A 144179-nucleotide genomic window follows, 5' to 3' on the forward strand; every position below is an offset into this window, starting at 1 on the left:
TTAAAAACTAGGTAGGGAAAATATTATGTAAGGCCTTGTAGTCTTTAATAAAGAGTTTGGGTTTTATTCTAAAAAGGATCACATATCATGGTAGGTTTCGAGGAGGCGAATGACAAGTTGTGATTTACATTTTAGAAAGGCCATTCAGATTATTGTATAAAAAATCGCTGGGTGCAGTGGCTCATGCCTGTAATCCTAGCACTTTGGGAGGCCAAGGCGGATGGATCACCTGAGGTCAGGAGTTCGAGACCAGCCTGGCCAACGTGGTGAAACCCCCATCTCTACTTAAAATACAAAAATTAGCCAGGTGTGGTGGCAGGTGCCTGTAATCCCAGCTACTCGGGAGGCTGAGGCAGGAGAATTTTTTGAACCCAGGAGGTAGACGTTGTAGTGAGCCGAGACTGTGCCACTGCACTCCAGCCTGGGTGACACAGCGAGACTCTGGCTCAAAAAAAAAAAAAAAAAACAGACCATGGCAGGGCAAGAGTGGAAGCAAGGAGAGTCATTGTGAGGCTACTATGTGGGCCACATGAGACATGAGGGTCAATTGGCTGAGGGTGGAGATATAGATCATGGTACATAGTAAGATTATGGATCTATTTTGAAGGTAGATCTAACCAAAGCTGTTGAAGGACTAGATCTGATGTGTGAGATAAAAAAGGGAATCAAAGATGAAATTTGTGTCTTTGACCCAATTAATTGGCTAAGTGAATGGCAGTGCCATTGACTGAGATGGGAAAGACGAGGTAAGGTCTAGTTCAGCAGTGTCCAGTCATTTTGCTTCCCTGGGCCACATTGGAAGAAGAATTGTCTTGGGCCACACATAAAATACAGTAACACTAGCAATAGCTGATGAGCTTTAAAAAAACACAAAATAATCTCATATGTTTTAATAAGGTTTATGAATTTGTGTTGGGCCGCACTCAAAGCTGTCCTGGGCTGCATGCCACCCACAGGCCGTGAGTTGGACAAGCGTGGTCTAGTTTGATGGGGTATGGGTTATATTTGGACTTGTCAATTTTAGATGCATAATAATCCAAGCAGTGATGTGGGGGTGCTCAGCAGAAATTTTAGAGAGGGAGGTTTATGTTTGGGTCTCAACAGGAACTAGATGATATTAAACAGAGAGCGTAGATAAGATCAACTAGGGAATGAAGTTCAAAAGCTGAGGTTAAGGACACTACAACATTTACAGTTTAGCAAGAAGAGGTATAGTCAGCAAGGAATACTAAGAAGTGGCTAGCGAGGTGTGAAGAATACCAGCAAAGGATGTTATCCTGTAAGTCAAATAAAGAAAACGCATCCAGGAGGAGGGCATGGTCAAATGGGTCAAGTGATCTGAGTCTTCTATAATCTTTAGATATCATGGAATAAACTTAATAACAATTATCTGCATATATTTGCCTGGTAGTTTACAGCAGCATTTCTCAAATTGTGTTTGTTGATATTGAAGGAAATCAAAATATTTTACCCCAAAATATATTTCTTTGACATATTTTGAAATGGCTGCCACCTGGCCAGCAAATAGAAGTGGCCTTGCAAAGCTGTCTTTTGTGGGGAAAATATGCATCTGTAGAGAATTTCCATTAATGCCGCCATGCCCCCTCCCCTTTCTATGCCTTTCTTGAATCCAGGAGAGGTTGAGTGTCTGACCCTTTTAAAAGTCTGAAAAGAAACATTTACCATCTATTCTCTCCCAGGAGGTTTCATCTACATAACAAGGCCACCTTTGCTAGCCAAGCTTGTTACTTTCTCCCTCATCACCTGCTGATTTATCAACATAACCTGTTTCTGGCCACCCTCTGAGTCTGTATTCTTTACTGTGGCTCAGGATGTTGGGTCTTCATTCTTAAGGCTCCCATGTACACACATTAAATAAATTTGTATGCCTTTTCTTCTGTTAATCAATCTGCCTTATGTTAGTGATTTTTCAGTGAAGCTTTCAGTGGTCAAGAACCTGTGGTTCCCAGAGTACAATAATTATATAGGATGTTCTGCAAAAAAAGGAGTGCAGTGATCAATTATGGGACATGTTTCACTCAGAAATTCTTGATCCACATTAGTGTATTTAAAGCTCTGAGAAGTCCACAGAAAAGAAAACTATATTTTAAAAACAGGAATCCCCCAAATTGCTTTTTCCTAAAAATCAGATTGAGGATAACCTACAAGCAGGAAAATCCAACCATTTTAAGGGTACAATTCTGAGTTTTTACACAATCACGTAACCACCACTGCAATCCCAATTGTTTTTAAGTCACAAATCATGCCATCCATCAATGGCTCTAGTTCCACTTTAAAAATGACTGTTGCCAGTTTACAGAGCACTTTTGGACGTATTTTTCCATTTAACTCTGATGTCAACCCTCTGAGTTTGGAACCATTATTTCCAATGAGACAGATAAAGAAAGAGGCATAGAGAGGTAAAGAATCATCCCCACAATCACACAAAGCTGCTCAGTGAAAGAGGTAGATTAAATGCAAACATTCAGATGAGTTAGATTTTCACTTGGTATAGCGGAAAGATAACACTGGATAAGACTATCAACAACCACAACTATTTATTAGTCCTTCAACCATCAAACACCTCTTTAAAGTAGGTGTTGTTCTTACCTTACAAATGAGAACATAGGAGTAAAGTGTCTAATCAATTTGCTCAAGGGTAAAGAGAAATTGGTGGAGAAAGAATTCAAACCTAGGCCGGGCATGGTGGCTCATGCCTGTAATCCCAGCACTTTGGGAGGCCGAGGCAGGAGGATCACTTGAGGTCAGGAGTTCGAGACCAGCTTGGTCAACACGGTGAAACCCTCTCTCTACTAAAAATACAAAAATTAGCCGGGCGTGGTTGGGGGGCGCCTATAATCCCAGCTACTTGGGAGGCCAAGGCAGAAGAATCAGTTGAACCGGGAGGTGGAATTTGCAGTGAGCCAAGGTGGTGCCACTGTGCTCCAATCTGGGCAACAGAACAAGACTAGTCAAGGAAGAAAAGAAAAGAAAAGAAAAAAAGAGAAGAGAAAAGAAGAAAGAGAGGGAGGGAGAGAGGGAGGGAGACAGGGGGAAGGAAGGAAGGAAAGGAGGGAGGGAGGGAGGAAGGAAGGAGGGAAAGAAAGAGAGAAAGAAAGAAACAAAGAAAGAGAAAGAGAGAAAGAAAGAAAGACAAATTCAAATCTAGGACTCTGACTCCAGAGCCTGAAATCCTAACTGCATGGGATTGTGCTGTCCAGTATGATAGCTACTAGTCATACTTGGCTATTTGAGCACTTGAAATGTGGCTACTCCAAACTGAGATGTGTGTAAGTGTAAAATACACCCAGGATATTGAAAACTGTTTTTCTAAGTAAAATATCCGAGTTTTAAAATTACATGTTGAAATAATAGTTGGGATATACTTCTAATATTAAAATTAATTTCACCTTTTTCTTTCTATGCTTTTTAATGTGGCTCCTAGAAAATTAAAATTACATATATGTGGTTCGTATGCTGCTTCAAAAAGTAGAGGCTGTTCATGGTTTTCTTTCTTAGTGCTGTCAAGGTCAAGGCGCTTCCTGTTATTTCTCTATTCAAGGGTAGAAAACATCACCAGGATGCGTTGTTTTATTGGGCATTGGTTTATTTCCAGGGGGTGGAAACGGGATTCTTCCCCTAGTTCCCCAGCTGTTTGTAGTCATATTCTTTTACTCTCACACAATGCTATTGCTTTTGCTTTTGGGAGATGTGTTTTATTAAAAATAGTGGCTTGTTAATGGCATACACTAGGTTTTTTGTCTGTATTTTGTTTGTTTGTTTTTTGAGACGGATTTTCGTTCTGGTTGCCCAGGCTGGAGTGCAATGGTGCAATCTCGGCTCACCCCAACCTCCGCCTCCTGGGTTCAAGCGATTCTCCTGCCTCAGCCTCCCGGGTAGCTGAGATTACAGACATGTGCCACCACACCTGGCTAATTTTGTATTTTTAGTAAAGACGGGGTTTCTCCATGTTGGTCAGGCTGGTCTCGAACTCCCGACCTCAAGTGATCCGCCCGCCTTGGCCTCCCAAACCGCTGGGATTACAGGCATGAGCCACCGCACTCGGCCTTGTTTTTTGTTGTTGTTGTTTTTTTTTTAACAAAACAATCAAACAAAATGACCATGGAGAGTCAGTCCTGGGTTCCAGTTTTCAACTAACTGTATTTTCTTGCAGAGTGAGCCCCCACCACCACAGTGCCTGTATTCTGTCAGACCCAGGCTACGCACGGATCCTGTAATGCATAAAACAACTTAAAAAAAGTCTCAAGAGGCTACAAAGATCTTTTAAATATGTTAAAAGCTCTAAATGATTAGAACTGCCTAAGATAATGTTTCTCTTCCTGAAACCTGCTTTGTTTTAAACTCAAAACATTCCTTCAGTCCTTGAGCATTACCTTATTGATTCTGAAAAGGGAGGAAGTCTTTATGAGTAGGAGTGTGCTTCCTTATCATTATTATATAGTATGCCCACTACCTCGAAATGGAGTGGTTCATTTTATTTGTATGGTTTGGTAGCTAGCGACCCTGGTTCTATAGTGGAATCACCTAGAGATACTTTGAAAAACACATATGCTTGGGCCTTGCCCTTAGAAATTCTGATTTAGTGAACACAAAGTATAACTCAGCCAACTGAGAACATGTGACGTGAGGTCGAGATTGAGAACTATTTATGAGGATAGCGAAACTAGTGTTTTAGGCCCTGTAAAATTTACTTTAAAGAAGATCAGTTCATACCCAGGTACTTCCCCAACGCATCTCTGTTCAAACCTTTTTAATGAAATCCCACTGGCTTAGACACTCTCCCTATGAAACCGCCTTTGCAAAAATCATAACTGAGAAATTACAGTGAAAGAGGTCTGACCTAACCGATACTACCTTTCTTCTAACATTCAAGATGTCCATTCCTAGGTGTAGGCCAAACTAACTTTGGGAGGAACATAGTTTATAGTTTAGCTTTGAAACAAAGAATATAATGGCGCTTTCCCCCAAACAAACCCCCTTCCTGCCTGGGGACTAGACTGCCTTTGCAGGACTAACAAATTAGCTACAAGATTAGAAGTTATGGTTTAGCAGTCATGAAACTGGAGGCTGCAAGATTCTAAACCTCCCCAAATGGCTCCTGGGAATAAAATCACTATTGCAAAACCTAAGAACAGTGCTTGAGATATTTTGCAGACCCTGCACTCAATGGATCAGCTGGCACCACCCAGATCAATAAACAGGCTCATCTAGTCTTGTGGCCTCCACCCAGAAAGTGACTCAGTGCAAGAGGACAGTTTTGACTCCTTACAATTTCATCTCTGACCCGACCAATTGTCACTCCTGACTCACTGGTCCCCTACCCACCAAATTATCCTTAAAAACACCAATCCCAAGTTTTCGGGGAGATTGATTTGAGTAATAATAAAACTCTTGTCTCCCACACAGCCGGCTCTGCATGAATTACTCTTTCTCTATTGCAATTCCCCTGTCTTGATAAATCAGCCTGTCTAGGCAGTGAGCAAGGTGAACCCATTGGGTGGTTGCACCTCCACCAAACTCCTATTAGGGTTACTGTTAGCATCACTCATTAGTCTGATGTTTATGTACAATGTGTGTGTGTTGCTTGTCTTACCAACTGGTCTATAATTCTTTATGGAGAGGAGTAGTATCTTTATATTTACCATGCACCATCCTAGCACAGTACATTTCACATAATAGGTACTCAATAAAGGATGTTTCAAAAGTACATATGTAGTTTGGATATTCACAAGACATTTATAAATGCAAAAATAAAGCAATGTATATAATTCATAATAAGACCATTAGTTTATATTAGCAATAGGATAGACTAAAATATGGGTTAAAACACAATTATTTAATATGGTAGACATAAGAATTTAGGAAACTTATAGATTTCAAAGTGTTGTTTAGGAAATAATCCAAATCAAAAACAGTCTTGGGAAATGCAACAGCATGGGGAATGTCATCTAGGCTTTATGGGAATCTTTCCACAGTATCTCTGCCTACTGGCATCCAGAATCATAGATGTATACTTACCTGGCAGGGGAGATACCATGATCGCAGGATCATTAATGATTCCAGTGGTGAGAAATCAGTACCTGGCAGTAGAAATCGGCACTTTATTGTGGGAAAGCCTGAATGGTTAGGAATCATGTGGGATATGAAGTCAAATCTGCCACCCCAAACCTTCAATCTTTGGTTTCAGGTTGTGCTCTTAGGATCATCACAAAACAGACTGAATCTCTCCCCTTATAACAGTCCCATTAAATGATGTAAAGTCAACTATACTTGTGAGTCTTACTCCATGAACTCAGGTTTGCAAGAAATATAATTTTACTCAAGGGATCACTTCTAAATCACTGAAATCACACAGGATTCTCTTTCCTAACCCACTCCAGCCCAAAGGCACTACCTCCCAATACCATCCCACTGGGGGTTAGGGCTTCAGCGTGCAAATCTGGGGAGAAAACAAATATGCAGTCCGTAATTCTAGGTTCATAATGTGCCATAACCCTTATGCCCTTAGCCTCTATCCCCATTCCACTGTATTATTTCAAAACAGAACTTCCTTCCTACGGGACCATTGGAGCCTGAAGAAGAGATCTCTTCTGATGCATCATCATTTTTCCTGGCAGCACAAATATTCTGCTCTTCCTGCTAATACTAATTGAGCACTTACTATTTCCCTAGCTTTTTTTTTTTTTTTTTTTTTTCGGTAGAGATGAGATCTCACTATGTTGCCTAGGCTGGCCTCAAACTCCTGGGCTCCAGTGATCCTCCCACCTTGGCCTCCCAAAGTGCTGGGATTACAAAGTGAGCCACTGTGCCTGGCTGAGGTTTTGTTTTAAACTCTTTACATTTACCAAGCCCTTTAATCGTGCAGGTATTATCATTATTCACATTATACAGATGAGAAAACTGAGCCATAATTTACCCAAGGTCACACAGCTAGTGAGTAACTGGTAGGGAATATTCCAACCTAAGCATTCTTAATACTAGAATACAGTGCCTTAGTTACTCAACATTTAAACTGTACCACATTAAAGACAATAACAAAAAGTGTGTGAAAATGTGGAAAGGCTTTGATGATGTTGGATGCGTTATAAACAGAAAGGCTTTTAAAGTAAACTTTTTATTCAATTATGACACACATACTGAAAAGTGCATAAACGATGTTCAGTGAATTTTCATAAAGTGAACACACTGATGTAACCATTACCCACATCAAGGAACAGAAAATGGAGCCGGGCGTGGTGGCTCAGGCCTGTAAACCCAGCACTTTGGCAGGAGGACAACTTGAGGCCAGGAGTTGGAGACCAGCCTGAGCAACAGAACGAAATCCTGTCTCAAAGGAAAAAAAAAACAAAAAACAAAAACAATAACCAGACCACCCATCCCCATTTAGAATTTCCTTTTGTGCTAAGTTTCAAAATTCAAAATAAGCATTCACTTATTTTCTACAAACCGCATTCACTCGATCTCAAACCTTGATTGAGATACATTTCCATTATAGTACACCCTTTCTAGAGCACTGATCTCAAAATGTGGTGTCCAGCCAAGTAGCGTTAGATTTTCAAATTCAAGGATCCCAAGCTAGACCAGCAGAACAGGAATTCTGGGAGTGGAGCCCAGCAATTTGTGTTTTAGCAAGCCCCCAGGCTGATTCTGATGCATCTTGAGGTTGGAGAAGCATGGATGTTAGTCAGTTGTAATAGTTGTTGTTCGTGATCACGTAGTAACTGTTAGATAAATACCAGGGTTTAAAAGTGTTACGCTTGTCTAATAGTGACAAGTTCTCATTACCCATCTCTTTCTGAAATAGGCTGCATGCAAATGTGTTTTCATTTTAAATAACCGTGTTGTTGTTCCAGTCAAGGTTGCATTTTACAAGGAATAAGGAAGATAAAGCTGCCTCCTCCTATCCTAATCTCACTCCTCGCTCAGTATGGAATCCTCCCGTTTACCTACAAAGCCCTGCCCTAGACTGGCGGGAAATTCAACACCCAGAGGCAGGAACAGGTGTCGGCCAATCAGAAGCCAGGCTTGAACAGCTAGCCCAAGTCCCGCCGGCGGAAGAGACTCTCCGCGGCCACGCCCCGCGCTCTCGAGTGCGAGCCAATCGTTACTCGGCGCCTGAAGGGGCAGTACCCACGCAAGCCACTTAATATGGCGGAGGACGTCGCCTCAGCGGCCCCGAGCCCGCGGGGCTGTGCGGATGGTAGGGATGCCGACCCTACCGAAGAGCAGATGGCAGAAACAGAGAGAAACGACGAGGAGCAGTTCGAATGCCAGGAACTGCTCGAGTGCCAGGTGCAGGTGGGGGCCCCCGAGGAGGAGGAGGAGGACGCGGGCCTGGTGGCCGAGGCCGAGGCCGTGGCTGCCGGCTGGATGCTCGATTTCCTCTGCCTCTCTCTTTGCCGAGCTTTCCGCGACGGCCGCTCCGAGGACTTCCGCAGGACCCGCAACAGCGCAGAGGGTGAGGGCTGACCGCGTCCGGGCCGGGACTACGCGGGGGGCGGATGCGGGCTCCGTGGTGCGCGGCAGAGGGCTGGTTCCCTACGTCGCCGAGGGAGGTCGGGAGAGAGGGGTTGCTGCGGCCGATTAGCTGGGAGTCCGAGGCTCCGGGCTGAACTTTGTTCGAATCCCGGTTCGCCTGTTGTCGGCACCTGAGTTTTTCTCAGATTGATTTCCTCTTCGATAAAATGAGAATAAGACCCCGTTTAGGTTTGATGCAAACATTAAATGATTTAAAATGTATACAGTTCCACTCAACCCAGTACCTTTGTCTCTTTTGGCGCTTTCTACTCAGGTATTCATGTAGTAATATTCAGCAGTCCCTGTGGCCTCCAGTGACCCCCCAGGCATCAGTGTTTTATGTTAATTTGTGAGCTATTAAACCTCATTTGGCCTGCTGGCTCTACAGCAGTTACTTTTATTCTGTATAGTCTCAGAATAAAAGTAAATGTTGGCCACATGCCTGCAAGCCCCAGCTACTTGGGAGCCTGAGGTGGGAGGATCGCTTGAATCCAAGAGGCAGAGGTTGCAGTGAGTCGAGATCGTGCCACTACAGTCCTGCCTGGGTAACAGGGTGATACCCTGTATGAATAAATAAATGAATGAATGAAACTGTTCATGAAATCTGCTGCATCCCGCCCCCGTCCCAAGATGGGGTCTCACTGTCACCCAGGCTGGAGAGTGTAGTGGCGCCATCACAGCTCACTGCAGGCTCGAGCTCCTCAGGCTCAGGTATCCTCCCGCTTCAGCTTCTGGAGTAGCTGGGTCTGCAGGCGTGCACCACCACCGCAGCTGTAAGATTACAGGCGTGAGCCACCGCGCCTGGCCTAGCGTAGCTTTTTGAAAAACAACAGAAAGATGTTCTGGTACTTCATTCATAGTTGGCGCTAAAATTACTGTGCAAGTGTATATTTATAATACTATAATTATGCTATTTAATAGAATTCTCAGAAAGACATTTTGACACATTTCATCTTCACCATAATGCTGTGAGTTAGGCAAATAATCTTAGTTTTAAGGTACTGATAGGTTAAAAGGGAGTGTTTCAGCCCCATGCTTTATCTTCCAGTTCAAGGATCTTTCCTCTATATTGCGGTTAACACTGGAGCCAGGGATAATTAACATTAAGTAGAAAATTAAATCCTGGAATGAAGCTAGTTCCTCAGAATTCTCTTAGAGTTCGCTTAGAGTTGGAGACATCAGTATGAACTGTTTAGCTCATGTAGGTATAGATGACTCAGAAATATTTACATATGCATGTGTAGACATAGGTTACTATACGAATATGTATTTCCTTACTCTGTCAGATAAAAGGGCACAGAAGCAACCTAACTCTAGTAACAATGAGTACACCTAGCACCCCGATCTTGTTTGCAACTAAGTTTAGTTTAAAGACCTCACTTGGCTTTATTGTGTTTCTGGTTTCAGGTAATACTTAATTCCATAAAATAAGTGCACAATGAATTGAGCAGTTGGGGTTGGCTTTATAGACAGTAAGGACTTAAGGAAGCTGAAACAGAACAAAAAGAAGATTGGTTATTTCACAGTTACTTGTAAGGCTGGGACAGGGAGACAGAACAATAGAGCCATGGGATGCAGAATGGATGTTGTGTTAGCAGGCATGAAAGCAACAGTAATTTCCTTGTACTTACGTCTCCCTCAGAGCTCTTGAGTGGTTAGGCCCATTGTCAATGAGCAATGGTATTTTGAAAGGAATCTTTTTTCCAAGCAGTAGATCTCAATAATGGGCTTAAAATATTCAGTAAACCATGGTGTAAATAGAGGCACTGTCATCTTGTTCCATTTCTAGAGCACAGGCAAAGTTGATGTATCATTTTAAGGGCCTTAAGATTTTCAGAATGAGAAATGGGCAATGGGTTTAACTTAAAGTCACCATCAGCATTAGTCCCTAACAAGAGAGTCAGCCTGTCCTTTGAAATATTGAAGTTAGGCATTGACTTCTCTCTGGCTATGAAAGTTCTCTATGACATCTTCTAATATGAAGCTGTTTCATCTACAATGAAAATCTGTTGTTGGCTGGATGCAGTGGCTCACACCTGTAATTCCAGCCCTTTGGAAGGCCAAGGTGGTTGGATCACTTGAGGTCAGGAGTTTGACACCAGCCTGGCCAACATGGCAAAACCCCATCTCTACTAAAAATACCAAAATTAGCTGGGCATTGTGGCACACATCTGTAATCCCAGCTACTCAGGAGGCTGAGGCACGAGAATCGATCACTTGAACCTGGGAGGTGGAGGTTGCAGTGAGCCAAGGTCACGCCACTGCACTCCAACCTGGGTGACACGGCGAGACTCTGTCTCAGAAAAAAACAAAATCAGTTGTTTAGTGTAACCACCTTCATTTGTGATTGTAGCTAGATCTTCTCAATAACTTTTAGCTTTTACTTCAGCACTTGCTGCTTCACCTTGCACTTCTATGTCATGGAGATGGCTTCTTTCCTTAAACCTCATGAACCAACAACCTCTGCTAGCTTCCAACTTTTCTTTTGCAATTTTCTTACCTCTTTCAGCCTTCTTAGACTTGCTCTGGATTGGGCTGTGGCTTAAAGGAATGTTGTGGCTGGTTTGATTTTTTTTTTTTTTTCTATCCAAGTCAAACTTTCTCCATATGAGCAATGGGCTCTTTTACTTTCTTATCATTTATGTGTTCAGTGGATTAGAACTTTTAATTTCCTTTAAGAACTTTTCCTTTGTGTTAACAACTTGGCTGTTAGGCACAAGAGGCCTATGTTTCAGCCTATCGTGGCATTAGACATCCTTTCCTCACTAAGCTTAATCATTTATAGCTTTTGATTTAAAGTGAGAGACATGCAACTCTTCCTTTCACTGAAACACTTGGAGGGCATGCAGAGTTACTCATTGGCCTAATTTCAATATTGTTGTGTTTCAGGAAATAAGGAGGCCTGAAGAGAGGGAGTAAGGGGAAGGGCTGGTCAGTGGAGCAGTTAGAACACACACAATATTTATGGAATAAGTTTGTGTCTTATATGGGCATGATTTGTGGTACTCCAGAACCTTTACAATAGTAACATCAGAGATTATTGATCACAGACCACCGTACAGATACAATAATAATGAAAAAGTTTGAAATATTGCAAGAATTATCAAAATGTGACAGGTACAGGTACTGTTAGAAATATGAGCTGGACGCGGTGGCTCATGCCTGTAATCCCAGCACTTTGGGAGGCTGAGGCGGGCGGATCACGAGGTCAGGAGATTGAGACCATCCTGGCTAACAGGGTGAAACCCCGTCTCTACTAAAAAAATACAAAAAAAATTAGCCAGGCGTGGTGGTGGGCACCTGTAGTCCCAGCTATGCAGGAGGCTGAGGCAGAAGAATGGCGTGAACCTGGGAGGCGGAGCTTGCAGTGAGCGGAGATGAACCACTGCACTCCAGCCTGGGCGACAGAGCAAGACCCCGTGTCAAAAAAAAAAAAAAAAAAATGGTGCCGTTAGACTTGGCTCAAGCTGGGCTGCTGTAAACTTTCAATTTGTAAAAAACATGCTCTCTGCAAAGCACAATAAAATGAGGTATGTCTGCACCTATCCTTTGTGGTACTCGTTAAAATTTTAATTAGTTACTTACATAACTTTTTGTTTAATTGTGTCTTCTCAGATTAAAACCTTCATGGGGGCAGAGACTGGCTATCTTAAGTCATCACCTCCTAACACAGGCTGACAGTAGATGTTCAGTAAATATTGAATGGCTTGTGTTTAAATTCTATGTAAATTTTGTGCTCTCTTAAAATCCTGTTAAATTCTATTATGACTGTGTATGGTCCAGATAATCTCTGGTGTAGCATAAGATTATGTTAGAATTGAGGGAGGAAATTGGGTAAAAATATATTTGTCTTATATGCCTAATTGCTACAGAACTGCTTTTCAGTTTGCTAGTTATTTAAGTTTTTTATATACACCAACCAAGCCCTGGGTTAAGTATAATGGTAGTAGTGGCACCTTCAGGTCTTAGGTTAGACATTATATCCTCAGAGAAGCCTTCCCTGACACCTCGTCTGTGCAGAAGATACATAAACACACAGATTTCTTGTTATATGCTTCCAGAGCGTTCTGTACTTGTCTTTTTAAAGTTCTCACCACACTTTTACTTCAGTAGTTCAATCGCTTGTCTCTCATTGCTACATGGTAAAAAGCTCACTGTGGTCCAGGAGTATGGTTTACTTGGTATTGTATGTGGTCACTGCCTGACTCAACATCTGGGTGGGCATTCAAGTTTTGGGGAGGTTAATATTAATATGTTTTAAAATACAACTTTGTAAGCTAAACAGACTCACTTAACTGAAACCTTGATAGAAATAATATAAAATATTTTCTATTATATGAAATGTTTCTAGGTATAAGTTTCCAACCAATGATTTTACACATTTTACAATTTGTATCTAAATCTCTTTTGTTAATGTAGACTGCTACTTGTGAAAGAATTTTCAACAATTTTTATTCTACATGTGAAAGTTATATTTTGTAAGAAATGTCTTCATTGCTATTCTTTTTTTTTGTTCTGAATTTTAATCAGATCTTAAATGTACAACTCTAAATTTATGATAATTTTTACAATATGTTTGTAACCTATTACTTAACAAACCACACAGTGGCACTACTGGATCAAGTCTGATTTTAATAAAATTTACTTTTTTTCTTTTTTAGCTATTATTCATGGACTATCCAGTCTAACAGCTTACCAGTTGAGAACGATATACATATGTCAGTTTTTGACAAGAATTGCGGCAGGAAAAACCCTTGGTAAATATGTGTTTTTATTTTATATTGGAAATATTTCAATCTGTGTCTAAATGTAAGACAATGGGAAGAAACAGATGTTTTTGGGGGAAGTTTGCCTACAAGTGTCTGGTGCATAGGGGTGTTGGGTGTGTGTGTGTGTGTGTGTGTATATGTGTGTGTACACATACAGTCATATCTAAAGCAAGTAAAAGAAACGTAGTCCCTGTCTTCTTAGAACATTGGTTCTCAAACTTTAGCCTGCTCCAGAATTACTTAAAGGACTTTTTTAAAAAAGAACATAGTGCTGAGTCTCCCAAACTCTCATGAGTTTCAGATTCAGTAGGATGGGTATGGGGCTCTGAAATGTACATTTCTAATAAATTCCCAGGTGATTCTGATGCTACTGTTGGGGAAGTGTGTTTCGTTGACTCTATTTTGTAACTTTGTGGTGACTCGAATCATACACACTCTGTTTTCTACTGGCAACTATTATATTTGAAACCTTTTATTTGAACTTGATGCCAGCACTTATTTATGTAAGAAGTACAGTTTATAGCTGTAATCTCTCTCCCTTGTCTCTGTAGTTCCATTTTAGATTGTAATGGGCAAGGCTGATTCAGTTTATCAGTAATGGCTGGTATTTACAACATGGTCATTTTAAAAGGCTATTTGATGCAAATAATTTTGTATTTAGATAGGTTTTTATAATTTACAAAATACTTTTCCAACAATCCTGAGTAGTGGGCAGTACTTACATAAAACTGCTTGCTTATTGAAGTGTTGTCTTACATAAAATCCCAGTGTATTAGCACCACTGTCAAGGCCCTCACTAAAGTAGCTCTGGCTGGTGTAGTCTGCTTTGTTTGGGGGGTGAGGGTAGGTCTGAAGTTGGTGCCAGGACCATAAATGGATAGAACTAGATAGAGGCAGAATAGTTGTGAAAGAGACAGAGCCATAGGTAGGCCTGGGCCAGTTGCTGGAGAAATAGCAGGCTGGAGCAAAATTCTAGACCATGCAGACTATAAGTTGACACTGTTGTTAACGGGGTTGTTTTTTAAATTAGGGTGGAAAAGTATTCTAAAGTGCCTGGCAGTGCTTTACACATAGCAGTTGTTCAGCACATCTTAGTTGCTTCCTGGATAACCTTTTCTCCAGAAAAGGCGGGGGGGAATCCAGATTTTATGTGTGATCTCATGGTTTAATCTTGGAATTTACCAGGATACTCTTTTGGATATATCCTAGATATAATAGGCCAGGGTCAGCTGTCAGGAATCAATGTATTTCACCATAATGCACTCAACTGAGGCAGCATTTAAAATTTTATGTATTGGATTTTCAGCTATACATAACCCTTTTTTTTTTGTTTTGCTCTATAGTGGCACTGCCTAAAAGAGATATGTGAGCCCCATGTCTAATTTAAAATTTTCTAATAGCTATGTTAAGAAAAGTAAGCCAGGCATAGTGACTCAACCTCTAATCCCAGTACTTTGGGAGGCCTGGACAGGAGGATCGCTTGAGCCTAAGAATTTGACACCAGCCTAGGCAACATAGCGAGACCCTGTCTCTACAAAAAATTAAAAAGATTGGCCAGGCGTGGTGGCTCACGCCTGTAATCCCAGCACTTTGGGAGGCCGAGGTGGGTGGATCACGAGGCCAGGCGATTGAGACCATCCTGGCTAACACGGTGAAACCCCGTCTCTACTAAAAATACAAAAAAAAAAAAAAATTAAAAAGTTAAACATGTGTGTTCCTCTGGAGACTGAGGTGGGAGGATCATTTGAGCCCAGGAGGTTGAGGCTGTGGTGAGCTGTGATTGTGCCACTTCCGTTCAGCCTGAGTGACAGAATGAAACCCTGTTACGAAATTTAGAAATTCCCATTCCAGCAGGTGTAGCTAAAAAAAAATAATAATAATTAAAATAGGTGGAATTAATTTTGATAATCTTATTTAACTCAATATTTCTCAAACACTATGTCAACAAGTAATCAGTGTAAAAAATGTTAGTAAGGCCAGGCACATGGCTCACACCTGTAATCCCAGCTCTGGGAGGCTGAGGTGGGCGGATCACTTGAGCCCACGAGGTTGAGGCTGCAGTGAGCTATGATCACACCACTGCACCCCAACCTGGGCAGCACAGCAAGACCCCCATCTCTTAAAAAAAAAAATCAAATGAGATATTTTATGTTTTTTTGGAGTAAGTCTTTGAAATCTCATGTGTAATTTATACTTAAGGTGCATCTCAATTCAAACTAGCCATATTTTAGCTGTGCAGTAATCATGTATGGCTAGTAGCTACCATATTGGGTTTAGTCTCCTACCCCACATAGCTTTGACAAGATTGGACATGTTTGGGATGATGTGGCTGTAGACCCCCACATAGCTGTGAAATACAGCAGATATCTTAAAGGGGAAATGCTTGTCATCCTCCTCTCATGGAACTTTAAGCTTTTTTTTTTTTTTAGACAGGGTGTCTCTCTGGCCCAGGCTGGAATGCAGTGGTACCATCATAGTTTATTGCAGACTCAAACTCTTGAGCTCAAGTGATCCTCCCACCTCAGCCTCCTGAGTAGCTAGGACTACAGGTGCACCATCAGGCCCAGTTAATTTTTTAATTTTTTGTAGAGATGAGGTCTCATGTTGTCCATGCTGGTGTTGAACTCCTGGCCTTAAGTGACCCTCCCGCCTAGGCCTCCCAAAACTCTGGGAGACTTAATATGCCTTTCCACTGCAGCCTATTGCATTGCCCTGGAACTCAGCACATGTCCTGTGGAGAAAAGCCAATCATATTTGCAGTTCCTCTAGTTTCCAGTCGACGTGCCAGCCCCAAAGAAACCACCAGAAGCTGTTCTTATTTGTCTTTCCCCAGTAAAGTCTCTCTGGCTGGGGTACACTGGATCCTCAGCCTTATCCAAAATCAGCAAATCAGCAACTCACCTCAGAAGGGATTCTCTCTGGAATTTTAGTTCATCTCATTTTCATTGCTTCCATGGCTATCCTATGTCTTTAGCAACGTGATTTTGGAGTTTATCTAACTGTTTTCTAGTTGTAGTGTGAGTGTTTTGTGTGCTGCAATATACTACATCCCACCTGGAAGTGAATGTCTATACTGTAAATTTTTTGAAGCTAAGATCTAACATACGTTTTTCTATATGTCACATTTATAAGAAGGAAGGCAGATAAGTGAGAAGGGTTAAGTAACGTCAGTCAAGAAATACTTATTTGAAAATGTGTTGAAACTAGTTCTTGAAAGAAAGCAAGCAGATGAAAAATGAGGAAGAAAAATTAGGCAGTCTACCTTTGCATTTTCATTTCACTACTTTTGAGGCACAGTAAGTGATTTTTAAGTGTCTTGGTGTCTGCTTGTACTACTTGCTAGGTGTGTGACCTCTAGCTCTCAGATCTTACTGTATAAAACACTCAGTGTTAGTTATTAGCATGAATATCTTTTGTACACCTCTTTCTTACCTTATGCTGCTCCATTTTCCTTCCCATCCTTGTACTCTATACTTAATTATCATCTGTTTATCCTTAATGCCCCAATTTGGATGACTTCTGTTTCATGAAAGATTCACTTCTAGTATTCCTACTTAAAGTTAATACCATGTTCCTCAAATACACTAGACTCTGCTTGAGAATTTAATCTCTCTGGGAGATGGGTACAGGCATCAATATTTTTTTTCTTATTGAGACGGAGTCTCATTCTGTCGCCAGGCTGCAGTACAATGGCGCCATCTTGGCTCACTGCAACCTCCGCCTCCCGGGTTCAAGCGATTCTTCTGCCTCAGCCTCCTGAGTAGCTGGGACTACAGGCGTGCGCCACCATGCCTGGCTAATTTTTCTGTTATTAGTAGAGGCAGGGTTTCACCGTGTTGGCCAGGATGGTCTCAATTTCTTGATTGGCAGATCTCGTGATCCGCCTGCCTTGGCCTCCCAAAGTGCTGAGATTATAGGCGTGAGCCACTGCGCCTGGCCATGCATCAATATTTTTCAAAAGCTCTTCAGATGTTTCTGAGGTATAGCAAACATTGAGAACCATTGGCATAATGCACAATTCCATTAAAGTACCAGTTATATTGGTTTGTCTGCATGTCTTCTTCCATAGCTAGGACGTGAATTCCACAAGGTCAGGAAATTTTTTTTTCATGTTTGTATCTTGAGTACCTGACACAGAACCTGGAATATAAAGAGACTTGGTATGTGAATGAATATATTTTTATATCTAAAATATTGGAAAAACAATTCAGAGAGGACAACAGGAAATAAAGTAAAAATATTTGAAACTACGAATATTTAAACTGCATGCTCACTCTGGCTTTTCAAGGAAAAAAGGATGGGCTATTTAAAATTCTCTTTATTTGGTTGGGCTCGGTGGCTCACGCCTGTAATCCCAGCACTTTGGGAGGCCGAGGCGGGTGGATCACCTAAGGTCAGGAGTTCGAGACCAGCCTGGCCAACATGGCAAAACCCCGTCTCTACTAAAAGTACAAAAATTAGCCCGGCGTGGTGGTGGGCACCTGTAATCCCAGCTACTTGGGAGGCTGAGACAGGAGAATCACTTGAACCCCAGGGGGCAGAGGTTGCAGTAAGCCGAGATTGTGTCACTTCACTCCAGCCTGGTCAAAAGAGCGAAGCACCGTCTCAAAAAATAAATAAGTAAAAATAAAAATAAAAAATTCTCTTTATTATGCTTATTTGTTGCATATTTGCTATGGAACTACAACTGTGCTAGGAATTAACAGGAGTTTAGAAAAATACACTTAAGTGGCTTCTGCCCCCCAAAATTTGAAATATTATGCATTATAGAGTAAGAAGTTTTTTTTCTTCAAGACACTATAAAAGCTATTAGGGTTGTTGAGGTAAGTATAAAGTACTGCAGGGCATTAAAAAATGAATAATGATACAAGAGTTTCTTTTTAATTAATGCAATGCTTCATGAATTTTTGTGTCATCCTTCTCGAGGGGCCATGCTAATCTCTGCATTCTTCCAATTTTTATATATGTGCTGCCAAAGCAAGCACATACAGGCGATTTAGAGAAAGGACATTTCCTAGTCTCTTAGCTGCTGGGGTGAAGACAGCATTGAAGAAAGAGGTGCAGTTTGCACTATGCCTGTAAGAATTGCTAGATTTTGTCAGAAAGAAAGTATAAAAATGGTAGTCTATCCACATCCTCAGATGTGGTGTGGGGGTGGGGGGAAGGTAGTCTAGACAAAATGAAAACGTTAGCATTATTTTGAAAATAAACTATAGTTTACCTGGATAGTAGACTCTTGATTTCCATATATAACTTCATAAACTTGGTCCTCACCCAGGCTTCTTCCTATGATAGTAAATGTTAGCACCATTTATCCAATTATTAAAACCCAAGAGTCCTTCATTTTTTCCTCATGCTCTACATGCAGTCCATTAGCAGGTTCTATTCTACATTCAGAACAAGTTCCAAAACAGACATCTACTTGCCTCTTCCATCATCTTTCTAAGAGTATGCATCCAACTTGCCCACCGATCTTCCTCCTGCCCTTTGTATTTGTTTTTTCAAGACACGGTCTCGCTCTGTCACCCATGCTGTAGTGCTGTGGCGTCATCATTGATCACTGAGCCTCAGACTCCTGGCTCAAGCGGTCCTCCCACCTCAGCCTCCCAAGTAGCTGAGACTATAGGCACACGCCCCCACCTGGCTCTTCCTGCCCTTTGAACATCAAACTCCTCTCAGGACCTTCGTACTTGCCATTCCCTCTGGAATGTTTTTCTTCCAGATCTTTGTGTGACTGTTCCTTCTGCTTCACATTATGCTGTTCTCAGCGCCACTGGTCACTTCTTCAGAGAGGTCTTTAACCTGTCTGAAAGAGCTTCCCTCTCCCCTACCATTCTTCATTTCCAGAACCTTTTTTCTTTTTTCTAGCTCTTACTACTCTGAAACTGTATGGTTTACTGCTCTGAAACTGTATTTATTTCTCATTAGCATGTGAGCATCATAAGAGCAGGATTTTGTCTTATTCACTGAGCCATTCCAAGTTTTTAGGCGAGTGCCTATATATAGTGAGTGATCAATAAATATTTATTGAATGAATTGTAGACTGTAGATGCTAGACATGTAAGACATTATCGTGAAGGCTCTTGAATGTCCGAATGGGTTGTTGCTGTGTAATTTGCTGTGTAATTAGTTATCAGCTGTTGTGAGTCTTTGTTCTGAATAACTTGATCACAACTCTTTTAGGAAAGCTTAATAATAGTACAACTATTATCTCATTATATATTCACATAAATTCTGTGAGATAGTATTTATTGTCACCATTTTATAGGTGAGAAAACTGGCCTGTCTTGAGGTTTGTTATAATGCATTAGACTTAGGAACCACTTAAGAATTCTGTTGCTATGACATGTTACATAAAATAGTTTACTTTCATTCTTAAAATTCATGTTTTTGTAAAGAAAATCTTCAAATGATTGTAATTGCATCAGCTTTTTCCATTTGAAATTGATCTTAATGAGCAAATTAACTTAGAAAATAAAATCACTTCTAAACTGGTATAAACAAGAAGAGTACCTAGCACATAGTATACACTCAGTAAATATTTAAAGGAATGCATTATTAAAAACTGACAAAGTTCTACTTAGCTTTCTGAGTTACTTATTTTTGTTCTGTTTTTAAAAGATGCACAGTTTGAAAATGATGAACGAATTACACCCTTGGAATCAGCCCTGATGATTTGGGGTTCAATTGAAAAGGAACATGACAAACTTCATGAAGAAATACAGAATTTAATTAAAATTCAGGTATGAATAAATTACTTTTATGCTTATAATTATTATATTTCTAGAAAATAAGAAAATTTAACATTTAAAAGAAATTAAGAGGAACCTAGTAGAAGTTGAGCAGTAGTAAAATTTAATGTATTGTTTCTCTTCAGAAATTTCACCTTTGGTTTATAGTCTTAACACGAGCCCTGGGGGCTGGAACTTAATGTGCCATACTTAAGTATATGTTGCCCCTATGTTGTAGAAAATTTAAAAACCAGGGGTTTGTGCTCTCCCAATTGATATTTAAAGATTATGTAAAAAGTAGGTAATATTTTTAATTAATGGCAAATTTTAGATTTTTGTAATCAAGGATATATAAAATTTTAACCAAGTAGGGACAATAATAGTAGACAGTAAGTAGCCCAAAGACGTCATTCAAAGATAAAATAGCTAGCAGTCAAAGCAAATACTAGGTACTTTCTTAGTTAAATAAACTTTTTCTCTTTTGAGAATTTAAAAAATTTCTTTTCAGTTTGGATAAAAGAAAATCCAGGTCATTCCCCACCTTCCCAAGAATTAGTGTGGTGATTGTCGAGTAGAATTAGGACCTGAAGAAAAGAAAATGGGCAGAAAAACGACTGCTTCCTTTATGAATTCAACCCAGAGCAAAGAGATTTGTCATGTTATTGCAATCTTTTAGGCTGCTAGAGAAAGCAGGTCTTTCTTAATACACTACTGTAAAGTCGAATGGGTGACAAAGTTTATAGCAAACATTTAATATATTCCTTACCATTTGCCAGGCACTGTTCTAAACTCTTTCACATAAAACTCTTACATCCTCATAACAATCCTATGAAATAGGTACTATTGTTTCCACCATTTTACGTATAAGGTAACTGGGGCACCAAGAGGTTAAGTAGCTTACCAAGTTTACATAGCTACCCAAATGGTAAGTGGTCCTGTCTTACCACGTTACCAAAAATGCCAATGCGTGAAAAAAAAGATCATTAAAAAACATCTAGCTTCTTAGGTTTGTATTAGATATTTTCCAGGGATCTGACTAGCAAATTTTATGTATCCTAATCATCACAAACATCATCTACCTCCTCTCATTTCCCTTTTACTCAAAATTAATATTTAGGTGGGTCCTAAATGTACGTGGTATGGCTTCTAATTTATTTATTAATACATAATTTGGTCTAAATTAGAGATAGAATGCTGGGCATTTATGAATAAATGTGCATGGGACCAGTGCAAATTTTTCATGTCATTTCAAGCGACACTTATTTTGTCTTTGAAAAAGTATTTTATATCATTTATCAAATTAAAATTATTAAACTACATAAAAATATTTTCAACAGAGGATTTCAGACTTACTGAGTTATCTTAATAATTAAATAACTATTGGGTATTTTTTTTTGGGGGGGGGGTACCAGATTTCTTTATTTGAAGGAATGGTACAAATCAAAGAACTTAAGTGGATGTTTTGGTACAACTTATAGAAAAGGTAAAGGAAACCCCAACATGCATGCACTGCCTTGGTGACCAGGGAAGTCACCCCACGGCTATGGAGAAATTAGCCTGAGGCTTAGCTTTCATTATCACTGTCTCCCAGGGTGTGCTTGTCAAAGAGATATTCTGCCAAGCCAGATTCGGGCGCTCCCATCTTGTGCAAGTTGGTCACGTGGTCACCCAATTCTTTGATGGCTTTCACCTGCTCATTCAGGTGAAAGCCAACGAGATGGCCGAATCTTCCTTCAGGATATCAAGAAACCATACTGTGATGACTGGGAGAGCGGGCTGAATGCGATGGAGTGTGCATTACATTTGGAAAAAAATGTGAATCAGTCACTACTGGAACTGCACAAACTGGCCACTGACAAAAATGACCCCCATTTGTGTGACTTCATTGAGACACATTACTATTGGATATTTTTAAACGCAGTCTAAGGTTGCTATTTTTCATCTTTTAGGCTATAGCTGTTTGTATGGAAAATGGCAACTTTAAAGAAGCAGAAGAAGTCTTTGAAAGAATATTTGGTGATCCAAATTCTTATATGGTAATTATTTAAACTAAAACCATAGAATTTTAGAACTTTTTATGTAGAATGAGGAAAACTGAAAGAAAATTGGAGGAGAAAAGAATGCTTTATCTTTTAAACAGTATAGAATAATACTGTGCAATAGAAAAACTACGCAAGTCACATATGTGATTTAAAATTTTCTAATAAGCTGGACGCAGTAGCTTACACCTATAATTCCAGCACTTTGGGAGGCTGAGGTGGGAGGATCCCTTGAGCTCAGGCATTTGAGACCAGTCTGGGCAACATGGAGAGATCCTCATCTCTCCAAAAAGAAGAAATAATAAATAATGAAAAATAAATAAAATTTTCCAGTAGTCATATTAAAAAAGTAAAAAGAGGCTGGGTGCAATAGCTCATGCCTATAATACCAGTACTTTAGGAGGCTGAAGCAGGAGGATCATTTGAGGTCAGTAGTTCAAGAGCAGCCTGGGCAACACAGCGAGACCCTGTTCTCTACAAAAAAATTAAAAATTAGCCAGGTGTGGTGGCGCAATACTGTAGTTCTGAGGTGGGAGGATTGCTTGAGCCCAGGAAGTCAAGGCTGCACTGAGCTATAACGCTGCCGCTGCGCTCCAGCCTAAGCAACAGAGAGAGACCCTGTCTCTAAAAATAAATAAATAATAAAATAATATAGTATTTGCATATAACATATGTACATCCTCTTGTATACTTTAAATCATCTCTAGATTATGTATAATAATTTACACAATGTAAATAGTTATACTGTTTAGGGACAAAAAGATAAAAAAAGTCTGTGTGTGTCCAGTACAGGTGCAATTTTTTCCCCCCATACATTTTGTGGAACAAATATATGCATTTCTTTTGGGTTTATATGAAGAGTAGAACTGATGAGTCATAAGATGTGTACATACTCAGTTTTAGTAGATATTGCCGAACTGTTTTCCAAAGTAGTTATGTCAGTTCCTCCCGTAGTGTGAAAGAATTCTAGTTGCTCCACACACCTTACATCTGGGTTTTCATTTTAGCCATTCAGGCAAATATGTAGTGCTATCCCATTGGATTTTAGTTTGTTTCCCTGATGAATAATCAGATTGAGCACCTTCCCTTGATAACATTAGTAGATAGAGTTGCAGAGTGACTACCTTAATCCAGTAAGGAACCTGGGCCTAGTAAAGAGTAGGTTGGGCAGTTTTGGCAAGGCTTTGTCTATCTCTAATTTAACCCTGTCCCTGGGGTATAACCCTCCAGAAATTTCAGCCAATAGCCTGATATGTCTGTTGGGTTTCCTACCCTTATATTTTCTCCATAGCACTATGAGACTACTGAAAATTCTACTCTGCTTATACCTCCCAGAAGAGGAAAACTTATGGCCAGGAAATATTAAGAGGTTAAGATAAGTACTTAACCTCACTAGTATTAATGTTGCCTCATTAGGGCAATATTAAGTACTACATTGAAATACCACTTCCCATCCCTCAGACTGGCATCAATTAAAATGTCTTAGAATATCAACAGTTGTCTCAACAAATTGAGAAATGATTGTACTGCCTGCCATAACTTCCTTTCAAGACTGTAAATTGGTACTTCTTTGGGAGATCATTTTAGCAAAATGTTTTAAGCATGCATTCCAGCAATTTCACTTCTAGATAATACCTTAGAATAGCTGGTTTAACTTTTAACTGCATATTTTAAAAGCCGTGAAGCTTTAAAGGCAACAAAAAACCAAGGACTTCCTGAGACAGTTGCTCTGGGATTGAGCCTAAGAATTTTTTTAAAGTTCTACAGCTTCTATTGTGCAGCCAGCATTGAAAAAGCGACTGTTCAAGAAAAACACATACAATGCACAGAAGATAGTGTAGAAAAATGTCGAAGAGCAATACAATAATTGCAAGTAGCCTAAATCCCTCAATAGGCTTGAAGAATGGATGAATAAGTGATGTTTTTGATCAGTGTAGTACTTTACAATGGCAAAAATAACAGCTTCTAGGAGTATCAGATCAGCATGGATAAATGTTGTAAACATAGAATTGAGTAAAATATAGCAAGTTTCAAAAGAATGTGCATCATACAACATTTGTAGAGTTAAAACCATGCTAAGCAATGCTACATATTTGTGGATACATACATATGTAGTGCAAGTAAAGGAATTCCTGGGAATGGTGAATTCTAAATTCAGGGTAATGGTTACAGTTAGGAGAGGAAAGGGGATACAATGAGATTATGGTAGTAAACAGGGATTTTAACCATATCGATTATGTTTTATTTCTTAAACTGGGTAATGGATACTCTGGTTTATAATACATATCTTTTTGAATCTGTCTAAAATCTAAAATATTTTTTAAAATGAGGAGAGGCCGGAAGAAGTCAGAAAAAGGTACATTGGCATGCCATTTAAAACTTAATTTTAAAAATATCTGTGTCTCTGAGTTTATAAAGTGATTTCTTTTCAATTAAATAATATGACAAAAATCCTTGTATCTGTAACTTTGTGTGATTTATGTTAATATATTTCTTCTGTTTTCTTTAGCCTTTCAAAAGCAAATTGCTTATGATAATCTCTCAGAAAGATACATTTCATTCCTTTTTTCAACACTTCAGCTACAACCACATGATGGAGAAAATTAAGAGTTATGTGAATTATGTGCTAAGTGAAAAATCATCAACCTTTCTAATGAAGGTATACATATTATTCAAGAGTGACTCTAATAATAGACTTAAAGGAAATGTTATAATAAAGGAGAATACTTGAAATAGAAATCCTTTAAAACTAATCAGAATTTTTCGTTGTGGTTTTGTAGAAAGGTGTGGTAAAATGTTACTTTTTGTGGACCTAATTAAAAGATTTATGGGTGATATGTACTTTTGTAACTTTTCAAAATTGGTTTGGGAAAATTTTCAAAAGAAAAAGTTGAAGGGAAAACTTAGAATGAATTAAAAATAAGACATAGACAAAAGCAAATATTCATTTTAATTTAAGTAAATTTTAAAGACGTTTTTAGACATATTTTTGGGGAAAAATAGAATTGTATTAAAGAAGGGCCTTTTAAAATTTTTCTAGACCAGGCGTGGTGGCTCATGCCTGTAATCCTAGCACTTTGGGAGGCCAAGTTTCAGGAGTTCAAGACTAGCCTGGGCGACATGGTGAAACCCCTTATCTACAAAAAAATTAGCTGGGCTGGGCGCAGTGGCTCACGCCTGTAATCCCAGCACTTTGGGAGGCCAAGGCAGGTGGATCACACGGTCAGGTTATCAAGACCATCCTGGCTAACATGTGAAACCCCGTCTCTACTAAAAAAATGCAAAAAAATTAGCTGGGCGTGGTGGCGGGCACCTGTAGTCCCAGCTACTCGGGAGGCTGAGGCAGGAGAATGGCGTGAACCTGGGAGGCAGAGCTTGCAGTGAGCTGAGATCGCGCCACTGCACTCCAGCCTGGGCGACAGAGCGAGACTCCATCTCAAAAAAAAAAAAAAAAAAAAAAAAATTAGCTGGGCATGGTGGCATACACCTGTAGTCCCAGCTACTTTGGGGGGTTGAGGCTGTAGTGAGCTGAGATTGAGCCACTGCACTTCAGCCTGGGTGACAAAACGAGACCCTGTCTCAAAAAAAAGACATTTTTGGTCAGATGCAGTGGCTCATGCCTGTAATCCCAGCACTTTGGGAAGCCGAAATGGGTAGATCACTTGAGCCCAGGAGTTTGAGACCAGCCTGGGCAACATGGCAAAACCCCATCTCTACAAAAAAAAATTGAAAAATTTAGCCAGACATAGTGGTGCAAGCCTGTAGTCCCAGCTACTTGTGGCGGCTGAGGCAGAAGGATCGCTTGAACCCAGGAGGTTGAGGCTGTAGTGAGCTGAGATTGAACCACTGCACTCCAGCCTGGGTGACAAAGTGAGACTCTTGTCTCAAAAAAAAGACATTTCTGGTCAGGCGCGGTGACTCACACCTGTAATCCCAGCACTTTGGGAGGCCAAAATGGGTGGATCACTTGAGCCCAGGAGTTTGAGACCAGCCTGGGCAACATGGCAAAACCCCGTCTCTACAAAAAAATTACAAAAATTTAGCCAGGCATAGTGGCCCACGCCTGTAGTCCCAGCTACCTGGGAGGCTGAGGTGGGAGATCCCCTGAGCCCAGGAGGTTGAGGCTGCAGTGAGCTATGATTGTGCCACTGCACTCCAGCCTGGGTGACAGAGTGAGACCCTGTCTCAAAACAAACAACAATAAAATTTTTCTAATAACATTATTTTCTGTCTTGGCCTCCAAAGTTTTAAGTTGACAGTGTTATAGTGGAGCATCTTGATTGATTTGAGATAATTTTTATTTCAAAATATCTAGAATTTTTATTTTTATTTTTTTCATGTAGGTTTTTCTCTTAAAATTGCGTAGAGAGCATTTTGTCTATCAAATATATTTACAAGGAAAGACCACCTTCGTAATGCTGATAAACCAAGCAGATAGCTAATGTAGCTGCTGGCAGTGTCATAATTATTGGTGAAAATAACAACACAGTGCCCTTTATTGGCCTGTGAACAGATACATTGGCTATGACTATCAAAGAATTACAAGGCTTAATTTAATGCTATTTGTTTAAAATGGCTTAATGCATTTCTTCCTATCCTCCTACCTCCACGCACACCGTTTTTTAAGGCAGCGGCAAAAGTAGTAGAAAGCAAAAGGACAGGAACAATAACTTCTCAAGATAAACCTAATGGTAATGATGTTGAAATGGAAACTGAAGCTAATTTGGATACAAGAAAAAGGTTTGTAATTTAATCAATTTGTATATTGTTTTGTGAATGTTCTGTCTATGTAAAATTGATGTGAGTCTTTTTATTAAAAATAATTATTGAGTAGCATGTTATCTTGCTGATGATTAATATTTAGGTATTTGGAGTACTGTAGAGTTATTTCATGACTTGTGCAAATTATATATGCTAAGCAAAAGTAGAGAATAAGAAAATATTACAGTTTAAATAATGTGGGTAGTTTACCATTCTTACTGAGGGTATGCTTAGGAACAAGGGTGAGGTTGGACTCCTGTGCCCCTTAGTTGTTTTTAGATTCTACATGTTCTCATTATGTGATTCATGTTTCACTGTACTAAGAATCTAGTATTTTAAGATATTATTCATACATCTTCTTTAAGCGTAAGCTCACTGCTTCATCTGGTGCTCAACTGAAGAAATAGTGATTTGCTTTTAATACTGGAGGAAAACAAGTTGTGTCAGTCCTATATATTGAGAGATAGTTGTTAAGTTTCCAAAATTACTTTTTCTTTAGGGATTTTCAGGGGTGATTTTTGTCTTTTGTTTTAGAAGTTTAAGTATCTTCCCCTATTGAGGAAGATGTAACTCTTAACATTATAAAGATCTTCTTTTCTGTTGAACCCATGGTCTGTTTTCTCTGTTCTTCTACCCTTAAACCAAGGCCAGATAATCAAATCTCTGTGGTCTCTGGATGGGTATATTTGGAAATGGATGTAATATTACTTTCTTCTTGGGACCATGAACTAAGTGTTGCAGGGACCCCATCTTAACTATTTATTTAGAGGTGGAGATTGGGGTTCAAGTTGGATCTACACTGCATTTGTCACATCTTAGGACTGAGGCTCTGTCATCTTATAGTGGTCCCTCCTATTGTTCCTGCCTGTCAAAGCATGACTTGTTCCTCACTGGTTCATCTCTCCAAAGGCTGTACTAAAGTCTTATTTCACATTGATGTACTTTTTTCTAAAATCCAATTTAAGAAGTAGAGATTCCATTTTTATTGGCCCAATTACTTCACTTTGTTTCGAAAATCAAAGTTTAATGATACTAATACCCAATACATTCTTGTGGCCAAGCCATCCTGCTTATGATAATACTGCTAATACCATGGTTCTTACAGATAATCATGAGCACACTTCCTATGGACTCTCCTTATATAGTACTACCCACTTATTTCAGATGCTCTCCTAGACACAAACACAGCGCAGTCCATGTGTACCAAACAGAACTCTTCATGTTCTCATTTGCCTCTCTACACCCTGCCTTCTTTAACCTCACACATCCAGCTGCTCTCCAAGTATTAAGAACCCCACCTCAGAAATGCTTCTCCAATCTATTTTTACCTGTATAGCTTTGTACCATTCAAATCCATCCTTGACCTAACTTCCAGAGTTAGCTTCCACAAAAATAAATGTCTTTAGATCACCCCCAGCTTAAAAACCTTTTGGCTCCTATTTCCTACTAGATGAGTCAGAATTTATTGGCATGGCTTATAAAGCCTTACATAGACCCATTCTGTTTTTTGGTTTGTTTTTTTGTTTTGTTTTGTTTTTTTTTTTTTTTACATACAGTCTTATCCCTAAGCATGAACTCCTCCCTGTCCACGTACATGGTAGTTTCTAGCAGCACAGAAGCTTTGTTCCTTCTATTTGAATTCCTATCATTTTATTCTCTCCAAGGCAAGCTCTTACTTGCCATTCAGTCTATCTCAGAGATCACCTATATGAAGTCTTGCCCAGCTCTAATCAGAGTTGTTACTTCTGTGCTTTCATAGCATACATCTCTATAAAAGGACTTAATCTTTGTTAGTAACTTATTTGTTTACCTGATTCTTTCAATAGATTGAGAATTATTTGAAGGTTCTTACTTAGCTCTGAAGCATCTTAATTAGCTTGGTATCCTTGTTGCCTAATTCATTACCAGGCATACATAAGAACTTGCTGTACACTAGTTACAGGGAACAAAACTAAAACTAGAAACAGGGTAAAGATCAAGAATCGAGCAAATACCAAAACCATCCTGGAAGCAGAACCAAGGCAAATAAAGCATCAAATGACCAGTGTCATGACAGTTACCAATCAGGATTCAAGTAAAGCAAGTACAGAATCAGAAGTGTGATTGTGAGGTCAGACAAATCCTAGAAAAATGGAAACCTCCATGTTATGAAGACAAGATGAAATAAATATTTTGCTCTGATAAAGCTTATACAGTTGTTCCTTGGTGTTTGAAGGGGATTAGTCCTAGGACATCCATCCTTCATGAATACCAAAATCTATGGATGCTCAGGTGTCTTACAAAAGTGGTGTAATAGCCAGGAACAGTGGCTCACACCTATAATCCCAGCACTTTGAAAGGCTGAGACAGGAGGATCACTTGAGCCCAGGAGTTTGAGACCAGCCTAGGCAACATGGCAGAACCTTGTATTAACAAAAATTAACCAGTCTTGGTGGTGCTTGCCTGTAGTGCCAACTACTTAAGCGGCTTAGGTGAGAGGATCGCTTGAGCCCGGGAAGTCTACAGTAAGCTGTGTTTGTGCCACTGCACTCCAGCCTGGGTGACTCTCGGCGAGACCCTGCCAAAAAAAAAAGGGGGGAGGGGTGTAATATTTGCATATAACCTACACACATCCTCCCATATACTTTAAATCATCTCTAGATTACTTAAAATATCTAGCACAATGCTGAAATAGTTGAGATGGACAGCTTCACGGAGGTACTAGTCTTGAGCAGGGGCTTTTGTAGGATGGTTAAGATTTTTACAGATGGATAGAAGAGGAAATATCATTTTAGGAGAGAGGAATAGTACCAGTGAAAGCATGGAGGTGTAAATAGTCATGTTGTGTGTATGTGGAAACCATTTTAACTATAACAAACGGGAACTTAATCAATTCCCAAAGGTTCAATTGGAGACTGGTGGGGAGAACCATAAATTAAAATTGAACCCATCAAATTATATACTTTAAACATGTGCCATGCTTTTTATGTATCAATTATACCTTAATAAAGCAGTTTTTAAAACTTGAATTTATGGAAATAAAGTGCCACAGAAGAGTTTTTGAAAGAGTGTTATAAATGCTTGACTACACCATTAATTATGCTTATGTTTGGAGAAGCTTGATTTAATACCTCTTATAAGCATGTCTGGACAAAAATTAGCCATGTTGTCATGGACTGTATATGTCCCCATGTTACCGAGGTTTCTTTCCAAAGTTATTTTTTTATAAATTGAAATATGCCTTGACTATGTGGAAAGTACTATCCTTATGAAAAGTTTCTTTTGTTTACATTCTTACAAATTTTTTCTTCTTTTAAAGTGTTAGTGACAAACAGTCTGCGGTAACTGAATCCTCAGAGGGTACAGTATCCTTATTGAGGTGAAGTAAATTGACATTTTTCTTCTTTGTCTTTCAAATCTTTGATTGAAGCAATTCATGCAGACCTAATATAACTACCACATAAATGGTACAATTGAAAGAATATCTCAGGGTCCTACTTAGCCCAACAGATATTCACGACTCTGAGACATCTTGAAATTCCAAACTATAGAGACCTGCTCTGAGACTGGGTTGTTTCACATTGTTTCTACAAAGCCATTATTGGAATACACATATAGGGAGTTCTTGAGCTTAAAACAGATGTTTAGTAAACACTTATCTGTCATAGAAACAAAGATACGATGCTGGGGCAGGAAGGGGATGGGAATTACATTTCTAATGAATGCCCCAGTGCCAGTTTTATGAAAGTTACTTGAAAAACTTTATTTGATCTAATAGAATCGCTGTGACAGACAATATGACCTGTCCCGAGGGCAGAAAGTCTGCATGAATGATTTCTAACATAGAGCAGTTGGGATCACAAGTGGAACCATGGGAGGAGGTGGCTGACTTCATGTGGAGGAGGTGATTGGACATGAGGAATTGAGAGGCCAAGATGGTATATGAATTGTCTGTGAGAACACTGAAATAATTCAGAATAGCAGCACTTAGGTGTAGAGAAAGATCTGTGAATGATGAAGTGCTTGGAAGGATGGTAAATGGCTGTGAAGAATGATCGAAGGTGATATATCCCAGTGGCATGAATCCTCAAGGCTGAAGTTTCTATGGAAGCAGGATCTTGAAAGTGGCATTCATTAGGAAATGAAAACTGCTGTCTCTGGAGTCCTATAGTTTATGGAGGGTGGAAGATTAAGCCAATCTCTACTTGAGAAGGCTACCAAGGAGAGAAACATTGCCCCCAGGGGAAAGCTAGATTTTAGACAAGGCAAAGAGCAGAGAGGAATGGGTGAAGAGATTGAGAATGACATTCCAGAAAGGACAATAGAAAGTCTTGGGAAGGAGGGACAGAGGGGAAGAGAGAAAGGATAGCTGGTCACCTAGAGTATCTATAGGGATAAAAGTATAGCTAAAATAACCTACATTTTAGGTGGAGATAATACAGCTGCCTAAGCTTAGGTGAACTGCTTTTTGAATCTTAGTTTGCTCCTTCATAAAATTGGATTAATATAATACCAATTTGGCAGGGTTTTAAAAAAAAAAGATGCCACGTCCTGTGTTTCCAAACAGCCTTACCTTTCAAAAGTCTTTTTGGAAGCTGTAAAGATAATCAAGTGATACCTGCCATTATGTAAAGGAATTTTGGAATCCGTCTTTGGGGAAATAAAAGCCATAACAGAGAATGAAAGCTAATACTTTGTAGTTTAAGGATTTTTTTCCTTGATGTATCTAATTGGAAGGCCGAAAGAGTCTTGTCTTTTTTTTTTTTTTGCCTGCTTCTTCTGAGACATCAAAAAACATCTTGATTTCTGCGGAGTAGATGAGATGGAGAAAGATGAGAGAGGCAACAGAAATCTTAAGAGGCCACAGGTTAAGATGGGGCACTAAGCAGGGAGAGCACTAAAGGAAGTAGGCCGAAGTATTAATAGAAGATCCTAGAACAGATTAAGGCAAATCATTTACCTTTTTTCCATTGCTTTACTAATCTTTCTGGAGCCAATTATAAACTTTCATATTTTATTTTAGGTCTCACAAGAATCTTTTCTTACCTAAGTTGCAACATGGAACCGAGCAACAAGACCTTAATAAGAAAGAAAGAAGAGTAGGAACTCTTCAAAGTGAGTACTGTTATAACAGTTTTAGAAGGGGAGAATTGATGTGTCCTCAAACAATCCAGCCATTGACTTTACCACTATAGCAAAAAAAAAAACACACTTCAGAAAACTGAAGCACAAAGTCTTGACTTCGTAGAGTTAATTGAGGTAGCGTTTAATTTAGAAAGTTAGCTATTTTGACTGTCTAGCTTAGGGTTCTTTTGCTATGGTGGTACACTGCTTTTCTACCTTCACTGTGTTCAGCAACTTCAAATATAGTCATACGCCACATCATGACATTTCAGTCAAAGACAGACTGCATTGCATATAGGATGGTGGTCCTGTAATAATGTAATGGAGCACATATGGAAACTTGATAATGTGGCACTTGATATTGGCATTGCATATCAAGTAGGGGAAATGATTGATAATTAGCAATGGTACTGGAAACCGTGGGTTTTCTATATGAATACATATATATATATGTATGTTTGTGTAAGTGTACTCTTAATAATGTTCACATAAGGACAAAATCACCCAACAACCCATTTCTCAGAACATATCCCCCTTGTAAAGCAATCCATGACTGTAGTTACTTTTCAGAAACATTAAGTGCAGTTGATTCTTGTTATTCACAGTTACGTTTAATAAAGTCTGAGAGCGTTGACTTAGCAAATTACAAGTTTCTTTTTGGTATGTATTCATTTAACAAATGTTTATTAACCCCACATTAATATTTTAGGTACTGAACTGATACTGAGATTTTTTTTTTTATACTTTAGGGTACTTTAGGGTACATATGCACAACGTGCAGGTTTGTTACATATGTATACATGTGTCATGTTGGTGTGCTGCACCCATTAACTCGTCATTTAGCATTAGGTATATCTCCTATTGCTATCCCTCCCCCCTGAGATTTTTAATATGGATCTAAACCTAAATACTTATTGATAAAAATAATAGACATAAAGAAATTAGGTTTATTTCTCCATGCTCATAAGGTACCATCTTGGTGCCAGGCAAATGATAGGCCTGCAGTAAATATTATAGAATAAATTTGTTCATACCTGATGGCTGATGACATGGCAACCATTAGCAAATATTTGTAAATAGAGTTCTAAAATATTTACATTCTTAGATATCATTCCCATTTTAAAGATGAGAAAACGGAAACTCAGTAAAGTTATGTGCTTAATCTTGGTGGAGTTCCAAGATTGGTTTTCTACACCTATCGCTGCAAGACAGCTGGGAATTATTTTAAATGAGAATAATGTGAGCATTTCCTTAGAGGTTTAATTTCATAGTATGAAATTCAAAGAAAAGGAAATGTAGGCCAGGCGCAGTGGCTCACGCCTATAGTCCTAGCACTTTGGGACGCTGAGGCAGGTGAAGAGCTCAGGAGTTTGAGACCAGCTTAGGCAACATGGCGAAACCCCATTTCTACTAAAAATAGAAAAAATTAGCCAGGCATGGTGGTGCCTGCCTGTAATGCCAGCTACTCAGGAGGCTGAGGCACGAGAATCCAGCTTGAACCCAGGAGGTGGAGGTTGCACTCCAGCCTGTGTGACAGAGTGAGACTGTCTCAAAAAAGAGAAAACATGGTTTATCAGCAAACTCGAAGACTATAAACTCTTTGCAGACTGGCTTGACAGTGACTATGGCTATTGAGTCTGTAAGGTCTTTGAGTTTTAGCACATTTTATTAGGTGTCAGTAATAAGTATGTTTTCTTAAAAAAATCCAGTGTACTTCAGTGGTACCCAGGAACCCCCTCTTTATAGTTTGAGGATAATAATTTTGTTTGTGCTAAACCTTTTTTTCTCTTCTTTTTCTGTTTTTGGAGACAGAGTCTTACTTTGTTGCCCAGGCTGGAATTCAGTGCAGTGGTGAGATCTTGGCTAACTGTAAGCATCTACCTTCCCAGGCTCAGTTGATCCTCCCACGGCAGCCTTCCAAGTAGCTGGGACCACAGGCACGTGCCGCCACACCCTGCTATTTGTTTGTTTGTTTGTTTGTTTTGAGATGGGGTCTCGCACTGTCACCCTGGCTGGAGTGCGGTGGCTCGATCTCGGCTCACTGCAACCTCCGTCTCCAGGTTTCAAGCAATTCTCTTGCCTCAGCCTACTGAGTAGCTGGGATTACAAGAGTGTGCCACCACACCCGGCAGATTTTTGTATTTTTAGTAGAGACGGGGTTTCGCCATGTTGGCTAGGCTGGTCTGGAACTCCTAACCTCAGGCAATCTGCCCACCTCGGCCTCCCAAAGTGCTGAGATTACACGTGTGAGCCACCACACCCGGCCTTTTTGTATTTTTTGTAGAGATGGGGTTTTGCCATGTTACCCTGGCTGGTCTCTAACTCCCAAACTCAAGCAATCTGCTCACTGTAATTGTGCTGAGATTACAGGCATGAGCCACTGCTCCCAGCCCTACCCTTTTTTTCAAAAACTAATTTTTGTGTTGTAAAATTGACATGCTTAGGGAAAAAAAATCAAGTTAATTCAGAAAAGTTGAAAGAAAAAGCCAAATCATCCAGATTTCATCAGTGCAGAAAAACTCACCAGCATTGAGTGAAATTATTAATATTTGAGTTGAAAGCTTTTTATAGGTAAATGTATTCAATCCTCAAAACAACCTTATGAGATTAGTGCTTTTTTTTTTTTTATCATCTCCATTATACAGATGAGGAAGCTGAGACTTAAAAAGGTAAATAAAATGCCTTTGGTTACACAGTGTATGAATAGAACAGGAGCCAAAATTTGAAATCAGACAGTCTGACTCCAGAGCCCAGGCCTTTAATTGCTTAGATGGACTACCTCAAAAGAAGAATGGATAGATTGAAAGCAAATCAAATTTTAGAAAAATGTCATCAAGTTACATATGTTACTTTAAAATATATTTACATTTAATTTTTAATATGTAAAACTGAAGGATTCAGTACTTCAGGTAAAGGTGGTTTCACAAGAAATCTATCAGTAACCTTTATGATCTGTGTAAAATAAAGAATATGAAATGCTTTAAGAAGTCAGTCAACTTTAGTCAATCAACTTTAGTCTGTTGATTGACCTTAGCAAAAATTTCTTCCACCAATCCCAAATTTTCTTGGTTATATTTTATATAATCAATATTTGTAGCATTGTTTTCCCATGTTGGATTTTCAGTTCAAAATGCTTTTTCATTTTCTTAGAGACTTTTTTACTGACCTATGAGGGAAGTGGTTTAATTTCCAAATATCTGTTACTGATTTTTAGTTTAATTCTATTTCAGTCTGTGAATATGCTTCATAGATTTTTTTTTAAGATTTGTTTTATGGCCCACAGTGTGGTTTATATATATTATATAATATATATAACATATATATAAACCATATATAATATATAATATATAAAAAACCATATATATAATTATATATTATATAGTATATATAATTATATACAATTATATAATATAGTGTATAATATATATAATATATATAATTATATATTGTATAGTATATATAATTATATATAATTATATATTATATAGTATATATAATATAATATATTATATAATATATAATTATTCCTATATAATATATATTATATATAATATATGATTCCTATATAGTATATATTATATATAATATATAATTTTAAATATATAATTATATATAATTATATATATTTATATATAATATATTATATATTATATAATATATATTTATATTATATAATATATAATTATATACTAATATATACTATATAATTATATATAATTATATACTATATATTTATATACTATATAATTATATACTATATATTTATATACTATATAATTATATACTATATATTATATATAGTTATATATAATTATATATTATATAGTATATGATTTTATGTATTATATAATATATAATTTTATATATAAATATATATAATTATATATATTTCCTTATATAAATTATAAAAATTTCCTTTCCTTTCCTATATATATTATATATAATTATATATAATTATAAAGCTTTACTATGTATATAAAACATGTTATGAGAAGCTTTATCTATCTGTCTACCTATCTACTTACCTACCTACCTACTGTTGGCCCTCTATATTCGCAGGTTCCACATCTGTGGATTCAACCAATCTTGGAATAAAATATTCCGTGGGGGAAAAATATATATAAATTTTTATATATTGTATATGTAAATATATATTTAATATATATTTATTATATGTTAATATAACATATATAATATTTATATATTATATGTTAATATAACATATATAATATTTATATATTATATGTTAATATAACATATAATTATATATTAAATATATTTATATATAATAAATTTATATATTGGTTGAAATTCATATATATATGAATCCATAGATTTATATATAACAATATAAATTTATTATATATAAATATATAATATAATATATTATATATTATATAATATATAAAAAATATGTATATTTTTCCCCCCTGAATATTTTATTCCAAGGTTGGTTGAATCCACAGATGTGGAACCTGCGAATATAGAGGGCCAACAGTAGGTAGGTAGGTAGGTAAGTAGATAGGTAGGTAGATAAGATAAAGCTTCTCATAACATGTTTTATATACATAGTAAAGCTTTATAATTTACTACATACAGATGTTGTATCACTTTTGCTAAAGTTGTATCACTTTTGCTAAAGTTATCTAAAAGGCCATGACATGATGGCTCATACCTGTAATTCCAGCACTTTGGGAGGCCGTGGCAGGAGGATCACTTGAGCCCAGGAATTAAGAGATCAGCCTGTGCAATATAGTGAAACCATGTCTTTACGAAAAAATTTTAAAAAATTAGTCGGGCATGGCGGCAGGTGCCTCTAGTCCCAGCTACTCAGGAGGCTGAGATGAGGGAGGATAGGGGAGAAATATCACTTGAGCCCAGGCGTTTGAGCTATGATCATACCACTGCACTTCAGCCTAGGCAAAAGAGAGAGACCCTATCTCTTAAAAAAAAAGTTGTCTCTAAGAATGTTAGATTTTTTTGTGGCTGTTGTAAATAGTATCTTTCTATTGTTTTAATTAAATTATTTTCACTGTTGCTAATGAATAGAAATCCTATTACTAATGAATGAAATCCTTTTTGTGTATTGATCTTACTGATCTTTTACTTCTATTTGTAGATTCTCTTAGGTTTTCTGCCTAAACAATTATCATTTTTCAGTAATTACAGTTCTGTTTCTTTTCAGTTACATATATTTCTTGTCTTACCAAACTGACTATGAATAAGAAAGAAGGAGTGAGGAAAGGATTATGCTTTTTAGTACTCCTAAAACATTATCGTAAGAAAATTTCAACGATCCTATGCAATAAATATTTTTCTTTTTTTTTTAAACAGATAATGAAAAGACAGGTTCAGGGATGTGAAATGATTTATTTAAAGACATATAAAAGAATCAAGACTCAAAACACTCCCCCTCTGATTTCAAAGGCTGATCTTTGCACTATACCATGCTGCTTCCAGATTTGAAGGAAAAAATTAAACATGTAGAGTACTTTTTCTTAGAATAGCTTAAAAAAGGAATTTCATGATAATCATTTAAAAATATAATTGCTCTTTTTTCTTTAATGTAAAACAATATTTATGACATTATTTTTCTACTTTTAGGTACAAAAAAGAAAAAAGAAAGCAGAAGAGCCACTGAAAGCAGAATACCTGTTTCAAAGAGTCAACTGGTAACTCCTGAAAAACATCGAGCTAGAAAAAGACAGGTATTTGGTTTTTTTAATATTTGAATAACACTTATGGACATTAAAGTTATAACTTGAATAATTGTGATTATTTCTGTTCAATCTCCCAAAAATCTTGAGTATAAAATATTTACCCTTTGCCATCTTTTATTTTGCCGTCTTAGATTAGGTGACTAATCAGCCTATTCAAAATGAAATACTTGACCCACATTTAAAAAGTCTTAAGTTGGGTGTTGGTACTGACATCTATTTGGAATTATTGTGATACTATCATAAAATCTGTTTATTAGATGTAAGGTGGGACTTAACTCCACATTATAAGCTTTGATGTTTAAATTTTCCTAACAGGGATCCAGTTTAAATAAGATTTTTCTTAAAAACAAAGAAAAGATACTGTTTGATCACAAAATTTTATTAAGGTGGGTCAATTTAGGGCTTGATTCATTTGCTTCCCTTTCAGTGACTATAGTCTTGTGCCATCTGTCCAGTGTCCAAAACCATTATTTTATGTATTTTTTGATTGTCTAGTTGTTCACAGCAGATGGATAAATCTGGTCTTTGTTTTTGTGGGGTGTGTGTGTGTGTGTTTTCCCCTTTTTTTTGTAGAGATGGTGTCTCACAATGTTGCCCAGGCTGGTCTTGAATTCCTTGGCTCAAGTGATCCTCCCGCCTTGGGCTCCAGAAGTGCTGGGACTGTAGGCATGAGCTACTTCACCCAGTCAGGCCCTTGTTTTCTTTTGTGGCTGCAACCGTTTTCTTACTCGAAGGTGCTCTTTTTTTTTTTGACAAGCTAATTGCAAATAGTTCATACTGAGATGTTGCAGATAGTGTCAAGTTGCACGCTACTCGGAATATCTTCTGTGACTCAAGGTTATGTTACCCTTCATTTCTCCCCCAGTGAACATAGTAAGCAACTTCTACTTTTGATTTGCTTCCTACGCATATTACTTGCCTTTGTGATTCCCTTTTTTAGCCTTGCCATCTCTGGCCTTTAGTAGGTTGAGGGGAGCTCCTGCTGTTGCTGACCAGAGATTTAGGGGGTGTACCTCAGGGTATTTTCATTAGAAAAGCACATGCCACATGCTTCCTGAGATCTGTAGACAGAGTTGCTTTTTCATACACCTAAGTTGCACTGATTATTTATACCCTTTCTACCTACATTATGGTTCAGGTTGTAAATGTCTCTTACTTTTTTCAGAGTTTGGGATTTTATTTGTTGTTGCTTTTGGGTGAATTCCCAAAGGAGAAGAGGGAAATGCTAACCTTATGCTACCATATGCGACCACAGTCATGCATACGTTTTGTGCTGGATTTTTTTTGCAGTTTGAATATGATGTACATGTATATAGTTTGTTTATTTATCCTGCTTGGTATTTTCTGAGCTTCCTGAATCTGTAGTTTGGTGTCTGTCTTTAGTTTTGAAAAATACTCAGCCATCATTACTTCAAATCTTTCTTTTGTTCCTTTCCTTCTTCTTCTGGTATTCCCATTATGATTCCAAATGTTACACCTTTTAAGACTGTTCAACTGTTCTTAGTTATTCCTTTATCTTTTTTCATTCTTTTTTCTGTTTACTTTTCAGTTTGAGAACTTTCTATTAATATATCTTCAAGTGTACTGATTCTTTCTTCAGCTGTGTTTAATCTACTTATGAGCCCATCAGAGGCATTGTTCATTTCTGTTACCATGTTGTTGATTTCTGGCATTTCTCTTTGGTTCTTTCTTACAGTTTTCATCTCTCCATTTACATTTACCCATCTGTTCTTGCATGTTGTCCACTTTTTCCATTAAATCCTTTGACATATTGATCATAATCATTTTAAATTCCAAGTCTGACAGTTTCAAAATCTGTGCCATATCTGAGTGTGGTCCTGGTGCTTGCTTTGTCTCTTCAGACTGTGTTTTTTGCTTTTTAACATGTTTATATTTTGCTGATAGCTAGACATGATATATCAGGTAAAAGGAAATGAGATAAATGATCCTTTAATGTGAGGTTTTATGTTTATCTGGGTAGGAGTTATCGTTTGCTGTAGCTGTAGGTGTCAAAGGCTAAAATTTCCTTTGGTGTCCTGTTTTTGTCTCTCTTGTTGTCTCTGGGTTTCCCTAGAGACTGCTTTTTAATAAGAATCTGAAGGACCTCTTTCAACTATAATGCCCAGGATCCTGACTAATGTGGTGGTAAGGTAAGGGGAGGTGAAGCGTTCTGGAGTCCTGTGCATAGGTCTCCTTCTTTTAGTAAGCCTGTGTCGTAGGTTGTGACCTTCATAAGTGCTTCTCAGCCCACCACCCCTTGGGTGAGACATGAAGGCTAGAGAGGGGTGGAGTTGAGTATTTCCACTGGTAAGTTAGGTTCTTGTAAAACCTCAGTTGGTTAGGTTCTGGCAAAATTAGTTTCTCTTGAGGAAAGAATTTTGTTAAGGAGACCAGAACGCTTTCCTCATTTATTTTGAAATGGGGAGTATTTCAAAATGGCTACTTTTTCCCTCCGCCTGTCAGAAGCAGGAAGGAATTTTTGTGTGATCTTTACCCTGAGACCTGGGGGGGCTCCTGGAGATAAAACTCACAAAAGTTTGTGAGTCCCTCTGAAACTGGGCCCTTGGAGTTTTTAACTCTCAAGCTTATCCACACTGAGCCTCCATCAGTTCCTCAGTCACAGTTAATTGCTCCTACCAGTATTGGCTCCAGCTGTGAGCTTCTGCTCCTGGCCTTTCTGTCCCCAGTAATTCTTGTGATTCTCTCAATCTGCCTCTCGCTTTCTTTAGTTTTCAGGGCAGCAGTTTGCCCTGTGACATTTGTTCTTTGATATATCTAAGAAGAGTTACTGATTTTCAGTTTGTTCAACAGCTTTTTTCTCCTGGGGACTGGAGTGATGATTTCCAAGCTCTTCACATGTTAGACTGGAAACCAGAAGTCTCTGCCTTATACATATAACTGATCTTTCCCTGTAGTTCTTCCAGCAGCCATTCCAAATGAGGTGTTATTCACAGATATATATGAAGAAAACAGTTGTTTCTCTTCTATTCAAAACAAAATGTAGGATATCAACCACATAATCAGTGATAATATCTATCACCATTTCCTATGCCAAAAAAGAATTCTGTGGATATCACAAGGGCCTGGTTTTATTTCTTAGCTTTCCGTTGTTGGCCTTTTGTTAAAATACTTGCTTTAGAAAATAAGTGACAGACTTAATTTTATTTTGTATTGAGTTTTTTTAAAAAAAAAAAAAAACTTATGGCAATAGCCCATGTCTACTTGGACAGTTTTCTTTTGCTGCATTGGTTTGTTAAAGATATTTCTTCCTTCCTTATCAGAATTAAAGATCCCTCCTTTCATAAACTTATTCCATTAAAGAAGAAAAGTAAATGCCTTTCAAACTGTTTTCCATAAACAGTATGTAATGAGCAATACTATAGCAGTATTTTCTTTTACTATTCGTAGTATCATTTTAAGGCATTAAAAAACATTATTTGTTCTTTAGAATGGATATACAGTTCAGATCTGAGTTATGTAATCTCTAGCCTTGGGAAAGAAAAAGATTGGTGTGTTTTAATTTGTTACATGCTCTTTGTATCTTTTCAGGCTATTGGCATGGCTGAGATTGTTACGATTTTGTATTTGGTTTTTTGAGAAAATAAAAGACAAATGACAATAAAACAAAGGAAATGGGTTGTATGGGTTTAATGTCCAGAAATACATCATCTTAAACTCTTCCCTTAATTATTACTATCAGTGGAATCTGGTACAATCAGTTAAATGTATAAAATGAGGAAATGGGAAGTTTTAAGCACAGTAGTAGACTTTATGAAATTGTACTGCCATTGTTTTCTTTCTGATCTGACACAGGTCAGTTGTGTCACTCATTAAACTCTAGCTATAGAAAGTAGAAGTTGGTACCAATGACTACTAGGCCACTTGAACGTCTAAACTTAAAAATTACAGCTTTCCTTACTTGCCAGACGATAGCTTATTCTGTATGATGTTTTCAAAACTCTTTCAGTCACAGGTAAAATTAAGCAAAGACTGAAAACATTTAGATCAAGCAAAACAGTCAAGGCATAATCAACCATGAAGTAACACTATATCAAGCTAAAGTTACTCTTTTTCAATAGAAGAAAAAATAAAATATTTAATGCTAAACACTCTTAGTTTTCAGTTAATCTATACTGACAACATTACTACTTTCCTCTAGGTTAGGGGTGAGCAGAATTTTTCTATAAAGAGCAAGATTTATAATATATTTATTACTAATGTATTTTATGTATATTTCACATACATAGTTTCTGTTACATATTTTAAATATATTTTTTAAATGACTGAAATTTTAATATGGTTCTTAGCTCCAGGGCTGTAGAAAACCAGCCTTGGGCTGGGTTTTGGCAGTGGCTTGCTGACCCCTGCTGTAGATGATACATTGGAAAATACTGCTTAAACATACTGCACCCAGGACCCCAAATAGGATTCAGAGAACATCGGTCATTTCTTGAAAGAAAGGGGCTTTTGTATTGTATCAAATGTCGTCTGTGCACCTTATTAAAAATACTACAGCTCAGATAAGAACAAGAAAACAATGCTGTATATGTGTATGAAATTTGTCTAAACCACAAACTACTTTTTAAAGCTGAATAATGTATGTGACAAGTTTTTGAAAGAACAGAAATTCTTAACTTGGAGACCATGGAGTTGATAGGCTCTTTAAAGAGAGTTTATGTGGCCCCCAAATTTGTATATAAAATTTTAGATACCTATACTTTTCTGTGGAGTACGTCTGTAAGATTTATATGACCCCAAAGATTAATAACCCACTGTTGAAGTGCTTTTAATCAGTCACCCCACACATGAAAAATTTATTAATGCATCTCTTGGTTTTTGTCAGTTAATGACAAGTAGTGTAGTGAGGTTTTGTAGGAGTGAAGGCTGAGTCAGGCAGTAATAGATGGTCATAGGTGGCTTTCAGCCTTTGTCTAGCGATTGAATAGCCATGTACTTGTAAGCAGCACAGTTGCCGATAGGTGTGCCGCAGACAAACAAAAGCAGAAGCACGTACAGAAGAGACCAGGTTGGTATCTTGGATTTAAGTCACAAAGCAGAGGAATAGCAAGAACAGGGGATCAGGTTTAAGGTAGCTCAGACAAACTTCTGCATGGGTTTGGTTATGGTCACTGCCAACTTTTTGGTACTGAGTCATATACAAGATGGTTCTCATGTCATGTTTGTATTCTTCAGGCCACCTTGAATTCTTTCTAATATTGCATCAGACAATTGAACTGGATTTTTTTTTTTTTTGGTTATAGTAAAGTACACATGATATAAAATTTACCATTTGCCATTTTAACTATTTTTAAATGTACAGTTTGGTAGCATTAAATATATTCATATTGTGCTACCATCACTACCATCTATCAATAGCACTCTTCCTGTTACAAAACTGAAACCGTACTCATTAAACAGTAACTCCATTTCCATCCCCCCAACCCCCTTGCCACCATCATTCTACTTTCTGTTTATGAGTTGGACTATTCTAGGTACCTCGTATCAGAAGTAGCATAGTATTTGTCTTTTTCTGTCTAACCTAATGTCCTCAAGGTTTATTCATGTTCTAGAATGCGTCAGAACTTCCTTTTTAAGGCTGAATTATATAAATATAATATATAATATAATATAATTTTGTTTATCCATTTATCAGTTGATGGACAGTTGGGTTGCTTCCACATTTTAACTATTGTGAATAATGCTGCTATGAACATGGATGTACAAATACCTTTTCAGGTCCCTGCTTTCGACTCTTTTAGATATGTACCCAGAAGTGGAATTGCTGGATCATATGGTAGTCCTTTTTAAAAATTTTTTGGGTAACCGTCATACTGTTTTCCATAGTGGTGCTATAATTTTACATTCCCACCACCAGTGCACACAGGTTCCAATTTATCCATATCCTCACCAACACTTATTGTTTGTTTTTTTGACAGCAGCCATCTGAATGAGTGTGGGTTGATGAACCGGGTTTTTAAAGAAAATGTGAAGTGCTGGAGAATTTCTTGTAGTCTAAACACAGTAAATAATCATGCAGATGGTCAAATTGCTCTTTCAGCTTGCCAACAGAAGGAATAATTAGTTGGTTGCCTGTAGCAAATGCCAAGTATCAGTAATTTTTCTGTGTATAGTATTAAATTTGATTTTTAAAAATGTTTAGGAATTTTCTCCCAGCATAAAATTAAATGTTTTTAATTAGTTTATGTTAGTTGTGTTTTTGAAAGTCTATTTTAGACAAGATTTGAGTTTTATATGGGTGTGTAATACAATACTTCCCCTAACATAGGCAGAACAGAGTTTTCACTGAGTTCATTAGTGAACTACTAAACATTCACAAAGCCTATTTGGAGATTTGGAGGATAATAAATACAACTATTAACAATTGTAGAAGAGCATTTTAAGAGACAGTGTGGGCTTAAAGTCAGAGAAATTCAGTTGACATGTAGCACTGCCACTTTCTAGCTATCTGATCTTGGGCAGCTAAGCTTATATAAAATGAACAGTAATAATAATGACCCCTAAAAATGTTATGATAAATGTAAAATCTTTTAAAAATCTAAGAAATGTTTAGAGAAATCTTCCATCTTTAAGAAACTGAGCATTATTTTGATTTTGATTTTTTAAAACTGGCATTTATAGTAGGTATTTTCTTTTTGAATAATTGTTTCTGTAAATAACTGTTTTACTTTTTATCAAAAGGCATGGCTTTGGGAAGAAGACAAGAATTTGAGATCTGGCGTGAGGAAATATGGAGAGGGAAACTGGTCTAAAATACTGTTGCATTATAAATTCAACAACCGGACAAGTGTCATGTTAAAAGACAGATGGAGGACCATGAAGAAACTAAAACTGATTTGCTCAGACAGCGAAGACTGATTGTGTTTGTAAAAGCTTGATGAAAGGACAGTTAAGTATTTTAATCACTGCATTTTGTTTGAAACTTGTGTCATTGATGTAATTTAAAACTTTTGTTTAAAGCATTACAGTATTTTTCTGTGACCATCAATTAATATGAGGGTTTGTGCTATAAGAGTTTAAGAGTTAAAGCATATGCTATCATTGTATTCTTTAAGAACCTTATTTTGATAAAATGTAAATTTGTTGAACCCTGCCACATTTAGTATCCCCACCCCCAAATCCTGTTCCAATGAAAAAATTAAAACCTGGTACGAAAAAAAAAAAAAATTTCAGTTAACCTATTTTGTGTCCTGTAGGCTGACCTCAACCCTGTAACGTAACCCATTAAATGAATTTTCTTTTTTTTGAGACAGCGTTTCTCTCTGTTGCCCAGGCTGGAGTGCAAGTGTGCAATTTCAGCTCACTGCAACCTCTGCCTCCCGGGTTCAAGCGATTCTCCTGCCTCAGCCTCCTGAATAGCTGGGATTACAGGCACACACCACCACGCCCAGCTAATTTTTGTATTTTTAGTAGAGGTAGGGTTTCACCATGCTGGTCAGGGTGGTCTCCAACTCCTGACTTCATGATCCACCCACCTCGGCCTCCCAAAGTGCTGAGATTACAGACATGAGCCACTGCGTCCTGCCTAAAATGAATTTTCCAGATGATTGAATAACAGTAGTCCTTTGATAGGAGATAATGACTTGGTTTATGGCCTTAATATACTACTTAATTACTTAAGATGTTTATTAATAGAATGATAAATGTACAGAGTAACCTATAAGCATGACATACTTTTGCTTTCAGTAGTTTCATGTAAAGAAAAAACTTGAAAATAGTAATACCTGAGGACCCATGGGAATAATAGACACTGGGGAGGTAGGGTGGGGAGCGGGAGCAAGAGCTGAAAAACTACCTACTGGGGACTCTGCTCACTACCTGGGTGACAGGATCATCCATACCCCAAACCTCAACATCACACAGTATACCCAGCTAACAAACCTGCTCATGTGTTCCCTGAATCTAAAATAAAAATCGAAATAATTTTTTTAAAAAAGAAAAAGACAGTAGTATTACCCATGGGACAAAATTTGTACTATTAGCAAGAATCATTTTGTGTCTCATTTAGAAACAATTTGACTTTTGTTCCAGTGTTTAAACTTTGACAAAAATGGTTTTGAATAGATCTTTATAACCTGATGCCATAAATACAAGATTCTCTGATACCTTCATTTAATATATCAGTATTGGGCCTAAAACAGTATTCTGTAAAGCTTAAATTGCTATTAACTATGATCATCTTGATGTCTATGATAGATAATAAACAAGGTCGTACATACCTTACTAAACAATTTTGGTTTTTCACCAACATTTTATTCTTTAAAAGATTTAGACTAACAGAATTATTTAGCATTTCGAGTCATGTGCTTTATTTAGCAAGTGAGTAAAAATATTGGAATATTGAAGTATTTGCATAAAAAATCAGATGGTGGTGTTTTGTAATCTGTATTATATTTCCTATTAAGGTTTCATATATTACTTTCCCATTGTTCCTGAATTTGTTATTCTGTATATAAACAGAAATATGGATGAGTACCATATGCTTCCTGACTCCCTTATCTTGTTACACCACAAGATACTGCACTATTTATTGGAGATATTTTGATGATTAGTGCCAAGGCTGGCATCATGAGTCAAAATAGACTTGTTAAGTCAACCTCATTCCAGACACCTACTATAAATCATCAAATCTAAGTTGCCATTAATTGTAAGATGCCCTGTTATTTCACGCACAACTAGAAAAGAAAAATAGGTATCAATTATAGTATGGTGCTTTCTTATTTTGAATTTTACTTATTAGAAGAGCTATTTTATTTGAACATAAGATTTTTATCACATAACTTGTGAATACAAAACAAGAGAAATTATAAGCAAAATAAGTTGGGTAATATATTCCTAAAACCTCATCTTCTCCAGTCTGAGTATTTTTTTGAATCCTTTTTTTGTTATGTTTTGAGACAGGGTCTCACTTCATTGCCCAGCCTGGAGTGCAGTGGCACAATCAGCTCACTGTAGCCTCTACTTCCTGGGCTCAGGTGATTCTCCTACCTCGGCCTCACAAGTAGCTGGGACTACAGGCATGTGCTGCCACGCCCGGCTAATTTTTGTATTTCTTTGTAGAAATAGGGCTTCTCCATGTTGCCCAGGTTGGTCACAAACTCCTGGGCTCAAGAGATCCGTCCACCTCAACCTCTCAAGGTGCTGGGATCACAGGCATGAGCCACTGAGCCCTGGCCCCTGAATTCTTTTTAGTCAGAATTTTTGTTGAGATGATGTAAATTCACATGCAATTGTAAGACATAATGTAGAGATCTCTTGTACATTTGGCCCTGTTTCCCCAAATATTAATATTTTGTAAAACTATAGTGTATCACCACCAGGATATTGATATTGATACAATCCATTCAACTTATTTCCCCAGTTTAGTATTCTGTGTATTTAGATCTAAACAGTATTATCACTTGTGTTCATACATCCACCACCATGAGGATCCCTCACATTGCTCTTTTGTAAGCACACATACCTCTCTTTCCCCAAATCCTGACAGCCACTAACATATCCTCTATTTATAAAAGTTAATCATTTTAAAATCTTATATAGTGACATCACCAAAAATAGCAAAATAGGGAGCTCCAAAGATCTGTCCCTCCACTGAAGCAACCATTGCTAGCAAAAACTTAAGATCAACTTTTTGGATCTCTACTATGTAATAAAAACAACAACCAGAGGAATGCTTAATGAAGAGGCTATTTAACTTTGGTAAAAGAGTTTTTGTGGTTTTGCTTACGCACCTACCATGCCCCGTCTCCCAGCCAGGCAACAGCTGAGAGAGGACAGTGGCCTGTGTTCCTAGTGCATCTTGGTGCCAGAACGGGCAATACAGATCTTGCTCTCACAGAAATGTGGGTGTGCTATGACCTGCCTGGCAGTTCCTGAAGGTTCAGCTCAGAGGTTTGCCTTTGTTTTGCCCCCTCCACACTAGAACAGCCTCACAGTGCTTATCAGAAGCATTACCTGCAGCCATCTGGGGCTGGGGACGGCAAATGGGGCAAGCAGCAAACAGACCAAAAAGCTTGGGAAGGAAATAACTGGAAGGAAGATATGTGGGAGAGAGAAGGCTCAGAAGGGCCCTTGTCTGTACTAGGTAGTCTGGAAGGCCACACACATGCCTAGCACTGGACACATTTTTGGAAAAGACCTGAGAGGACTCTAGGCCTGCACCTCTGACTGATCTTTAGGCACCACAGAAGCAGGAGGTGGAAGCTAAAGCAGAATTTAGGTGGCCTGGCTAAGCGCTGAAGGAATGCCCAAGTCAGAACCAATCTACAAAGCCTGGGTGGATTATCATTTTTAACTTTTTATTTTATTTTTTTTAAATAGAGACATGGTCTCACACTGTTGCCTGGGCTTGTCTTTAACTTCTGGCCTCAAGAAATCCTCCTGCCTCAACCTTTCAAAGTGAAACAGTATCTTTTGTTCTTTTGGACTCATGACAGTTTAAGGAAATTAAGTGAAATGCTGTACGTATTCTTTGCCATCTTTCAATCAGTATGTTTGTACAATTCAAATTGTAGCTGTAGCTTGTTTATTTTTATTTCTATACTAATCCACTACATGATTCTATTAATAATTTATGCTGTTGATGAGAGTTTGAAGTGTAAAAATAATTGAAGACCAAACATGAGAAAAACAGACTTTTTATTCAGAGCTTGCGGTAGCAAAGGAATCAGCCACGATCTCTTGTGTTTGGCAGACTCAGAGGCAGATAGGTTTATAGTGGGGGGAAAGGGGCAAGGTTCAGGAATGCTCTTCTTGGAGGGTGTTGGCATGAGGAAGCTGGAGGCTGACCAGCTCACCGCAGGTGTCTTACAGGATTGTTTTGGGGAACCTATTTGGCTTTCTCTGATTGGTCCCAAGTTGGAAGAGAGAGCAAAATGTTGGGATGATGGCAGTAACTGAGTAAGTCTTGACCATTCTAAATGGATCACTGGGGAGATTGTGGTTTTGCTTCCAGGAAAGGTTGCTGCAGAGGGTCTGGGTGAGAGTTCTATTGTCACAGAAGCTCGTCCATCGTCCGTGTATATGCCTAGTCTCAGAGTTGTTTCCAGTTTCTGGCTGCTAGGCTTTTACATTTCACAATGAAGTGTGGTTTTAGAAATAATATGAACTCTTGCCTACCAGAACAAGGTCCAATGAATTTTAAAGGAAGGAAACACAATCTAGAACTCGACAGCAAGGGTCAACCATGAAAGTTAGGTATGAATATTGTAATTCCTAGAGCAAGCATTTTTTCAAAACTATAGATAGACAGCCAATAGAATACTAAATTACTCTATTTGGAATACTAATAAACCAGAAACAAAAAGTAGTGAAACAAAAACAAAATCACAGGGACAAACAGAAGACATAAAATGGTACACCTAAATCCAACCACATCAATAATTATATCAAATGTTAACGATCTAAGCCAGAAGGTGCGTGGCAAACTTTTTCTGTAAAGAGCCAGATAGTACATATTTTAGGCTTCGCGGGTCATACAGTCTCTGTACTCTGCCTCAAATTAGCCATAGGCAATATATAAATGAGTGGGTATGGCTGTGTTCCAATAAAACTATATTTACAACAACAAACAGGCTGGATTTAGCCACAGGTTATAGTTTCCTGACCTTTGCTGTGGAATTCTAGAGTGCGTTTCCTTCCTTTAAAATTCATTGGACCTTATTCTGGCAAGCAGTTAAATTACTTCTGAATCTGGGAACTTCTTTTAATTCTCTTGGCTTTTTTTCCAGTTTTGGAAGTTTCCAAGTATGGAACCACTTATAAATTAACAGGTTGGTTTTCCAAGATCAGCTTGGTGATGAGAATTTGGGCTACAAATAGACAGGATAGCTGACTGCCAATGACCTCTTAGTCCCATTCAATGCTCACACAGTTCCTTGAGCCTTAAGGGAGGGTTTGAAGTGACTTCTGGTTCGATCTCCCCCTAAGAATATAGTCTTTCAGTGTCCTCATTTAATTATTCCCACCTCAATGTGTCCTTGGGCTTTGACTTCTGGCCCCTTTGCTGAGGAAGAGAAGACAATAATGGCAGTAAGAAGTATAGGACCCCCTTTCCTCCAAGGCTTAGATTCAGACCTCTTCAAAGAGGACCTTCCTACACCTGGACCACAGCCCGCATCGGGGAAGAAACTGGCCAGAGGGCACAGGTGGTGCTAACCTGGAACAACAGCCCAGGAGGGTGTGGCCGGGTAGAAAGGTGGCCTGGGGGCAACTGGAACTCATCCACATCACTCCCCCCCTGAATAATAATGACAGGACCAGGACTGGAAGGGAATGGTCTTCCTGTCCTTTCACTCCAGAGACCCTCCAAAGCCCTCTGTTGGTGAAGCTTAATGATTATTGTGTCAACAGATATTTACGGAGTCCAGCCCATGTCCATCTATCACAAAGCAGGGCAGAGAAGGGTGGATTTGGAGCTGAGAGCCATTATATTGATAACTGGCACATAAAATGCTTTTATTTTTTTCAACTTACTCCCCCCAACACACACACACACACACACACACACACACACACACACCCCCCTTCATATGTCAAAATGACATTAAGTTTTCATTTAAATCTATTCTATATTGAAAGAGCAAAAAAAAAATGACAGTCTGACTCAAGAAATGCAATGGTTTATATGACCTACAACTCTTGAAGGAAAAGAGTAATAATTTTGCAATGTTTTGATGATATTTACAAGTCATAATTTAAAGAGAGGCAGACTGGTATTGTTAATTGCATGTAATAGATAAGGAATCAAGCTTCAGTTATTTTGACTTGCCCAAAATTGATTTGGTAAGTGACAGAACTTTATTTGCTGATACTCCACAATTAAAACTTTTCATTATTCAGGTAGAATTCTTTTCCCTTTTATTCTATACATGTTGATATGCTTGTTATAAAGAAGCCCAGGCCTGTGATCTCGATACCCGTGGAGCTCTGCAGCTGCAGCAGATAGTAGAATGTATGGGAATTCACCCAAATGCACTTACAGTAGAAGTGTATTTTTCATTATTTCAGAGATGCTTTTTCCTCTGTGTCTGGTTATAGATCAGTTGGCATGGCATCAAGCAGATTGATGTTCCTCTTATCCCAAGCCCCAAGCCTTACTTTTTCTTTTTTTGTTTTTGTTTTTTTTGAGACAGAGTCTCACACTGTCGCCCAGGCTGGACTGCAGTGGCACGATCTCTGCTTACTGCAACCTCCGACTCCTGGATTCAAGTGATTCTCCTCCTCAGCCTCCCAAGTAACTGGGACCACAGGTGCTTGCCACCACACCCAGCTAATTTTTTTGTATTTTTAGTGGAGACGGTCTTGCCATGTTGCCCAGGCTGGTCTTGAACTCCTGGCCTCGAGCCGTCATCTCACCTCGGCCTCCTAAAGTGCTGGGATTACAGGCATGAGCCACCACGCCCAGCCATCCCAGCCCTTTTTGCTTCTACCAAGTGGTTACAACAACAACTTTGATGAGCTGTTATTCAAAGGAATCCTGTGATGAGCAATTTTGAAAAGAAAAATGATCTCTGTGTTACATATTTGGAATTTTGAATAGGAAGTAGGTCAAACATGTTTAACACAACACATCCCAGAGGCCTCTCAATCGTGGCACAGTGTGACCCCTACATGCTATATGTGTATGAAGCACAGCAGAAGCACAGAAGTAAAACACACCAGTCGGCTTCCCTTGAGTTCCCTTTTAAAGAGTCTTTTCTATATTTCTGGATCATTCCTTTCTTTTTTTTGTTTTTGTTTTTGTTTTGTTTTGTTTTGAGACAGGGTCTTGCTCTGTCACCCAGGTTGGAGTGCAGTGGTGCAATGACTCACTGCAACCTCTGCCTCCTGGACTCAAGCAATCCACCCACCTTGGCCTCCCCGAGTGCTGGGATTACAGGTGTGAGCCACCATGCCCAGCTTTTTAATTTTAATTTTTTTTGAAACCTATTACAGTAACTCCCTGAGATGAAGATGAGACGTTTAGCTTCCTCACACTCCTCCTCCTTCCCCGTGCACCTCCCATGCTTTGTTCAATGTTACTCTCCTTTTACTTGCTTAAGGTACTCTTTCTTATGCCATTGACTTTAGACAGAATTCCTTGGCTTTACTGAGTAAGATAGGGAAATTAGAAATCTGCAATCCCCAACGTTACACTCACTCATTTTGTTAGCTATGACTATTTCATTGTCAAGCAGTTGGTTGGTTGGTTAGTTGGTTGTTTGATTGGTTTTGTTTTGGTTTCACCATTCATACACAGTCTGTCCACTAATTATAATTAAATATTTTGTGCTTTATGTGTGGATAGATTCTAAAAAATCAGAAACCCATAAACCTGTATTATGATTATATAGTATATTATTCACATTAGTTCCTAGAAGTGTGGTTGACTCATTAAAAATGTAATCCTATATTACAAAATTCATACAACTAAAGTGTCAAAGGAAATTATGTTCTCTATTTCCCCCCTCAATAGCTCAGAATCATGCCACATTTAAGCTTCATATTTTGATCATATTTTTATTTTCAGTTTCATCCTGAAACTTTTATTTCCAGTTTTATGAAAGTAGTACATTTTCACAATTTTAAAACTGAAATAGTTCCACATGGCTTAAAATGCAAAACACTCTTCCCTTTCACTACCCTTTGGTGCTTCCTAAAAGCCACCATTCTCAACTCTTTTAGCTCTTCCCTTAGCTATTGATTTTTATATTAGTTAAAAACATGCTCTTACTGCTGTTTGTTGTTTTTCAGTTTGAGATATTATATTATTATCATCATTATTATTATTATTATTATTATTAGAGACAGGGTCTTGCTCTGTTGCCCAGGCTGGAGTGCAGTGGTGCAATCTCAGCTCACTGCAACTTCTGCCTCCCCAGCTCAAACGATTCTCCCACCTCAGCCTCCTGAGTAGCTGGGACCACAGACGTGCATCACCAGGACCGTTTTTTGTTTTGTTTTGTTTTTAAGGAGATAGGGTTTCACCATGTTGCCCAGACTGGTCTCCATCTCCTGGACTCAAGCGATCCACCCACCTCAGCCTCCCAAAGTGCTGGGATTACAAGCGTGAGTCACCGCGCCTGGCCAGAGATAGTATATTATTGACCTCCTCTATATGGGATGCTGTGCCCGGCCACACCTCACATACACACATTGCACTCACACATGTGCTTCTCCTCCCCAGTTCCTTAAGTGTGTTTATGCTAGTTTTTGTTGAATCAGTAGTAAGTGTTCATATTATGTTAACTCTGTAATTGTTCTTTACACCTGAGCTGTGTAGTTTCTATGTACATGTCACTTATTCATCTCCAAATTCTCCAACCAAATTGAAAATCTCAGAACATAATGAAAGATGTAGGCCCTCCTTCGGATTGCATGGTTTTTTTGGAGCCATCCCTGCCCCTGCTCCCAGGTAGTCTGGCTGCTCTGCAGACCTGCTGCAAGCTGTCAGGCTTACATTGCCCTTCATCTGCACTCTGGGGATCCTCATTTCTCTCCCAGGTTGTGTTCCTTATTACCTAGACCCTCTTGCTTGGTTTACACTCCTGTTTAGATACAGCACCTCCTCCTGTACCTTCACAGAAAAAGCACAGAGAATGGAAAACTCATATCTTGCATGTCTGAAAATATCCTTATTCTGCCTCACATTTGAATAATAATTTTATACGATATAGAATTTTAGTTTGGAAAACATATTCTTTCCGAATTTTAAAGACATTGCTCTGTTCTAGTTTCAAATGTTGCTTTATGTAAATATTCTGATACAATTCTAATTACTGATTATTTGCACATGACCCACTTTTTTCTCTCTGGAATATTTTAGATTCTTGGGTATCTGATAATCCGGAATTTCATGGTAAGATGCCTTGGTGTGAACCTTTTTGTCTTTTTTTTTTTTCGAGATAAGTTCTTGCTCTGTCACCTAGGCTGGAGTGCAGTGATGTAATCACAGCTCGCTGCAGTCTTGACCTCTTGGGCTCAAGTGATCCTCCTGCCTCAGCCTCCCAAGTAGCTGGGACCACAAGCATGCACCACCACACACAGCTAATTTTTTAAACTTCCAAGATGGAATAGGAAGTTTGTTCCAAGATGGACGAATAGGAACAGCTCTGGTCTGCAGCTCCTAGCGTGATTGACGTAGAAGACCGGTGATTTCTGCATTTCCTACTGAGGTACCTGGTTCATTTCATTGGGACTGGTTGGACAGTGGGTGCAGCCCATGGCGGGCGAGCCGAAGCAGTGTGGGGCATCACCTCACCCGGGAAGTGCAAGGGGTTGGGGAATTTCCCTTTCCTAGCCAAGGGAAGCCGTGACAGACTGTACCTGGAAAATCAGGACACTGCCGCCCAAATACTGGGCTTTTCCAATGGTCTTAGCAAACGGCACACCAGGAGATTATATCCCACACCTGGCTCAGTGGGTCCCACACCCACGGAGCCTTGCACACTGCTAGCACAGCAGTCTCAGATCGAACTGCAAGGTGGCAACCTGGCTGGGGGAGGGGCGTCTGCCATTGCTGAGGCTTGAGTAAGTAAACAAAGTGGCTGGGAAGCTCCAACTTGGTGGAGCCCACCACAGCTCACCAAGGCCTGCCTGCCTCTGTAGACTCCACCACTGAGGGCAGGGCATAGCTGAACAAAAGGCAGCAGAAACCTCTGCAGTCTTTTTTTTTTTTTTTTTTGAGACAGTCTCGCTCTGTTGTCCAGGCTGGATGCAGTGGGGCAACCTCAGCTCACTGCCAGCTCCACCTCCTGAGTTCATGTCATGCTGCTGCCTCAGCCTCCCGAGTAGCTGGGACTACAGGCGCCTGCCACCACACCTGGCTAATTTTTTGTATTTTTAGTAGAGACGGGGTTTCACCATGTTAGCCAGGATGGTCTCTATCTCCTGACCTCATGATCTGCCCACCTCGGCCTAAACCTCTGCAGTCTTAAACATCTTTGTCTGACAGCTCTGAAGAGAGCAGTGGTTCTCACAACACGGTGTTTAAGCTCTGAGAACTGGACAGACTGCCTCCTCAAGTGGGTCCCTGACCCCCGTGTAGCCTAACTGGGAGACACCTCCCAGTAGAGGCCAACTGACACCTCATACAGGCGGGTACCTCTCTGGGACGAAGCTTCCAGAGGAAGGATCAGGCAGCAATATTTGCTGTTCTGCAATATTTGCTGTTCTGCAGCCTCTGCTGGTAATACCCAGGCAAACAGGATCTGGATTGGACCTCCAGCAAACTCCAGTAGACGTGCAGCTGAGGGACCTGACTGTTAGAAGGAAAACTAACAAACGGAAGGAATAGCATCAACATCAACAAAAAGGACATCCACACCAAAACCCCATCTGTAGGTCACCATCATCAAAGACCAAAGGTAGATAAAACCACAAAGATAGGGAGAAACCAGAGCAGAAAAGCTGAAAATTCTAAAAACCAGAGCATCTCTTCTCCTCCAAAGGATCGCAGCTCCTCGCCAGCAATGGAACAAAGCTGGACGGAGAATGACATTGACAAGTTGACAGAAGTAGGCTTCAGAAGTTTGGTAATAACAAACTTATCTGAGCCAAAGGAGGATGTTTGAACCCATCGCAAGAAAGCTAAAAACCTTGAAGAAAGATTAGACGAATGGCAAACTAGAATAAACAGTGTAGAGAAGACCTTAAATGACCTGATGGAGCTGAAAACCATGGCACAAGAACTATGACGCATGCACAAGCTTCAGTAGCCGATTTGATCAAGTGGAAGAAAGGGTATCAGTGATTAAAGATTAAACTAATGAAATAAAGCGAGAAGTTTAGAGAAAAAAAGAGTAAAAAGGAATGAACAAAGCCTCCAAGAAATATGGGACTATGTGAAAAGACCAAATCTACGTTTGATTGGTGTACCTGAAAGTGACAAGGAGAATGGAACCAAGTTGGAAAACACTTTTCAGGGTATTATCCAGGAGAACTTCCCCAACCTAGCAAGGCAAGCCAACATTCAAATTTGGAATGACAGAGAACACCAAAGATACTCCTCAAGAAGAGCAACCCCGAGACACATAATTGTCAGATTCACCAAGGTTGAAATGAAGGAAAAAATGTTAAGGGCAGCCAGAGAGAAAGGTAGGGTTACCCACAAAGGGAAGCCCATCAGACTAACAGCTGATCTCTCAGCAGAAACTCTACAAGCCAGAAGAGAGTGGGGGCCAATATTCAACATTCTTAAAGAAAAGAATCTTCAACCCAGAATTTCATATTCAGCCAAACTAAGCTTCATAAGTGAAGACAAATAAAATCCTTTACAGACAAGCAAATGCTGAGAGATTTTGTCACCACCAGGCCTGCCTTACAAGAGCTCCTGAAGGAAGCATTAAACATGGGAAGAAACAACCAGTACCAGCCACTGCAAAAACATGCTAAATTGTGAAGACCATCAAGGCTAGGAAGAAACTGTATCAACTAATGTGCAAAATAACTAGCTAACATCATAATGACAGGATCAGATTCACACATAACAATACTAACCTTAAATGTAAATGGGCTAAATGCCCCAATTAAAAGACACAGACTGGCAAATTGGATAAAGAGTCAAGAGCCATCAGTGTGCTGTATTCAGGAGACACATCTCATGTGCAGAGACACACATAGGCTCAAAATAAAGGGATGGAGGAAGATTTGCCAAGCAAATGGAAAGGCAAAAAAAGCAGGGGTTGCAATCCTAGTCTCTGATAAAACAGACTTTAAACCAACAAAGATCAAAAGAGACAAAGAAGGCCATTACACAATGGTAAAGGGATCAATTCAACAAGAACAGCTAACTATCCTAAATATATATGCACCCAATAGAGGAGCACCCAGATTCATAAAGCAAGCTCTCAGAGACCTACAAAGAGACTTAGACTCCCACACAATAATAATGAGAGACTTTAACACCCCACTGTCAATATTAGACAGATCAACGAGACAGAAGGTTAACAAGGATATCCAGGACTTGAACTCAGCTCTACAACAAGAAGACCTAATAGACATCTACAGAACTCTCCACCCCACATCAACAGAATGTACATTCTTCTCGGCACCACATCACACTTATTCCAAAATTGACCATGTAGTTGGAAGTAAAGCACTCCTCAGCAAATGTAAAAGAACAGAAATCACAACAAACTGTCTCTCAGACCACAGTGCAGTCAAATTAGAACTCAGGATTCAGATACTCACTCAAAACTGCACAACTACATGAAAACTGAACAACCTGCTCCTGAATGACTACTGGGTAGATAACTAAATGAAGGTAGAAATAAAGATGTTCTTTGAAACCACTGAGAACAAAGACAAAACATACCAGAATCTCTGGGACACATTTAAAGCAGTGTATAGAGGGAAATTTATAGCACTAAATGCCCACAAGAGAAAGCAGGAAAGATCTAAAATTGAAACCCTAACATCACAATTAAAAGAATTAGAGAAGCAAGAGCAAACAAATTCAAAAGCTAGAAGAAGGCAAGAAATAACTAAGATCAGAGCAGAACTGAAGGAGATAGAGACACAAAAAACCCTTCAAAAAATCAATGAATCCAGGAGCTGGTTTTTTGAAAAAAAAAAAAAACAAAATTGATAGACCACTAGCAAGACTAATAAAGAAGAAAAGAGAGAAGAATCAACTAGACGCAATAAAAAATGATAAAGGGGATATCACCACCGATCCCACAGAACAACAGACTACCATCAGAGAATACTATAAACACCTCTGCACAAATGAACTAGAAAATCTAGAAGAAATGGATAAATTCCTGGACATATACACCTTCCCACGACTAAACCAGGAAGAAGTTGAATCCCTGAATAGACCGATAACGGGCTCTGAAATTGAGGCAATAATTAATAGCCTACCAACCAAAAAAAGTCCAGTACCAGATGGATTCACAGCCGAATTCTACCAGAGGTACAAAGATGAGCTGGTACCATTCCTTCTGAAACTATTCCAATCAATAGAAAAAGAGGGAATCCTCCCTAACTCATTTTATGAGGCCAGCATCATCCTGATACCAAAGCCAGGCAGAGACACAACAAAAAAAGAGAATTTTAGACCAATATCCCTGATGAACATTGATGCAAAAATCCTAATAAAATACTGGCAAACCAAATCCAACAGCACATCTAAAAGCTTATCCACCATGATCAAGTGGGCTTCATCCCTGGGATGCAAGGCTGGTTCAACATATGCAAATCAGTAGACATAATCCATCACATAAACAGAGCCAAAGACAAAAATCACTTGATTATCTCAATAGATGGAGAAAATGCCTTTGACAAAATTCAACAGCACTTCGTGCTGAAAACTCTCAATAAGCTAGGTATTGATGGAATGTATCTCAAAATAATAAGGGCTATTTATGGCAAATCCACAACCAATATCATACTGAATGGGCAAAAACTGGAAGCATTCCCTTTGAAAACTGGCACAAGACAGGGATGCCCTCTCTCAGCACTCCTATTCAACATAGTGTTGGAAGTTCTGGCCAGTGCAATCAGGTAAGAGAAAGAAATAAACGGTATTCAATTAGGAAAAGAAGAAGTCAAGTTGTCCCTGTTTGCAGATGACATGATTGTATATTTAGAAAACCCCATCATCTCAGCCCAAAATCTCCTTAAGCTGATGAGCAACTTCAGCAAAGTCTCAGGATACAAGATCAATGTGCAAAAATCACAAGCATCCCTATACACCAATAACAGACAAACAGCCAAATCATGAGTGAACTCCCATTCACAATTGCTACAAAGAAAATAAAATACTTAGGAATCCAACTTACAAGGGATGTGAAGGACCTCTTAAGGTGAACCTCAAACCACTGCTCAGTGAAATAAAAGAGGACACAAACAAATGGAAGAACATTCCATGCTCATGGATAGGAAGAATCAGTATTGTGAAAACGGCCATACTCCCCAAGGTAATTTATAGATTCAATGCCATCCCCATCAAGCTACCAATGGCTTTCTTCACAGAATTGGAAAAAACTACTTTAAAGTTCATATGGAGCCAAAAAAAAAGCCCACATTGCCAAGACAATCCTAAGCAAAAAGAACAAAGCTGGAGGCATCATGCTACCTGACTTCAAACTATACTACAAGGCTACAGTAACCAAAACAGCATGGTACTGATACCAAAAGAGAGATACAGACCAATGGAACAGAACAGAGGCCTCACATCTACCACACATCTACAGATGTACAGATGTACCACACATCTACAACCATCTGATCTTTGACAAACCTGACAAAAAGAAGCAATGGGGAAAGGATTCCCTATTTAATAAATGGTGCTGGGAAAACTGGCTAGCCATTAGTAGAAAGCTAAAACTGGATCCCTTCCTTACACTGTATATAAAAATTAATTCAAGATGGATTAAAGAATTAAATGTTAGATCTAAAACCATAAAAACCCTAGAAGAAAACCTAGGCAATACCATTCAGGACATAGGCATGGGCAAGGACTTCATGACTAAAACACCAAAGCAATGGCAACAAAAGCCAAAATAGACAAATGGGATCTAATTAAACTCAAGAGCTTCTGCACAGCAGAAGAAACTACCATCAGAGTGAACAGGCAACCTACAGAATGGGAGAAAATTTTTGTCATCTACCCATCTGACAAAGAGCTAATATCCAGAATCTACAAAGAACTTAAACAAATTTACCAAAAAAAAAAATCAAACAACCCCATCAAAAAGTGGGCAAAGGATATGAACAGACACTTCTCAAAGGAAGACATTTATGCAGCCAACAGACACATGAAAAAAATGCTCATCATCACTGGCCATCAGAAAAATGCAAATCAAAACCACAATGAGATACCATCTCACACCAGTTAGAATGGCGATCATTAAAAAGTCAGGAAACAACAGGTGCTGGAGAGGATGTGGAGAAATAGGAACATTTTTACACTGTTGGTGGAACTGTAAACTAGTTCAACCATTGTGGAAGACAGTGTGGTGATTCCTCAAGGATCTAAAACTAGAAATACCATTTGATGCGGTGATCCCATTACTGAGTATATATCCAAAGGATTACAAATCATGCTGCTATAAAGACACATGCACACGTATGTTTATTGCAGCACTATTCACAATAGCAAAGACTTGGAACCAACCCAAATGTCCATCAATGATAGACTGGATTAAGAAAATGTGGCACATATACACCATGGAATACTATGCAGCCATAAAAAAGGATGAGTTCATGTCCTTTGTAGAGACATGGATGAAGCTGGAAACCATCATTCTGAGCAAACTATCCGAAGGACAGAAAACCAAACACTGCATGTTCTCACTCATAGGTGGGAATTGAACAATGAGAACACTTGGACCCAGGTCGGGGAACATCACACACTGGGGCCTGTCATGGGGTGGGGGGAGCGGGGAGGGATAGCATTAGGAGAAATACTTAATGTAAATGACAAGTTAAGGGGTGCAGCAAACCAACATGGCACATGTATACATATGTAACAAACCTGCACATTGTGCACATGTACCCTAGAACTTAAAGTATAATAAAAAGAAAAAAAAAAAACTTTTGCAGAGACAGAGCCCTCGCCATGTTGCCCAGGCTGGTCTCAAGTTCCTGGGCTTAAGTGATCCACCCACGTTGGCCTCCCAGTGTGCTGGGATTATAGGTGTGAGCCACCGTACTGGGCCAGCCTTTCTTTGTAAACTAAGGAGCCTGGCACTCATAGGCTTTGCCGTGCTCCCATTATTCAGGTGTTGTATCTCTTTGACTGATTCTCAAATGTCCTTATATTTTATCTCCTAATTTCTGTCTCTTTAATTTGTTTGTTTACTTTCTGGAGAAAATGGCATTAAGCTTTATGTTATAAATTTTCATAACATTTATATATGACTATCAAACTTCTTAATCTTCAAGAGCTTTAAATATTCCTTTTTTAGAGCATCCTGTCCTTATTCCATGATTTATCATTTAATCTGTTCTGTTCCTGGTAGCGATCAATGATTTATTTCCTCTGAGTTTTGTTATATTGCTTGTTTGTTCATGTTTAATTTTGGTTGCTCTTGTTAGTGGTTTTTCTCAAATGTCTGGTTGTCCTGTGCTGTCCATTTATATTTATGGGTAAGAACAAAAAAGTTGATTGAAACCAGATGAGGTGGTTCATGTCTATAATCCCAGTGACATGGGAGGCTGAGGTGGGAGGATCACTTGAGTCCAGGAGTTTATCACTTGAGTCCAGGAGTTTGAGACCAACCTGGACAACATAGCAAGTTACTATCTCTAAATAAAGAAGTAATACTTAAAAAATTAAAAAGCTGATTCAAGTTCTGTGAGCACTGATAGGACATGTCAAATGTTATGAGCTGCATGGTTGTGTCCCCGCAAAATTCATATGTTCAAACCTTTATCTCAATTATGATGGAACTTGGAGTTGGAGATGGGCCTTCGGGAGGTAATTAAGTCATGAGGATAGAGCCCTGATGATAAAATTAGTGCCCTTATAAGAAGGGACATGAAAAAGCTTTCCCCGCTTGCTCCCCTTTTTCTCTCTCCTGTCCCATCTCTCTCTCTTCTCTCTCTTTCTCTTTCTCTCCCTCTGTCTCTCTCCCTGCTATGTGAAGACAGCAAGACCAAGGAGAGGGCCCTCACCGGACATCAGATCTACTGGTACCTTCATCTTGGACTTTCCAGCCTCCAGAGCTGAGAGAAATAAATGTTTGTTTTTTAAACCACCCAAACTGTGGTATTTTTTTTTTCATATAGCAGCCTGAACAAAGACATCCAGGTAGCGATATGCCTGTAGTGATTAGACAGAGACATGGCTCTTTCATTAGGGGATCCTCAACTGTCAACACCTATTGTCATTTCTCTTGGATAATCCACTTCCTCAGAGAGGAATCTAACAAACTGGTGTGTAGGGATGAGAGTGGCAGTGAGGGAGTGAAGGAGGGGCATATCTATCCCTGCTTGCAATATTCTCAGAGCACATGGAAAAGGGAACCAGGGGTCACCAGTCAGAACAGAGACGTTCATTCAGGCTTCATTCTCAGTCCTTGTGACTTGTGTCCTCCATAGACTGAACCTTCTGTCAGGCTGTTGACCTGCAGCATGGGGGAGGGAATCTAAGGCTCTGACTTCTTAGACCAACCATCAGCCATTCATTCCATTGAAGGAAATACCTGGAACCTTCAGTTCCAGAGCCTTTCCAGAGTGCTAGAAATTACCTTGCTTACTCAAATTCGCCCGTAGATCTAGGTGTTTGGCTTTCTCCTCCGATTTTAGTAGCCATCTTCTTTTCTGGTCCTGAAATGTGGCCATCTCTTCTGCATTTTCTCTCTTGAACTCCTCGTTATATATGGGCTTTGTTGTTGTTTTGGTAGGGGGATGGCTTTGAAAATCCCTTAACTGTAATTTTATTGGGAATTGGGACATAAATATATGTGTCCAACCTGCCATGTTTAACCGGAAAAAAGAATGTCCTGCTTAGGACCTTTTAATAAAGCTTCCAATCCTTGTGCCTTTAAAAGTCTGTATGTTGCTTTCACACTTTATTAGTGATAGTGATGGCTGCTATCGAATGTTACTTTCACATTCATTTTCCCTCAGAGCTTGGAGGCTTTCTTCTGTTAGATGTTAAGCATGCACTGATGCTGATGAGAACAGTGCTGTCTTCATGTGGACTCCTGTTCCTTTACAGGTAATCTGTTGTTCTCTCCCTGGAAGGTTTTATGGTCTTTTCTTTATCCTTCATTTTTAATTTCACAAATTTGTCTCTAGGGCTGAGAGTCTTTTTATTCATCCTTCGGTACTTGGTGGGACTGCCCCACCAAGAATGGCTCTCATCTCTGATTCCAGCTTCTTCTGTACCCGTGTTAAAGGATATGGCCCCTTTATTCTGGTTCATCTATCAGTAGGTTATCATTTGCTTTCAATCTTAAAAAAAATTATTCAAACTCTGCGGGCTGATTCTGCCCACCTCACTTCTCATCTGCTGTGGACTTATTCTCTTCTGTGAATCGTGTCTCTTCAGTGGGGTCTGAGGAAGCAGAGAGGGTAAACGTGTGTCTGTCTGTCACCCTGACCTAGAGTGTGACCTCCCTCACAGTGCTCTTTGTCTGATTGCTTGGACCTCAGAAGGCCCAGGTCTTTGTTTTCTAAGCCAACTTGTGGTTGTTTGTATGAACCTTCACTAGAATATTCTTAGAGGGCAGGAACCAGTTTTATTAACATCATTTTTGTGCGTATCTAGAAAAGATATAACTCAAATTTTTATGCCAGATGATAACCACTTTAAATTATTGCTGTTGCGGTTTATGCTTAATTGTAACATTCTCGAATAAAAACCAAAGCAAAACTCCAAAAATAATACTATGATTATAGTTCATCTTATTCCTTTTTCTATTCTTTTTTTCCTTCACTTGTTTTTCACTTTTCTTTTCAAAAATGGCTATTATCCCTTGCTTCTTTTCCCTTCTTTCCTGGTGGCTGTATTTATTTTTGTTCAAATTCTTTTCCACGAGCACTTTTGAAAATCAGTCTATTAAGGGATTCTAGAGTTCGTAAATCTTTTTAGATTTAGGCCTGGGGATAGGGCCCTAAGACTAAGGTACTTATTAAAAAAGAGTGCCAAGAGGTCTTATATACTTTGATTTTTAAATTTGAAAATAAAAACTTTTGGTTTTTCATTCATCACTTGGACTACATGTTTCGGTTCTGAACTATTTCCCTTGAGCTTCGCTAAAATTAATAACAAGCTTTTCAAAACTTATTTAACTGTTAACTCCTAGCCCATAAAATTTTATCAAGAATAGAAAAAACAAAAATTTAACTTCAATAAGAAATTAATTACTGGTCATCCACCAAAAATTAAATGCATAAGGTGAAAAGCTTATTTTATACAACTCAATTATGTTAAATGTTACAGCACATATCAGAACTATAAATGGACCATTGCTTTATTGCTATTAGTAGTCGTTGTACCTATACCTATCAATTCTGAAGGATTTTTTGTTTTATTTTTGGTGAAATTTTATCATTCTCTGACTAGTCCAGAAAATTTGGGTTATTTTCTAGTCAAATACAGAGCTTTTATAAATGTGAACAAAAAGTTTATTTACTAGTATAAAAATTTTAAGTAACAGGCCAGGTGCAGTGGCTCACGCCTGTAATCCCAGCACTTTGGGAGGCCGAGGCGGGTGGATCACGAGGTCAGGAGATCGAGACCACCCTGGCTAACACGGTGAAACCCTGTCTCTACTAAAAAAAAATACAAAAAATTAGCCGGGCGTGATGGCGGGCGCCTGTAGTCCCAGCTACTTGGGAGGCTGAGGCAGAAGAATGGCGTGAACCCGGGAGGCGGAGCTTGCAATGAGCCGAGATCGGGCCACTGCACTCCAGCCTGGGCGACAGAGCGAGACTCTCAAAAAAAAATAAAAACTTTTAAGTAACATTGGAAATTACCCAGACATAGCTTCAAAAATCTAGCTTTATAAATGTTAGAAACAGTATGAAAATGTTAATACTGACTTAAAGTTGCTAGCCTTGATGAGACTCACATATTTTATTATTAATTTCTGAAGAATTTAATTTTCCACAAAAACAACTTTGACAAATGAAAATACAGTCAGAAATATTGCTACTCTCGGTGTTATTAATTATTGGGGAAATTTCCATCTCTATTGCTGTTGTGAATCTGTCATTACATGATAAGGACCAAGAAATACGTATTTTAGTAAATCATTTGTTAGTGAATATTATTCAATTGAAACCAAAGAAATCTCATGTAGTTTACATCTCAAGACTCAATTCTCTAAACTAAATATCTTGAATTTAAAATTTACTTCAAAAATGAAAGGGGCTTAGCTTTTCCAGCACAGTGTTTGGCAAAGTCAGGCTTTTCACGGAGTCCTGGATGAGGAGTCCAAATTTGGCTCTGTGGCTGACTGCAGAATGACTTGTCATCCCAGGTCCTTAAACATGCCATTTTGCCTCTAGATCATTGATTCTCCAATCATAAAATAAGGAGACTAACATTTCCTTGTGTATGTGTGAGATCATGGCACCTGTAATGACATCTGTGCCTTCCATAACCGACACACCATCCACCCCAAACATTAGAAAATGCATGTGGTAGGAAAAAAATAGTGAGCTTACATCAACTAAATTTGAAGTTGGACTCTGAAAGATTATTTTATTCAGCTTCAGGCTTTCAGCCTTGGAAATAATCTTAGATGCAAATGGTGGTAGAATTTTCGGAATGAAAGCAATTGTTTCATTCATGGTGCCAACATTTCTCTTCATGAAAATTATAACATTTAAAAGAACTCCCATTGACCTAGAATGAGCATTTGATCCTTTCACTTAAACAAAAAAAAATTTCTTCTTCAAAAAATGTTTTTAGTATAGCTGTTGGTTTTTCATTACAGAATGCTTACTAAAATTTTAAATAATTTGCCCTGTGGAAAAATTATTTGTGATAATTTGCTTGAAATTATTTCAGAATTTATGGAATATTAAATATATGGAAATACATGTGTAGAGTGTGCATACCTGTATACATTTTTTAAAGTGAGAAACTTTTAAAAGATTATAAAATAGAAAGAAAGACTGCAAGATTCAAAACATAGATCCCCTTAAATGACACTTCCCTCACCAATAATTGGACTGAGTTACAGTAATTTTACTCTAGCAAACACATGTATTCTGTGTCTCACGGGCTACCTGCTGAACGAGAGGACTCCAGTTGAAAGGTCAAGAACATAAAACCACAGGAGCTTTTTGAGTGGGTCTTCAACTTAGTTAAAATAAAAATAAAGGACCTGTGTTCCTTGAGAACTGGCCCCTAAATTTTCTTTCTCTACTTCAGAGTGTGGCAATGATGTGTTTGGGGACTTTGGCCAAAATTGAAGGTTTAGGAAACATTGAACATGACTTGAGAATATTAGCATGTTTACAAATGCATTTGGAAATATTTATATCACCATCTATATAAAAATAAAACTGTGAACAGCTGGACAAGAACACTGGTCTACTCGCCGAACTTTTTTCCAAGTTCCTTGACATCGAGGATTACCAATTGCTTGCCAATGGAGAGTCTGATTTCTGAAACGATATTTCGAAAATGTTAGTTCCACTAAAAGCATACCAAAGAAAAGTCTAATTTACAGAATTAAAACTCGGAGTTAAAAAAAAACTGATCACAGCCTGAGCAATATAGTGAGACCCCATCTCTACTATATATATATATATATATATATTTTTTTTTTTTTTCTAGTTAGCCAGACATAGTGGCACAGGCCTATGGTCTTGGGAGGCTGGGATAGGAGGATTGCTTGAGCCCAGGAGTTGGAGGCTGCAGTGAGCCATGGTCTCACCGCTGCGCTTCAGCCTAGGTGACAGAGGGAAACCCTGTCTCAAAAAATATATATATATATATTATTTGTAAGGTACTTGAAAACTCTTTTATCTCCTTCATCTCCTTCCTTCCTTCCTCTTTTTTTTTTTTTTTTTTTTTGAGACAAGGTCTCCCTCTGCCACTTAGGCTGCAGTGCAGTGGCTCAATCATGGCTCACTGCAGCCTCGAACTCTTGGGCTCAAGCGGTCCTCCCACCCCAGCCTCCAAGGTGGCTGGGTCCACAGGTGCATGCCACCACATCTGGCTAATTTTTATAAAGAAAAATTATTTGTAGAGATGGAGTTTAACTGTGTTGCCAAGCTGGTCTCAAACTCCTGTGTGCAAGGGATCCTCCTGCTTCAGCCTCCTGGCTCACGCTGGGATTAGAAACATGGCCCACTGCACCCAGTTCCCCAATTTTTTTTTAATGATCACAAACAGAGTTTCCCTTGTTTAGTTTCTGTCAAAGCAAGTTTTAATTCATTGCTACTTTAGGACACCCTCATGTTGACAGAGTAACTTGGGGTTACTGTATTTGCTTTTCCCGTTCTATCTGAGCACAAGTGCTGCATAAAGGAAAATGGCTGACTGTTCTATGTGTATTTAAACTGGGAGGTCTGAACTAAATGATCTCTTTTCATGCTTTCCAACTCTTTGATTTCATAATGAAAAAACAATGAGAGAGCTGAAAAGAGCAAAGCCAGATTATTAAAATTATTATTTTTAAAGTCACTGCTACCTCAGCCAGGGTTTAAATACTATATGGGTACAAATTAAATTATAAATTCATTTAAAATCAAAACATGGATGAGGTATTCAGAAAAATATTATGTAAATATTTTCTATTTGATATAAATTCCTTACCCACTTTATTGTTCATATGGTGTGCTCAATGAAGGCCATGAGGCACTAGTGACTAATAAACATAAATTCAAGTTATTAAATATGAAAACATTCTACAGGAATAATAATTGACTGGAAAGGCCCATATTTTGCCTTTTAATCTGTATTTCTACCAGTTCCACCTGACATACTGAAAACCATCATCTATGTGTGACCTAAATTAGTCTTTGCCCAATAGTTGCCCAGCACGAAGTTGACTCTTCTTTTAGTTTTGTATAGTGTTATCAAATTTAAACACTAAATAAGTGCAGAACTGGGATACAGGTGCATGACTGTAAAATGTTTTTAGAGTCAATTATTTCAGAGAAATCTACAGATTTATATAAGATTATTATACTGCAGAGATGACCCCACCACTGTCTCAGTCAGGGTTTTATGAAGAAGCCCTATTGAGCAACAGTTCTGAAACTTCACCGTGGGTATGAATTACCTGGGCAGGGGTCCCCAAACTAGGACCCCGTAGAGGCCAAAGCCAGCCTACCCCTTCTTTGTGTCTGGACTGTGAGTTAAGAATAATTTTTATGTTTTAAAGTGTTAAAATCAAAACAATAATGATATTTTGTGACACATGAAAATTATATGAAATTCAAATTTTAGGGTCCATAAATAAAGTTTTGTTAAATCCAAGGTTTGCATAGTGTCTGTGACTGTTTTCCTGCTACAAAGTCAGAGTTGAGGAGTTGTCACAGAGACCACACAGCCTGCAAAGCCAAAAATATCTACTCTCTGGCCCTTTACAGAAAAAGTTTTCTGGATCCTGACCTAAGACATTTTTAAAAATCCACCTCCAAAGAGTGATTCAGTTAGTTGGAATTGAGGCTCAGGAATCTGCGCATTTTACATCTCCATCTCACGAGATTCTGATTCTAGTGATCTTCAGAGCACCACTTTGGAGTGATCAGGTTTTTGGTGATCATTTGGGAATGTGATCTAAACTCCAATATCCCTTTTTTTTTTTTTTTCTGGAGACAGAGTCTGGCTCTATCACCCACACCAGAGTGCAGTGGTGCAATCTCGGATCACTGCAACCTCCGCCTCCTGGGCTCAAGTGATCCTCCCCAGTAGCTGAGACTACAGGCATGCGCCACCATGCCAGGCTAATTTTTTATTTTTTGTAGACATGGGGTTTTACCATGTTGCCCAGGCTGGTCCCAACTCCTGAGCTCAAGCAATCTACCTGCCTCAGGCTCCCAAAGTGCTGGGATTACAGGCATGAGCCACCACTCCCAGCCCCCAATATCCAAATAGACCCATATTCACTGCTGGTGTATAGGGCCTATGGGTTCCATAGTGGGAACTGGAGCCCTGGCCCCTGGCAGTGCCAGAAGGATGGTCCTCCTCACCTACTGTTTTGACTTCCCAGTCATCCCTTGATATGTTACATACTGGTCAGCTGTCCGGACATGGAGAGGACAGATTTCTCACAATGAGTGACAAGAAAAGTACTTCAGTTAATTTGCCTCCTTACCCATCGGAGTCCAGGCCATCTCCAGAACAACGAAGGCTCACAGAGTTCATAGCTGGAGGCTGACAATCCACACACACCGTGTATCCCTCTCGGAGATACTGCATCCATCTTGTTAAGGGCCGGTTTTCCAGAGCACAGTGAGGAGTCAAGGACTCTGTCTTAAACTCCATACAGTATCTACAGCAAAAGAAGTAACAATGACACTTGCTGTAATGAGCAGTGGCCTAACGCTGTAGAAAGTCTTAGGAAGCCTGTCACCTCCAAGGGCATTTGGCCAACTGGAGCAGGTAGTGAGTATATCTTCACAAGTTACGTGTCAATCACCTTTAAGGTGTCTCATTCCCTGAAGCATGGTGAAATACTACTGATAATCACAAAAAACCTTTGTGCCCTTTTTCAGTCCATCATTGAGCTCTCTGGGCAATATAAATGTGCAGAAGTTTGGATATCCTGTATCCTGTCTAATCAGGTCACTAAATTGTGCACAGAAGTCCAGGTTTTTGTAGAAACCCAGCCCTTGATAATTTTGCTGATCTGAAGGAATTCTATAAATTGAACAAGCACTTGGTTGAGCCTGAGAACCCTAAAATGTGAGCCCAGGAGGACTAGCCCTTAACACCTAGGCCAGCATCTCTGCTGTTCTGCTCCACAAAAGTACCCGGGATCTTCCCCACCCTCTCCACCCACCTCACTTGCATGGTCTGGAGTAATGATGATGAGTTTTGACTTGAAGTTAATCATCACAGTTACACTGGGCATCGCAGGTGAAAGCAGAAGTGGGAGGCTGAGTCATACTTTTCTGACAGAAGTTAGTGTCACCTTAAACTGAGCTGTGGAAAACTCTAACATTATATGTGACTAGACACTGAAAGCCCAGGGGAACATCCAGACATGAGGAATATTTTAGAAATTTGTACTTCCGCGCAGTTTTCCAATTCTTCAGGGAAACAAGACACAGTAAAAACTCTGAGTATTGTAACAGAAACTTGTTGCATTTTCATTTCCATGGGCTAGTTTCTTACCCATACAATTATGACTTGCAATAGGTTAAATGGAAAGTGTTTGCAGAATCTGCTTTAAAGATCTTTAAGAATGATTGGTACAGCTAATTAGTAACTAAAGGTAACAAGTATCTTTAGTTATTGAGGTAAGAAATCCTACAATGTGGCTTCAATCAATTTCAGACAGCTAAGCCCAGACATCTCTTTTTAAAAAAGTATTTTTTTTTTTTCATAGAGATGGGGTTCTCACTATGTTGCCCTGGCTGGTCTCAAACTCCTGGGCTCAAGCAATCCTCCTGCCCCAGCCTTCCAAGGCACTGAGATTACAGGTATGAGCCACCAGGCCCAGCCTCAGGCATCTCTTCAATGTTATTTTCTCATTAAATGCTCATACCAACCTCATGTGGTAGGTTATTAACAGTCTCATTTTTTAGGAAGAAAAAACTGAGGTGGAATAAGTTGTTCAAGGTCTTATGCTAGTGAGGGCAGTGTGGGGACCTGAGCGTGCAGCTGTCTGGTATCCCTTATCTGACGGCAGAAGAATGGATTTCAGCTGAGCGTGAAGGTGACTTCCCGCCTGTGCCAATAGGTTTCCGTAAGAAACCTCTGAGTTGAAGTGTGTGTCACCACTTCAAATTCACCAAACAGAGGTGGTGCTGAAGTCTAATGTCCCATAAAGACTGTAAGAGAAGCATCCTTAGTATGATTGATAAAATAAGCTCATAAAATAATCTCATTTGTATATAGTTTGTTTCTTGTTGGAGATTGGCCCTAAGAGGTAGATACATCTTTATAGCCCCACAAAAACCAGGAAGGGACAAGTATTTTCCCAACTCTGATGAAGAGTCCATATTTTAGCCAAAGTCAAAGAGCAAGTAACAGAAGAAAACATAAACCAAGTTGACCCTCTTGCATTGACTTGACTATATAATTGGAAAAACATGATTTAAAAAAACAAACAAACACGAAATTACCCAGCATCCTCTGTGTGTGTAGACCAGTGTGGAGACGTAGCTTGTCGTGTTCTCTCCTTGTTGAATGCAGAGGTAGTTATAAAGGCAGGAACTGGAAAAGGGAGATTTCTGTTGAATTCAGGGAGCCAAAGTGCTCAGAGCATCGTTTCCCAATTTTGGTTTTGTACCTGTCTAAGGGTCTCCATTCCTAAACTTACAGGGCTACGGCACACCATGAAGGTGTGAAATGAGGCCAAGTTACAAATTCGATAAAGATGTGTGTGCACACAGATGGGTAGGGAGGGGGCCTGCAGGCCTTTGACAAGCACATTTGTCTGCAGTAATAAAACTGTGTGAGAGGAAGGAGAGGGGCCAGGAGGAAAAACCAGAAGGAAAGGAAGATGGGGGTGAGAAGGGGAACAAGGGAAAAAGTGAGATAATAGAGATTATGAAGAGAAGAGGAGGTTTTTAGAAATGAAATGAAGAGAAATAGAGAAAGAAAGGGAAAAATAAGAAGATAATAAAAGAATAGAAAGGAAACAAAGAAAGAAGGAAAGAGAGAGAAGACAAAAGAGAGTAAAAGGGGATGGAAGGAGAGAAAACAGACAACCAAAGGGAGAAAAAAATGAGAAAGGAAAAAAGCAGCCAGCGCGTTGGCTCATGCCTGTAATCCCAGCAGTGTGGGAGGCCATAGTGGATGGATCACCTGAGGTCAGGAGTTCAAGATCAGCCTGGCCAACATGGCAAAACCCTGTCTCTACTAAAAATACAAAAATTAGCTGGGCGTGGTGGCAAGTGCCTGTAATCCCAGCTACTTAGGAGGCTGAGGCAGGAGAATCACTTGAACCCGGGAGGCAGAGGTTTCAGTGAGCCGACATCGCGCCCCTACGCTCCAGCCTGAGCAAAAGAGTGAAACTCCATCTCAAAAAGAAAAAGGCAGAAGAAGCAGAGGAGGAAAGAAGATGGGTCTTCCCCAAGCCTCAGGTAACCACAGCAGGAAAAGTTCATGGAAGCTCTGCCCACCACATAGTATCAGTGTGGCTGCCCAGTGCCAGCCTGCACAGCGTTGTCCCCACACCAGCTCAGGGAAAGGAAGTCTTCAGTGGTCCCCTTCTTTTCCCTCTTCCTCCCCACAACCCTACCCCAACTCTGATGCTCTTGGGTCAGAGAAAAAAAATGGCACCAAGAATCCTTCCTCCTGCCTCTGCTCACTTTAATTCTATTGTGTTTGTGTGTCTCCTCTCTACCTCTATACCTTGTTGCTATAATAACACCTATAGGTTCCAGTCTCCTGGACTGACTCTGTTGTCATCTTGAGGAAGGCAGGGTTTTGCCTTGTCCATCACTATAGCTTCACACATTTACACACTCAATAAATATTTGTGCAAGGAATAAATGGGACAGTGAGTGAATGAATGAGGTCATGGGCTTGCAGCCAAGACACACAGGCCCTACTTCCCTGTAGTCTTCTGTTCCTATACTGAGCCTTGCAGCCAAGATGGCTCAGCAGTCCTCCCTACCTCTGTTTCAAAAACTGGGCGATTCCAGGAAGGGTAGATACAAGCTGATATCAACTTGTGAGATGCCAAAGTCATCATCAACATGAACTCAACAATGTGAGGATACTGGTTGCAAAATAGATGCTTCAAGCCTACATGTTGATTTTACTTGTTTCTTTACTATCCCAAGATGACAAACCTTAACTCTTTTTGAGCTTTTCTTTTTTTTTTTTTTTTTTTTTTGAGACAGAGTCTCGCTCAGTTGCCTAGGCTGGAGTGCAGTGGCGCCATCTCGGCTCACTGCAAGCTCCGCCTCCGGGGTTCACACCATTCTCCTGCCTCAGCCTCCCGAGTAGCTGGGACTACAGGCGCCCACCACTACACCTGGCTAATTGTTTTTGTATTTTTAGTAGAGGCGGGGTTTCACCGTGTTAGCCAGGATGGTCTTGATCTGACCTCGTGATCCTCCCGTCTCGGCCTCCCAAAGTGCTGGGATTACAGGCGTGAGCCACCGCGCCCGGCCTGAGCTTTTCTTAATGAGGAGTTATTTTTGTATTAGTAGGGAATTTAAGACAAAAGGCCAGGCATAGTGGCTCATGCCTGTAATCCCAGCACTTTGGGAGGCCAAGGCAGGCAGATCAATTGAGGCCAGGAGATCAAGACCAGCCTGGCCAACATGGTGAAACCCTGTCTCTACTAAAAATTATACAAAAATGAGCCACATTTTGTGGCATTCGGCTGTAGACCCATCTGTTCGGGAGGCTGGGAAAATCACTTGAACCCAGGAGGCGGGGACTGCAGTGAGCCGAGATCACACCACTGCACCGCAGCCTGGGCAACAGAGTGAGACTGTCTCAAAAAAAAAAAAAAAAAAAAAAAAAAACAAGAGCAGCTGCCCAATACTGGGTAGCCACTTGCTCCTGTGAGGCTCTTTTTTGCTGCACTGACATGTTTAATTGTTTTCTAAATGTGACCGTAGCGTTTGCATTTCTAAGATCTACAGACAGAATTCGAACAAGTGAGTGCATGTATATCAGGATCCCTCTCTGTTTCTCTCAGACCTAATTATCAGAAACACAAACATCTAAAGGATTTTAGTTCTCCCATATATTTTCATTTCTGTTCTTCAGACACACGTGTTTCTTCACTAAGTGAAGAATAAATTTACTGCTAAATCCATGCAGCATTACACAAGTCCACCTGTAATTTTTTTGGGATTCTTTAGCTCAGATATTTATGTAATCAAATCTGTACTGCATATATCATTACAAAAGTTCAAAGGCAAGGTACTTAATGTATAGCTCAGAAAAACAGGCTATGAAGTGGAAGGAAAACATAAATATATGACTCTAGTTTCTGATACAAAATTCTTGGAAAAGGTTCTATAATAATAAAAATAAAAGCTAACAATTACGCACTTCTAAGTTTCCAGGGACAACTCTAAGTCGCTTTTCATGTATTAATTTATTTAATTCTCACAAGCCTCTTGAGATAGATCCTATTATTTCCCCATTACACAGATGAGAAAATTGTGGCACAGAGAGGTTAAGGAATGTGTTTAAGGCTCACATCTAAATATAGCACAGCCAGGCAACATCTCTGAAATCAAACTCCTCAGGGCGGCACTCCACTGCCTCTATAATAACACAGATGACAAAGTTCCAGTACTGTTTGCAGCATCTTTCCCATTTATTATTTAAATTTGGCTTTATTTTTCCTTTCTGTCACGAATCATTATGCTCTATGTGAAGTCAGATTTAAGAAAGGAAAAGAAAAACCTTTAGCCCCTTGTATCTGGAGTGACCTCAGGACATGAGAGAGGTAGGGGGCCAGGGAGGGCACACAGTGGGTGCAGGGTCACCCTCTGGGTACCATGGCCCCTGGTATGTGTATAGCCTGCTCATTTACAAAGTAATTTCAAATCATATGTCACCAACCTTCACAAAAACTTTGTAAAGGGGTGTTAACACCAATTTCATTCGTCAGAAAACTGAGGCTCACCGAGGTTAAATGAAGGGAAAATAAATATTAAGTGACTAAGCAAGGACCCAGCACACAAGCTATCTTCTGAGGGCTTGGGGGTTTTCATTTTTATTTTCCATTTTCTGTTTGTGGTAGAGACGGGGTCTCACTCTGTTGCCCAGGCTGGTCTTCTGGGGCCCAAGCAATCCTTGTGCCTTGGCCTCCTGGAGTGCTAGGATTACAGGCATGTGCCACCAAGCTTGGCCCATCTGTTTTTTAGGACTTTCTTTCATGCTCTTGGGATTAGGGTGCATCCTAAGAGCAAGCCAGGTACCCAGGGCTGTCTCCTCCATGTCCTGGCCCCAGGCCTTGGGCTTGGTGGTGGCACATTCTATTGCCAAGGTCCCTCTCCTCACATGAGCCAGACTGCCTGGAGGTCCCAGAACCAGCACCACTTTTTAATACACCCCCCAAATTCAATTTTCGTTACTTAAGTAATGAAATAACTTAGAAATTGTTTTTGCCTCCCACCCCACTTCTGCTAATGTGCGGAAGCACGTAACCCAGCATCCCTGGGACAAAGGCCCCCAATAAATCTAAGTTCCCCTTCCTGGCAACAGTATTCAAGTGCAGTATATTCTTTGTTCACAGGTGATTTGCCAATGTTTCTGGCATTCTATCAGCCTACCGTTGTTTGGTTTTACCACAACTTCCACTTCTAAAAGCCGGGCATTGCATATACTTACTTTGAACATGAAAGTAAATTAAATTTGCTTTGAGAATTTCATAACATCCTCTGACACAATGGGGTGTCACAAAAGCAGGCCTGGGATCACTGGTCTGTAGATATAGTACAGAAGAGAGTAAAATGAAAAATTGACAAATAATATCTACCTAGAGGCATATGGTTTATAATAATGCACATTGATCTCCTTTTAGGAGGAAAACATATATATATAAACAATTGTCAATGATGTGCAACACATTTAGTAATGTGGCTTTTTAAATTTGTCTTTATAATAAAAATATAATCATGGTATGCATTAAATGAAACAGGAAAAAGGAAATAGCTACTCAATCATTAATAAGAGAGCTTCAGGGATCATGTTTCCTTCACTAGCTTCACGGGCGTTTATATTTCTACTTAGTTACAAGAATCTGTAATTACAATTTTAGCTGTAATGATGACAGTTAATAGCAAAACACTATTGAGATGGGAAAATCCCATAAGACTTAGAGCCGGGAGATCCAGGTTTTAGTTCCAGTAGTCCTTCACAGGTGCTGTCACCTCTCAGAACTCCAATGTCCTCAGGTGTAAACCAAGGATAATGATTCTGTCCTACCTCTCTGTGGAGGCAGAATTGTGGCCCCCAAAGAATGTCCATGTCCTGATCCCCAGAACCTGTGAATATGTTATATTACATGGGAACAAGGAATTAAGGTTACAGGTGGAATTAAGGTTGCTGCTCAGCTGACCTTAAAATAGGAAGCATAGCCTCGTTTTCCAGGTGGACCCAATGTAATCACAGGATCCTAAGAAAGAGCTGGTCAGAACCTGGCCAGCATGGCGAAACCCCATCTCTACTAAAAATACAAAAATTAGCTGGGTGCGTTGGCGTGCGCCTGTAATCCCAGTTACTCGGGAGGCTGTGGCAGGAGAATTGCTTGAACTTGGGAGGCAGAGGTTGCAGTGAGCCATGATCGCACCACTGCACTCCAGCCTGGGCAACAGGGTGAGACTCCATCTTATATGAAAAGAAAAAAAAAAATGTGGCAACGGAAGAAAGGCACAGAGAAATGCACTGTTGCTAGCTATGAGGATGGAGGACGGCGGCAGTGAGGAAAGGATGTGGGCAGCCTCTGGAAGGTGGAAAAGGCAAGGAAGAGCAGTCTCCCCTAGAGCCTCCAGAAAGGCCTGTAGCCCGGCTGACACCTTCATTTTTGCCGGGGAAACTCATGTCAGACTCTGATCTTCAGAAATGTAAGATAATAAATCTGTGGGGTTTTTTTGTTTTGTTTTGTTTTGTTTGAGACAGAGTTTTACTCTTGTTGCCCAGGCTGGAGTGCAATGGCACAATCTTGGCTCACAGCAACCTCTGCCTCCTAGGTTCAAGCAATTCTCCTGCCTCAGCTTCCCAAGTAGCTGAGATTACAGGTATATGCCACCACACCCAGCTAATTTTTTATTTTTAGTAGAGATAGGGTTTCACCATGTTGGTCAGGCTGGTCTCGAACTCCTGACCTCAGGTGATCCACTCGCCTCAACCTCCCAAAGTGCTGGGATTACAGGCATGAGCCAGCACACCTGGCCTAATCTGTGTTGTTTTAAGCCACTAAGTTTGGGGTAATCTGTAGAAGCAGCCGTAGAAAATGAATACACTCCTTCACGGGGTTGCTATGAAGGCTGAACCAATGATGTCTATAAGATCTCTCTGCTATGCAAACATGAGGGATTCGTGTGCCGTGCCTCAAAGGCACCTGATCTGCGAACAGGAAGTCTAGTGGGGGTGGGAGGCAGTAACAGGGACACAGGTGACCATGCAGCAGGATGAGAGCCTCCAGGTTGAGTGTGGGCTACTTCTCCATGCTCCCACACCAACCTGTGTTTCCTTCTATCCCAGAGCTCACCCCCGTGAGTTCTATTTAGCTGTGATATGTTTGTTAATCAAGTTTGGAACTCTAAAACCTAGCACAGTGCTGGCACACACAGGAGGTGCTCAGTAAGTGTTAAGTTAATGAAACACATAAGTGAATGCATAGTGCATGGAGCCAAACAGGGCCTGGGGCCCATGGAGAATCCACTAAATTGGATGTTCACGTGATTGCCTCTCATGTCCCTCTTGTTTTCCTCTAGTAAGCCATCATTTTTCAAAGAGCATTCCACAGCACATGAATGATTTTAGTGGGACGCTCCATAGAAAAGGGGATTATATAATCAAATTATGGGAAAACACTGCATATCCTCTCTCTCTCTTATAGAATGAAAATGCAGATCCACATAATAAAGGCTCTGAAAAGTTCTTTGGTAGAGAAAACTGTCTGATTTACCCCATATTTTCCTACTAATCCCTTTTCTTGCACAACTATTCTAATAAAAGAGGATACGCTTTGGGAACTTCTGCCTTCAGGAAAGTGCTGCTTAGGTGACCCAGCTATGACAGAGGGGCATCTGTCACGCTTGGGCTACAGCAGTGGCTCTCAAACTCCAGTGAGCATCTGAAGCCCCTGGAAGCCTTGCTAGAATGCAGAGTGCTGGGCCCACATGCAGGGATTATGCCCATGGGTCTGGGTGGGGCTGAGGAACCAGATCCTGATGCTGCCGGTCCAGGACCACCCATTAGGAATCATCAGACAGGGTTGTTGGAGGGGTCCTGTCTTCCCCAACTAGCTTGTGACAGGAGTAATCATTACCAAGACATCTCCAACAGGAGGGGAATGCTGGGGACCAAAGTCAGGACTGCAAATGCCAGCTGCCCTACCTCAAGTAGAGATTTCTCCTCTCTTCCCAAGCTGACATCTTTTATTTTATGATAGTAGGGAAGGAGGCTGTTCAGTACAGATATGTTAAGACGCAGTCTCTAACAACTTCCTGCATTGTCCTGGTGTAGAGACCCAGGGCTGGGAAGGGGAGTGCGACAGCCTGGTGCACCACTGAAGAGCCCGATGTGCTGAAGTAACCCTCTAGCAGTCAGGCACCGCACAGGAGTAGGTGGGCTGCTTTTCCAGATAGGTTGGCGCTAGCTTTTAAGAACCACCAAAAACATCCATAATGTCCTACAGCGTCTTCCTCCCCGAGCAGTTTGTGTAGTGTCTCTGCAAAGTGACTGAGCGTAATTTTGTTCTACGGCTGTGTCTGTGAGCAACCACGTCTGAAGCACTGAATGACCTCCCTGTGACCTTAATATGACCGCCGTATCAATGGGGTAACAACACTCTGGCCCCTCCATTTGCCACTCCACTACCAGAGTGATCTTCTCCCCGGCAAAGAACACCCCAATGGCTCTTAAGATAAAGCCCAGAATCCCAAATAGGGTGTTCTCTGTGCGCCCCACATGCCGACCTTCCTTTGCCAATCGCATGCGGGCCTTGTGCTCCCCCATGTTACACAAAAGAGCCAAAGATGCTTATTCCTCACCCTACGCTGAGACCCTTTAGCTCACAAACATGCTGGCACAAAACTCAAATTTTTTATACATGCAACTGTTTTTAAATAGCCAAACAGGCAGATTTTTAGCCACTTAGGGCCTGCCTGCCTGCACACCTGTGAAACTATACCCAGCATCTGTTGGCCACTGATAGGCCTTGTGTTATCAGACCCCAAGATGCTGCTGCCCTTCTGAGGTCTCTGACCAAAAGACTCCCCACTGTGCTGCTGGATGACCTCACCTTGACATTTAAGGCCCCTTTCCAATCTCCCTCTCCCCCAGTAGTTGCTGTGCCCTCCTCCCCAGCCCACCATAAGCCCCTGAACAGTCTCATGCTGTGAGGACGTCCCCTCTCATGCAGCCCTGTCCAAGCAAGCACTGCCCAGTAAAGTTCGCTGTGCTACTGCCTCTCATGGATATAGACTTTTCCCTTGATCAGCTCCCAAATCCCTCAAACCCTCTACACCTGGCCATCAGGTTTAACCACACTAGTCTGCCTGCCTGGGCAGCTCTACATACCTCAACCTTATTTCTAGGAAAGCCCCTCCTCCTCCTTCCCCTCCAAGACTGAGGGGAATCACCTAATTACACCCGCTGAGCGCTCCCTGCACCTCTCACTCGTTTGCTACCAGCTGCACCAATTACTGCAGCTGTAAATCCATTAATTCCCTGGATTATCTGATGATTGCACCCCTCTCACTAGGCTGTGGTCTACCTGACAGCAGGCTCCACATCAACTTTTCTCACCATTGTGACCCCAGCGCCAGCCCAGCACCTGGCATCAAGTAGACTCTCAATAAATATTTGTGTGTGGAAAAAAAGGAGGAAAAAAATGGCTTGACAAGGATTGTGTTGACATAAAATTTCCACGTTCCTATGAGAAACATATGGTTTTTGCTATCCTGAGAAGTCAGTGTTTTGCCCTATTGGATTCAATGCAGATCAACACATCAGCTTTTTCATTTATTTCTCTGTGAGCCTTGTATGGTCTCTGGCTCATTAATGAGCCAATTCCTGGCCCCTCCATTGGCCACTCCAAAACCAGAGTGATCTTTTCAAATTACATTAGCCCCAATCCAGTCTTGAGAGGAGAGGCAGGTAAAACGAATCATTAAAAATAATAATAAAAGGCCGGGTGCAGTGGCTCATGCCTGTAATCCCAGCACTTTGGGAGGCTGAGGTGGGCGGATCACGAGGTCAGGAGATTGAGAGCATCCTGGCTAACACAGTGAAACCCCGTCTCTACTAAAAAATACAAAAACTTAGCTGGGCATGGTGGCAGGTGCCTGTAGTCCCAGCTACTTGGGAGGCTGAGGCAGAAGAATGGCGTGAACCCAGGAGGCGGAGCTTGCAGTGAGCCGAGATCATGCCACTGCCCTCCAGCCTGGGTGACAGAGCGAGACTCTGTCTCAAAAATAATAATAATAAATAATAATAATAATAAAAGAATCACTTTATAATTGTTTAGAATTCTGTGATTTTTCCACGATTTTCCCACATGTGTTAGTGTGCATAATGAAACAGGAATTGCAGTGGAAGGTGAAATAACGTTATACTTCCTGGACACTTACTGTGCTGTGTGAAATGTCATCCTCCTATCTAAAGTCCTTTATCACCAGCTTGATTGAGTTCACTCAAAACCACAAGCATGCGGTTTATTTCATTACTGAGTCCATGCACAATGAGAATGGGGCATCGGATTATAAAACACACCAAGGGAAGTGAGGGAAAGGGAGTAGTTTGCACAGCTGGCCATAATTCCTTTATTAAGCATTTCCTGAGCTTCCTATCTACTTTGGGCAGCCTGGCCCATCCCACTCCCTGTGGTGCATGGAACTTTCCCTGCACAGCATATGGCCTTTTATGGGATGAAGTGGTCAAAAAGTCATCACAGATAACAAAGGCAGCAACCATGAAAACATCAGTACCATAGGAGTGCCCGCAGCCCTGGCCCTGCGGGGTGGAGTACTCCAGGCAGCCGGCTCTCTCTTCCAGGGGTGGGCAGGGCGCCCCGCCATTCTGAGGCTCCTGCTGCACCGAGCGCCTCCGCACACGGGTTGTAGGCTTGCACTGGTCGGCACAACCACTCCAGGGGCTCCATTCCCCCACGAAGCACGGGCGAGCTGAAAAACAGCACAATAGGACGCTCACCTGAGTAAATCCTGCCAGGCTGCCAGGCTGTTCCCGACAACACAAACAGCTGAGTTTAGCCCCATGTAAACTTCGCCTGGCCCCAGGCCCTGTATCAGGAGACGCACACAAAGCCTCAGCAGGTCCCAGTTGACACTGACTCCATCTGCCCACCCTGATGGTGAATTGATAACCTGGTACCCCTTAGAAGCAGCTGGATACCCTGGGATCCTAAATGTGGGTCTGACCCAGGGAAACACACCCAAGGAGATGAGAAGGAAGCTTTCAGGGGAATTTCTCACACTCCCTGGGCTGAGATCAGGTATTTGCTTTTGTTTTTCCTTGATATTAACTTTATCTGCCCCTGCCCATAGCATTTTTATTATAACAAGACATTCTCATCATCGACAACACAAACAAAAAAAAAAGTATAAAAAAGAAAATGTACTTCACCCACCAATCCCATCACCTACCCAGGTCAATTCTTCTCAGCAAATGTGTCTTCACAAGAAACAGGGCTTAGGGCCATGCACAGGGACCCCTATACTTTAAGCTTCTCCTGTTTACTCTATTTTCTTTCTCCATGGCTTGTAGACTCATGAACTATGAGGGCTGGAGTTTAGAGATGAGCCACCAGGGCCCAGAGAGGTAAAGAGTATTCACGGTCACGCATGAAGAGGCAGAGTCAGGCCAAGAATCTGGCCCTGGAGTCTTGTTTGTGCTGTTGGTCTATGCTTTTCCACACGATTTGGTTGGCATGGGGCTCAGCTGGTTTCTCAGCAGACAGCCGTGCACTGGGCTGCTCCCTGGAGTCCAGCAATATGTATTGGGATTCCCCTCATAGACAACTAAAGCCATTCTCCTTCCTTGATTGTGAAGTCCACTTACCAAATCTGAAGATGTAATTTAAAAATGCAATTTCCTCACCATGACCATAAAATCAATATGGCGTCACATTTAACTTTCTCATTGAAAGTTCTAATGTATCTTAGACTGTAATCAGCTTTTAAATTGAATTATTTCGGGATTTAAAATTAAATATAAGAAAAGGAAAGAACTAGAAGACAGAAGACATGCCCATGACCTAGATGCCAAACATTTTTTTTCCCCTTGAAGTGTGATCCACTTTCCTGTCATCCTCACACTTTCCAATTCATAGTGTTTCCCACAAGAATTAGCACTCTGACTTCTTTGAAAGCTTGACTTGAACTTCTGCATTCATGGTTTTTGGAGGACATGGGATTTGGCAGCACATAGCTACCCCAGACATAAAAAGGGTCCCGTGCAACATAAACAAACATGTCAGTAATCTAAAAATTTCCATACTAGTTTAAAACATGCTTTCATTCATCAACTAAATACCCACAGGTATCACATGTCAACTACCTAAAGAAGCCAGAATAAGCCACGTTACAGTTCATTCCCAATATCTGCCATGCATACATCTTTTGGCAAAACACTAACAGGTCACTTCCTGCTTTTGTTGGCTCTTGTTAGCCCTTCCCTTTTTATTTTCATGATCTCATAATTCCATTGGCCCATCGAACCAAAAAGCATTTAAAGAGATCCCCTAGGCTGTGAGCTGATTGAGAAAGACTCCTTCTATCCTTCATTATTTCAATACCTCTTTTCTTCCACCTTCAGCCTTGAGTCTAGCTAGTCCTGCTGTGATGTGTTGGGCTTGAACAACACTTAATATTGCATACAAAAGAATGCACTTGTTTCAAAGATTAACATTTGGACATCACTATAAAATACAATTTTGCCATAGCATTAACTCAGAACTTAGTAATATGGCCTTGAATTAGACTTGGTCCTTATGATAAAAGATGACACTGGGGAGGGTTTTCTGACTGAACTTAGCCTCCCAGGATTCCATCATCATATGTATCTCATGTCTAGTATTTGTTTCTTGTATTTGGTTTGGTCTCACAGTTGAAGTCCTCAAAATTACAGAATCAATCATTGCGTCAAGTTATTCCTATTCGTTAAAGTTTGTCCTTAGCAAAACACTATATCCCGTTTTTCCAATCCATGATTTTAAAAGCTCCATAACGAGAATCAGAAAGTTGTAGGGTCCAGAACAATGACATCTTAATAGCTTAATTATGAGACTCGCTCAGAATTATAGGAATAAAAAGGTGTTTCACAAAATATTTTGTGTTGGAAGATTAAACAAATGAAGAAGTATTTATTCCTATTCTGCACCAAAGATTCTATTCTTGGTTATGTCTTGGTTAGCTTGCGAACTTCTGATTATTTGGATTGCAAGCCATCATAGATCACAAGAGATCTTTGGTCATGGAGGTTAGGGGAAGTACGGAAACCTCTGACAGATTTATTACAAGTCATTTATTACAGCTGCCTGACACAGATTTCCTTTTGGACGATTCCAATAGTATTCGTGTCCCCTTTCCCACTAGCTTATCTAATTCACATCTATTCACAGCATATCAAAATATTCTTTTTAAAATCTGACCTTCTCAATCTTCACTTGAGTTTCACCAGCTGTTAATGGAGCCGATAGACTGTGGCACCTAGGAGCGGCATGGTGGCCTTTGACTCCAAGTTTGTCACAGCTTCTCAGTTGCTTCAGAGTTAGGATTTGATGACATCATCCACCCCTTTTAGGAGAAGAAAGCCTAGATTTAATGGGTGCCAGGAAGCTTGGTAAGCTTGCTCTTTTCTTTTCTTCTTTGTTTAAACTCAAGCTAATATTCAGGTTGGGTCTCCCCAGAAGCAGCCTGTGAAACATGGATTTAAATGCAAGTAATTTATTTGTGAGGTGATCTCAAGCACCATACAGGAGTGGAGAACAGAGTCAGAGAGGGAGACAGAAGAGAGCACAGACAGAAAATAAAAGAAGCTAAAAGCTCTGCTGAAGACCTGGTGGGCACCCCTGGCTCTCAGCTCATTGGAGAGTGAGATAATGGATGTAGATTCAGAGTGCAAGAAATTATCAAGTCCTTGCCCACTGACCAACTGGTCCCCCTTTCTCAAGACCTTTCCAGTTATCAGAGATTCCTACCACAGCCAAAGGAGAATAAGTTATATATCTCAGTAATGAATCACACACAAGAGTGTAGCACATTTTCACAGTCCTAATGGAGACAGCCAGTCACGTCCAAGTACAATTACTTTAAAAGATGTATCACTAATTTTTTAAAAGAATAAATGACTTAGACTCCCTCATTTCCTTTGGATTTCATCTGACCTCCAAACTCCCTGTTGTGACCTACAAGGTTCTGTTCCTGTGTGACCTGGCCTCTGCCTGACCTTCCACTTCCACCTGCACTTCCCTGCCCACCTCTGCTCCAAGTTCAGCCACATGGGCCTCTTTACCCCTTGAACACACCAAGCTCTTTCCCACCCTGGGACCCTGGTACACATTTTTACTCTGCTGGGAATATTCTCCCTACACTGGGCATGGCTGGGTCCCACTCACCCTTTAATTCCCAGACTAACTACTTCCTCTTCAGGGAGTCTTTTTCTGGCCAGCTTTTTCCAGTCTTCGCCTAGCCCCGCTACACAGACACACAGACACACACACAACTTATTTCCTCTCAGAGCTTGGTGTTCCTTGCCTTGTAGCATTGCCATAATTCATAATTACATATTCATTTGTTGTGTTTATTATTGATACCCCTGAGGATCATGATAGTTTTTTATTTCATTCCTGGTGCTTGGCACATGGTAGGTGCTTAATAATATTCATTGAATGAATGAATGAATGAAATGGCATTGGGCATGTTTCCCCTCCTCCCTAGATAATGTTCTACATTGAAACAGACTCTGATCTGCTCATATCATTAGTTAGAAGCCAAAGCACTGATGGAGGCTCCAGCAAAGGAAGGAAGTGGGGTGGAAGGAGACGAGCAAATCAGAAGCCCCCACAGCCAAACCCATGGGAATTCTTAGCCTGGCCCAGAGTTTGGGCTCTCCTGGCCGCAATGGACCCAAGAGTGTCCATCAGAAGGAGCATTGTTTTCTGTGCCTTAAGATCAGGTAGGTCCAAGCTTCTCCTGGCAGCTGCAAGTCCTTTAGATCCATTCTGATCTATTTATATCTCCTGCCAGGACCACATTTTGAAAGTAACAAGCTTCTTTACTTTTATTATCTGTGGCACAAAATGGCATTTCCTTTCATTTGATCCAAATTTCCCTCACTCAAGAATTTCAGAATATGGTGAAAAAAAAATCCATGCTTACCTTTCCTGTGCCACTCATGGTCTGACATGGTCTGTGCCACTCATGGTTTGGGGAGGTCGCCTTTCCTCCCAGCCAGACTCTTCAAGGTCATGTCTTCTGCTTTTGGACCCATCTTTCTAGGCACTTCTCATCTCGGAGTTACCACTGGACTTTCTCCAGGTCTGTTCGCAGTTCGAGGAGTTGTGCCAGCCAGAGCAAGACACCCTATTCTCAGCCTTTAGGTACCAAAGGGTCATTTAAAAATATTTTTTTTTTTCAAATGCTTTTCTAGGTGATGTCAAATACATGCACACAGAGAGCAACAAAATGAGCCGACAGCCAGAGCCATTCATTTTATAAAGAGAGTTTGGACTATTTTTTCTTGGAGGTAAAGCCTTGTTCTTGTTTTCATGTAGCAGTGTCTCCTTGGTTAATCACAGAGACTCAAGCACTCTCCTTTGTAATCTAGCCCTGCCTATTGGCTTTTTGCCATCTAAAAGTTTAAGGCCACCCACAAACAAGTGCTTTCTCCCTCACATTGTTAAGTTCAAATAGTCCTAATCATTCCTAAGGAAATGTTCTTACACTGTACCCACAGCAGTACCCATTTATGCATAGCTATTGTTTCTTCACATTCTGTGGAAGAAAAATAAAACAGCCCTATTATACCCCAACACCCACACATGCACACCTCATAGTGACACAAATTTAAATATATATCATCTCCCTTTTCTTCTTTTTTTGGAGACGGAGTCTTGCTCTGTCACCCACGCTGGAGTGCAATGGCACGATCTCAACTCACTGCAACCTCCGCCTCCTGAGTTCAAGCCATTCTCATACTTCAGCCTCCTAAGTAGCTGGGATTATAGGAGCCACCTCCATACCTGGCTAATTTTTTGTATTTTTAGTAGAGATGGGGTTTTGCCATGTTGGCCAGGCTGGTCTCGAACTCCTGACTTCAGGTGATGCTTCTACCTCGGCCTCCCAAAGTGCTGGGATTACAGGCATTAGCCACCGTGCCTGGCCATCATCTTCCTTTCTTTTTCTCCATGTGTATTCCTCTTTCTGTAGAACCTTGTCAAAGCTTCTCTGAAAGCCAAATAAGACTACATTCCCCAAGTGCCTATTACTCCCTCAGAAAGCTTAAATAAAATGATCAAGACTTTTCTCCCCCTCTTGCAGAAACCATGTTATCTGGCCCCCAAAGGGGTTTTTTTTTTTCTTTTGAGACATTTACTGGACTAGTTCCTGAAGTACTAGCAAGATGATATGGGCTGTGTCATTTGATAAATAGAATTTTATATACTATGTAACCCAGGGGAAAAAAAGATATGAATAAAAAAGATAATAGTACTTTTTCTTTCTGGGTAACAGGTTTCCAGGTGAGTTGTTTTCTTGTTTTGTGCATTTCTGTATTTTCCAAATTTTCTGCAACAAACATATATTTTGTAGTCAAGAAAAGAAAATCTTTTATAAAGGAAATGTGGCTACACCCTGGATGGCAGTGTCGTCTGAAGCCTTGGGTAACATCACCTGGTGGGGATGGGTGGGACGACTGCTCACATTCTTTTGACATACATTATTAAGTGGCATCATGATAGCCATTTGAGTTTATGAAGACAGGCAAGACACACTCTGCCCTCGAGGAGCCTTGAGTAGATGGAGGGAGAAGCCTTGCTCACTCTGCTGGTGTTTATGTGGGGCCTACCCTGCAAAGCACACTGCTTCTCATAAGACCTCATTTCTCTGAGGCAGAAAAACATCATGTTTTGACGTATGGGCTCTGGATCCGGATGACCTGGGTTCAAATCTCACTACACCAGTTATTAGTGCTGTGACTTTGGACAAGTTACCCAACCTGTCTGTGCCTTGCTTACATCGTATGTAAAATGAGACCAAAATGAGGAATAACATCAGCGGGTTGTGGGATCCAATAACTGTGAAGTGCTTGGGAGAGTGCCTGGTATGGAGTAAATGTTAAGTGTTAAAAACTTGACCCTCCTTCACTGCTCACCCAGGGCTGCAGCCAAATTCTGCTAAGTCAAGTCCATTTGAATACTGGCTCCAGTCAGGCCCCACTTATTTTTATTTCTTCAAAGCCAAAGGCGATGTCTCAGACTGTTCTGGTTCCTGTAAAGCCTCAACTCTCTAAATCATCGTAGACTCTGGCATCTTTCCTTTGGGTGAGTTTGGAGCCCTTATTTTCAAGCATGGTGCCTCTTTCCCTCCAGATATGATGTCATCAGACTGGCTAGTTTGTTTCCTAGACTCTCCATAAATCTAGGAGAAGACACCAGCCCATATAGGCTATTCAATGTTTGTCCTGCTTCACTTGGGTTAATATTACCCTCTCCTTAAGCTGCCAATCAATGATCTAAGGCAACTACTGTTCTATGATCTTAGAAAATGCAAATTCTAGGAACCCAGTTGGAGAATTAGAGATTGGGGTGTTATCCACCTCATAAGCAAGTTTTCCAAGAAGTTCTTCCAGGGCAGGGTAACTTGGATCTGTTCCCCTACTCTACGTTTCCCCATCCCTGGTAAGGCACAGCCAGTGGAGAATTTTCCATCCCTTTTTTAGAGGAGGTGGGAAGGGAGCTGTGATGCTCCCTTGGTGTTGAAACTCATGCCATCGTCATAAGGAGATTTCCTGAGATCATTCTAGAACAGATGTCTTTGACAGTTTAGTAATTGTATAGATTCAATAACATTTTAGTTTTTACATGAGAAAAAAAGTCTTTTTACTTAGAAAAAGAAATGCCAGTATTTCATCTCTTAGCCACATAATAACAATAATAATAATGCATATATCAAGATGAAAAAATCAGAAGGAATAGAAGTAAAGCATGTTTAGTTACACTGACTCAGTTACATTTTCCATTCACATTGAATGTAATATCAGTCAAAAAAGGCTTTAGGCAGCAAAAACAGGTAAAATAATGGGTAAGAAGGAAAAGAGGGCCAGGCACCCTGGCTCACACCTATAATCCCAGCATGTTGGGAGGCCAAGGCAGGCAGATTGCTTGAGCCTAGGAATTGGAGACCAGCTTGGGCAACATGGGGAAACTTTGTCACCACAAAAAATAGCCAGGCTTGGCAGCACACGTCTGTAGTCCCAGCTACTCAGGGAGCTGAGGTAGGAGGATGGACTTGAGCCTGTGAAGCAGAGGTGTGGAGGTTGCAGTGAGCTGAGATCACGCCACTGCACTCCAGCCTAGGCGACAGAATCAGATCCCATCTCAAAAAGAAAAAAAAAAGAGAGAGAAGAAGAGAGTCTAAGAGGCAGAATGGTTCTATGAGTGTAGAGTAACTGGGGGTTCTAAATGCTGAAACCTGATTTATCTAGGAATAAGTAATAGCCATAAATTGGCAAATATATGTGGCAATTGGCAATCTGAAATCAGGCACTTCAGATCTCAGCTCTGCTCATTGGTGTTAGCTTGAGTAATGGAAACCCTTGGAAAGCCTTAGCTGTTCTGTCTGTAAAAATGCTAGTATAGGTCACCAGGTTCTTTTCCCAAATGCTTGAGGCAGTTGAGTCTCAGTACTCAGGACTTCCTGGATCTTAGAAAGGGAATACAGTCTATGTACCTTATTTGGGGTGTCCCCCTCTCCTCAGCAGGGTCTGGAGCAGATCCTTGCAAAATATATTAATATTTTTGAGGCAAAATATAAACAAAGATTATCAATATCCTTCTATCAGTGCAAGTCAGGTAAGATTTTTGCCACCAAATAAGCTATGAAAAAGCTTTAAAATGTTAGCACTTTTTAGATTGGGATTGTCATATGGGTTTGTGGACCTGACCTGCCTTTCTTAACAATTGTTAGGATGGCTGGGCGTGGTAGCTCACACCTGTAATCCTAACACTTTGGGAGGCCAAGGCAGGTGGATCACTTGAGGTCAGGAGATTGAAACCAGCCTGGCCAACATGGTGAAACCTTGTTTCTACTAAAATTACAAAATAATTAGCCGGGCATGGTGGCAGGTGCCTGTAATCCCAGCTACTCAGGAAGCTGGGGTAGGAGAATCGCTTGAACCTGGGAGGCGGGAGTTGCAATGAGCCAAGATCACACCACTGTACTCCAGCCTGGGTGATAGAGTGAATGAGACTCCATCTCAAACAAACAAACAAACAAAAAAAAAAAAATTGTTGGGAGGATTAAGTGAGACAAAGTATTAAGCATCTGGCACATGGTGTGAGTTGAATAAAATGTATTTATGATTTAATATTAATGAATACAAATTATAATGATATGTTGTCATAAAATTGTGATGTAAATATTTAATCAAATAAAATATTCTCCGCTGTCCACCAGTGCTAAGAGCCAACCAACAGCACATTTGCTACCTAAATGTCTACCACATGCCAGGTGCAGTGCTCTGGGCTTGCCAGGCATAGCCTCCTTCTGTCAACTCCACAGTCCCACACAGTGGTTTCATCTCCCCTACCCCCACTTTTTTTTGGGACAGGGTCTTACTCTGTGGCCCAGGCTGAAGTGCAGTGGCATGATCACAACTCACTGCAGTCTCCACCTCCTGGGCTCAGGTGATCCTCCCACCTCAGCCTTCTGGGTAGCTGGGACTACAGGTGCACCACCACACCCAGCTAATTTTTGTCTTTTTAGTAGAAACAGGGTTTCGCCATGTTGGCCAGGCTGGTCTCAAACTCCTGAGCTCAGGCAATCCATCTGCCTTGGCCTCCCACTGTGCTAGGATTATAGGCATGAGTCACTGCTGCCTGGCAGTATCATTCCCCTTTAATGAGGTACTTTAGGCCCCACGAGGGTGACTTCTCCAAAGTCACAGAGCCAAATGGCACCAGGGTAAAGGCTGAACCCAGGATTCTGACTTTAGAGGCAAAATTGAGGCATTCGGGTTACTTCTGGGATTAAAAAAAAAAATCACAAATAAAAAACAAATATTTGAGACTTAGACTCTGTGAGAGGGAAGGCTGCATTCCAGGAGCTGCCCCAAACCAGCTTCCAGCTGCCAGGTCAGCTCTGAGCCCGGGAGGCAGGCGGTGGCCGCCCTGCCCAGGAGCCATAGTCGGCATGGTTGTGGCATGGGTCCAGGGCTGAGCAGGCTGGGCCTCTCGGCTCCGGGTCCTCTGCTCTCACCCTCGGAGGGGCAGGGTCAGTCCCACCAAGTGGCCACCTTCCAACTGTCTTTATTTTCCTCCTCCCTTCGCAAGAAACTTCAGACACAGAATTTCTCAACACGGAGCTTTTCAGTCCCGCACCTGCTTCCTTCTAGGCCTGCAAAGTCCTCTGTTGACTCTGCCACAGGGTATTGAGGGCTTCAGAATATGCTCCTTTTAAAATTCAATCTGACACCATCTCCTTTTCCCCTATTCACAGCTCTTCTCTGGGGCACACACGTACAGTGATTTCTGAGAGCTTCACAAGACAGCAGGTTGTCCCACCACTTCCATACTTACCCACTAAATCCCCACTCCAAAACCATAGGCTGTTTGTCTCACTATTCTACTGCCTAGACTGAAAATAAGCAATTTCTTTTTGACCAAATAAAGACTGAGGGTTTTCCAATTCCTGGGAGCACTGTTAGGTCTCACTAGAAAGCAAGTTCTTCTCGAGACATTCGCCTTGTCTCTCTTCATCCCTCTTACGTGCCTGAATCTCTCCAGATCTGGCTGCCTCCAGCATCTGTCCTGGTCACCATTTTGGCCTCAAGCCTAGCACAGGGCCTGGCACAAGCAGGTGATGCCCACAGTAACTGCTAGACTGTGACATTGGGCTTCCCTCCTACAGCCTGCCTCTCCCTCCTCCAGCAGGCCTCTTCCTCATTCTCCAGGCCCAGCCTAGCCCATTACTTCCTCAGGGGAGTCTTCCTTGAATTCCTTGGGTCTTTTAAGTGCTCCCTTCCAGGTCAGCTCCTGGATCACCTATTTCAGTCCTAAGTGTGTCAAACAGGGGTTTGCACAGGTTGCCCAGCTAGAGTAGAAAGTCCTAGAGAGCAGAGACTGCATCTTCGTCACTTCTCTATCCCTGCGCTTACCACAGATCAGGGGACATTAACTGGGTCACAGGAATTCCATAATTACCTTTAAAACATATGCAAGCCCCTCATGAGAGAGAGGTTTTGCTTGAGTTATGCAGGGAAATGAGGCCGACAGTTTAGGATGCTGTGAGGCGGGGCTAGAGACACCTGGCTCAAGGGCACTGCATTTCCTAAATAGCTGACTCTTCCATCTTACTTTAGTAGTAAAATACTCTGACCTTAGAGCCAGAAAGGGATAGAAGCTTATCAAAAAGCTTTATCAAAAAGAATATCAATATTCACAGGTAAATCATTAGCTTTCAACCAGGGTCAAAAAATCCTAATGCTTTCAACTGTGTTCTTTCAGCATTGGGCCTGGCCACGGGCTGAAGCCCTCTTCAAACAGCTCAGAGGCAGGAGGGGTGCTCCCAGCCACTGGGTATCCGGTTGCCCAGGGAATGGCATAGCCCCCAAAAATGCTGAGGATCCCACACGTCGGGATCCTTCAGCTTGAACCCTACTATCTGCGTGGCTTTGGGGATGATGTGATCAATAGGAGCAGGGCGACTTCCACTTCCACGGCTGGCTTCTCTCGGGTACACCTTGTTCCTCAGGGCTGTACTCATCATTTGTTCCTTTATCTTTTAATTCAATTCAACCAGCTTTTATTGAGCCCTTACGGGGACGAGGAACTGTGAGAAACTGTGGGAAATTTAAAGTTGAAAAAGACTGACCCTAAAGGAAAACCAGCAAGCTTACAATATAATAGGGACCTCGAGATAAAATCCTTGTCATGCTGTATAGAGAAAATTAAATTCCAAGAACATACTGTACACCTCCTAGGAGAAAGAGGCTGTGCTACATTTTGGGGTCCAAAGATGAGGACACCTTCAGATTTTTAAGACCTTGCTCTCCAGAAGAAAGTATTAATACTTTCCCAGAGACCGCCCTTGGCACAAAGTGGGAAGATTACACAATCCTGCCCTCATCACCCCTCACCAGCCCCAAAGATCCCCGAGGGTTAACAGAATGAAGGTGGTGGAGCCTGGCCCAGGGGCATGCCCGTTATCTGTCAGTGCCATCTCTGCCGGCCAGAGGTGGCCCTATCCAGCTGGAGTTCCTGAGTCGGAGATTTCCTCGCCCTCCCGGCTCCCTTCCATCCCGCTGGAGAACAGCGGGATCCAGCCCTTCCATCCGTGCTCTGGTCTGTCTTGGGGGTGGGGGGACACTTCGATGTCTAGGAGGGGACTGGGAGACCCTAGGATGAACGGAACCGGGCGTACCTGGGTGGCGGTGGTGGGGATGGGTGGGGATAAAGGGGCTGACACGCAAGGAGGGAAGGGGCTGGAGGACACTTGGCCCAGGGGCTGAGGTCCTCGGCACAGCGCCCTGCCCTGTGCCCGTTGGTTACAGGCGAACGGCCGGCGCCCCACCCTCGGCCTGGCCACCCACCTGGGCACGCCCTGTCGTAGTCGAAGCAGCAGTCCCCGGTGAGGCGACAGGTTTGGTCGCAGAAACACGTCCCGTAGACCCTGTCCAGCCTCCAGCCGCGGGCGAAGCAGGCGGGGTCCCGGCCGGGACAGCAGCGCCCGGCCTCGGCGCAGCCGGCCTGGGCCCCGGGCCACAGCCGCGCCAGCGCGCACAGCGCCATCCACAGGATCCTCATGGCCAGGGCTCCGGCGGCGCCTGCGACGCGACAGACCCCCGGGGCAAGCGCTCTGCTCCTCGCCTGGCCGCGGCCCGGGAGCTGCCCGAGCGGCCGGCGAGGCACAGCCCGGCCCTGCCCCGCGCCCGGCCCCCGCCCTCCGCGCCGCCCCTCCCCAGCCCTGGCGGCGCGCCCGTCGAGGCCCGGGCGGGTGGCGGGGCTGCCCTGCCCAGGTGGGGAGGGTGCAGCAGTTCCCGAGAGGCGCCCGCAATCGACGGTCCCGGCGCCACCCACTCCCCGCTGCCAGCTCGCGCCCCAGCTCCAGCCGGGGGACCTCCGGGGCACGGGAGTGGAAAAGCAGGTGCTGGCGGGGCGGGGGTCGGGGTGGGGTGCCGGGGCGTAGCCTGGAGCCCGGCCGGGGAGGCCACATTTCCTGGCTCTAAACTGTACTTCTAACGCCTGGGGACATATTAGCGAGCGGGCATTTTCACTCTAAAGCCATGGGACCGAGAGCACTCGATGTGCACCAAACGTGTCTCAGCAGCACTCTGAGCGGGCCACCCCGCCTTCGCCCGGGAAAGCTCATTCAAATACAGAGTGGACACCAGCTCGCCCACCCTCTCAGTCCCCGCAGGCCGCAGAGAACCGAGGAGATAAGTCCAAAGCAGCATCCTTTATTTCTGCTGCATTTTATAATGGGACTCTTCTGCCCCAGGAAAATGCCACTTCGCTTCACGAGGAGGCAATTCGTGAATGGTGGGAAGAATAAACAAAATAACGGGGCTTTGTTTTCTGATAAACCAATTTCTCCCCCTAAAAACTCTGTGTACTGATGTTTTAGAACTTTCACTTTAATAAAATTCTTGCCTAACTTTTAATATATATATTTTCTTCTCCCTTTCTCTCCAAATGTGTTACGTTTTCTGCACCACTCTTTTTGTTCACCAAAATTTATTCTGGAATTTTCATTTTATGTTCTTAAATCATTTAACCTAATATGGTTTTTATGTGAAAGCAGGAATATAACGTTTTTTGCATCTGCGAACCTAAGAAATCAAATTAATTTCATAGACTTTCTTCCTTTCTCATATAAGGATTTACAGAGGAATTTTCTTTACTCATCAGAGAGAAAAGTTAACAAAAGTAGAAATGAAAAACTTGACTACAAAAGTAGTAAAACAATACAGTAATCAACCATAAAAAACACATTGTGAAATGAAAAAGATTTAATACATTATAAGAATTTTATCTTATAAACTCTAACCACAAAGTTTGACCAGTGGAGACTGTAATCTTATTTCATCTTCCAAGAAAAACACACTCTAAAGTCAAAAAGAAATTTTTTCTTTGTGAGCTTATACAAATAAATTCTCAACGTGGAGATTTTTTTCCCTCTTTAGGTAAGTCTCTCTTACTTTTGTAGTCTAAATAAATAACATATACATATATTTATATATGTATATCTTTAGTTTTTGTAGCTGAAACTAAATAACTTTGCCAGCAAATTATACCCTCTGCCTTTTCCCATGTTACAGATTTTATTAGCAGCTTTGTATTAACTCATTCATGTAATTTATACCCACGCCTTCTCTGAGGCTGTCTGCTTTATAGAACGCCTTTAGGCAGATACTTTTTTTGTAATGCCATAAGAATCTGGAACAGCTCCAGAAAGATGTAAAGGAAAATGATCCGCTGACAAGTTCACTTTCAGGAATAAAACATGAAACGAAGTGATAACAGAAAGGAGAAGAGGAGGTCTGGTTTAAGAGAATTAAAAGTATAATGCCAAATGCCTGCTCAAATGCCATTTTTTTCAGCCCGCTCCCCACCCCCACCAGCCCTTTTCCTTATAGACAAAACCAAAATTGAAAATCGAAAACAAAAAGTTAGGGGGTCTGTGCTCATGAGATTTAGGTTCCAGAATTATAAAATTTGGGTCTAGTTCTGATTCTATGATTTCTGACAAATCTCAGTGCCCTCAACTCAAACATAGAATACTAAATCTTTTCAGATTGTTGTGAGATGCCCATAGAGACGAGGCGATGTTAGTGGGGACTAAATATCTATTAATGTCCTAATGTCCACCCCACTCCCACTCCACAATTTAAGCCTAAACCAAGTAAAGACAAGTGCAGTTTTGGTTGTGTGCAAAATAGGGGAAAGCAAAAAGGTTTTATTGCTTAAAAAAAAAGAAAGAAAGAAAGGAAAAGAAAACCACAAATGATTACTACTTTAACAGCACAGATAAAAAGGAGTTTGTCTCTGGTAAGTAACATTAAAAGAAACAATCTCAAGTTAAAGCTTGTACTGTCTTGAAAATATGAAGATAAGCCTCCTGCAGCAGGCTCTAGCAAAGGAAGCAGTTCCTGCAGGAATGGGCAAAGTCTGAGGACCCTGACATTTAAAGCAATGGAGTTGACATCCTTACTGGAAACTGGATGCAGTCAACTGTAACAATTAGTGGCTTTGTTTTCCTTGCCCTGGAGATGTTTGGAGAGCAGAAATCATCCCAGTGATCAGGTGGATGACTATAGGAAGTAATAAAATGTACCTTAGAAGACACTCTTTCTTCTGAAGTGTTGTCTTTGGAAGCTGTCCAGGATTGGTAAAATTACAGGGGCAGGTTGCGGGGGTGAGGGTGGGGAGAGAATGGAGACCTACCTATTCATCATTCTAGAACATAGTAATTTATTTATTTATTTATTTGAGACAGGGTCTTGCTGTGTCACCCAGGCTGGAGTGCGCTGGCACAATCATAGCTCACTGCAGCATCAAACTCCTAGACTCAAGTGATCCTCCCACCTCAGCCTCCCAAGTAGCTAGGACCACAGGCACATCCTGCCACACCCAGCTGATTATTTTTTGGAGACACTAGGTCTTGCTATGTTGCCCAGGCTGGTCTCAAACTCTTGGTCTCAAGCGATTCACTTGTCTTGGCTTCTCAAAGCACTGAAATCACAGGTGTGAGCCATCACACCTGGCCAGAATATAGTAATTTAAGAAAACATCCACATATATGATCTCATTTGATGCTGCATAATTATTAGGAAAATATTAGCATTCTCATTTCGCAGATGACAGAGAGATTAGACATGTAGCTAATTAGTGACAAAACAGGACTAGAACTGAAATTATTCTTTCCAAAACACTGCAACGTTCTTCCCCTTACATAAAGCTTTTTATGAGGGGTTGGGAAAGATTGGAATAGAAAGTAAAGACAAGTAAGATTAAGTACTGTACTAAATTCTGTAACTATAATAGTGTATGTGGAAATCAAAATACAAACACTTTCCAGAAAGGTTTGGGTACATTTAAAATGTAAGTTTTACTTTTTTTTTTTTTTTTTGAGACAGAGTCTCACTCTGTCACCCAGGCTGGAGTGCAGTAGTGCAGTGGCTGGATCTCAGCTCACTGCATCCTCCACCTCCTGGGTTCAAGCTATTCTTGTGCCTTAACCTCCAGAGTAGCTGGGATTACAGGCAAGAGCCACCAGGCCCAGCTAATTTTTGTATTTTTAGTAGAGACAGGATTTCACTATGTTGGCCAGGCTGGCCTCTTAACTCCTGACCTCACGTGATCTGCCTGCCTCAGCCTCTCAGTGTGCTGGGATCACAGGCATGAGCCACCACGCCTAGCCTATGTTTTATCTGTGTAAGATGAATAAAAAGTTTTTAAAAGCAACCAGGATGCTATGAGGGCTGTAGAGGGAATATTTTGAGGTTGACAAATAAGGTAGTTGATTCTTACACAGTTTGGGGACATTTGTCAGAGGCAGGATACTGCATGGATAGAGAGAGAGAGAATATTTCATTGGATATTAGCCACTTTTGCTTATAAGATGCACCAGTATTTTATTTGACACTAACACAGAAAAAAAAACAAAAAACAAAAAAAGAACCCTGCCTGCCAACTACACTGTGATGCATACTTATACGTGATTGTAGGACGGATTTCAATTTCAGAGATGTTTAAATTTGGAAGCATGTGCATCCCTGAACCAATGAAAAAAGGGAACGAGATATCATTTTCATCATTTTACATTTTATAACACGCTTTTTTGGCAATCCTATGAAGTTGTTGTTAACTTACTTGTTTTGCTGGAGGGGAGGTTAAAAGGAGCTAAATGACCTGGGCAGTGTCCCACGGGCTCAAGCCCAGCTCTCTCTGGAGAGCTAGCGCTGTTCATATGGTTGCATTCATTCTCTTCCTGAGGGTGTGATGTCATTCCACGTTGAGGGTCAAACATGGGTAAAAATGGTTCTTCCCTAAGGAGGCCAAAATCCAGTGGAGGAGCTGGACATGTAAGCAGTCACCGCAGCAGGTGGTGATAAGTATTACCATTAAAGGGAAGGGGGAGGGATGTCTGAGATCCTGACACTGGATCGGGGCAGACAAGGAGGATTTTGAATTTGGATTATAAAGATCAGGATTCGTCCCTTTACGTTCTCCCTGGAAAATGCAGATTCAGCCACCAGGAAATCTCCAATAACTTTTGGAAAGATACTGCCTGTATAGGCTAGTACCTGCATTTATTTAATAATGCCAAAATGTGCAGACAAGTATCCAAAGATGCTTGTTTAAGGTGGTATGCATCACTCACTTTGAGTAATTCTCCTATCACCTTATAGAAAGCAATCAAGTACATCACCACTAAGGTTTATGCTGCCATTTCTATGCCCTTGACCCTGTCAATGAATTTATTTTACCACTTCCATATCCAGTGTACATTTTTTTCATTGACAGAGGAAAGAAGAGAAAAATTGATGACCCTGTCAATGAAAAAAATGTAAATTGGTTATGGAAGTGGTAAAAATAAATTCAATCAGTTTTTCCCTTCTTTTTCTAACAGACTTTTTAGATTTTCCTTTCCAGAGGAAGCACCTTTTCCCTCCATTATTAGACTGCACCCCTAGTTCTAGGGATGAGCTTTGAGGGTTGATCTTATTCTCAGTCTACGAACCCATCACTCAGAGGCTGGTCCAATCAGAGCCCCAGGGATCAGGGACATTTGTTCAATAGATGACTTGGTTTCATCTCTTCACATACTAGGGGAGAATGGGGATGCGTTTGGCCATGTGAAGCCAGCCTGAGATCTTAGGCGACAAGCCAGGGAAGAGAGAGCCAGGAAATCACAGGGGATTTGCTTGACAGTAGAAGTCGAACTTCCCCCTTCTCAATCCTCTGCCCTATTAAATCCTTTTTATAATTTATGCCATTTTCAATTGCAGTTTCCGTGGCTTTAAACAAAAGCACTCAACAGAGGAGATATGGAAAGTGAAAAGAGCTCAAGTTTTAAAGAGAAAAGTAGATTTGAACTGTGGCTCTATCACTAGCAACATGAAATAAATTATTGTAAACTCAAGCCTCAGCTTCTTGATCTGTAAAAATGGAGATAAATAAGAAAAGCATTTAATTATACAATTTATACACGTCTAGTATAGTTCCTCCTCTATAAAAATGAGCTGGTAATTAATAATTATTCTATTTTAGCCCTGGACTTTAACACAAAAGACATGCTTTAATGATGACTAATTTTTTTTCCATTAACTAGTGTGTCAGGCTACATGGTGCAATAAGTGGGAATCTAAAGCCTTGGCTTCAATCCTGCCAATGAGTGATCTGGGGCAGTTCATTTAGACTCTCTGAGCCTCAATTTCTCTTATATAATTTGATAATGGAGCCAAGAAAATCTCCAAGAACCCTGTTAGCTCAAAAATTGTAATATTCAATTTAAGTAACAGTGTAAGCCACAAGAGAGTGGTCTCACGTGTGATCTCTTTGACCTGAATGGTAGATGCAAGTAACACAACTGCAGAAGTGACGTTGCAACGTCTCTCCAAGTACAGCTAATTTGGAGACAGACATTTATGTCCACAGGTTAATTACAAGTTCATCATAGGTGCTTTCCTGGATGTGCATAAGTCGTGGTGATTATTGAAGCAATTACATGGTAAAAAGAAATTTTGATTTAAGAATCAGGAAATGGATATTGTAGTTTTGTGTCCGTAACTCACTAGCTGTATGACCTTAGGGAAAGTATGGAATTTCTTTGTGCTCAGAATCCCAGCTATAAAAAAGGCTTTGAGAGGCTCTATGAGATCTCCTACAAATCCAACACTGATTCTATGAATATAACCTTCTAATTCAGGGGTAGGCAAATTATGCCTATTTGTATGGTCTGTAAGCTAATTTTTTTTTACATTTTTTTTAAATGATGGGCAAAAATCAAAAAAAGAATACTATTCTGTGTCATGTGAAATTTAAATGAAATTCAAATTTCAATGTCCATAAGTAAAGTTTTATTGGAACATAACCATGCCCATTTGTTTCCATATTGTCTATGGCTGTTTTTATGCTAGAAGGGCAGAGCTGAGTAGTTGCAGCAGACAGAAACTGTAAGACCTGCAAAGCCTAAAATATTTACTACCTGGCCTTTATAGAAAATGTCTGCCAATGCCTACTGAATCTCTCCAGCTCTAAAATTCCGTGAACTAAAACATAGAGCTGGGCTAGGCACACTGGCTCACACCTGTAATCTCAGCACTTCGGGAGGCTGAGGCAGGTGGATCACTTGAAGCCAGGAGTTCGATACCAGCCTGGCCAACATGGTGAAATCCCATCTCTACCAGAAATACACAAATTAGCTGGGTGTGGTGGAGCACAACTGTAATCCCAGCTACTCGGGAGGCTTAGGCAGGAGAATCACTTGAACCCAGGAGGCGGAGGTTGCAGTGAGCTGAGATTGCACCACTGCACTCCAGCCTGGGAAACAGAGCGAGACTCTGTCTCAAAAATAAATACATAAAAAATAATAAAATTTAGAGCTGGACGCATTCAGTAGGCAAAGTGACATTAAACACTTTGTAAACTACACAGCATTCATCTATATGTAAGGGGTTCAGATAAAATGGAATTCTGAAATTAAAAAGGCGCAGCCAGAACACTCACACCCAGCAAACATTGTTTATGATGGCAAAACTACGGATAGTGCCAAGGTTAATCCTGTGCTGCTAGAAAATGCTGTGGGATTATAAGAGCGCTTACAAAAATGAAAAGGAGAAAATCATCTGGATGACATTAAAGAAGTCATCTAATTTTGCTCCTTTTATAGTAAATAGCAATCTCTGGTCCACAGCAGAGATCTTTATAGCAAATTGTTCTTTCTTCCTACATGCAAAACTCTCCTTGTGTCAGCGAAGGGCAGAGTCCTAAGAAGCCTGCCACACGACAAACCAGAGAGAAATGTGCCCCTTCAAGGGGGAGGAATGTTCTACCCCATTTAGTTCTAACAAGTAAGTGGGAAGCAAGTGCACTCACTGGCCAGCAGCAGCCCTGTGTGGGTGTGAATGCAGCTCATGGGTGCATATTATGGTTTTGACCTTGATCCTAGACATTTGCTTGAGGGAAAACATGTTCTTTGCACACTAAGCCTCCAAATACTCTCTTATTCACAATACATTTATTAACGCCTATTTAGTACCAAGAACTATATTAAATATTTAATGTATCTTATCTTGTTGGAGCTTATAAGGCAGGTGTTACCATTTATCTTCCACAGCTGAAAAAATTTGAAGTTTGATTATGTAAAATAACGTGCCCAAATTAGAGATATTCAAACCAGTTCTGCAATTTCCAGAGTCCACATTTTTTTTCTACTTAGAAAACAAATTGCATAGTTAGCAAGTGGATTTCTATGAAGATTTCATAGGCTTTTTATGATAAATACCTTGATGACAAATAGGGTGAGTTAGACAATTAAAAAAATCTAAGGCCTTAAACCTTGTGGTATTATTTTCTGTTAAGTTTCTTAAATTTTAAAATATTTAGTTAATGATAAAGAATATTGAATTGGAGATGGAAAGAACTAGGCTCTAAAGGTTTATTTATTTATTTATTTGAGACAGGGTCTCGCTCTATAGCCCAGGCTGAAGTGCAGTTGCCCTGGCTGGAGTGCAGTGGCACGATCTCAGCTCACTGCAACCTCCACCTCCCAGGCTCAAGGGAGCCTTCCACCTCAGTTTCCCAAGTAGCTGGGACTACAGATGTGTGCCACCACACCCAGCTAATTTTACATTTTTTGTAGAGACAGGGTTTTGCCATGTTGCCCAGGGTGGTTTCGAACTCCTGGGCTCAAGTGATCCTCCAGCCTTGGCCTCCCAATTTACTGGAATTACAGACATGAGCCACTGAAACTAGCCAAGGTTCTAGTTTTGTTTTTGCTACTCTCTACCTGTGCGATTAGGGCATTTACTTAAACTCTACAAGTCTGTTTTCTTCATCTGTAAGGGAGGGACAGCAAGACCTACTTTGACAATCCCACAGGGATCTCGTAAGAATCAAGTAAAATAGTATATGTGAAAGTGCTTTGAAAACATTCACTATTATTTCTTGGTTACTGTTGGGTTCCATTTTTTATATTGAAGTTTTTTATATTAAAATGTTTATATTCTAAGAAGTAAACAGAAGCATGTCTCAAAGATTTCAGTAGATGTAAATGCAGGCTTTGTACATACTATTGGCTTAAAAATATAACTTTCAAAATATGTCACCTTTCACCAAGCTTAAAAGGATAAAATTATTATCACAAAGAAAAACTATCTTCTAACTTTGCATAAGATCTTATGCCAAGAGAGTGGTACAGCCACAGTTACAAACCCTCTAGGAGTTTGCATTAAAATGCAATGTCAGATGTGGCAAAAGTTTAAATTCCATGCCCACACACCACACAGCACACATGTGCACCCACCTAGATTATAGCCACCAATATTATTTCCCACAGATTCCTGCTTTTACAGCCTTCCAAAAGTCGCAGAGGATGCAGGGCCATGGATTAGCAGTAGTCTGCCTGTCCAGCAATTTCCACGTTGTGGCTACGTGGCCACTCCGCTTTCAAATATCTGACAAATCAGAAAGACCCACCGAGTACAAATATCTCTCCTCCTCCTACAGAGAGCTGTTCTAATCAGCAGCCCATCTGCAGGCTAATGCCAGGAACAGAGTCAATATCTTCTCACCTTTTTTCCTCCTCTGAACTGTCTAGCACCAGCTGTCGTCCTCAGACCTGCTATTTCACAGCCCACGATTCAATTAATTCTATCTCAGTAAATCATTCTTTGACATGTACACACACATTCTGTCATTCCTGCATTAGTTTGCTAGGGCTGCCATAGCGAAGTACCACAAACAGGGTGACTTAAACAGAGATTGACTGCCTCACAGTAGCACAGGGAGTCTGAGATCAAGATGTTGGCGGGCTGGTTCCTTCTGAGGGCTGTGAGGGAAGAATCTGTTCCATGCTTCTCTCCTTGGCTTATAGAAGGTTGTCTTCATGTTCACATGGCAGTCTTCCTGTGTACGTGTCTCCGTGTCCAAATAGTCCCTTTTGATGAAGACAACAGTCATATTGGATTGAAGCCCTCCCAAATTTCAACTTAACTGATTACATCTGCAACAAACTTGTTTCCACATAACGTCACATGCTGAAATACTGGGCTTAACACCCAGTGTTTCAACATATGAATTTGGTGGTGGGGGGAGACACAATTCAAGCCATAACTGTTCCTCTTCTTCTTTTCTCTTCCAATTTGCTGAGACCCCTCAAGGCAATCTTTTATTCTCATTCTCTCTTCTACATGCTCTCTACCTATCCCATGAGCCTACGAATTATCCCATACAGAATGGGAACACATAAGAATGGGCATGTCTAAGAAAAAGAAGGCCACGTGCTTTGAAATTTAACTAGACCTGGGTGGAGTGTGAGCAACCCCTGAAATCACTCAGGAGGTATGGATTATCTTCAGAAGGTTTTTCTTCACTGTCCTTTATTTAAACCAGTTTGTTTTCTTTCTCTCAAGCACCATCGTTCAAGATAAATATTTCCCACATAGCATTTTCCTGTTTCAATTGTTAATATTCAAATTCTATTGCACTGTGATATATTTACATTGTCAATGTGTAGTATTTTAAGTGGCACAAAATAAATTGGAATAAAATTCCTGGCTGAGCACAGTGGCACACGCCTATAATCCCAGCACTTTGGGAGGCTGAGGCGGGAGGTTTGCTTGAGCCCAGGAGTTCAAGACCAGCCTGGGCAACATAACAAGACCCTGTCTTTACCAAAAATAATAATAAAATTTTTTTTAAAATTAGCTGGGTCTGGTGGCATGCACCTGTGGTCCCAGCTACTCAGAAGGCTGAGTCTAGGAGTTTGAGGCTGTAGTGAGCCGTGATCATGGCATTGCACTCCAGCCTGGCGACAGAGCAAGACCCTATCCCTAGGAAAAAAAACACTTGCAAAGTCCTTATGAGATGGTAACTATCTCTTCTCCCCTTCCCACCCATGTAGCTCCTCCTAAGACATCATTACAATTTTTTCTGTAAGTATTTATTGCGAACCAGTTATGTGCTGGGCACTGTGGTAGATGTGGGAGATACAGAAGAGACTCATGATGTCTGCTATAATGAGAGAGCAGACAGACATAATTAATGCTCCAAGCCTCGTAATCGTGGTATTTGTAAGATGACATGGCAGCACACAAAATGCAGAGATTAATTAAGCATCAGGTATCAGAAGTCATCAGTCCCTATCCATGCAATAAAGGACAGCATTCTCGGTGAACATAAAATCTCTTAGTAGGTTGAGTTTAAGAAACCAAGCCCGGCCTGCAGAAGAGAAAGGCATTTTAGTACACTGCGGGAAGACTGGGAGGCAGCTTGGAAGTGCAAGTGGGATACCAGGTAAAACGGTCTTTGAGCAGTCTTTCATCCAACCACGGGCCTCAGTCTACTGCTGTGGATTAGTTTGAACTTGTTAAGATCTTGGGTACGCTAAAATGATGGATGCTGTCTTTGACCTCAGGGACACGGACATTGCTCGGTGGAAATGAATGAAGTATTTCTGAACTTGCTTTAAAAATTGCAATTCAAGCCTCTTCATCAATTTACAAGTATCATTATAATCATCCAGCCAATGAATTGTTGACACACTATTTCATCTGCCCTACAGATGACTATTATAAGCTGCAATGTGGCCAGTCATCTATAGAAACTTTTCATTTTCTCTTGGTAGTTAGTTTCACATCATTTCCACTTGCACCAATTCTTGCAGTTTGTTTAGGACTGAATTATTTCATCATTTGCCACATAATCACCAAGCTAAAACCTGGATGCACTGGCAAGTCAGCTTTAGAATTATCCTTTCTGAAAGAATAGTCTCAGAATCATGATTTTCACTTAAATCACTTGTGTCATCAAAAGACAGAAAAAGTCTGCATGTTTATTGTCTATAAAGCCAAGGTTTGGTCAGGATCTTGTACACAGAGTCCTCTATTACCACTGATTTTTTAGTTTTACATCTCATTAATTAATAAGAGGTGAATATATTCATGACCCATGTTGCACCAGCCAAATCCTACCTTGCCCTGGAATGGATTTCTTTCCCCAAAATTGTGGTACAGGACCAAGAAATGTCAGAATGTTAAAGCTGAGAGAGTTAGAGGTCATCTTATCTATATTTATAAATATTATATATATAATATTTAAATATAATGTATATTTATATGTAAATATGTAAAAATATATATATATATTTATATATAAATATATAAATATATAAAAATATATTATATATAATATATAAAATATATTATATATATTTATATATAATATATAAAATATATTATATATAAATATATAAAAATATGTATAATATATATTATATATAAATATATAAAAATATGTATAATATATATTATATATAAATATATAAAAATATGTATAATATATATTATATATAAATATATAAAAATATGTATAATATATATTATATATAAATATATAAAAATATGTATAATATATATTTATATATAAATATATAAAAATATGTATAATATATATTTATATATAAATATATAAAAATATGTATAATATATATTTATATATAAATATATGTATAATATATACATATTTATACAAATATATAAATATATTTTTATATAAATACATTTATATATAAAAATATATAAATATATTTGTATATATAAATATATAGATATATTTTTATATAATTTTTAATATAATTTTTATATAATTATATATAAATATATGAATATATTTTTATATATTTATATATATATATTTTTGTATATTTATATATAAATATATTTTTATATATTTATATATAAATATATTTTTTTATATTTATATATAAATATATATTTATATATTTTTATATATATTTTATATTATATATAATATTTTTATATTTTTATATATTTTATATAAATATATTTTATATAAAATATATTTATATTATATATTTACATTTATATTATATATTATATATTTAAATATATTTCAAAATATATTTATATATAAATATATATTTATATATAAATATATATATATTTATATATAAATATATATAAATATATATATATATTTATATATAAATATATATAAATATATATTTATATTTATATATAAATATATATAAATATATATTTATATATAAATATATATTTTTATATATTTATATATAAATATATATTTATATATAAAATATATATAAATATATATAAATATATTTATATACATATATTTTTTTTGAAATAGAGTCTTGCTGTGTCACCCCGGCTGGAGTGCAGTGGCTCAATCATAGCTCACTGCAATCTTGAACTCCTGGGCTCCGGTGATCCTCTCACTTCAGCCTCCTGAGTAGCTGGGACTGCAGGCATGCACCACCATGCCCAGCTAATTTTTAAAATATTTTGTAGAGACAGGTTGCCCAAGCTGGTCTAGAACTCCTGGGATTAAGCGATCTTCCTGCCTTGGCCTCCCAAAGTTCTGGAATTACAAGCCTAAGCTACTATGCTTGGCCCACCTACATACTTTTATAGTGAGGAAACTGAGGCCAGAGAAGTTGTAAGACTGATGAGATTTTGCAGAATCCAAACCAGAATTCAGATCTACAGACTCCAGTTTTGCTTTTAATGTTTCCCATTCTATTTTTTAAATTATATTTATTTATTTATTTTATTCCTTTTTTTTTTTTTTTTTAAGGGATGAAGTCTCTCTATGTTGCCCAGGCTGGTCTCAAATTCCTGGCCTCAAGCAATCCTCCTGCCTCAGCCATATTCCCTCCGCCCCGGCTATATTTTTTAAATGGACAAATAATAATTGTACATATCTGTGGGATACATGGAGATGTTTTAGTACATATAATAGATAGTGATCAGACCTGGCTAAGTAGCATGTCCATTATCTCAAACATAATTTCTTTGTGTTGGGAACATTCAATATCCTCCCAGCTATTGGAAACTATATAGCATATTATTGTTAACTATAGTCATCCTACAGTGCTACAGAACACTAGAACTTATTTCTTCCATCTAGTTATTTTTTTTTCTCTGTTCCTGCCCTCGTCTTTCTCTCCCTGTGAGCCACATTAAGAATTTTGATCCTTATCTAAAAAGATTGCTAATCAACCAAAGGATATGAAGCTGGCTGAGCATGATGTGATTTCTACATATTTTTTTAGAACTCCCTAGTGACAAGTAGAGAGTGAATTGAAGGGAGCACTGAAGGGTTTGTCCTGGCCACAGCCCTAAAGTGGCCCCATGTGTCTCTGGAAGCCCCTACACCCTAATCACAGCTCAGTGTCCTTGGATGGTCACTTGACCTAAGGGCAACCAACCAGCAGCTATGACAGAGTCTGCCAAGATAGAGATATACTGGTTACTACTCTCTCTCCACGGAGATTCTGGTTGAGTCCTCAGGGGTGAGACCCTAGAAATCTAGATCTTTAAAAATTGCCCCAATTGATGTGAATAACAAGCCAGTCTTGGGAGCCACTACTCTAGTAAATTTGAATTAAAAGATACAGAAACAATTCTCAGCAGTGGTGGGTACTGGAAGAGGGTTGTTGTAATATCAGGGCTTGAGACCATTTTAGGCCAAGTGCCAAGTGAGTGATTAGAAGGTGTTGCTTGGGGGATGGAGGAACTGAAGAGAAAGAGGCAGAGAAGGAAGAGAGGAACTCTTTCTGTATTTCCAACTGCCAAGGACCGGCTCTACTTTATGTCATGTCCCAGTAGCTTCTAAGAATATTGGATCTTTACAGGAATCCTTCCTCCCTCCCTCTCTCTGTGTGTGCATGAGTGTGCACTAAGTCGAGTGGGTTTCTGGTCCTTGCTATTGAACACTCATCAAACTGGAGGAACTGTATAATGTCAGAATCTTGCCTCATTTTTCCCTTCCCTTAACTCTGCATTCTCCCTAATTCTCCTCCAACCCAACCCACACCTTTGTCAAGGTCTTTTTCTCTTCCCAGGAACTGATGATCTAATCCAAGTCAGAGTGTCCTTCAATGCCGTCACACCAATGACAAGGCTTTGGTGTGATATCTACAAGCAGGCACATTTCCATTTGCAAATCCTCCCAGAATTCCTGTAGCACAAAGAACAATGGGTTCTTGGAATGTGTAGGGGCCAGAGTTAGCTGAGGAGGAGGGCAGTTGATGAGGGACTTGTTGAGGGGCTGCTTTACTTCACACTTTTCAATCACACCTTATTGGTCAAGATCAGAAAAGCCTGCTCAGAGAAAAAGCTCTGATTTCAGCATCTATTCACGCCCCTGAAAGTTTAACCCCAAGTCACTATCAGGAACAAAAACTTTAGTACTGACCTTCTCAAGTAACTGTGACCTAAAAATCACATTGGATTACGTAGTCTAAGAGTTAGCTCTTTGTAGATAAAACTTAAGTATCTCTACTGAAGAAAACAAGAGGAAGCTTCTATTTAGAATTGGGTCAAATTGAGAAAAATGAAAGTCATTACCCTCAAGACACCTTATTTCTAGTAGAGTTACCTACACATACACACACACACACACACACAAACACACACACACACAGAGTGAAAGAGAAAGACAGAAAGGAGAGAGAGAGAGAAGTAGATGGAAATCCTGGAAGAATTTTTACTAGAATGTTAACTGAGTAACTTTGGATAAAGCAATTCATGTTTTTATTTTGATTTGTTTTGGTTTTGCTTATTTGTATTTTCTTAATGTTTTATAATATTTACAATATTATTGCATTAGCATTATAAGAAATTTTTTTAAGAAAGGAAGAAAAGAAAATAAGCCCCCCCAAAAAAAAGGAACAAAAGAAAAAGAAAAAGAAAAGGAGACAGGAATGGAGAGAGCAAGGTTGGAAGGGACAAAGAGAAGCTTGGGAAAAGGTACTGTCAGTGTTTAGACCCCGCAGTCAGTCCTGGCGTGTGTTTTGTTGTCTTGTTCTGCAGAGTAATGTGTTTCCAAACTTGGTGTGTGAAATGTGGGGGCTAAATGCACCACCAGGAAGAGGAGAACAGAGGAAAGCCATCTGCATGCGGAGAATCTCTTCTAACAGAGGATTTACTCAATAGCAAAAACACTTTGTTCCTGTTTCAAGTTTAAATTATAGCCACAGCAATATCGAAAACCCGACAAAAGGATCATTCAGGTCAACTTCAAAGACGAGCTGAGATGTAGGATCTGTCAGAGGAGAGCATGCCACACCTCCACCTCCACACTGGGACCCACCCAGGGCTGGGACTACAGATGCGCAGGGCTCACTTTGTTTACTCTCCAGGGATTTAACTGATGGAATCAAGATGAGGGCACTTCGCACATGCTGCATTTTTCTGTTTTTCTTTTCCCCTCTTCTCTCTCTTGCTTATTTCCTTATATCTGTGTACTCTTGAAAGACATTCTTTTTCCTTCCCTCTCTCCCTCTTTCCCTCTCTCCCTCCTTCCCTCTCTCCTCTCCCTCCCTTCCCATCTTTCCTCTCCTCTAAGGGCCTTGAATGAGAAGCTCCTAAGACCAGAAGCTGCCTGGTTGTGTGATTCCGTGATTCACAACTTCACTCCTGGTTGGCTAGTTGATAATACACCTTCCCTGGCTTCCAGGTCCTGGCTGGGGACTGACCCAGAGCTAACTTCTCACTCGAGTGATCACTGAATCCTTTAGGATTATTAAGAATTCTTTTAATTTTATTTTTAAGATTACTTCAAGGATCATTAAGATCTTTATATTTTTCTTTAGAAAAATAAATGTACTTTAATATCTTGGATACAGATAAGGCTAAAGCAATACCAAACAGGTCAGATTAAACTGCAGTGTAAATTCCAGGCCTCTGATACCGAATTTCAGAAAGGACATTTCCCTCTTACACAAAACACTGACTAACAATGGTATTTTTGTTTTTAATGCTTACAAAGCACTTTTGCATTATATTGGGTGAAGCGTTCTACAACTCTGAGGGAAACAGGGCACATGTTATATTAACCCCAGTTTACAAGGGTAGGAAACAGAGACTAAAAGAAGTCAAGTGGCCTGTGGAAGAAGGTAGCCACCTGGGAAAGAACTGAGGTGCAGCTGTTTGGCCCACATCTGGGGCTCCTCCACACCAGCCACCATTCACTTCCATTCCCAAAGAGGAAGAAGCTCCTTTCCCAGAACTTGCTGCACTGTCCCTGCCAGCACCATGGGCGGGACAGGACTGGAGGGAAAAGTTGGAAGCTCCCTAAAATGTTTATTCCAACAAACTTTTATTTTTCATATTTAATAATTATTTATTTGAAATGTAAATATATATGTATATTTTGAGGCAGAGCCTCACTCTGTTGCCAGGCTGGAGTGCAGTGGCATGATCTCAGCTCACTGCCACCTCCACCTCCTCCTGGGTTCAAGCAATTCTCCTGCCTCAACCTCCTGAGTAGCTGGGATTACAGGCTCCCGCCACCTTGCCCAGCTAATTTTTTGTATTTTTAGTAGAGACAGGGTTTCACCATGTTGGCCAGGCTGGTCTCGAACTCCTGACCTCAAGTGATCTGCCTGCCTCAGTCTCCCAACGTGCTGGGATTACAGGCATGAGCCACCACACCTGGCCCTAAATTTTTTTTTTTTTTTTAAGAGACAGGGTCTCTCTCTGTTGTCCAGGCCGAGTGCAGTGGCATGATCACAGTTCATAGCAGCCTTCAACTCCTAGGCTCAAGCAGTCCTCCCACATTAGCCTCCCAAGTAGCCAGGACTACAGGCACTCACCACCATGCCCAGCTAATTTAAAAAGTTTTTTGTAGTGACAGAGGTCTCACTATATTGCACAGGTTGATCTTAACTCCTGGCCTAAAGTGATCCTCTCACGTCAGCCTCCTCAAGTGCCGGGATTACAGGCATGAGCCACCTTACCTGGCCCTAAAAACACTTGATAACTCACTGCAGAATACATTTTTTAAAAATACTTACTGTCTTAGAGACATAGGAAATCAAAACATTTGTATTTACATGAGGTATTTTTATTGTAGGAAATTATGATAGGGTGGTTAGCAAAAACTTTTAAGCAGAACAAGATAAGATGATAAAATTCTGTGGGAGAAGTGGAATGGAAATACAAGTCCAAGGAGGCAAAGAAGCACTGCAAACTTTCCCACCGTTAGGAGAGGACATTTGCATGTATTACAAATGCATGACTGTGGTTATAAAATGACTACCATATCTGTAGCATAGTGGGTTTATTTAAGAGTAATTATAGTAGTGTTATTTATAAGTGACAATATTTACAATACAATAAAAATTACAGCTTTTGCATCAAAATAAAAAAAACTTATTTGTCACATTTTTAAAAGTATAGGGATACAAAGTTTTTCAACATTCCTTTGGTGGGGAGTATAAACAAATATTTTGATGACCACTGCATTAGAGAACTCGTGGCCTCATCTGAGGGTGGGAGGAGGCCTGAAATGTGCTTTTCTTAATAAACTACTTAGTGGGAGAAAGTTTCAATAAAATAATACAGGTCAATTGCCAAATTGGATATGACTTCATTTTAAGTTAGACAGGATCCTACTTTTTAAAAGCCACAAGTGATCAGAAAGTTGTGGATGAGGGATTTGACAGAGTACTTTAAAAAACGATTGAATAAAAAAATTGGACTATTTTGTGTTTGTGATCAACTAAATTTTGAATGTTCAATAAGCCTTTTATGCAGTATCTTTCCACTAAAAACATAGGCCTTTCCTTTAATTAATTCAGCTGAGAAGTGTCAGTGTGCTAAGGAGAACCATAGAAGATAGTCTATAAATTGGGGTAGCCCACCAGTCAGTCTGCATGTCCAGGAAAGGGGGCCAGCTGTAAGGGCTTCTCCTAAGTTCGTAGAACTGTCAAGAAGGGACCCCAGTAGTGAGAGGCCCTAGGGTATTGGAGGGGGTATGTCCTGAAATATGTCTCTTAATGAGTTAGCTGGAATTTTAAAAAATCCATTCATGTATCCATGGATAAATATATATTTATTGCCACAATGAGCTACAGTTAGTATAAATTTACAAGAATGGAAGGTGTTTTGTCATAGCAAAGCTCCTCAGCCCCTTGAACATCCTTTGACTATTCTATAATCAAAATTATTTTTAATAATCAGCTTACAACTCAAAAAGGACTTCCTTTAATTGTATTGAGAGCAAATATTTGGCAACGACCTGAACTGCAAAAACATGTGTTACCTGATCATTAGAATCACTCACTTTCTCAAGACCAGCATCAAAACCGTCTGCCAGGCTGAGTACAATGGCTCACGCCTGTAATCCCAGCACTTTGGGAGGCCGAGGTAGGGGGATCCCTTGAGGTTGGGAGTTTGAGACCAGCCTGGCCAACATTGTGAAACCCTGTCTCTACTAAAAATACAAAAATAAATTAGCCGGATGTGGTGGCCCACACCTGTAGTCCCAGCTACTCAAGGGGCTGAGGCAGGAGAATCACTTGAATGTGGAAGGCAGAGGTTGCAGTGAGCCGAGATCGCACCACTGCACTCTAGCCTGGGTGACAGAGCGAGATGCTGTCTCAAAACAAACCAGCAAACAAAAAACCCATCTGCCAAATTGTCCCTTTATTAGGCATCCCAGAGGTTTGTCAGATGCAGGACAATGCAGTATGGTAAGATTAGAGATAGGTTGTATCTTCCTCTTGTAAAATGGAAGTGGGATGATCATAAAAGGAGAGATGGGAAATGAGGGTCTCCTAATAATAAAGATATTCTGCAGTCAATTTTATCCCCATTTTATAGAGGAGGAAACTGGGAACGTAGGGGATGAGACACTTTGCCTGAAGACTGCTTGCGTAACCGGAAAAGCTTGACTTAAAACCCACATTGTTCTGATTCCCAAGTCTGTAGTCTTAACTCTTATGTCTCCCAGGAGCAACTACATGGAAAGTGACCATTTGTAGCCCATCTGAATCCCAAGGATGGCTAGCAGGGATGCTCCTTGAGTCCCCAGTCTTTTAGTGTCTTTGCCTTGCTGTGTCCTGCACATCCATCACACCCATCCACTCTCCTTGATCCTCCTTTTTTTGTTCTTCTCATTTTTCTTTAGGTTTACCAACGTCTTAAGACTTCTCTGAAGGTACCCATATGCACTGCATCATTCCTCTCAGGGTTAAAAAGCTCTGTGCAGCCTGTCTTGTGGGGAGAGTATTCAGGATTTGGACCTGTTTTCTAAGGTCACATTCCATTCCTGGACCATTTTTTTCCACTGAAGCCCACACAAAGTAATTAATATCAAATAGTAAGACAAGGTCTTCAATAATTAACACCTGGAAAGAAGCCAGCCAACTGACATCAAAGCCAGACTCCGTGTAATTTGGTATCACGAGCTGGACAAATAATGAAGAAAAGAACATGTAGTCACCACTCGAGTATTTGGGCTGTAGCAGCATAATAAAAGCTGGACAACAAGCAAAGATAGGACATAGGAAATTGGAAGCAGCATGGAGTGGCAATGTGGACAGGGGTAGCTAAACTGAAGTGACACAAGAGTTGGAGATGGGACACCCTGGAAAATATGTGGCCTGCAGGCAGTGACAGGCTTTATATGGTTAAAACCACAGATTTCACTGAGCTCTCCTGGGTTCTATGCTGGCAGTGAAAAAGAGGCACTTGGTATAGCCAAACAATTATTCTGAAGTCAGTTATATTCCATTCGGGCTGGCTGTAGCCAGGGGCATGAGCAGTGATGGCATATTTGGTATGAAATGGGCAGAAAGCCCCACCTTCATGAATACCATCCCCTGTATCTACTACCTCATTATGGGGCTTCAAATTTCCCCCACTAGTCACCCTTCTGGATTAAAGCACTAGAGGTGTCTGCTACAATGTGTACGTTGAGGGCATGTTGGAAGATTCTGACAACAGAGACACTTATTTTTTTTTAAACTGACGTTAGCAGTTTTCCCCTGTCTGGTTAGGTTTCCCTCTTCCACCAATCAAGCTGTTTCATGGCACCTGCATTACTGGGGAGCAGGGCATGCCCACCTGCCCGGCAAGCCACAGCGGCCCAGGCCATAAACACAGTGAGGCTTGAACAGTGAGAGGGAAACATACTCTACCATGGTGTGGAGGATGCACCTTCACACGAAAGCAATTTAAAGTCCAGAGTTCATTACCAGTTTTGTTGGGGTTTTGGATTTCTCTCTCTCTTCCTTTCTTTTCCTTTTCTTTCTTTCGTTCTTTATTTCGTTCTTTCATTCTTTCTTTCTCTCTTTCTTCTTTCTTTCTCTCTCCTTCCTTTCTCTCTTTTCTTTCCTTCCTTTCTTTCTTCCTTTCTTCCTTCTTTCCTTCCTGCCTTCCCTCCCTCCCTCTTTCTCTTTCTTTCTTTTTTCTTTTTCTTTCCTTCTTTCTTTCCTTTCTTTCTTTCTTTCCTTCCTTCCTTCCTTCTTTCCTTCTTTCTTTCTTTCTTTCTTTCTTTCTTTCTTTCATTCATTCTTTCTTTCATTCTTTCTCTCTGCTTTTTGAAACAGGGTCTCTCTCTGTTGCCCAGGCTGGAGTACAGTGGCACAATCATCTTAGCTCACTGCAATGTCCACCTCCTGGGCTCAAGCGATTCTCCCACCTCAGCCTCCTGAGTACCTGGGACTACAGGGTGCATGCCACCACACCTGGCTAATTTTTGTATTTTCTGTAGAGACGAGGTTTCACCATGTTGCTCAGGCTGGTCTCAAACTCCTGAGCAGGCAATCCACCAGCCTCAGCCTCACAAAGTGTTAGGATTACAGGCATGAACCACCATGGCTGGCATTTTTTGCTTTTTAAAGAAAGTATTTCCTCAGAATTTTCTTAGGTGTACTGAAATATCCAAGAGAATACCTAGATAATATACCTTCTATTTCAATGAAGTATGAAATGCTCACTGGCAAGTGAGTGATTCACTTCTGCTTTGTATTTTAATTGAGGTGAAATTCACATAACATAAAATTAATCATTTTAATATGAATGATTCAGCCAACTGGCATCAAAGTCAGACTCAGTGCAATTTGGTTTCATTGAGCTGGACAGATAATGAAGAAAACGAACAACATTTAATCACCCTCACAGTATTGGGGGCTGTAGTGGAGTAATAAAAACTGGACAATAGTGCTATTTAGTACATTCACAGTGTTGTGCAACCATCACCTTTATCTAGTTCCAAAACATTCTCATCACCTCAGAAGGAAACCCTGTGTCTATTAAGCAGGTATTCCTTATTCTTCCTTTTCCCCAGGCCCTGGCGAGCACCAGGCTGTGTTCTGTCTCTATGGATAAACTCATTCTGGTTATTTCATATAAATAGGATCATATGATACGTGACTTGTTGCATCTAGCTCCTTTCACTTAGCATAGTTTTTTTCAAGGTTGATCCATGTTGTAGTATACATCCATATTTCATCCCTTTATTGACTGAATAGTACTCCATTCCATGAGTGTACCACATTTTATTTTTCTATCCATCCGTTGATGAACATTTGGGTTGTTTTCACCTTCTGGCTATTGTGACTAGCTCTGCTATAAACATGTGTGCACATGTATGTGTTTGAATACCTGTTTTCCATTCTTTGGGGTATATACCTAGGTATGGGATTATACAATCACATAGTAGTTCTATGTTTAAATTTTTGAGGAACTGCCAAACTGTTTTCTACAACAGCTGCATCTTTTTACATTCCCACCAGCAATGTGCACTTTTTTTTTACACCAGGCTGGGGGCACTGAGGGGTGAAATGGCCCCAGCTTCCAGGTGGTAAATGTGCACATTTTTAAAAATTATAGCCATCCTAGTGAGTGTGTAGTGGTATCTTATCATGGTCTTGATTTGCATTTCCTTAATGACTAGTGATGTTGAGCATCTTTTCATGTACTCACTGGCCTCTTGTGTATCTTCTTTAAAGAAATGTCTATTCAAGTCATTTGCCCATTTTTTAATTGAGTAATTCACTTTATCCTTACCTTTTATTTTATTTATTTATCTATCTATTTATTTATTTATTTATTTGACATGGAGTCTCACTCTGTTGCCCAGGCTGGAGTGCAGTGGCATAATCTCGACTCACTGCAACCTCCGCCTCCCAGGTTCAAGCAATTCTCCTGCCTCAGCCTCCCGAGTAGCCGGGATTACAGGTGCCCGCCAGCATGCCCGGCTAATTTTTGTATTTTTAGTAGAGACAGAATTTCACCATGTTGGCCAGGCTGGTCTGAAACTCCTGACCTCAGGTGATCCACCCGTCTTGGCCTCCCAAAGTGCTGGGATTACGGGCATGAGCCACTGAGCCCGGCCCGGTAATTCACTTTAAAATTGATGTTTATTGCCTCACAAAACCATTCATAGTTGGTATTTTCTGACTTTTAGGGTAATGGTCTGTATCTTGCCTTGTTCTTTTTAGAGGTCTCATTCTGATTCCATTCCAAGAGAAATGTTAAGAACTTTCTTTTGATACTCTTCTCTGATCACAATTCCCATAATAATAGGGCTAACATCTATTGAGTTCTTACTGTGTGCTAGGCACTATTTGAAGTGCTTTCAGTTATTAATTCATCTAATCCTCATGAAAATCCTATGAAATACATTTCACAGAGGAAAAAACTGACACATCTTGCTCCAAACACACAGAAAACGGTGAAGTGGGGATTTAAACCCAGTTTGGATAGGCATCAGTGTAGGTAAAATAAGAGTGGGTTGAGGTAGTCCTCAGCTAAAATTTCTGCCCTGTTAATAAACTCTAAAAGGTAGTTTTCAGATCAGTTTATATTTCAGGTTCTATAAAACTATTAGGACAGGAAGATGAGTTTCTATGTGAAGAACTGAAACATGGTCAGGAGAGCAACAAGCATGCTGAGAGTCTTAAAAATTTACCTATGCAAATAGAAAAGAAGTGGACAAAAATAAACACCCATGGGGTGAAATGGACAAACTTCAGTGAAAAACTATGGGTTTCTACTAATGAATGGGATCAATGATGCAGGAGGTGTGAGGAATAGGAGTGCTAGTCTTATCAGTGCTAAGACCGAGATCTCAATCAAGAGAACCCACAGACTGTACTGTTCATTCTCTCTCTCTCTCTCTATTAGAGACAGGGTCTTGCTATTTTGCCCAGGCTGGTTTCAAACTCCTGGGTTTAAATAATCCTCCTGCCTTGGCCTCCCAAAGGGTTGGAATTACTGGTGTGAGCCACCATGATGGCCTCTGTTTAGTTTCTCATCAGGAAAATGGGTGAACATGCTCACAGCTTATGGATGCATCACTGGATAAACTTAATGAAAACCAGAACACCAAGAGCTGCACAGCAGGGGATTTTTGTAAAATATAAAAGCTCAGTAGTCTATTCTATATTTTAACACAGAAGAAAAAGCCATTCTTATTACACTGAGGAAGACAGTTTTGGTAACTGGATTCATTAAGCACAGCATATGCCCAAACTTCTTCCTGAAAGTATGCTAAGTAGCCTTTGATAATGCTATTGGTTCAGTGAAATGCAAAAATAAACCTAAAAACATTAATGTGTTTTAACATAAATGGGTCCTGAACATGAGATACAGCACATTCCCCACATTTCCCTACCCACTGTCATCTCTTTATTCACTTAACTCTAAGTCTTTTTCCCTCACTAAAAATTACTTCTAACTCAACAGCCAGAACTGAAGTATAGGAGAAAGTGTTATAAACTGAAGAGCTAAATGCCAGAAAAAAAGTGGGAGAGTTTGGAAAACAAAATTGATTTGAATCAGAGAGCAAAATCGACAAGAACAAGACAGGAACGAACTGCCCAAGGGTACAGGTTTGATTGTTCAGTGGAATTTGTAAATAGCCAATCATCTACTGTAGAGGCATTCATTTTTCAGCTGTCAGTAGATATAGAACACACAGATGTTTGATCAAGATAAATATGAGAGACAGCTTTGAAATTCACCACAACTGCTGTGTGAAAGCAGCTCAGGAATGGCGGCCGAGAGCAGTGAAGTGTTTCCATGCATTTAATAAAATCCCCTGGGCATGTTATCAAACGATGCTCTTCTCAGAATCTGTCCACCAAGGGGTAGATAGATATCTTCATGGGAAAGTTGTTGGAGGGAAGAGAAATTAGCAGACAGAGAGTGTGGAAAGATGTCCCTGTGGAGTAGGGTTTGGAAAATGTTCTGTAAGGAAAAGATGGGGTGATGCGCAGGAAGGAGGTGGGAAGCTGCTTCAGCTGGGATAGGGGGTGGGGAACACAGATGTCCAGAAGAACAAGAAAGAGGTCAACAGGGTTTCTCCTTAGACAAAATGAGAAACAGGAGCCCAGCAAGGTGCACGGGATGAGGTTGCCACAGTGTCCTGGCACACAAGTGCAGAGGAGGGAGCTGACTTGGGAGGCAGAAAGGAGTTGTGGTGGGTCACAAAATCTGGAGGGGGAGATTGTTTTGGAAACAGCATTTTGACCTCAAAAAGTAAGAGAGCTGTGCAGGTAAGAGCATGAGCGAAAGGCTGCAGGTAACATTAGCAAGATCTGTCCTTAGAAGCAGGTTTTTTGGTTTGTTTTTTGTTTGTTCGTTTGTTTTGTTTTTTTTTACTCTAGTTCGACAGGTAGGGCAAAAGACCACAGTGCTATCTATACAGAATGTTGGAAACCTTTCATGTAACATTAATCCCCATGGGCTCAGTCATCCCCAATCCCATGATTTATTTAGTTGGCAACAAGAGGTGTAAAATGCCAATGTATAAAGCAGTGGTTCTCAGCCAGGGGTGATTTTGCCCAGGGGACATTTGGCAATGTCTGGAAACATTTTTGGTTGTCACAGCTTGGCGGGGGATTAGGGGGAGTGTGGACACTACTAGCATATAGTGGGTAGAGGACAGGGGTGCTGCTGAACACCCTGAAATGCTCAGCACTTCTGTTTCTCAAGAGTGTTGGGCAGCCCTTCAAAGTCATAACTCTGAAGAAACACTGAGTTTTGGTTACTTCAAGCATAGTGCTTGGCCAGTGGCTTCAGTAGAGAGGAGGAGAGTTGTGGTGTTTGTCAGAAGAGAACTTGATGGAGATACACACTTTCTCTGAATATTTATATATTTTGAATTTTTTTATTCTTAAAATTTAAAATAGCCTAAATATTGAACACTTAACATTTTTTATTATGCATGCTTATATACTATAATTTTAAATGAAAATTAGTTTAAAATCCAATAAAAAAGAAGACAGTCACCCACAACAAAAAATTATCTAGTTCAACATGCCAATCGTGCTAAGGTTGGTAAACCCTGCTATAGACTGATCCATCGTTTCCCTTTTCTTATACTCCATGCCCAGGACACACACACACACACGAATGCACACACATGTGCGCACCCACAGGCGAATGCAGGAATCTCAGTCTGGGTCTGAGTTCCAGGTGCCAAGGCTTTGGGCTGTCACCTAGAGGCTAGGGTGACTGAATAACAGCAGTAAGAGCTGCTGACCTTAACTATTGTGTGTCAGGTACTGTGCTTTTCTCGTAGCTCATTGAATCCCTTCAGCAGCCCTGGAAGTGAAGAGCTTGCAGTCTGACTTCCCAGAGGAAGAAACTGAGGCTCAGTTAGATGATATATGTATCCAGGGTCCTAGACTCAACCCTTCAGGGGGCTTAGAAAGGACTCAGAGCCACGTCTGCAGACTCCAAAGCCATGAGATGGCTTTAACATCTATTGTAATGCCACAGCCAGGAACATTTTGCTGAGGTGGAAAAAGGACATTCAATAAACTCTCAGCTTTATTGTTTAACAGATGGCATTTTGGTCTGCTCCTGAGTTCCTTGAGTGCCAGAGAGTGGATGAAACTGAGTGAGGCTCAGGGGTGGGCTGAGGGACACAGGCTTCCAGGTATCTGTCACTTCAGGTTTTATGAGGTAATGAAAATAAAGCAACGTTCCATCAGCCTGCCTGTGGCCTTTCTCCTGCCACATTTCTTCCATCGTGTGTCACCTTGTGTGTGGTGTGTGTGTGTGGGCAGCCTGCTTTTGTTTTCATATATAACAAAGTGTTCTCTCTTCCTGACTACTCCCATCCCTTCCCCATGCTCTCTCAGCACCACGTACATTATCAGCCCAACGCCACACCCTCAGCAAGCATTTCATAAATGTTAGCTGTTATTACTATTATTTCTTCGTCCCGGTGCATATTACAATGTGAGGCTGTACAGTCTGTTTATCCATCTCCTCTCCAGAACTAGAACCTCCTGTAAGACAGGGACTGTATCTTACTTATCAGTGAAATCCAGCTCCTGGTGGGTGGCTAACAATACATATCTACTGAATGACTACTCCATTGGAAAGTAGATCTCAAACACAAAGTTGGGATGGCTCACAATGCCTAGTTGGTGTCTTTGCTCAGCACTTCTGTTTCTCAAGGGGTTGGGCAGTCCTTCAAGTTATTTCTTTATAACTCTAAAGAAATATTGGGTTTTGGTTGCTTCAAGCATGGCGCTTGGCCAGTGGCTTCAGTAGAGAAAACGATGGTTGTGGTATTTGTCAGAAGAGAACTTGATGGAGATATATATACCTTCTCTCACACATTCTCACACAAATATGTGAGGGCATGAATGTGTGTGTGTGAGTATCTGTCTGCAATTCCATTTGGCATGCAATTTCAAGAGGGTCACAGACCCCATGAAGCACACCCAAGAATATTTGCATATTTTGAATTTTTTTATTCTTAAAATTTAAAATAGCCTAGATGTTAAACACTTAACATTTTTTATTATGCATGCTTATATACTATAGTTTTTAAATGAAAATTAATTTAAAATCCAGTAACAAAGAAGACAAGGAGAAGAGAGGAGAAAGAAAGGAGGTGTAGTTCTAATTGTACTATCACCTCACTGTTCTAAAAAAAAAAATGAATGGTTACGAAGTTGATCCTAGAGTTGAAAAACAAAAAATATTTCTTGAATCAGTAAGTAAAGCTTTTTTATTTTGCATTGATTTGTAAATTAAAGTGTTTTTGTAGTTCTTGGCTTGATAATCACTCTTGAAAATGGTTTTGGAATGTTAGTGATTGCAAGAAATTGTTTATTCCATTACTTTTACTCTGACCAAGCCCACATCTTTTTCTAAAGTATGTCTTATTTTTAGAGTTCATAAATCAAATGTATTGTAGGGCTGGAATGCAGCATGCAATGCACTCACAAACAAAAATCCAGCCTTCTTCAGCAGTCTTCACACAGTATCAACAGAAGTATAGCCACTAAGACTTTTTGCTACATGAAGGCCTTTTTTTTTGAGATATTTAACATGTGTTTTTATTTAAAAATATTAGAAATCTACCTTTAAAGAAAATTTGACTTCTTGATCAAATGTATGGTAGGAGAGACAAAAGCCAGCACTTGATTCTTACTCATTCTAACATTTCAGAGCACAAGTTTTCAATATTTAAACCTACTGGAAACCTGTGAATATTTGCAAGGAGCACAAAGATGAGAATAAGTAGAAGGAAGCAATTCATTAACATATGTTCACTTCATCTCTAAAGAAAAGGGGTGTACCCCTGGCAAATGGCTTGCCCTTACCTGGGCCCCTTGTCCCTTACCTGAGAGATGAACATGTTGGATCACATATGTTCAGGTCCCTTCCCGGCCTCCTATGCCACGATTCCCTCCTTCTCACTTCCAAGTCCAAAATCATCACTTTGTAAGTCATCTATATTTTGATAACGCTGACCCCCAGCCTTTTGAAGGGGTTTTGTTTTGGACATGAGTCCTCTAGAAGTCTTTAATTCTGTTTGGTAATGGAACAAGCTTCCAGAAGGAGTCAGAAGCTCAGAGATGGGCCAGTCTGCTGCGATTTACCACTGAAAACTTTTGCGTACCTTTGCAAAAGGTGGTATCCCGCTGCCTAAAGAGCCTCTGCCCCTGACTCCCTACCAGAGATCCCAGCCATGAGGGACTGTCACCTGCCATGGCCATCCCAGCTTTCTCACTTTCTCACTTAGGCTCACCACTGCAGATTTGTTTTCTGGCCCTGGTTATAGCTCATTAACATACATCCTTTAAAACACAACGTGTGGTTTTCCTATGGGCCCTTGTGACGTTACTCCTTGGAAAGTTTTTTTTTTTCCTAGTGACTCACTGGTTGTTTGGAAATGACAGTGTCCAACAAGAACTTCAGAACACCTGGTTTCTAAACGTAGCCCTCCCTACTATTAAAATAAAACAAAACAAAAAAACCTTATGTGTCTTATTGTGCCTTAACCTATTCATATGAAAGAATGAGAAACAGTCACAGCCTTTGCATCCTCACTCAGACACTGTTAAGGATAAAGTGAGATATGTCTGTGTAAAAGAGGTCTGAAAAGTTTTTTTAGGTATGATACCAATATAAAGTAATATTCCACAATGAAATTAACATCAGAACAATCTCCAAAAAATATTTTCAGATGCATGTGATGCCTCTTTATAATGGGTGCCTGATAAATTATGGCTTTCAGATTCAAGTTAATAGAGTGGTGGAAAAGAATCCTTCCTTTCCCCATGCCTCCCATCCCATCTTTTCTCTTTGCCTGAAACATCTGGCGGCCCTTTGTAGTTCTGGATGATTTGATTTGGAATTCATTAGTAATAATTGATGTGCTTTCTGGAATTTGTTTAAACAGTGCATCGTGTGGTGAGTAGCTAAGCCAAAAAGGATTGTGCAAATGGAGGCTGCCAACCTGGTAGAGCTGAGATGGGCAATAACTCAGCACTTGGTGCCAGAGGCTTGAGAAAGTGGCCTGCACCTTCCACCCCGCTCACCCAGTTTGGGTGGAAGGGAGCTTGTCTGTCCTGGTGGAAGCTTGGTTGGCCCATAGTGTGTGTTTTCAGAGCTGCCGTTTGGCAAAGTGATGAGGAGAGCAGCCAACTAAAGACCTGTAGAGGGGCATAGAGCTAGGAATTAGCATTTGAGACGTTTAAAATCTGGAAAAAATTAAAGCGTCTACACAGGCAACTCTAAGCAGTTTGGGGAGGATTACTCTAAGGCAACTCTAGGGAAAGTGTTCTTTAACATTTTGGGTGTTGTGGACCTCTACAAGAATCTGATGACAGCTGTTGGCAAATGTGTGTGAGGGCATGAATGTGGGTGTAAGAGATTCCATTTGGCATGCAATTTCAGGAGGTTCACAGACCCCATGAAGCACACCCAAGAATCCAGGCTAAGAAGCCTAGCAAATAGAGATGGTAAAATATGAAATATCATGTCACTTAGGAATCTTTCTGTTATGGATAACAGGAAAATCACATTTTAAGCCGCATTTAAAAATTATTAGATTCAATGGGCATAAAATTACTCTGTTGAATTTCTATAAAAGTTTCTAAATGTGTACTCTCGACATTCATATTTATCTTCTCGAGGACGAGTAGCAAGCACTTTACAGGCTGGCAAGGGTCCCTGGACCGCTCTGAGTAGCTGGCCCTGTGCTACTCAGTTCTTCCTGCCTGCTCAGAGACATGACTCCAGAAATTCTCCCCTCTCTCTCTACTAGATAAACACTATCAACATTCAAGCATACTGTTAAGAAAATGTAATTCAAACCAACTTATGAAGGCATTAAGGGATTATTGATACTTATAAGCACATGAAAACCTTTTGAGGTATTTTAAGGGCCATTTTACCCTAATAGTTAAGTAAATCTTTCTAAAAATTAAGGTCAGTTTCTTATATAACCACTATGCTAACATAACACCCAAGAAATGTAACAGTAATTCCTTAATATCATCTAATATTCTAATTTCCCCAACTATTTCCCCAATGTTGGTTTGTTTTCATCAGGATCCAAATATAAGGTCCACACGTTGTTTGCCCGATGTCCTTGGTCTCCTGATCTTCAACAGTCCTTGCCCTATCAGCACACGTGCTATTTTTTCCTACCATTGACCTGTTGAGAGATGTCAGATATGTTATAGAAGTTCTCACATTCTGAATTTTTCTACTGACTTCCTCATGGTGTTGTTGAAACAGATCTTCTATCCACTGTGCTTCCTATAAACTGGAAGTTAGATCTAAATGCTTAAGTTTGCATTCTAACTTTTTGGGAAGAATACTTGATAATGATGCAATGTCCTCGTACATTGGAGCCATAATGTCCTATTCTCTCACTTTTAGTGAGACAAAAACTAATCAGTGGGTTCAGGAGATGACAGCTTTATCCCTCCTTTGTGAAGACTCACTTCCCCATATATGATCAGCAAATCATCTATGGGTTGATATAAAATGCTATCAAATATGAAAGAAGCCTACTTCTGCAATGACTGGCCAACGCCTGACACTGTATAATTTCTTAGGTGGAATGTTACTGTTTTCCTTTGGGAACTTCCTTTCCCAAACATTCATGCAAATAATATTTCTGCACAGATTCAAGCCTCCATCCCCTCAGCAACTATAATAGATAACAGAAATTCCTGGACAATTTGGGGCAGTTTTCGGTTTGGTATGAATCAAGTTTCTGCACCATGCTGGGAACCTTCTTATCAAGTTCCTCATTCTCTTCCTTAAGAACATAAAGCCTGGCAAATCTTGCAGGGATTGGTGACAATGGAGGCTTAGTTTTTTGTTTTACATGGAGCTTGTTTTGTTTTATGTGAAGCTTGCTTATAGTTGTTACAGGTAAAATATTTTTCAATTTTTAAAATTTCATAGTTATGATATTTGTTCCTTTTCTTTCTCTTTCCTTCAGCTATAGAACTTTGAGCTATTTTTTTTTACAACCAAACATTATCACCATGGGAAACCACTTATTAAGCCTTGTGTGCTCTCCCAGAGCTTCCAGATTGATGGATGGTTTTATGGAAATATTTGAAAGACCCAAGTTTTGATGCTTTTTACTACTTTCCTTGGGCAGAGGCAATTTATGTTTTGCTGGTATTTGCTCCATTTGAAGTAGTTAACTTTCTTTTGTAATTCTAAAAACATACCCTTTCAATTTTGTAAAATAATTTAGTATGACAATAGTAAGGGTCCTCAGACTCTTGGTTTCCAATTCTGCTATAGAAATGGAATATAAGTAAATGAGAATATTAAAAACTTGGAACTTGAGCTAAAGACAAATTATGGTGCTATTTATAAACCTCTGACAAAAATACACCATAAAACTTTAATACAATTCCTTTCTGTATTAGTCGGGGTTCTGTAGGGGGACAGAACTAATAGGATAGATGTATACATGAAGTGGAGTTTATTAGGAGTATTGACTCACATGATCACAAGGTGAAGTCCCACAATAGGCCATCTGCAAGCTGAAGAGCCAGGAAGCCAGTCTGAGTCCCAAAACTTCAAAAGTAGGGAAGCCGACAGCACAGCCTTCAGTCTGTGGCTGAAGGCCTGAGAGATCCTGGCAAATCACTGGTGTAAGTCCAAGAGTCCAAAAGCTGAAGAACTTGGAGTCTGATGTTTGAGGGCAGGCAGCATCCAGCATGGGAGAAAGATGTAGGCTGGGAGACTAAGTCAGCCTAGTGTTTCCACGTTCTTCCACTGCTGAGACCAGTTCGGTCGTGGAGAACCTAACCCAGCGGCACTAGAAGAATTAAAGACAGACACAGAAATAGAGTGCAGAGTGGGATCAGGGGGCTGACAGCCTTCAGAGCTGAAAGCCAGAAACAGAGTCTGACCCACATGTTTACTGACAGCCAATGATAAGCATAGTTTCTATAGATTATAGATTAGCTAAAAGCATTCCTTACGGGAAACAAAGCATTCTTAGTGAGGAGTAGAGAAACAGGCTCTGGCTGATTATCTGCAGCAAAAGCATGTTGTTGAGGCACAGGCCGCTCCTGCTATTGTTTGTGGTTTGAGCAGTTTTCCGCTCCAGGCGGGCCAGGTTTTCCTTGCCCTGCTCCAGTAAACCAACAACTTTCAGCAGTGTGCATGACAGCCATCATGAACATGTCACATTGCTGCAGAAATCCTGTTTATGGCCAGTTTCTTTAAGACCTATTTATGGCAGGCTTAGGGCTTGTTCATAGCCTCCCACCTGCTTTTATTCTGGCCATGCTGGCAGCTGATTAGATGGTGCCCACCCAGATTGAGGGTGGATCTGCCTTTCCCCGTCCACTAACACAAATTTTAATCTCCTTTGGCAACACCTTCACAGACACACTGAGGAACAATATTTTGTATCCGTCAATCCAATCAAGTTGACACTTGGTATTAACCATCACAATTTCAGATGCAGATATTGGCATTTCAGAACTTTTCTAAATACATAAGAACTGTGAAGTCTCAGGGTTTGGAGGAATGGTAGAGTCATGGAGCCTAACCATCTGTCTTATGCATGACTCCCACACCCCTGCCAAATGACAGATCCAGCAATCTCTGCCTGAGCTCTTCCCACAAGCAGTGCCTCTCTGTCTCCAATATCCCCCTACTCATTCATTAAGCACCTGCAGTGTGCCAGGTGCTATGCCAGGATCCTGACTACTCAAGAAACTCTTATGTAGGTACAGAGAATAGGATGAGAGAATACAGATGAGGAATAAGAAAGAGATCCTTGAACAAAGTGAGATGGTTCTGGATACTAAGAGTCAACACAAAACCCAGCACATCCTCTAACATTTGACACGCATTTCCTCTTTGCCGTCTCCCCATCCCCTAACCTGGTCATACTGACAGTTGTTGAAGCATACTTACATGAGGGATATTGTGTTTCCATTCTAGATTCTCAAAATATTTCACCATTTTGAGCAGTGTTACATTGACTCTCATTCACTGTCAAAATATTTCATGATCTAAATCTTATAGTAGTCAAGATGAAACCTAAAAAGAAAGGCAAGGGTTGTTTGTCCAGTTTCTGTTCCAGAAATCACTCTGGGTGCTCTGTGATGCTAACAGCATGGGACTGGAGCCAAGCGATAGGCAGCATGTCCGTGTCATTGTCCAGTCCTCACTTTGCCCCACGAGAACCCTGATATCTGCCTGTGAACAGCACAAGGTGACCTGCAAGCAGGTAACCTCTCTACACAGCTCTCTCAGACCCCAGCAGTGAGGAAGAAGAAAGTGGGGAGGAGGCAAGAGAAGCTGAGCTATCACTCAAGGGCAGGGCAAGGAGCCAAGGGAAAAGGAAGTGACAACTGTTATCTGTAATTAATCACTGTGACACCCACCACTTCTCTCGGGGTTATGATGGTGTTTTTGTCACCATCCCAAGGAAACTAGATTATTATTCCTTTTCACGGACATGGAAGGTTATGGCTCCCAATGGTCCTTTAGGGGGTTCAGCGTCTATTTTCTTTCTTTTTTCTTTCTCTTTTCTTCCTTTGCTTATCCTTCCCTGTTTGGGGGTTACCTTCATCTTCTTCACTTTTTTGTTCTTTATTCCTCTCTCTGCCTCTGTCTCTGTCTCTGTCAGTTTCTCTCTCTCTTTCCTTCCCTGTCTCTATCTCTATCTGTCTCTCTCTATTTCTCTCTTTCTTTCTCCCCCGCTACCCCACAGGCTATGTTTCCCCTATAGATGGAACAGCATCCTGGGCATTGATCTAGAGACTGAGATAAAAGTGCTTCAGGAGCACAAGCAGATAGAACATGAGGCTAAGATCCAGGAAACCTGGATTCTCTTCCTGGCTTTGTCATTAATGTCTGTGACAGCTAGGATGAGATGACAGACATGAATGTGCTTTGAAAAATAACACAGAGTACCATTGTATGTTCTTCCAACGCTACTACTTGCAAAGTGATGTTGAGGAGGCCCAGCAAGAATACAAAATCTATTGTGAACCTGCTGTTGTGCCTGGCATTGGGTCAGAGAGTCCATTCAGCATACAGAACTCATTTTGAGCTTAAAAAGGCCTATTTAGAGCAAAAAAACCTGAAGAATTTGTGCAATACCAGGCATGCAGTGAAACCTGAGAACACAAAAATTCCTGAGCTCAGTTTAAAATCAAGATCAATGTTGTCATTCTGAAGTCACTGTTCCATTTAGCTCCATGCCAAGGATTACTGCCATGCTGAGTGATGAGAGCCATTGGATCCAGCTCTGTACCATGGAAAACATAACACACTCAGACGCTGTTGTCTCTAATTACGTTCTTGAATGGGCCACTGCTGATCTCTCTGACATGAGCCCATCCCCATTTGTGTGCTACAGGGAATAAGAATGACTTTTACAAACTGCTCTGTGCACGCTTAGGGTGCTAATTGCTTTCTAACACCCATCCCTTCAAGTCCTCTTTTCACTTTTAAATTTCTCAAGCCAAAGGATGCAAAGTATTGTTAAATAAATAATATGGAACGCTTCAGAAGCTGAGTGACCTGCCACAGTTTAGGCCTTAAAGGAGATAAAGCAGGGATTCCCTAAGTGTGGTCCCCAGTCCAGCAGCATCAGTTTCTCCCGAGAACTTGTTAGAAATGCATATTTTCAGGCCCCGCCCAAGATCTACTGAGTCAGAAACTTTGGGGAAACAATCTGTAATGTAATAAGCCTTCCAAGTGTTTCTGATAGACACTAAATGTATTTTGTTTTCTATCACTGCTGTAATGAATTACCATAAATATGGTGGCTTAAAACAACACTAATGTGTTAGCTCCAGCCTGTAGATCAGAAGTGTGTTAGCTCCAGCCTGTAGATCAGAAGTGTGTTAGCTCCAGCCTGTAGATCAGAAGTGTGTTAGCTCCAGCCTGTAGATCAGAAGTGTGTTAGCTCCAGCCTGTAGATCAGAAGTCTGCCAAGGGCTGGCCGGGGCTGAGATGAAGGTGTTATCGGGGCTGAGTTCCTTTCTGAAGGCTCTAGAGGAGAATCTGTTTCCTTGCCTTTTCCAGTTTCCATAGGCTGCCTTCTTTCCTGGACTCACGGCCCTTCCCCTTGTTTCCAAAGCCAGCAACAGTGGGCCCAGTCCCTTTCATCCACCATCTCTGAGCCTCTGATTCTTCTTCCACTTTTAAAGACTCATATAAATAAATTGGTCCCACTGAGATCATCTAGACTAATCTCCGCATCTTAAGTGAGCTAATTAGCAAACCTAGTTACATCTGCAACCTTCTCTTTCACCATGTCACATAAATACTCACAGGTTCCAGGTATTGGGGTGTGGGCATCTTGAGTGGCTGCACATTATTCTGCCTAGGACAGTCCACCCTCTGGCACTGAAAGATTCATGTCTGCCCCACATGCAAAATACATTAACCCTATCCCGGTGCACCCAGAGTCTCAACCCATTATAGCACAAACTCAAAGTCTCAAATCTCATTGTCTAAATCATCTAATAAGATATGGGTCAGCCTCTGGGTATAATAGATCTTCGGGCACAGTTTCTCTCTACCTAGACTTGTGAATTAAAAAAACAGGTTATCTTCTCTGAAAAAATGTCAGGGCAGGCATAGGATGACACTTACAGACATTTCTGTTCAAAAAAGGAGAAAATAGAAGAAAAAAGAAATCATCAATCAAGTGATTTCAAACTCCAGCAAGGCAAACTCCATTTGGTTTTAAAACCTAAAACTAATCCTCTGTAGTTCACTGCTCTGCTGCCCGAGCCATCCTTCCTTTTTCATGAAAGGCTGCTGAGTAGTTTTATTGGTCTGTGTTCTGCATTTCAGGGGACCAACAGGCTTCTTTCATTTTGCACTCTGTCCCTTTCAGTCCAAGCTGGAACTGTTTCAGCAGGTATAAAAGTCCTCAGAAACCTTGTAAGGCTCCCATGTAAATCACAGTAATTTACTCCATTTGATGAAAGGATCCTTCAAAGATCTTTCCTAGATAATCCCATCTCTATTTTTGGTTTCTGCTGAGATAATGGGATCTGTGAGTTGCATCTTTAATCTTTACAAAAAGTTTTTTGTTTTTTTTTTCTTTTGTGACTAAAGACTCTGAACTTTTCACTTTTCTGAAATACTTTATTTTTCTGGAGTATTATCAAAAGGGTCTAGCCATGATCTCAGCTTTTTCTCTACAGCATGCTTTTTGATGGTGAATCTCTTAATTTTAGCATTTTTGCAATCTGGGTAAAATGAGACTTCCCCAAATAATCAAGTCTTGAATTCTTTTGGTTTAACTGTTCTTCGCACAATTTATCTCATTCCTCTCACACTTCACTATAAGCAGCAAAACCAGACTGTGTCTTAGACCTTTCTTGGAAGTCTCAACCTAGTGTTCAGTTTCATCACTTGGAAGTTCTGCTTTCCACATAACTGCAGGACACAATTCTGCTCAGCTTTCTGCCACTATATTACAAGAATCCCCTTTCCTCCAGCTTCCAATAGCATGTTTCTTGTTCCCTTCTGAGCCCTCTGATAAAAATGTTATGAACATTGTTGAAATAACAACACAGGATTTAGACTATTACATAAACTTATTTGATAAAGCAGCATCAGAATTTGAGAGGATTAATTCCAATTTTGAAAGAAATTCTACTGTGGGTAAACCCTGTTAAATAGCATCATATGCTATAGAGAAATCTTTCGTGAAAGGAAAAGTCAATCAATGCAGCAAACTTCACTCTTGTCTTATTGAAGAAATTGCCACAGCCACCCAACCTTAAGCAACCACCACCCTGGTCAGTCAGCAGCCATCAACATTGAGGCAAGACCCTCCACCAGTGAAGAGATTACAACGCACCGAAGGCTTAGATAATCGTTAACATTTTTTAGCAATAAAGTATGTTTAACTAAGGTATGTATGTTGGGTTTTTTTAGACATAATGCTATTGCATACTTAATAGACTACAGTATAGTGTAACCCTAACTTGTGTATGTACTGAGAAGCCAAGAAAATTCATGTCTCTCACTTTATTGTGATGTTCATTTTATTGCAGTGGTCTGGAACTGAACTTTCAATAAATCCAAGTTATGCCTGTAAAAGTAAAATAAGACTCAAACTTTTGAGTGTTAAGTAGGCACACTAGACTTACTTTTAGAAGATTCATAACATAGTAGAGGATATTAAAGGATCTGCATAGCCACAGTAAACAAAAGAGCAGGAGTTGTCAAACTACCCACAGAATACTTTTTCATGTGGTGTTTCATGGGACGTACTCCTGGAATGCAGCTCCAATCACAACAGGTAAAAGATGAGAACAATTGGGAATTATGCAGGGAACTGGGACTATTTAATCTAAAAAAAGTGAGAAATGGAGTAACCTTAGCTAACAAGTACATAAAGGATTACTATAAATAAAATATTGTCCTGATGGTCTTTATATGCACTAATAAAACAGGAAGAAAAGAACTATACCATCAACCAAGTATTCATTGAGCAGTAACCATGTAGTAAGAGCAACGTGAACACTATGGGAGACAGAGACGTGGAAGACCCACACCTAAGGCATTCTACCAGGGCATAAGATAAGCATGATAGTGAAACAAGGGAAGCCCACAGAAAGCTGTGTAATTAAGCCTTGCAGTTTGTAAGGAAAATGATGATGTGTCAAGACTATGGGTGGTTGGGCAGGGGAGCTGCAGGATCTGGTGATGTCAGGAGGGTTTTGTGGGAGAGGGGGTACTTGAGCTGGTCTCAGGGTATAGGAAGAATGGAGGAGAGGAGAGGGAGGGTGTTCTGGGCAAGAGGAAGAGCAGGAGGGACATCCTGATGTAAAAAGCGAGGTAGAGATTCCTCTTCAAAGACTTTCCTCCCCATCTAATTAAGAACAAATAGTAACTTCTGTTAGAAACAAAATTTATTCGAAGACCTGCTAACATTCTTAAATATCTGCTAGCCATAATAAGGAAATCAATGTACTTTATGTTCTTAGCTTCCACAATTTAGCCTAAATATTTGCCCTGGCATGCTTATACTGGTCCAAGCAAGCAGTAGGCCATAGCCTGTTCCTCTTCCTTATTTGAAGGTGTTTTTACCTTTCTCAGCATTCCACAAGTTACTTCCTCCTTCCTTTGTACACCTCTGCCTTTGCCTCTTTTAAAAAGTTCTAAGTTGCTAGCCAATCGGGACAAATACAGAATGTGAGGTCCCGTTTCAGCCAATGGAAACCAGACACAGCAGTAGGGTGGAAGCATCAGGTTATAAACGACCCTGTCTCCTTCGTTCGGTGTACTCTCATGACAAAACTGCTGGCGAGTGTACCCTTTCTGCAGAAAGTATAAAAATGGCCTTGCTGAGGAAATTAAATTTATGTTCAAGTGCTATTCTTTATGGCACCAGGGAACAAGCATTACAAACAACTGGAATAAGGCTGAGGCCCTGCGTGAAGGGCAACCTGACTAAAATGCCCGAGATAAAGCCAGAAACATCAGGGCCTGAAATGAGGGATTTAGATTCTTCAAGAGCAGGGACTATGTCTTACTCACCATCATTTCTCTAGTATCCACTGAAGGGCCAGCCACTGAATCGGCACCCAATCAATGCTGGTGGAGTTACTGAAACGCTCTCAAACCTAGGACTAGTTGGTTTGTAAACTGTTAACAAGGAAGCTGTGAAGATCTTGAGTGAGTACTTCTTGGGCATCCACAATATGCTAAGCTCTGGGACAGGCCCTGGGGAAACAGAGGTACAAGGCAGGCGAGATTCCTTCTGACAGGGGCCTCTGTCTTAGTGGAGATGTTTCCTTGGAAAACAAAATATCAGACAGTCCAGTGGCAGGGATGAATGAAACACAGCACTGTCTAAAGTCAAAGGGGTAAATGACATCCTCATCCACCCCTGCATCATGTGAGTCTTCTGTGCATTTCACAGCAAAACAGCCTAAAGAAGATTCTGTTGTAACACTGACACTCTGTCAGGTGATGGACAGACCCACACTCTGGAGGAGACCCATGAGCATCCATCCCATTCATTACAATATCTCACAGTCAGGCTGTGTGGGTCAGCTGGACCACCCACACCCCTGACTGTATCTTACAATCCTCCCACCATTGAATGTCAAAGCTCTGGGCAGACTGACTGCACCTATTGAGCACCATAATGGCCTGCAAACCTACCAGGTGACTTCCGTGATTTGTGGAGAGCCACAGGCAATGCCAGCCCCGCGGAAAGTTTTCCAGGTTTTTTTTTTTTTTTTTTTTTTTTTTGAGATGGAGTGTCATTCTGCCACCCAGGCTGGAGTGCAGTAGCATTGTCTCAGCTCACTGCAAACTCCGCCTCCTGGGTTCATGCCATTCTCCTGCCTCAGCCTCCCAAGTAGCTGGGACTACAGGTGCCCACCACCACGCCTGGCTAATTTTTTGTATTTTTAGTAGAGATGGGGTTTCACCATGTTAGCCAGGATGGTCTCGATCTCCTAACATTGTGATCGGCCTGCCTCAACCTCCCAAAGTACTGGGATTACAGGCATGAGCCACCGCACCTGGCCTAGTTTTGTTTTTTTTTTTAATTATTATTATTATTATACTTTAAGTTTTAGGGTACATGTGCACAATGTGCAGGTTAGTTACATATGTACACATGTGCCATGCTGGTGTGCTGCACCCATTAACACGTCATTTAGCATTAGGTATATCTCCTAATGCTATCCCTCCCCTCTCCCCACAACCCACAACAGTCCCCAGAGTGTGATGTTCCCCTTCCTGTGCCCATGTGTTCTCATTGTTCAATTCCCATCTATGAGTGAGAACATGCGGTGTTTGGTCTTTTGTCCTTGCAATAGTTTACTGAGAATGATGATTTCCAATTTCATCCATGTCTCTACAAAGGACATGAACTCATCATTTTTTATGGCTGCATACTATTCCATGGTGTGTATATGCCACATTTTCTTAACCCAGTTTATCATTGTTGGACATTTGGGTTGGTTCCAAGTCTTTGCTATTGTGAATAGTGCCGCAATAAACATACGTGTGCATGTGTCTTTATAGCAGCATGATGTATAGTCCTTTGGGTATATACCCAGTAATGGGATGGCTGGATCGAATGGTATTTCTAGTTCTAGATCCTTGAGGAATCGCCACACTGACTTCCACAATGGTTGAACTAGTTTACAGTCCCACCAACAGTGTAAAAGTGTTCCTATTTCTCCACATCCTCTCCAGCACCTGTTGTTTCCTGACTTTTTAATGATCGCCATTCTAACTAGTGTGAGATGGTATCTCATTGTGGTTTTGATTTGCATTTCTCTGATGGCCAGTGATGATGAGCATTTTTTCATGTGTCTTTTGGCTGCATAAATGTCTTCTTTTGAGAAGTGTCTGTTCATATCCTTTGCCCATTTTTTGATGGAGTTGTTTGTTTTTTTCTTGTAAATTTGTTTGAGTTCATTGTAGATTCTGGATATTAGCCGTTTGTCAGATGAGTAGGTTGCAAAAATTTTCTCCCATTTTGTAGGTTGCCTGTTCACCCAGATGGTAGTTTCTTTTGCTGTGCAGAAGCTCTTTAGTTTAATTAGATCCCATTTGTCAATTTTGGCTTTTGTTGCCATTGCTCCTTGCCCGTGCCTATGCCTTGAATGGTATTGCCTAGGTTTTCTTCTAGGGTTTTTATGGTTTTAGGTCTAACGTTTAAGTCTTTAATCCATCTTGAATTAATTTGTGTATAAGGTGTAAGGAAGGGATCCAGTTTCAGCTTTCTACATATGGCTAGTCAGTTTTCACAGCACCTTTTATTAAATAGGAAATCCTTTCCCATTGCTTGTTTTTGTCAGGTTTGTCAAAGATCAGATAGTTGTAGATATGTGGCATTATTTCAGAGGGCTCTGTTCTGTTCCATTGGTCTATATCTCTGTTTTGGTACCAGTACCATGCTGTTTTGGTTACTGTAGCCTTGTAGTACAGTTTGAAGTCAGGTAGTGTGATGCCTCCAGCTTTGTTCTTTTGGCTTAGGATTGACTTGGCAATGCAGGCTCTTTTTTGGTTCCATATGAACTTTGAAGTAGTTTTTTCCAATTCTGTGAAAAAAGTCATTGGTAGCTTGATGGGGATGGCATTGAATCTATAAATTACCTTGAGCAGTATGGCCATTTTCACGATATTGATTCTTCCTACCCATGAGCATGGAATGTTCTTCCATTTGTTTGTATCCTCTTTTATTTCATTTAGCAGTGGTTTGTAGTTCTCCTTGAAGAGGTCCTTCACGTCCCTTGTAAGTTGGATTCCTAAGTATTTTATTCTCTTTGAAGCAATTGTGAATGGGAGTTCACTCATGATTTGGCTCTCTGTCTGTTACTGACGTGTAAGAATGCTTGTGATTTTTGTACATTGGTTTTGTTTGCTGAGAATTTGCTGAAGTTGCTTATCAGCTTAAGGAGATTTTGGGCTGAGACAATGGGGTTTTCTAGATACACAATCATGTCATCTGCAAACAGGGACAATTTGACTTCCTCTTTTCCTAATTGAATACCCTTTATTTCCTTCTCCTGCCTAATGGCCTGGCCAGAACTTCCAACACTATGTTGAATAGGAGTGGTGAGAGAGGACATCCCTGTCTTGTGCCAGTTTTCAAAGGGAATGCTTCCAGTTTTTGCCCATTCAGTATGATATTGGCTGTGGGTTTGTCATAGATAGCTCTTATTATTTTGAGATACATCCGATCAATACCTAATTCATTGAGAGTTTTTAGCATGAAGAGTTGTTGAATTTTGTCAAAGGCTTTTTCTGCATCTATTGAGATAATCATGTGGTTTTTGTCTTTGGTTCTCTTTATATGCTGGATTACATTTATTGATTTGCATATATTGAACCAGCCTTGCATCCCAGGGATGAAGCCCACTTGATCATGGTGGATAAGCTTTTTGATGTGCTGCTGGATTCGGTTTGCCAGTATTTTACTGAGGATTTTTGCATCAATGTTCATCAAGGATATTGGTCTAAAATTCTCTTTTTTGGTTGTGTCTCTGCCCAGCTTTGGTATCAGGATGATGCTGGCCTCATAAAATGAGTTAGGGAGGATTCCCTCTTTTTCTATTGATTGGAATAGTTTCAGAAGGAATGGTACCAGTTCCTCCTTGTACCTCTGGTAGAATTCGGCTGTGAATCCATCTGGTCCTGGACTCTTTTTGGTTAGTAAGCTATTGATTATTGCCACAATTTCAGATCCTGTTATTGGTCTATTCAGAGATTCAACTTCTTCCTGGTTTAGTCTTGGGAGAGTGTATGTGTCGAGGAATTTATCCATTTCTTCTAGACTTTCTAGTTTATTTGCGTAGAGGTGTTTCTAGTATTCTCTGATGGTAATTTGTATTTCTGTGGGATCAGTGGTGATATCCCCTTTATCATTTTTTATTGCATCTATTTGATTCTTCTCTCTTTTTTTCTTTATTAGTCTTGCTAGCGGTCTATCAATTTTGCTGATCCTTTCAAAAAACCAGCTCCTGGATTCATTAATTTTTTGAAGGGTTTTTTTGTCTCTATTTCCTTCAGTTCTGCTCTGATTTTAGTTATTTCTTGCCTTCTGCTACAGTTTTTTTTTAATTTAAATAAATGTGAAGACCAGAATCTGTGAAGATATGATTTTTATTTGTTTGTTTGTTTGTTTTAAAGACGGGGTAAGGGAGTACTTAGATAAACTCTCAATGCTCTGAGAAAGGAGCTATTCCTCTTGGAGGAATTTTGAAGTTGACCTAGTGCTGATATACATTCAAGAGGCTGTAAAAGGATTTAATGTGCTTTGAACTCACAGAGCCAAATTTCATCATAAATTGTTCCTCTAGATTAATATTCAATTAAATATATTGGTGAAGAAGATTATTATTCCCTCTTCTTCCCTCATTCTTTTCTCCTTCCCCCTCCCTTCTTCCTCTTCCTTTCCTCTTTGCTTTTCCCTTCCTCTTTCTCTTTACAACTTAAGAATAATAAGTTAATAATATATTTACTTTACACACGCAAGAATCTTTCTACTAATTCTTAAGCCTGTCCTATGGTTTAAGCACAGGGCAGCACATTAGAACACCTTAGTTAATAACATATTTACTTTACACACGCAAGAATCTTTCTACTAATTCTTAAGCCTGTCCTATGGTTTAAACACATGACAGCATCCTGGAGGTGTTAACTCATGACACAGTTCAGAGAGGACACCAATCTACGTAGATACTGAGGGCTGTGGGACAGCCTGGCCTCTACAACACCATGGTGCTATCTGCGTGGAGATGGCAAGTTTTGTGATAAAGCAAAAAGTACTGTCTTCTCTCTATCATCCCACTGAGGTCATATAATCTTAGCTTTAACATGAACCAGATGCTGTTCCAAGTACTTTGTGTACTTTGACTCACTCAGTCCTTACACAACCCTAGGGGGTAGGTGCTTTACCCCCAGTTCACAGAGGGGGAAACTGAGATACCTGGCCAAGAGCCATAAACAGTGGAACTAACACAGGGAATTTGATGCCAAAGCCTATCCATTTTATTATACCACTCGGCCATACGGTCTTGACTCAATAAGCGTCGTATCATGACAAAATAAACTGTTTCGAAGGAAAACAAGCCTAATGCTGTGTCTTTATAATGTTCTCGTGCTATTTAATCCTTTAAATTCCTTTCCCAAATCTATATATTATATCATACATACATAACACCATACTATTTACATAATGCCACATATCAAATCAATGGTTAATTTCTGTTCAGTGCTTTCTATTATCTTCACATAGATGATAAATCAGCCCTTTAACATTTACCCAAAGATTATCTACCCTGCAAATCACCTCATTTTCTTTTCTCTTCTTTTTTTCTTCTTTTTTTTCAATTCAAGACAGGGTCTCACACTGTCACCAGGCTGGAGTGCAGTGGAGCAATCATAGCTCACTGTAGCTGCTTACTCCTAGGTTCAAGCCATCCTCTGGCCTCAGCCTCCTGAGTAGCTGGAGCTACAGGTGCATGCTACCAGGCCCAGCTGATTTTTAAATTTATTTTTAGTAAAGATGAGGTTCTATGTTGCTCAGGCTGACCTTGAACTCATGGGCTCATGTGATCCTCCCACCTAGGCCTCCCAAAGTGCTGGGATTATAAGTGTGAGCCACCATACCTGGCCTAAATCACCTCATTTTCAAGAACCACTTTATCTGCTCATTGGCATTAGCAAACATTTAGGTTCAGAAAGTGCTTGTTAGAGAATCTTTAGAAATAACTGGATTAAGGTTGGTACTAAAATAAAGACTGAGAACATTTGATTGGCTTCTAAGAAATGGAGAAAAATGGGTGGTTTTGAGCAGGAGATTAACATAGAATCAAATGTTTAAGCTGGGAAGACCTTCGAGATCATCTAACCAGCGCTGGCAAGTACATGGCACAGGCGCTATCACTGCCTCCTTCCCACATGAGGCCAGCATTGTTCTTTCCCGCTAAGCTCTTTTGGAACCTCAGAATCCTTCTCAACCCACGGCTCTGGGCAGCTGCTACTGATCAAATTGGCTTGAGAAATATAACCTGTTTTCCATCTCTAAATCTACACCAACCCTTTCATTTTATAAATGCGGAAACTAAGTATGACAGAGGCTAAGTGAACTACATGAGATCACACAATCCGGAGAAACCTGAGAAAGCTGGAGCTGGCATGTGAGACTTCTGAATTCTACTCCAATACTCTTTCCAGGGTGACCTGTGATGGTAGTGGTTCTCCAGGAGGGTTAGTGGAGTGGGATCATGCAGGAGTGTTTGGAGAAAGAGAGTGGGGGCTATGAAGCCAGGTAAGAGGCTATCACTGCAGTTTAATAATAAGATAAATCACTTTAAGTGATCAAAGAAAATAACCCTATAACCTGGCTTACTACACACAAGAATTGGGAAACTAACATACTTTCCTCACTGATGTGAACTGTGATTATCACAGCAACCCCACAGATTAACAGGGCAGACAACACCCCCATTGGAGTGCACTGCAGTGGGGAAGGTCAGAGCATGGGGCCAGCTGCCCAGGTTCGGATTCCAGCACTGCCACTTTGGGAGAGTTGTGGAATATCTCCTTGCTACCCAGAGTCACAAGCTCATCAGCAGTAAAGTCAGCTCCGCAACCTACATCTTTAGACTTCGCATCCAATTAATTCTCTTTCCACCACGCCATAGTTAAACAGGAAGGCAAAGCCAACGTTGCATCAGACAGCTCAGATATTTCAAAGAAGTAGATGGTGTTGTCACTCTCAGAAACAGGGAAAGTAACTCCAAATGCCAGTACGTTGATCAACAAACTTGATTCAGCTGCATGTGTGGTTGGATTGCTTGTTTTGAGAATCAGGTTGAAAAGAACCACACTGTTTTTGTGATCCATGAGGCCTAGTTTAAATATTTTAAGTTAGAATGTCTCAGTTTGGAAGAGAAGTTTCTATGGACCTGTTTACCTCTTGCCTCTGAAGAGCCCTTCAGTTCCCTTTACTTGAAAAAGCCTAAAATATGAACATGGTCAATTGCTTGGAGACAGGAAGGGCACCGTGCATGGGTGAGACCCAGCGCAGTCATAACTGAATGGAGAAAGAGCAGGGGAAATTGGGAATGGAGAGCCCCTGTCCATCCAGGCAAGTAGAAAAGGAGAGGTATTTAGTGATTTAAAATATGACCTTGAAAATGAGATCACGATACTTGGCAGCCTGCAAATATTTACTACCAGGATACTGCTAAGGGATACCCATTACTAAAATAAATGGGATCAACGTTTTTACAGGTTACCTAGATCTCAAATATTCCTCACCTAAAGTAATAATCACCAAACACCTATTTCCAAGATGTAATTACTCAGGTCTAGGATTGACTGCCAAGGTTGTAAATGGTCTTGTGAAGTAGTCTGGGTGAGAAACAGTGTTTTCCTAAAAGTTCTAAGCCACTGAGAATGCATGTCAAGGTAGAAGTGCTCTTTTGGAAAAAGTGGGGTTTTTTGTTTGTTTGTTTTTGTTTTTTGATGATAGGAACAAGGTTTTTCATCCAGCAATTGGTAAGATATTCAGTACAAGAGGTTATGAACCACTGCCTTAATGCCCACCCAAAGAATATTGTAATTGATCCCAAAGGTCAGTTCTTAGGGCTTTTTCCATATCTAACATAGGGCATAAGATTGTAGCAAGTGGCAGTTTAGTACAAAGCAATCTTGAAGTGACCAATTCCTTTGAAAATATGAGCCTGGAACAGAAATACTTATTTTAAGACCTGAGATTACAACAGACTTCAGAGATCAACAAGGGGAGACAAGGACATTGCAAAATAAAATAATGTAGATTTCTGTTTTGATTTTGAATCCAAACAATATTCTTTACTGGAGAGCAGATGTTCAGAAGGAACCGGGAATAGTGAGTTCAACCAAGAGTGTTCCTTGCTTTGTGTTCAACACACATAAAACAAACGAAGGCCTCGAGGGACTCTTCTCTTTGTGACTGTTCTCTCCAGGTGACATGAATCGAACAGCCTCCCACACCAAGAGAGCTGTGCCTTGTGGGAGGCAGCTCCAGAGTGCTCTGCAATGCGTGGGCTGGCAGCATTCCAGCCTATCGGGCGCCAATAGACTAAACAAGACGGTGGGGGGTGGGGGTGTATTTCATTGCACCCTGAGACGCTGCTTTCAGAAAATGCAAAGGCCGCTTGATAGAAAGTCTTTTATCAATAAACTCAATTCAAATGAGAATACATCAAATTTCAAATAGGTTTTTTTTAATCTCATAACAAGTCTATCTACCTTGTTTTTCACAAAGTCTGTGGTCTTTCTATGTATTTCTTCCATTGGGCTGTTTCTTGCACTACTTTTTGCATTTATAGACCTTCAGAGGACTGGTATGAATAGTCTATGAACAGGAACTAAATTACAACACACCTGGAGAGTTCAGAAAGAAAACTCACAGTGATCAGAATGGTTTCTTCTGAGAAAATGTTTTCTTCTGAGAAAACTAAGCAAGTGCCTAAAAAGTCCTAATGGGAAACTTACGGCTGCCTCACCTTGGGAAAATCATCTCAGCTCTCAAACTCTCAGTCTCCCTATTATGAAATATTTTTCAAAAGCAAATAGGATAAGGTCATTGACAAGTTTGGAAGCTGTGAAGGGTCTGGAATTTTATCCTAGCAAACTAACAAGTTAGCCTACCATAGTGTTACATACATGTGCTGAGAGGATACAAGAGACTTCAGGGTCAGAGAAAAGAGCATTTATTACTCACAGCAAAAGCAGGAGCCAGAGCAATATCTTGCTTTATTTCCCCAATGTGATAGGACCAGAGGTTACCTGCATGTGCATGGGGTGTATCACAGAAGAGGAAACCTGAAATTAGGAAAATTCGATCATGTATGGAGCTGCTGAGAGAGAGATTACTCATTACCTTAGAATGTAAGCAAATCTCCTCTGGGGAGGGCGTGAGGAAGTCTTTACCTTTATTACCCTGGGATGTCTCCAGAGACAGAGGGAGAGAGACATCTCTCAGCTTTGTTATCTTGGAATGTCTCCTTAAATGAACACTGGCGCAATAAATGCCTTTGTTCAGAAGACCTGGACCATGCAGGAACGTGAGGAATCCGTGGATAAATGCTTCCCAGTAGTCACGTGCTTACTTAAAACCCCCAACGGCTCCCTTCTGCAATTACAGTGAGACATCCAGCACTGACTGGTCATTGCCTAAAAGGCCTACTTGATGGGGTACCCATATATCTTTCCAATCTCATCTCATTCATTCTCCACTAGGCTCCTGCCACACATGTGTCCCTTGGACATATCAAGTTCATTTTTACCTCGGAGTCCTTGAACTTGCTACTCCTTCTATCTGGAACAGGATTCCATGGGACCTGCCCATGAGTGACTTCTGATTCTCATCCAGGACACATCTAGCCCAAGTGTCACCTCCCCAGAGAAGCCTCTCTCAATAATGGTCCTTCTCAATCACACCACTTCATTGTCTTCAGAGCCACATTATTATCTTCTGGTTACTTCTCTGTTTACTGTCTGCCTGCTCCGGCAAGAAGCTAAGTCAATGAGAGTAGAGAACTTGTTTCTGTACTCAATTTTTAATCTGGTAGCTAGAATAGTACCTGGCTTATTTCAGTAAATATCTGTTAAATGAATGTTGAATCTGTAACATGGGGACACTCCTAGCTTTTCATCGAAGCCTAGGTAATATAATGAATGTGAGCATGCCTTGTAAACTGCAGATAGAATATAAGGGAAATGTATTAATATTAACATTGGGTCCAACCATGTAGGGATTGAGGTGAAGACATGATGTAAGTGTTCACCCTACCTTGTACTCCAAACAATCATCAATCTACTCCAGAACATGGCGTTCTTGGGCAAAGGACATATGAAATTCAAAGCAATTAAAAAATCTGTGGGGGCCCATTACATGTTTGTATGTGCATCTTACTTTTGATCCATTTATGAAGAAATACAGCAATGCATAGATAAGTTCAATGCAGCTATATGATAATTCTCTCTTTTTTTCTTTTTTTGAGACGGAGTCTTGCTCTGTCACCCAGGCTGGAGTGCAGTGGCGTGATCTCGGCTCACTACAAGCTCCGCCTCCCGGGTTCACGCCATTCTGTTGCCTCAGCCTCCCCAGCAGCTGGGACTACAGGTGCCCGCCACCACGCCTGGCTAATTTTTTTTGTATTTTTAGTAGAGATGGGGTTTCACCATTTAGCCAGGATGGTCTCGATCTCCTGACCTCGTGATCTGCCCACCTCAGCCTCCAAAAGAGCTGGGATTACAGGTGTGAGCCACTGTGCCCGGTGATAATTCTCTTATTTCTTGAGAGCTTAGCCCAATATGGGACTACACACTTAGTAAATGTATTTTTAATTGAATTGAATTAAATTATCTAATATGTAAACAAAGCTGCTCCTGGGATGTAAAGATTAGCACCCACTTATTTTATTTCATTCAACAAATATTTACTGAGAATCTTCAGTTTACAAGATGCTATTCTAGGCTGTAGAAAGCTACCAATAAAGGTGAGTTTCTGCTTTCAAAGAGTTCAGGTTATTACCAGATAGGTAGACAGATGAATGCAATTGCCAAATCTAAGGTAATTCTAATCTAGTACCATAGACTGAGGCAGAAAATTCATATTTTTTTTCTAAATTTGGCTCACAACTTATCTTCTCAATGTCTCAGCTTCCTTGTCTATTAAATGGTCACCACCCTGTGTGTCTCAGGGTAAGAACTTTCTGGTCGAAATGGTCTTAATGTCCTCCTCCCAGATTGTTCTCCTTTAACAGGGATACAAAGCTTTCTTCCCTGTTGCGAAGAGCTTTCATTAGTGGGAAAAATAGGACTTCATCAACGAATAATCACTGAGCACCTGTTATGTGTGGGACACTCTGCTGAGCACCGGAGCTGCTGTAAGAAGGTCTTTTAAGAGAGTAAGAGGAGACAGGGCTGGAAATGAGGATGGAGATCAGATTGCAGAGTGCTTTAATGGTCTGAACAAGAAGGTTCAGATTTGACCCAGTGAGGAGTCATTAAAGATACAAGGAGTGTGGCCGGGCACGGTGGATCTCAGCACTTTGGGAGGCCAAAGTGGGTGGATCACTTCAGGTCAGGAGTTTGAGACCAGCCTGGCCAACACGGCAAAATCCTGTCTCTACTAAAAATACAAAAATTAGTCCAGCATGGTGGCATGTACCTGTAATCCCAGCTACTCAGGAGGCTGAGGCATAAGAATTGCTTGAATGCGGGAGGCAGATGTTGCAGTGAGCCAAGATCACACCACTGCACTCCAGCCTGGGCGACAGATCAAGACTTCATCTCAAAAAAAAAAAAAAAAAAGATACAAGGGGCACAGCAGGGCAATGGGGTAGACCAATGTCAGAACTCTGTAATTTGGCAGCAGTCTGTGAAAGGCCCGCATGCAGATTGCAGTGGTCCTTGCAGATTGCAGATTGCAGGTCCTGCAGATTGCAGATTGCAGAGAGGCAATTAGAACCCAACCAAGGGAAGTAACAATGAGCATGAAAAGGAAAGGTAGACATGAGCATTAGTGGAAAAGAATTGGATTGTCAACCTCTTGCTAATAACACAATAGTTACATACAAAGATCTTGAAATCAGTCTGCCTGAGTTCAAATCCTATCTCCACTACTTGTTAATGTTGTGCCTTTGAGCAATTTACTCAATCATTCTGTTCTTAAGATTTCCTCATCTATAAAATGGGGATAATATTAATGCCTACCTCTTAGGATTTACATGTATACAAAGAATTTAGAATAGTGTTAGAAACACATAAGCACCAAATAAAGATGAAAAATTATCATCACTAAAGTCTTTAGAACCTGGCTCACAGACTTTTACACCCATCTATCCCACAAATCCGGGAAATTTGAGTGTACATTGTAGATATAGCGCCCTTGACTGGACCTTCCTATATCTTTTTCACTTTAATGACCTCTTTAACTTCAATGGCCTTCATCTCTACACCTATTTCTAGGACCACACCTTGCATCTTGTTGTCATCTAGAGCTACTTTTATGTCAGAAATCTGAAGCTGCAACATTCTACTCTCTCCATAGACCAGCTCTCTCAAGAAACTCATCAGCAAAGGAGAGAGTAGAATGTTGCAGCTTAAGATTTCTTCAACTTCAAACATGTCTAGCCTCTTTTACTCTCCATTTTCTCTCAACTTGTGAGCTCCTTCCTGACCTCACTACTCCATCTGGATCCCATTTTGTTCATCTGAATGCTCTCTCTCATCTTTTCCCTAACACCCTGATAGTTCTGGGTCATGTGCCCCCCAGCCCTAGATCAGGGGCACAGCTCCTCTTTCTCCAGGTTGATGCTCAGTCCAATCAGTGCTGCTGGAGAAAAGCTACACACAGTCTCTTAAGACTGACACCATGACAGTTTCCCAACTCAACCAGCTGGTCATGTTTCACTTGTCCTTCATCAGCTCCCTCAACCGTCCTCTCAAAGATGGTTCTCAACCTTCACCACTCTTCACAAGGCTTCACAAACTCCACCCCCATTTTGTCAGCTGAGGACTTTCACTGAGATCCCCAGCAGCAATCTTTCTCAACTTATTGAGCTCTTGGCTACCAATCTGACTCTAACCATACCCATTCTTACTACCTCCAGTCTCATAGGAGGAAGAGTCCTGTTCTTGCTCAAGACCAAAATCTCCTCCTGTATGCTTAATGCCTCCCATTGCTTCCCCCAAAATACACTTCTATCAATCCACGCAGCCTAGTTTTTATATCTTTAAACCTTTCTCTATTAAGTGACTCCTTCCCTACAGCCTCTAAAGAAGATTTATTCAAATTTAGAGAAAAATAACACCTCCATTGACTCCATGTTGCTGTTACTCCTGTCTAGTTACTGTCAAACGTCACTCTTCTCTTTCTAAGCCAAACTTCTTGAAAGAATAATTTGCTTTCACTTGTTATAACTTTCAGCTCCTATTTCCTCCTCAAGCTGTTGTAGTGTGACCTCTGCCTCCTGGAGTCTTCCCCTCTAGCCAAGTTCTCTCTCCAGTGAAATTCTGATCATCAGGTCTGATGAACACATTTCAGATGGTCTTATGTACTTCTCCATCAGATACTCTTGTTCTTGCTGCCCTTGAGACATTACATTCTTTTTGTGTCCGTAACAATGCCTTCTTCAATTGTTGTCATATCCCTCTGACCATTGTCTTTCTGGCTTCTTCGTGGGTTTCCTTTTGCTCTAACTCTCCCTTAGATGTTCCTGTCTCTAAAGTTCCATCTTTAACCCGCTGCTTCTCTTATTCTAAACACTTTCCCAGAGAAATCGTGGGTGATTTTATCCTTTCTTATGGTTTTAACCACAACATGCCAATAACTCCAAAAAGTCTGTATCTTTAGATTCTTCTCCTTGAGCTCTAGACTTACACATCCAAATCTGGACATCTCTGCCCCATACCTCACTGACATTTGCAGCTCAATGTGTCCAAAATGCAGCTCAGCATTTTTCCTTCCAAAATTAGTTTATCTGCACTTTAAAAGCACTCCTTTTATTCAATCACACAAACTAGAAACCTGGCAGATATCTTACATTCCTGCCCTTACCTTCCTTACCCCTCATGTCCAAGCAGTCATTCACACTTGCTGAATTTACCTTTCAAATATTTCTTGGCTCCATTCCCTTCTTCCCTCTCTCATTTGAGCCCTCATGTTTTCTTCTCTTGGACCAGTGTGATAGTTTCTTTTTAAAATTAATTATTTATGTATTTTGAGA

At 40.4% G+C, this 144179-nt stretch overlaps 2 protein-coding genes and 1 non-coding gene across 6 annotated transcripts; 1 reads left to right on the plus strand and 2 right to left on the minus strand.

Moving 5' to 3' along the window:
- Positions 1 to 8109: 8109 nt before the first annotated feature.
- TERF1 (telomeric repeat binding factor 1) lies at positions 8110 to 46157 on the plus strand. Of its 4 annotated transcripts, XM_054498332.2 has the most exons (10): positions 8116 to 8479; positions 13200 to 13295; positions 19929 to 20050; positions 21988 to 22074; positions 24587 to 24736; positions 26705 to 26817; positions 30137 to 30196; positions 31841 to 31932; positions 37546 to 37649; positions 44361 to 46157. In XM_054498332.2, exons 1-10 carry the CDS (start codon positions 8170 to 8172, stop codon positions 44535 to 44537), a joined length of 1311 nt encoding a protein of 436 aa, XP_054354307.1. In that variant the 5' UTR covers positions 8116 to 8169; the 3' UTR covers positions 44538 to 46157. The 4 variants fall into 4 exon arrangements, with proteins under 4 accessions (XP_054354308.1, XP_054354307.1, XP_063524956.1 ...); XM_054498333.2 differs by lacking the exon at positions 30137 to 30196 and having other exon boundaries at positions 8110 to 8479; XM_063668886.1 differs by lacking the exons at positions 37546 to 37649; positions 44361 to 46157 and adding an exon at positions 33754 to 33876 and having other exon boundaries at positions 8126 to 8479.
- On the minus strand, positions 18189 to 18292 carry LOC129043264 (U6 spliceosomal RNA). The gene has a single exon (XR_008504365.1). It is a non-coding gene; the product is annotated as a U6 spliceosomal RNA (small nuclear RNA).
- Positions 46158 to 59688: 13531 nt separating the features above from the next.
- SBSPON (somatomedin B and thrombospondin type 1 domain containing) lies at positions 59689 to 92041 on the minus strand. Its single transcript, XM_054499445.2, has 5 exons — positions 91723 to 92041; positions 79884 to 80078; positions 70371 to 70461; positions 68396 to 68572; positions 59689 to 65732 (listed from the first exon to the last, which is right to left on the minus strand). Exons 1-5 carry the CDS (start codon positions 91934 to 91936, stop codon positions 65615 to 65617), a joined length of 795 nt encoding a protein of 264 aa, XP_054355420.1. The 5' UTR covers positions 91937 to 92041; the 3' UTR covers positions 59689 to 65614.
- Between the last annotated feature and the right edge of the window lie 52138 nt (positions 92042 to 144179).

This window comes from Pongo pygmaeus, chromosome 7 (genome assembly GCF_028885625.2).
Source record: "Pongo pygmaeus isolate AG05252 chromosome 7, NHGRI_mPonPyg2-v2.0_pri, whole genome shotgun sequence".
NCBI classification, from domain to species: domain Eukaryota; kingdom Metazoa; phylum Chordata; class Mammalia; order Primates; family Hominidae; genus Pongo; species Pongo pygmaeus.

What these genes read in the sequence shown, in the direction of transcription:
- SBSPON (XM_054499445.2), bottom strand. Translation starts at nt 91,936, where the DNA reads ATGAGGATCCTGTGGATGGCGCTGTGCGCGCTGGCGCGGCTGTGGCCC. An exon ending in CTACGACAGGGCGTGCCCAG is followed by an intron (nt 80,079 to 91,722) that starts GTGGGTGGCCAG and finishes GCTGTTTTTCAG; the next exon opens with CTCGCCCGTGCTTCGTGGGG. An exon ending in ACACACACAGAGGATGCTGG is followed by an intron (nt 68,573 to 70,370) that starts GTAATTTCGTGT and finishes CTTTTGCTGTAG; the next exon opens with ATACTGTATGGAGTTTAAGA.
- TERF1 (XM_054498332.2), top strand. Translation starts at nt 8,170, where the DNA reads ATGGCGGAGGACGTCGCCTCAGCGGCCCCGAGCCCGCGGGGCTGTGCG. An exon ending in AGAATTTAATTAAAATTCAG is followed by an intron (nt 20,051 to 21,987) that starts GTATGAATAAAT and finishes TTCATCTTTTAG; the next exon opens with GCTATAGCTGTTTGTATGGA. An exon ending in ATCGAGCTAGAAAAAGACAG is followed by an intron (nt 37,650 to 44,360) that starts GTATTTGGTTTT and finishes TTTTATCAAAAG; the next exon opens with GCATGGCTTTGGGAAGAAGA.